General features: G+C 52.5%; 6 protein-coding genes across 14 annotated transcripts in view; 2 read left to right on the top strand and 4 right to left on the bottom strand.

Annotated features, from left to right (window-relative positions):
- Positions 1 to 4,485, top strand: part of LOC111161578 (B9 domain containing 2) — a 6,674-nt gene extending 2,189 nt beyond the window's left edge. For 3 of the 4 annotated variants that reach the window (XM_022525325.1, XM_022525326.1, XM_022525323.1), the window contains 2 exons: positions 1,385 to 1,510; positions 3,886 to 4,485. In XM_022525325.1, coding sequence (XP_022381033.1) covers positions 1,385 to 1,510; positions 3,886 to 4,199 — 440 coding nt within the window. In that variant the 3' untranslated portion in view covers positions 4,200 to 4,485. Of the gene's footprint in view, positions 1 to 1,164; positions 1,511 to 3,885 lie in introns of those variants that run through there. The other variant, XM_022525322.1, reaches the window with a different exon arrangement.
- A 634-nt stretch (positions 4,486 to 5,119) lies between these two features.
- Positions 5,120 to 18,793, top strand: LOC111161420 (transforming growth factor beta 1). Of its 2 annotated transcripts, none has more exons than XM_022525047.1 (7): positions 5,120 to 6,367; positions 9,426 to 9,586; positions 10,723 to 10,840; positions 12,351 to 12,428; positions 12,611 to 12,758; positions 17,926 to 18,079; positions 18,498 to 18,793. In XM_022525047.1, the coding sequence occupies exons 1-7, from the start codon at positions 6,013 to 6,015 to the stop codon at positions 18,654 to 18,656; spliced, it is 1,173 nt and encodes a 390-aa protein (XP_022380755.1). In that variant the 5' UTR covers positions 5,120 to 6,012; the 3' UTR covers positions 18,657 to 18,793. The 2 variants fall into 2 exon arrangements, with proteins under 2 accessions (XP_022380755.1, XP_022380754.1); XM_022525046.1 differs by having other exon boundaries at positions 12,608 to 12,758.
- A 4,750-nt stretch (positions 18,794 to 23,543) lies between these two features.
- Positions 23,544 to 36,003, bottom strand: LOC111161528 (coiled-coil domain containing 97). The gene is made up of 5 exons (XM_022525254.1): positions 33,716 to 36,003; positions 29,703 to 30,158; positions 27,943 to 28,221; positions 27,369 to 27,498; positions 23,544 to 25,721 (listed from the first exon to the last, which is right to left on the bottom strand). The coding sequence occupies exons 1-5, from the start codon at positions 33,759 to 33,761 to the stop codon at positions 25,601 to 25,603; spliced, it is 1,032 nt and encodes a 343-aa protein (XP_022380962.1). The 5' UTR covers positions 33,762 to 36,003; the 3' UTR covers positions 23,544 to 25,600.
- A 143-nt stretch (positions 36,004 to 36,146) lies between these two features.
- Positions 36,147 to 71,975, bottom strand: LOC111161527 (heterogeneous nuclear ribonucleoprotein U like 1). 4 transcript variants are annotated; one of them, XM_022525253.1, is made up of 15 exons: positions 71,661 to 71,975; positions 67,497 to 67,619; positions 65,347 to 65,500; positions 63,515 to 63,588; positions 61,971 to 62,110; positions 60,075 to 60,174; positions 58,237 to 58,349; positions 53,398 to 53,664; positions 52,127 to 52,249; positions 51,897 to 52,025; positions 42,014 to 42,182; positions 41,136 to 41,420; positions 39,532 to 39,821; positions 38,016 to 38,207; positions 36,147 to 37,426 (listed from the first exon to the last, which is right to left on the bottom strand). In XM_022525253.1, the coding sequence occupies exons 2-15, from the start codon at positions 67,612 to 67,614 to the stop codon at positions 37,310 to 37,312; spliced, it is 2,271 nt and encodes a 756-aa protein (XP_022380961.1). In that variant the 5' UTR covers positions 67,615 to 67,619; positions 71,661 to 71,975; the 3' UTR covers positions 36,147 to 37,309. The 4 variants fall into 4 exon arrangements, with proteins under 4 accessions (XP_022380961.1, XP_022380958.1, XP_022380959.1 ...); XM_022525250.1 differs by having other exon boundaries at positions 65,347 to 65,503; positions 71,555 to 71,928; XM_022525251.1 differs by having other exon boundaries at positions 71,555 to 71,927.
- A 2,280-nt stretch (positions 71,976 to 74,255) lies between these two features.
- On the bottom strand, positions 74,256 to 101,452 carry LOC111161529 (AXL receptor tyrosine kinase). Of its 2 annotated transcripts, XM_022525255.1 has the most exons (20): positions 101,228 to 101,452; positions 99,781 to 100,003; positions 99,349 to 99,449; positions 98,649 to 98,825; positions 93,893 to 93,973; positions 93,629 to 93,744; positions 89,902 to 90,112; positions 89,463 to 89,602; positions 88,441 to 88,591; positions 88,205 to 88,231; positions 86,879 to 87,011; positions 86,476 to 86,567; positions 83,427 to 83,522; positions 83,204 to 83,281; positions 81,679 to 81,771; positions 81,169 to 81,290; positions 80,435 to 80,544; positions 77,330 to 77,489; positions 76,749 to 76,885; positions 74,256 to 76,129 (listed from the first exon to the last, which is right to left on the bottom strand). In XM_022525255.1, the coding sequence occupies exons 1-20, from the start codon at positions 101,415 to 101,417 to the stop codon at positions 75,778 to 75,780; spliced, it is 2,790 nt and encodes a 929-aa protein (XP_022380963.1). In that variant the 5' UTR covers positions 101,418 to 101,452; the 3' UTR covers positions 74,256 to 75,777. The 2 variants fall into 2 exon arrangements, with proteins under 2 accessions (XP_022380963.1, XP_022380964.1); XM_022525256.1 differs by lacking the exon at positions 88,205 to 88,231.
- A 9,103-nt stretch (positions 101,453 to 110,555) lies between these two features.
- Positions 110,556 to 119,642, bottom strand: LOC111161579 (cytochrome P450 2S1). Its single transcript, XM_022525327.1, is given in 9 exon segments — positions 110,556 to 110,737; positions 110,837 to 110,978; positions 112,801 to 112,988; positions 114,279 to 114,420; positions 115,286 to 115,465; positions 115,577 to 115,737; positions 116,096 to 116,245; positions 118,168 to 118,298; positions 119,434 to 119,642. Coding segments are annotated over 9 exon segments (1,485 nt in total).
- Between the last annotated feature and the right edge of the window lie 19,359 nt (positions 119,643 to 139,001).

Raw genomic sequence — 139,001 nt, 5'->3', positions numbered from 1 at the left:
CAACTGTGCTTGGCACACAGCAGGTGTTCAGTAAATGTTAATGGAATAAATGGCCAAGTGACTTCCCTTCTCAGAGTCCGTATCTTTACCTGTAAAATGGGGATTATATTAGCACCCACCTCCTATGAGCAGTTATTTGTCCAGCAAACATTTATTGAGCACCTTTTGTGTACTGAGATCAGAGTTTGAAGTCTTGGGGACTTAGCAGTGTGCAAGAGGCATGGTCTCCTGGGGATCCCAAGTAGAGGGACAGAAATTTTTAAAAAAGCAGGTAAGGAAATGAGCACAGGGATCACTGACAGTGGTCACTACAGGAAGAAAGGACAGATGACATGCCAGGGACTAGCATTCAGATAAGAGGATGAGGGAGCACCCATCTGTGAGAGGCAGCACACTTGAGCTCATCCCTGAAGGATGAGAAAAAACCAGGCATGGGCACATCCAGGAGCAGAGCTTTCTGGGCAGAGCCAGTGCAAAGGCAGAGCTTTCTGGCCAAAGCCAGTGCAAAGGCTCTGAGGAGGGGAATAGAAATCAGGCCAGTGAGGCTCAAAGGTGGTGTGGGATGGGGAGAGTGGTGGGAAGTGAGTTGAGGACTGGGGCACAGGCCAGGCCATGCAGGGCCTTGTAGGCTCCTGAAGGGAGTCTAAAGTGGGCGGGGGGGATAAAAGTCCCAGAGGGCAGATTAAATGAATTCATGGCTAAACCAGGAGCACAGCATCTGGCTCTCTGTCACTGTTATTATCAGCCCCCGTCTATTGCTATTATTATGTACCTTTCACCATGTGCTTGAGCTCTTGAAGGACACCCTTGGCCCCATCTTAGTCCTCAGACGAGGCCTAACATGGGCTGAGAAGAGCCACAAAATGCTATCCAGCACTTAACCAGCACTCCCTGTCCCAAGGGCTTTCTGTATATTGGCTCATTCAGTTTTTTCACAAGAGGGATGTGTTCTTTTTTTTTTTTTTTTAATATTTTATTTATTTATTTGACAGACAGAGATCACAAGTAGGCAGAGAGGCAGGCAGAGATAGAGGAGGAAGCAGGCTCTCCACTGAGCAGAGAGCCCGATGCGGGGCTCGATCCCAGGACCCTGGGATCATGACCTGAGCCGAAGGCAGAGGCTTAACCCACTGAGCCACCCAGGCGCCCCAAGAGGGATGTGTTCTTATGCACCCATTTTACGGAAGGGGAAACCAAGGCAGAGACAGGTAACTCGCCTGAGGTTGCACAGGCGGGACAAAGTAGTACCAGAATATGAACCCAGACATTTGGCTCTCGAGTCCACACTTTGTAACCGCTGATTCGTCCACTGCCAGGGAGAGCCAGGGTCCCCAGCCCCAGTGGCCTCCCCTTCCTGATGTCTGCTTTCCACCCCTCCCTGCAGGGGCGGCATGGAAGCTCCTGTCAGGTGTGCGGGAGGGCCAAACGCAGGTGGACACCCCCCAAGTAGGGGACATGGCTTACTGGTCCCACCCCATCGACCTGCACTTCGCCACCAAAGGCCTCCAAGGTGGGTTCCCAGCATGAGCCCTGGAGCAAACTGAGGGGAGGGGGGCTAGCAGCACCCAAAGCTGCTGCACCTGGGCATACCAAGCCCCATCCCTGTTCCCTAGGCCCTTTGGGTCCCTTTCCTGGCCAGACCTGGCCCCGGAGAGGCTGAGCTGGGGCCTCTGCAGGCTGGCTCTGGAGTATGTAGGACTAGGCCAGAGGCCAGGGCTGCAGGGGGAAGGGGGAAGGTGGGAACAGGGAGAGAAGGGAGGTGGCTTTCAAAGAGACAAACAGGAGTCTTCAATCAGGAGGAGGCTGGGAGGGGGCTGTGAGGGAGAGAGGCAGGGCCTGCACCCCTTCTGCTCTGCAGTCTCTGCTCAGCTGCTTGCAGGGGAAATGAGTATGCGGGGGAGGAAGGGTATCAGAAAACCTTTTCTCGTGGAAAATTTAGATCACTGGAGAGGAGTGGATTCTAGGAAATAGCCCAGGTAAACATGACATGTATTTCAACAATATAAATAATATTGACTGAGTGTCTGCCCTGTGCCCCGCCTGTGTTGGGTGATGATGGGGAAATGTTGGTGATTGAGACAGCACCCCCCCCGCAGCCCTGTCCTCATGGGGTTCACCATCTCCTTGGGAGAGACAGAGCTGTCCCCGGACATGGCAGCCCAGAGTGGGCAGGTCTGGGATGGGGCGGGGGAGGGGGATCCTAGAGGGTAGGGAAGCCCCAGAGTAGATGCCTGACTGCCAGGGAGTTCAGGGAGAGCTTCCTGGAAGAGGGGATGTTTGAGCTTTGCCATAAAGGGCTAGTAGGAGCTGATAAGGTGGAGGGGTGGAAGTGGGTTCTAGGCAGAGAGCTGTGTGTGAAAAGCCCAAAGGGGAGAGTGAGCTGGGGGCATTTGGAGGATCAGGGGTAAACAGGAGGAGGGCCAGGGGTGAGGTGGCAGGGGACAGGAGACAGGCCATAGAGCTGAGGCCATGTCCTGAAGGCACCAGGGAGCCACAACATGTGACTCACGAGTCAGAGCTCAATTTTAAAAGATCCTTCTGGCTGTCTGGGGGGGACGGACTGGAGTATGAGACAGGCAGCCTGTCCTCCAGCTCTGCAGACCCCACATCCTCTAGTGTGGGCCCCATTCTTGCCTCCTCTTTCCTCAACCCCCATTCTGCCCATCGGGAAATCCCTTTGGTTTTACCTTTGAAATGTATCCTAAATCCCCCCACTTCTCTCCCTGGGCCCCCTAGTCTTCCCAGCCTCACCTCTTACCTCTCTCTTGGACAATGATAGCCACCTCTTCTCTGTGCTCCCACCCTGCCCCCAGAGTGGGTCTCTCTATGAACACCCAAGTTGGGTCCCATTCCTTCTCTATGCAGAACTCTCTATGGTCCTCATCTTACTGAGAGTAAAAGCCAAAGCCTTATCGTGGATCCTTAAGGCCCTGCTCAATCTGGTGTGCCCCTGCCTCTCCCTCTCTCAGACGGCTGCAGCCACGCTGCCCCCATCAGGCGGCTCCCACCTGAGGGCCTTTGCACTGGCTGTTCCCTCTCCTGGGGCGTTCTTCCCTAGATATCCATCTACATGGCCCACTCCCTTCCCTCCTTTAGGCATTCGCCCACATGTCACCTTCTCAGTGAAGCTTCCCTTGCTCACCCCTTTCTAAAACTGCATCCCTACCCCCACCATACACAGCTTTATTTTTCTCCAGAGCGGTGATCACCATCTGACATACCCTATAATTTGCTTATTTACTACATTCGTTGTCTAGGATGTCAGGAATTTTTGTCTGCTCCGTTCACCACTGTGTCCCCAGCTTCCAGAATAGGGCCTAGCCCAGAGGGGCACAGAAAGGAGGGTGAAATGGGGCCAGATCTCCAAGGGCTTTGCCTACCAGGTTGAGGAGCTGAACCTCATGTTCTAAGGATATTGAGAAACCCAGGGAAGTGGGAGAATGATGCTTCCAACCCCCAGATGGAAGGTGTAAGAAGGCTGGTCCTGGGCCCAGAGCGCACAGAGTGGGACATGGTGAAGGAAGAGGGAGGTGTCCAGGACTAGGCCCAAAGTGCTCACCTGGGGAGTGCGCTGCCCTGATTGGGGGACACAGAAGAGGAGGCTACAGAGAGGGATGTCAGCTGAGGCCAGATTCAGAATGTTGAGGTTGGACTTATGCTGAGGGCACTGGGGAGCCACAAAAGGGTTTTTAGCAGGGGAAGAACACAGATTCAGAAGGATCCCTTTGGCTGCCTTGTGAATGGGCTCCCAGAGAGAAGGCTGGTGCAGACAGCCAGTGGGGAGGGGGCTGGGCCTGTGGAGATCAAGGAGGTGGGGACCAGGCCGGGGAGACCGAACTACACCATCTACACCATCACTCCTTCCCCCCCCCCCCAATCCTGCAGGCTGGCCCCGGCTCCATCTCCAGGTGTGGTCGCAGGACAGCTTCGGCCGCTGTCAGCTTTCAGGCTATGGCTTTTGCCATGTGCCCAGCAGTCCAGGCACCCACCAGCTGGACTGCCCTACATGGCGGCCCCTGGGCAGCTGGCGGGAGCAGCTGGCTCGGGCCTTTGTGGGTGGCGGGCCTCAGCTGCTGCACGGGGACGCCATCTACAGCGGGGCTGACCGCTACCGCCTGCACACAGCGGCGGGTGGCATCGTACGCCTGGAGCTGGGGCTGCTGCTGCGCCACTTCGACCGCTACGGTGTGGAGTGCTGATGGTGCCTCCAAGGACAGGCCGGTATCCACACCCCTGCTGACCTGCCCAGGGCCAGGATGGCCCAGTGCCCAGAAGCGCGGGCTCTGGACACTGTCGGATCTGACCCCAGCCAACAGCTGGCATGGCTTCTGTCCTGGCGAGCACCTCAGGCCCCATGGCTGCCCCTTCAGGTCCAGTTTCCCCATCTGTAAAAGGGGGGCAGTAAGCGTGTGGGGTCTCATGGTGCTGGGTGAAGAAAGGCTGCTTTGCCCATGGAAGTGCTCAATAAAGGAGAGCAGTTCTTAACAGGTGTGGGTGCTTTCCTGACTTCCTTCTTTGGCCAGATGTCCTGTGCTCTGTCCTCCCACTGACACCCTCCTTCAGGCCCTCACCTCCTGACACACCCACTTCCCCCATCCTCTGCCTCAGCCTCTGCCCCTCTCCCCACTCTGGGTGCCCCTCTCCTTGGGGCTTCTCCCTCTTGTGCCCCCCTCCCCACTGGGACCCCATCTTCTGGCTGGCCCTCTTCTTCAGCCTCCCACTCTCTGTCCGCTGGGATCCCCGCCCTCTGATCCCCCCGACCCAATGTCCCCAACCTCTGAGTAAGCCCTCCCCGCCAGGTTTTCATTCTCTCCGTGACCCGCGCAGCCCTCAGAGCCACACGCAACCCATCTGCCCGTTTTGGTCGCCCTCGGCCGCCAGGAGGCAGCACCCCGTTCGCGGGGCGGAGCCGGGGTGCCCGCCCCCTCCCCCCGGGGCTTAAGGGACCCCCCTCGGAGCCCGCCCACGCGAGATGAGGACGGTGGCCCGGCCCCCCATGTCCTCCCCCTGGGGGCCGCCCCCGCCCCGCGCGCTTCCTGGGTGGGGCCGGGGCGGCTTCAAAACCCCCGCTGTCCCAGCCGGTCCCCGCCGCTGCCGCCGCCACCGCCGCCGCCGCCCTTCGCGCCCCGGGCCGTCCCACCCCCTCCTCCCGCCGAGGATCCGTCAGACAGCGAGGCCCCCGGCCGGGGGCAGGGGGGACGCCCCCTCCGGGGCACCCCCCCGGCTCGGAGCCGCCCGCGGGCTGGCCTCGGCGGGGAGCGGAGAAAGGAGCCGCCGAGGAGCAGCCCGAGGCCCCAGAGTCTGAGACTAGCCGCCGCCGCCCCCGCCGCCGCCGCCGCCACTGCGGGGAGGAGGGGGAGGAGGAGCGGGAGGAGGGACGAGCTGGTTGGGAGAAGAGGAAAAAAAGTTTTGAGACTTTTCCGCTGCCGCTGGGAGCCGGAGGCGCGGGGACCGATTGGCGCGGCGCTGCCCTGCCAAGGAGGCAGGACTCGGGGACCCCAGACCGCCCCCACCAACGCCTCGGACGCTTGCTCCCCCCTGCCCCCTCCACGGCGTCCCCCAGGCTCCCCCATTCCGGACCAGCCCTCAGGAGCCGCCAGCCCGGACTCCCGCGAAGACTTGAGCCCAGACCTCGGGCGCACCCCCCTGCACGCCGCGCCCCCACCCCCAGCCTCTCTCCTGAGCCCCCGCGCATCCAAGGACCCTTCTCCTCTGGGATCCGGGAGACGGGATATCTCTCAGACCTGCCTCAACTCCCCTCCTCAAGACCACCCACCTCTGGTACCAGATCTCGCCCATCTCGGTTTTTTCCTTGGGATACCGAGAAACCACCCATCAGAGCTTCCCCTCCACCTCCGCTCCGTTCTCCCTGAGGGCATCAAGCCCCCCACCCCACCCCGACCCTCCTACCTTTCTTCGGGAGACCCCCCAGCCCCTGTAGGGGCGGGGCCTCCCTTTTCCCACCCCAGCCGGGCTCACGCTCTCGGCAGTGCCGGGGGCGCTGCCTCCCCCATGCCGCCCTCCGGGCTGCGGCTGCTGCCGCTGCTGCTGCCACTGCTGTGGCTACTAGTGCTGACGCCTGGCCGACCGGCCGCGGGACTGTCCACCTGCAAGACCATCGACATGGAACTGGTGAAGCGGAAGCGCATCGAGGCCATCCGCGGCCAGATCCTGTCCAAGCTGCGGCTCGCCAGCCCCCCGAGCCAGGGGGAGGTTCCGCCCGGTCCGCTGCCCGAGGCTGTGCTGGCCCTGTACAACAGTACTCGCGACCGGGTGGCCGGGGAGAGCGCCGAGCCGGAGCCCGAGCCTGAGGCGGACTACTACGCCAAGGAGGTCACCCGCGTGCTAATGGTGGAAACCACCAACAGTGAGCTCAGAGGGGCCGGGGACCCTGGAGGGGAGCCCCCAGGGGGCGCCGGAGTGCAGGGGTCACGGGGGAGGAAATTACTGGCAGAGGAAACTGGCTAGAGGAAGAGGACCCCCGGGGTTGCCGGGAACGCGGGCGGGGGGTCTCAAAGAGGATAGGACTGAGCTCTCTAGCTCCCAGGTATCCGGCCTTGAAGACGAGGAGATAGTGAGCGAAGGGGACCGCTTCTAGAAGAGACCACGGGAACATGCGGGATCGTGGAGGCAGTCCCCTAGAGGGGGAGAAGCGATTGGGGGATGGAAGGGTAGAAAGACTTTCCTCTCTACCCGGCACTAGAGTCGGGGGGGCGGGTCGTGGGGTGAGGGCTACAGGGAGGGAGCCCGCTTTGGGAGAAGCGAAGAGCCCAACATTTGAGAAAGGAGAGGCAGTGGGGATAGCTGACCCAGAGCTCAGGGGTCACGAGGCGAGAAAATTCAAGAACATAAAAACTAAGTGAAGCGAACCCCGGAGGTGCCGGTAAAGTGGAGTGTGGCCCCGCTTGCAGCTTGCGCGACCAGGCGGGATTGGGGGAGGACCCGCAGAGAGGCGGCGAGGGGGCTGATGAATGCGGGGAATAAGTGGACCCAAGGTCGTGGGGTGGAGGGAGGTCAGAACGGGAGAGCATAGGAGACCCTTGGGAGACGCCGGGGATATGCGCGAGGTGCCCCAAGTATTTGACATAGGGACGTGAGAGGAGCAGGCTCAGCGGGGGAAGCGAGCCCCCAAGACATCTAGAATACTGGGTTTTAGAAGGGGTTTAGAGAGGGGGGAGACAAGCACAAGACAAGAAAGGGGGGACCGATAGGGAGTATAGAGAGCTATAAACAGTGCCGTCCTGGGAGCAGCGAGCCCCCCACGTCGCGGGAGGGGAGGAAGTGGGCTGAGCGAGGAGTCGAGCCCTAGAGGTGGGTGGGTGCGACTCTGCAAGATCGGGGTGAGAAAACTGACTGGGTCAGGGTAAGGGAGCCCCACGTGGGTGCCACGCGCGAAGGGAGGAGCCTGCCCTCTCGCAAGCGCGGGGGAGGAGGACCCCGCAGAGTTGAAGGGGGAGTCTGGACCCCAGAGTCCCAGTTCCTCTCGGAGAGGCTGGGGAAACCCCAGCGTCCGGCCGCCTAGCCCTCCCTTCCCTTTCCTTCCCGTGCCCGGGGGTGGGGGCGGGGATCGTGCGCGGAGCCTGGGGCGAGACGGGGCAGGTCGGGTCCCCGCCCTCGCGGCGGTGGCGCCTCCCGCCCTCTTCAGCTCGGGGCGGGGCTGCCACTGGGCCCGCCCACCGACCCCCCTTGGGCGCCCACGCGGGGACGGCTCCGTTTGCCCTTTTGGTCTTGGGTGGTGCACCTGTGAGTGCCCGGGCCTTGCGCGCGCCTAGTTGGCAGCTTCAGCTGGATGACGCCTCTCCCCACCCACCTCTCGGCCTCACCTTTTCCGTGGTCTCTTCGCCCGCCTTGTGGAGATTTCTTTAACACCGCACCTTCCATCCTCGTCTCCCCTCCCAGTCAGCCACCATCTCGCCCCCAAACCCTATGTTCCTCTTCCCGTGTGTGTCTGCCCCATCTCTGCCTTCCACCTCTCCCACATCCCCATGCATGGGTCTCCCCGTTTCTGTTTCCTCCCTCTTTCTCCCTCTTTCCTCCACGCCCTGCTCCTTGTGTCTCCATCTCTGCAGTCTCTCCATCTCTCCTTCTGACCGGTCCTGCCCCTCCTTTCTCCTTCCTCCTTATCTGTCCCCCCTATCCCCTTCAATGCTCCTGCCCTACCCTTCCTTTGGGGTTTGCTGAGTAACCCTTGGGTCAAGATAGGGCTTCTTCGTGGGGGACAGGGGCTGGCCTAGCTAGAGTAGGGAGGAGTAGAGGCAGGGGCCCATGGAAGGAGCTTCCTCTGCCCTTTCTCATAAGATCCTGTCTCCACCATTTCTGCACCCCTACTGCAGGGGCCTAAAGCATGTGCCCCAGTCCATCCAGAAGGTCACGGCCTGCCCACTCATCCCAGACTTTCCTGAGACTACAAAACACTCTTCCTAACTTTCCTCCTCCCTGCCCAAAGCCATTCCTACCTAGAATGAACTTTGCGTTATCTAACTAGCTGAGGGAGGGAGAGAAGAGAGGAAGGAATTAATAATAATAATAGTAATAATAGTAGTAATAATAATGTCAAAATAGCAAGGAGGCAGCATAGCCCAGGGGTTAAGAGCGCAGTTTTTGGGACCAGACCGCTCAAATTTGAATCCCAGCTCTGTAGCTCCCTACTTCTGTCGGCCTGGGGCAAATGACCTGCCTCCCAGCTCTAAAATGGGTATAATAATCATCTTTTCCTCATGGGGTGGTTGTGACGTTTAAATGTCTTAACCCTTGCAAAGGGTTGTGAATAGCACCTGGCAAATAGTGAGCGCTCTTTAACACATACATACCCTGCCCCCCACCCCCATGCGGGCTCTGCTGCAATCCTTACCTGTGCTGTCTCACTTACCTCACATGATAACCCTGTGGTCAGTCGTTCTGCAGATGAGGGTCTGGCTCAGAGGGTGCAATTCCCTGGCCCAAAGTTACACAGCCTTCCATGAGGAGAGCCTGGTTGGGAATTAGGGTGTTCCCTGTGGTTGCTGGTTCCTAAACAATAGCAGGAAAGTGAGGCTCCGTGAAGGAATGGGACTTGCCCAAAGTCACCGAGCTGGAAGGCAGGAGAAGCCAAGGCTGATCCAAATGTTCTTGATCCTAATTTGCACCTGAGGCTCCGAGTGGAGGAGGACTGAGCAAGCACAGGGGCCCCCTACTGCCACATACTGAGGGGACACTTTACCCACAATGGGTGAGAAGGGGTCAGACCCTGTTTTACAGAGTAAGGAGACAAACCCAGAGAGGGCAAGCCATTTGCCCAAGCCCCACAGGCCAAAAGTGTCACAGTCGGGTTCCCAGCCACAGTTGTCAGCCCTGGAGCCCTTAGACTTGGGGTGTGCCTGCCAGCTCCTCGCCAAACCCCTGACATCCCTATCCCCCCCCCCCCCCCCTCTGCTCCTCCCGCCTAGGAATCTATGACAAAATCAAGAAAAGCCCGCACAGCATATATATGCTCTTCAACACATCGGAGCTCCGAGAAGCGGTGCCCGAGCCCGTCCTGCTCTCCCGGGCAGAGTTGCGCCTGCTGAGGCTCAAGTTAAAAGCGGAGCAGCACGTGGAGCTGTACCAGGTGCGGGGCAGGGGCGCACGCCCAGTGGAGTCGTAGGGCTCTTGGGAACTTGCCGACTCCTAGCACCCCTAGGGTATTAAACACCCAGAAGTCTGGGAGCTTGAAAGGTTGCAGGCTCTGGGCCGTTTCTGTCCAATAGGTTAGCCACTAGCCACACATGGCCATTTAAGTTGACTAAAATGAAATAAAAGAAAAAACTTCAGTTTGTCAGGCTCACCGGCCATATTTCAAGTACTCCACCGTCACATGTGGTTAGCGGCTGCTATTTTGGATGCCACAGATAAAGAATATTTCCATCGTCAGAGAAAGTTCCCTTGGATAGCTCTGTTTTAGAAGATTTCAAGTCTCTGGGAAGATTGGGGCCCCCAGAAAGGCTGGAGTCTCCAGAAGGTTACGTGACCTAGAATCCACGTCTTCTGGAACGTGAGGTTTAACAGTGGGCAGCAGACTCTTACAACAAAGGAATGTGGTGTATTGTCAAAACTTCTTGGAGTCTGGAGAACTCAGCTTTGCAAAGCCAGCGCCTGGAGTGTTCTGCCCGGCCGCCAGAGGACCCCCACACAGGGTTTGGGAGGCGTCAGCAGCATCTGGGTTTGGGGTGTGTCAGACTCCTGGGCATGTAGGAGTTTGGTGTCCTTGGACTTCTCAGGCTCATTGAGTGTGTAATTCTAGGGGTGCTCCCGAGCACTGGAGTTCTGGAATGACTTCTAACAGAAGCCCCTAGAAAGTTACAGCCTCTCAGAAGTCAGGGCATCAGCTTTGCAGAATTGTAGGCTTGCTCTGTGGACCTCAGGATGTCTGCGGATGATCTTAGCGTGGTGGGTTGTCCAAGCTGAAGGGGGCCTGGCATTTCACCAGTGAGAGAACTCAGGCCTGGGCTGGGGGCAGGGGCTGAGCCATCCAAGTGCCTTGAGCCCTCCCTGGCCCTGGGGTCTCCCTACTCTCCTCCCAGGGCTGCTCTGCGGGTGGTGGTTCCTGCAGGGCCCCACAGTGTGGCTGTCTGGGAGGGGACCATCTGAGGGACTCTCTGGAGGCCTGTTTGGTGGAGCAGGAGTGGGGGTACAGTCAATGCATTTGGGGGGTGTGGAGAACCATCTACTCACTGTCTCGTTCCCCCCACATTCGTCATCTCCTAGAAATACAGCAACGATTCCTGGCGCTACCTCAGCAACAGGCTGCTGGCGCCCAGCGACACGCCAGAATGGCTGTCCTTCGATGTCACTGGAGTCGTACGGCAGTGGCTGAGCCACGGAGGTGAGGACGGCTTCTTTGCCCCACCCCTATTTTGTAATGGGAGCCATCTCATTGCCTACCAGCTGCTGCCCCATGTTGGTGCCAGAGAGCCAAGACCTGGCCTTCCTCCCAGACCCTCTAAAACCTGAGTGATTCCCGCTTAATCCATTTTCTGACCACCTGCCTAACACTGGGGGATGCTGGGGATGCAGCAGTGACCCAAAGAGCCCCATCCTTACCCTCCCAGAGCCCTTGGTCCATTGTTGGGGTGGGAGAAGGGGAGAAAGACCTGAAAACTGGGTAGGGCTGGCCTGGGGAGCCCAGAAGAGATATCTGACTCAGCCTCCAGTCAGGGAGGGCTTCCTGGAGGAGGGGACATTGGAGCTGATATTTGAGGGATGAGTGGAATCAGCCAGGCAAAGAAGGAGGGGCAAGAGCGTTCGAGGCAGTCCCTGAGTCCAGGGAGTGCCTGACACATCTGATCTGTCTATAAGAGGACTGGTCAGAGGACTGTGTCTGTCCTGCCCATTGGAGTCCATGGTGCCCACGTCCCTTTTCCTAATCTCCCTCTTGATGCTGGGGATGCAGTGGCAACTAAGACCATTTCTCGATCCTGCCCTCGAGGGGCCCACAGTCATTTCCAGACATCTAGAAAGCCTTGCCAAAGCCGGAGAAGGCAGTGATAACCGGAAGGAGCGGTGTGGGGGCGGGGAGGTGCTCAGGCACCTGGACCCATCGGAGGGCTCTGGGAGGGCTTCCTGGGGGAAAGTGATAGTGTTGAGACTTGTGGGATAAGTGATGGTTCGGCCAGGTGTTGAAAGATGGGGGCTCAAGAGCAGGTGGGAGCTGGGAGTAATGTCCTGTGCAGCTGGACAAAGGCCAGCCTCGGTCACTGCCGAATCTAGAACACCAAGCATGGGGTCGAGCACCTAGGAGGAGCTTAGAAAATCACCCATTCATTCAAGAAAACTTTTTTGCACAGCGGCCCTGTGGGTTTGCCTCCCAGCCCTACATTTTCCCACTTGGGGCAAGTCCTCTCCCCTCCGTGGGGCTCAGCCTCCATGTCTGCAAAACGGGGAGCTTTGGTGAGGTTTGAAGGAGATAATGCTCCCATGCTCACAGAGTGTTTAGAACAGGGCCCCTCAGTAGATGTTTTTATGACTGTGGGCTAGGCCCAGCGGGGAAGGAGAAAACAGGCATCCCTGCCCCCATGTATCCTGCTTTCCACTGAGGGAACAATGGGGGAGATAAATAGCCAAACACAAATGTCAGGGAGGGTAAGTACTATGGAGAAAATAAAGTGATGTCACTGTGGGGGAGGGACCTGTGTCCTGGAGGGCCTCCTGGAGGAGGTGACCACTGAGCTGAGGCCTGAAAAAGGAGGAGGAAGCCAGAGGATGCAGGGAGAGGGTAGACGGGGAAGAGGAAGGCAGGCAGGAGCCCCCACCCCCTCAACCAGCGTTGCTCCAGCCCCCTGCAGCTTCGGGGTGAGCCGTACCTCACACTGCCTTCCCTCTCTCCACTCCCACAGAGGAAGTAGAGGGCTTTCGCCTCAGTGCCCACTGTTCCTGTGACAGCAAAGATAACACACTCCAAGTGGACATCAACGGTGAGGCCCATCTCCCTGGCCCGGCCTCATGGCGGCGTGCGCGCATGCGCCTGTGTGCGTGTGTGTGTGCGTGCGTGTGCGTGAGTGCATGCGTGCGTCTTCCTCCCCCGCCCCTGCTCCAGTTCATCCATCTGAGAGTGTGTCTCTGCTTCCCCCCACCCCGCCCCTCCAAACCAAAGCAGGGCTCAGTTCCAGCCGCCGAGGTGACCTGGCCACCATTCACGGCATGAACCGGCCCTTCCTACTCCTCATGGCCACCCCACTGGAGAGGGCCCAGCACCTGCACACCTCCCGGCACCGCAGGGCCCTGGACACCAACTACTGCTTCAGGTGACCTTTCTGCCTTCGACCGGGGGCTCCTAGGCTGGGGGACATGATGGTTGGCTGCTGACCAGGTGCTCTCCATTGGGCACTTGGCTACGCGTGGCCCGGCCTCTCCTCCGGCCTGGGAGGCTCAAAAGACAAGCACTGGGAGTGCTCGAATGCTGGGATGGGTGCCCTGGGAGCCCTAGAATGTTGAGGTCACTCTGTCTTCTTGGTGGTGTGCTGGAATCAGGCTGTTGAAATGAGGGACACGAGCGTGTGGGAATTCAGTGGTGGCAGGTTGCGGATCTAGAAGGTTGAGTCTAGGACACTAGGATTCCGTGTGAATGACATCTGAGAACGCTGGACTCCAGGAATGTTGGGATCCTAGAATTTGGGAATTCAGAATTGGAAGAAGGTTCATGTTGGATTCCTTATGCCATGGCAGAGTGGAGTCCTTGAATATTGGGATTACGATGGGGGAAGCCTGTGTTAAAATACCAGCATCCACAGATGTTGGGGTTGGAGAAAGCCAGAGTGGATCCTAGAGTGTTGTGGCTCAGTGTTGGCATGGTAGAATCTGGGAAGCTGGGATCTTAGGAAGTGGCAGCTTGTACCTCTTGAGTGATGGGCTCCGGATTGTGGGATGTTTTGGTGCTATATTGAAATGGTGGAACCCATGAATGGCAGGACCCCAGAGAGCGGGAATGTAGCAATCCCAGCAAGTTGGAAATGCCAGTGGAGTGTGAGAACCTTGAGATGCTCGAGTACTACAGTCTAAGAAAGTCAAAAAAGTTGGATTCTTTAGAATGTGGACATTCAGAGTTGGATGTTGCAGAGTTAGAATGATAACCTGACCTTGTCCCTCCCCTGATGGTACATCCGCTCTTTCTTATATGCCGTTTCCCTGCTGGAGAGTCAGTTCTGCTCCCAGACCCAGCCTTCAGCACAGCAACCCTGTGAATGAATGCACGAATTGAGGTCTTGAGTGCTACTAACATTAATAACCTTACAAAGGGAGGCAGCCAGCCATGTGAGGCTCTGTAGGGAGGGACACAGTGTCACTTTGGCCCACTAGGAAGTTGGGCCAAAAATGGAATGTGCAACTGTTCGAGATGGTGGATCCAACTGCCAATTTTCCAGAAACCCAGGGATAGGGAAACAGTTTAAACAATACCATGCGCTTGCAATCAGCCACAGTTAGAAGATGGGAAACCTGACCTGCTTTCTTCAACAAACACAAGGCAGAGCAGGGGGAAAGAGAGAGATGATTCTGTAGATTTCTAAAAGAATTTGAAGAGGTAGATCAACCAATTGCAATAGGTAGAACTTATTTGGATCCTAATGCAGAGGAGTAAAAATAAAAGACATTTGTGAGACAGTCAGGGAAGTACGAACTCTGACTACATATTTGATGATATGAGGGAATCATCGTGAATCTTTCTTATGTGGTATTGTGGTGATGTTTTAAAACAGTCCTGAGTTTCTTGGAGATATGTGTGGAGACTTCTGTGGATGAGATGTCATGTTGGATGGCATGGGCTTCGAAATCATCCAGTGGGGGAGAGGAAGTGAGAGGGGGCAGAGATGCAGTGAACTTGGCCATGATGTGGGATTGCGGAAGCTAGCCTCCCTGAATGCTTCCCCAGCGTCCAAGGACGATGTGAGGCCCTTTGGCCTGTCCTGGGGCCCCAAGTGGGTTTCTTTTACCTCTCAGGCCCTGACTGGACGGCAGAGGGAATCTGTAGGAGGTTAGCAAGAGGGGCACCTGGCTGGTCCAGTCAGTAGAGCATGTGACTCTTGATCTCCGGGTCGTGGGTTCAAACCCACACTGAGCATAGTTTGTACTTAAAAGCTTTCCGAGAGGCCTTGAACTCTTACTGAACACATGGGTTACATAGTGCCTCAGAGTCATCTGCAGGCTTGTTAAATATGGCCTGCTGTCCCCCAGCCCCAAGCCAACCCTCAGTTTCAGACTCAGTAGGTTGGTAGGCGGGGGAGAATTTGCATTTTGCACAAGTTCACAGATGGTCCATCTGCTGCTGTGGGGATCACATGTGGAGAACGTCCCAGGTGGCTGTTAAGAGTCACAGACTATTCAAATCTTAGGACCTCAGAACCCTTGGTCAGAGTTGAACCAGAAGTGAAAGATTATTCTGGACAGGGGTTCTTTCCCTTTTCTGAGTTTAGGACCCCCTCGAGAAGTGGAAAGCCAGGCAGTCTGCCCAGAAATAAGTCTATAAATGCACACGCATGTGCCCGTGGTTTTGGGAGCTCAGGCCTCTCACTGAACCCACACAAGGACTTCGTGATGCCTCCTTGGCCCTTAACAACACCTTATTTGCTCTAACATCTCCTGGGTCTTTGGATAGATGGGGAAACTGAAGCCCCACCAGACTGGGGAGGAACTGGGCTGAGCTCATAGGGATCTCAGATTCCTGACTCCCTTCTCAGGGTTCTGTGGCTTTTGGAGAGGATTTGTCTTGCCCCAGCGAAATGCTGTATCATCTCCTCTTCCTGCTCTGCCTGAGCTGACATGGCTGTGCTCAGGCTCCCGGGCGGCGCAGGTCTGGCTGGGAAGCAGGCCCCAAGCTCCATCACTTACCCGCTGTGCGGGAGCAGCGGCACTCCTCCGGGCCTCAGTTTCTTCACCCTTCCAATGGGAATAGTAATAAGGCCTGCCTCCCAGCGTTTTGAGATGAACTCGTTCCCTGTTGATTAATTTCTGTGTTTTTTTTTTTTTTTAAGATTTTATTTATTTATTTGACAGACAGAGATCACAAGTAGGCAGAGAGGCAAGCAGAGAGAGACAGGGGAAGCAGGCTCCCTGCTGAGCAGAGAGCCCGATGTGGGGCTCCATCCCAGGAACCTGGGATCATGATCTGAGCTGAAGGCAGAGGCTTTAACCCACTGAGCCACCCAGGAGCCCCTGTTGATTAATTTCTGACTAGGTAAATACCTGCATGTGGACCAAACCCAGAGAGAATACTCAGAGACCCTCCAGCTCTGACCCCGCCCCTCTCTGAGGAGGAGGCAGCCGACTTTATTGTCTCTGTGTCTCCTTCTAGAGACAGTCTTTGAAACACTTATACATAACCCTATATTTTTTTAAAACAGATTTTACTTATCTATTTGGCAGAGAGGGAGAGAGAGAGAGCACAAGCAGGGGGAGTGGCAGACAGAGGGAGAGGGAGAAGCAGGCTTAATCCCAGGACCCTGGGAACACGACCTGAACCGAAGGCAGATGCTTAACCAACTGAGCCATCCAGGCATCCTTCCGTATATTTTTTAATTTGCCCAAATTGTAGAATCCTCTGGTGGGGGGGGGGGATGTGGAGAGGGTGCCGGAAACTTCTTCCTCCCTCCCTCTCTCTCCTCCTGTCTTTTCCTTACTTCCTTCTTCCCTCCCTTCCTTATTCGAAAAGTAAAACTCACCCACTGCCAAGAATTTGGAAAATTAAAAAAAAAAAAGAATTTGGAAAATACAGAAAGGTTTCACCCATCACACCACCACATATAAAAAAGTCAACATTTGAATATAGTTCCTTCCAGTCCTTTCACACAAAAACAGAATTTGGATCATACCGTCCTTGTAGCTTTGCCTAGTGTTTCTTTCATAGGTTATGAACCTGGAATATGAAGCGTTCTCGGCTGCCGATGAATCAAGCTTTTTAGCCAAGGTCCCTGCCCAGCTCAGACATGGCCCCAGAAGCCAGCACATAAAATGTCCCAGTTCCTTCCAGACAAGCAGGAGCCTGGGCCCCCGGCTGGGGAGGACTGGGTTTTGCTTTCTGAGCCTGGGACAGAGATTATGAACCCAGAGCTGTACAGTATTACACATCACTACTCTCCAATGTGCTTTTTAAAAACCTAACATACACACACATACAAACATATATTTATTCTAATCTCTAGACCCAGTGGGGGCTTGAACTCACAACCCCAAGATCATGAGTTACATGCTCTTCTGACTGAACCAGCCAGGCACCCCATGTGACAATAAGTTTTAAGAAGGAAAATAAATCAGAGGAAGAGGAGAGGGGGAAAAAAAAAACCCAAAAAGCTAGATATTGGAGATTATTCTTCCTATTCTGGTTAAAATTTTCTTCTATTATGGAAAATTTGAAATGTGGACAAAAGCAATGAAGATATAGTATAAAGAAGTCCCATGAATTCTCACCCAGCTTCAACAAGTATTAAGATTCCTCCCACTTGGCACACCTACTTGGCTGGCTCAGTCAGGACAGCGTGCGACTCTTGATCTCGGGGTTATGAGTTTGAGCCCCACGTTGGGTGGAGATTACTTAAAAATAAAATCTGTTTTTAAAAAATTTGCCCCACTTCAAATATAGACATTGTCATATTTTCTTGCATAACTGAAATGTAATTATTATTACACTGAGTGGAATTCGTGATCATTTGGATAGGTGTTTTGGATATCAATTGAGCACTTGTGCATGTCAGCCCGTGTCCTAGGAGTAAGGCCCCTGCCTGAAGGACATCTGAGCATACATTTAAATGAAGTGAAGGACGGAGCCAGAGTGGATATCTGTGAGAATAGCAAGTCAGGAAGAGGGAAGGGCAAATGCAAAAGTCCTGGGACAGGATTGTGTTTGAGGAACAGGGAGGATGCTAGTGTGGCTGGAGTCAGGGACAGTGGGGAGGAAGTTGCGATCAGCTGGCCAGGCAGCATCTTGGGGTTCCTGGTGAGGGTTGGGCATTTGCCCCTAGTGACATTTTGAGCCATGTTCGGGAGTCAAGGAGCAACACAACAATCTCTAGCATGTGGCCCCAGAAGGCAGAGATTTCTGTCTGTGTCGTTCATACTGAGTCCCTAGTACATCCCAGCCAAGCACAGGGTAGCAGCTCAACAAACATGTGGTGCACCCATAGAACTTAGTGCATGTGGATGGTCATTTGGCTTCTTGCGCGCTTGTTCGGAGCCTGGTGGGAGATAAGGTTTACTGTGATGCCCTTAGCGCAGGGCTTGACTAGCTGGAGTGCTTTATTGATGTTAGTGCCTATGGTTGCTATCACAGCTATTGCATTTACTGTCACAGGCGATGCAAGGGACACTGAGATGGGGACTGTGCTGGGGGCGACCAGGGTGTCCCCCACCCTCCACCCTGCAACCCGTCCCCCTTGGCCCTTGCAGCCGCTGCCCCTGACCCCGCCTCCTCCCTCCCACCTGCAGCTCCACGGAGAAGAACTGCTGCGTGCGGCAGCTCTATATTGACTTCCGTAAGGATCTGGGCTGGAAGTGGATCCACGAGCCCAAGGGCTACCACGCCAACTTCTGCCTGGGGCCCTGCCCCTACATTTGGAGCCTGGACACGCAGTACAGCAAGGTGCATCTGGCCGGGGCCAGGGGATGGGCTGGGGGAAAAAGGGACCAAGGGAGTGGAGGGAGACGAACAGGTAAAATCAGAGAGGAATGGGCCAGCTGAGAAGTAGAGACAGGGGGAGATCAGAGGGGGCGGTGCAGAGATGGGAGGAGACTGGGTCAGAGCTGCTAGAGGGCACAGGGGAGACCCAGGGAGACCTAGGGACTGGGCAGCACTGGAGGAGGGGAGAGTCAGTATGCGAGAAAAAGGCCAGAGTCCACAGACCGCCACCGAGATGGAGACTGAAGACAAGGCAAGAGACTGATACTGAGAATACAACAGACCGAGATGAGAGAGAGGGAGAGGGGGAGAGGTGGGCGAGGGTGGGGGCACCCTGCCCACGCCCCCCACCCCCGACCCTGACCCCCCCACCCGCCCGCAGGTCCTGGCCCTGTACAACCAGCACAATCCTGGTGCGTCGGCGGCGCCGTGCTGCGTGCCACAAGCGCTGGAGCCCCTACCCATCGTGTATTACGTGGGCCGCAAGCCCAAGGTGGAGCAGCTGTCCAACATGATCGTGCGCTCCTGCAAGTGCAGCTGAGGCCCCGCCCCGCCCGGCAGGCCCCGCCCACCCGGCAGGCCCGGCCCCGCCCCTGCCCGCTGCGCCGGGCTGTATTTAAGGACACCACGCCCCAGGCCGCCCTGGGAGTCATTAAAGGTGGAGAGAGGATTGGGGTCTCTGTGCGTGTCGTTGAGTCCCTGACTGGGGTCTCCCTCCCAACATTGCCAACGTTCCCGGATTCCCGCTCCATCTGCCCCCTCTTTCGCTCTCTCCACCATTCATTTCCTCCCACAAACACCTGCTGAGCCCTCCTTAAGTTCCAAGTACTCCCCGCGAGGCTAGATTTATTTATTGAGCACTTTGTGCCCTGTTCCAAATGCCTTATATTGACTAACTCATGTACTCACATAACAAAACTCTGAGATACAGTGTCATCTGAGATAACACTTACTTTAAAGTTGAGGAAGCCAGAGCCCAGAGAGGTTAAGGGAATAGTTCCTGCCCACCAGGAGCCTACTTTCTGGGGAGGAGACAGATGTGGGAAGTGACGCTAAGAAAGGAAAGCAGGATAGAGTGAGAGATGGTTTAGGGGAGGAGGGAAGGCTCCTTGGAGGAGGCAGCATCTGGGACTTGAAGGAAGTCAGGAAGGCAGTCTGGGGGAGCCCTGGGGAAGAGTGTTCCTGGTAGGAAGACCTAGGCACAGCCTAGCCATGAGGATGAAGTTGGAGTGAGTAACACAGAGAAAAGGCCAATGTGGTTGGAAGGGAGGGACAAGGGGAAGGGGACTGGGAGCTGACTCAGTTGATTAAGGCTCATCGGCCAGAGAGTAATGGTATTTCCCCTGCCAGGTATGGCTGTAGGAGCTCGCCGCATTCTCCCCGCAGCCCAGCAGAGCAGGGGTTGGCAAATTACAGCCCGCAGGCCAAATCTGGCCCGCTGCCTGTGTCTGTAAAATAAAGTTTTATTGGAGCACAGCCGCCACGCTCATTCCTTTGGGGATCACCTGGGGCTGTTTCGGTGCTACAAGGGCATGGCTGAGTAGAAATGTAATGCAGAGTCACAAATAGTTACTATCTAGCCCTTTATAGAAACAGTTAGCCAGCTCCTGCTATAGAGATCCTTTGTTTCCCCCCTTTACAGATGGGAAGACCGAGGCACAGTTAAGGTCACACAGCTAGCACATGGCAGAGCTGGGATTCGAGTCCAATCAGCTAGAGTTGAGGATCTAGGCATATAACCTCGGCATGGGCACTGCTTCTGGGTCCACATAGGGCCTGTGGGAATCTGTGGGAACTTGTACTCTGAGGGTGATGGGAGCCCTGTCAGTGTTTGGAGCAGAAGAGGAGTGTGAGTCGACTTCATTGCTCAGAGGATCCCTCTGGCTGATGGTTGAGTACACTGAACGAGGGTGAGGGTTGCTGCAGGGAGACCATTTGTCCAAGTGAGGAATGCTAGGGGCTTGAGCCAGGGTAGCTCCCTGTTGGCTGCCCTCTTTCTTCCTATCTGCTCTGGTCTTCCCCATGAACTCTCCCCTGCTTCCTCCTTCTCGGCCCCTCCTGTTTCTCCTCTTCGTCCCAGGTTTTGGTGCCCCCTACCCCTCTATGCTCTCTTGCCCTTACCAGGGCTGGGCCCTGACCTGCTCCTGGCCCAGGGATGGGCCTAGGTGGGGTCACTGTGTAAGGACATGCTGCCACTTTAACCAGCCTCCTGTGTGCAGACTCGCAGGTGTGCGGTGACACAGACTGTTGTCCCTACAGCCCCATGAAAACGCGGCACAGCTACACAGAGCTATACACATGTTCACACTCATGACAGAGGTTCGAATATGGACCACATTGCACAGTCTTGCAGACACGTTCACCTTTCAGAGCCACAGTGGCTACACAGAAACTTGCGACACTAGTCACAGTCCACACATGCCGCCGCATTACCTATGCACAGCCTGGCCTCAGAGCTTCTACCGGACGTGGCAGAACACAGTCACATGAACACGGCCACTGCAAACCAGGTACAGATTCAAGAGGGTGCCCCGCACAGACACACACCTCCCAGGCTCAGAGCCCCATCAGGAAGTAACACAGAGACTCCTGCTGGGACCCACCAACAGTCACACAAACAGCCTCCATGAGGACATGCTCACGAACAGGCACAGCGCACGCACACACAACCGGACGCATCACAGTTCCACCCAGACACACGCCACACGTGGAGACGCACGTCACGATCGCGCAGACTGTGGGCCGGTCGTGCCCACTCAGTCTGACATCTCGCGGCCCCACACGCTGAGGCCTGGGGAGTCCCACGGGGCCCCACAGACAGCAGCTGGCCCTGTCATACCCAGACACGCTGTCACACCCCAGGTCCCAGACGGAGCCATCCCACACACCCAGACACACCCCCAGGGTCGGGGCCCTCACACGCCCAGCCCGTGCCTCGGCCTGAGGACAAGTCCTGGCCGCACAGCACACCCCGCGGTCGCCCTTGCCACGCCCTCGTGACACACCCCGCCCACCTGCCCGCCTGGCTGAGTTGGCGCAGAGGCCGCCCAGGAAGGGAAACTTGCGGGCTCAGCACCTTCCTGGACTGCCTGCAGGCAGCCCCTGCCCTGCTACCCAGCACCCCCAGCCCGGCAGGGTGGGGCCAGTCCGGGGTGGGGGGGGCGGGGGGGAGGGGAGTCTTGGCCCTGGCCCAGCAACCAGCGCTGAGGCAGGACCCTGGGGTTCAGGGAGACCCGCTCCCCTCCTCCACTCCTGCGGGCTGCCCCGGGAGGCGAGGGAAGTCGTGGGGGGAGCCTGGGTTCCGGCTGGAGCCCCAGCTTCCCGTCCAGCCCCCACGGAGCAGGAAGCAGGGCTGGGGAGGCCAGCTCAGGCCTTCCTGCCCCCTCCCCCCAGAGAGGCCTGGGAGCTGGGTCAGCTGGAAGGAGTGGGGAGAGCAAGGGTGGGGGAGGGGGGATGAGAGAGAAAGCTCCTTCTGCCCTCAACCTCATGATAGGTGTCTTTTGTGTTTATGTAAAGTTGAACGGGTTCAGGACACGTGTGTGTGTGTGTGTGTGTGTGTGTGTGTGTGCGCGCGCGCGCGCGCGCGCGTGTATGCAGGCTTTGTGCAGTGAATTTTGTGTGTCCAGCATTAGGGGTTTCCAACACACCAGCGGGTGCCCGCCGGCTATGCTGAGTATGGACAGGTTCTGTCCAAGTGTGTGCCCCTGGCACGTGTCCCCGCGGTGTGTCTGACTGTGACTGTGTCTGACCAGAAGCTGGTGTGCTCTCTGGGCTCTGCGACATGAGTCTGTGTATAGGAGTGGGTCGTTCCCATGGGACGCATGGTGTCTGATTATTTTCTCAGCCTCTTTGCTACTGTTCTCTGTGTAAATTGGTGCCTTCTTCGGTAAGCGTGACTCGAAGTGTGGATGTTTTCTGTGCATGTCTGTGTGTCTGTGAGGGAGGTGTGTTTCTGGGAGCTGTTGCTCTGTTTGCTAGCTGAGCTGTGTTTTCAGTGCGTGGCGGGGGGCAGTTCCTGGGGTTTCTGTGTCTGTGGGCGACTTGTTTCTGGGGAAGGCTTGTGAGTGGTGTGTGCCTCGCTGGTATTCTGAGCACGTTGTGCCTGTGGGGTGTGTCTGAAACACGTTTGCTGTCATCCTCCTCGTGTGTTTGTGTGTGTGTCCATTCAGAGACTGGTGTCCTCAGTTCTAGGAGCAGATGGTGTTTGCATTTTCGTCTCCCCACATGTGGGCTGGTGACTTCGGTGTGTGAGCTGTTGTGTGGGTCTCTTTTTGGCATCACGAGATCTTCGAGGTGTTTTGAGTTTTCAGCTGGGTGGCAGTGTGTTCTGCAGGTCTGCATTTTGTGCTGGTGTTTCCAGGGCAGGAGGGGCATGGTGTGTCCCCAGGGAAGCCACCGGCATCCCAAGCGACACGCCCAGTGGCCTCTGTGCTGAGTGGAGGCTGCGTCTGCGGTGTGTCCCCTTGCCGGCTGGTGCCACGCTGGCTCGGGGCTGGCTGTGGCGGGCGGGCAGGGCAGGGGCTGTGGTGGGCACTGGACCTGTGCCTGGACCTCAGTATAAATATCCCAGCTGCCGGCGGCTGTGTTTACTCGGCCCCAGCCCGGGGGCGGTGGCGGCGGCCCGGCAGGTCCTGGGGGTGGGGGTGACCAGGCCACAGCACAGACACTTCCTTCTGGCCAGACAGGCCACAGCCTCAGTGCCCCCTTCCCGCCCCTTTTCTGGATGGGATTGTGGTGGTGACCCCTCCTCCTGGGCTCCCAGGGGCCACCAGTGACCCTCTGACCTGGACGTCCTCACTGGGCTTCCCAGGGTCTGGGAGACAGAGAAGAGGGGCTAGCCGATGGGGTGAGGGGCAGGCCAGGGGCTGCAGGGAGGGAGATGGGGTGGAGACTCCGGGAGGAAGGCACAGGAATGGTCACCACTGCTCAGAGACCGGTGTGTTGGGATAGGCAGGAGGCAAGCAAGAGGGGTGGCTGAGTTCCTGGGCAGGACTGCCGGGGGAAGAGCGGAGGGCTGAGAAGGGAGGTGGGAAGTGATGGAAGATTGAGGCAGCTAGAGGCACAGAGGCATAAGAGGCAAAGCAGAGGAGGGAGAGAGGGAGAGGGACAGGAGACGCAGGGGGGTCAGATGGGGTGCGGGTGGCAGCCAGCAGGGCTGGTCAGGAGGAGAGACGGGGTGGGGGCCGGATGCCCACGAAGGGGCTCTCCCCCAGCGGGCCCTCCCTCCCTGACTCAGCCTCTCCGTCAGCCCTGACCCGCCTTGGGCCAGGCAGCCCCCCACCCCACCCCAGGGCACCTCCAGGTCGCAGCCGCGGGGGCTGTGTCAGGGGTGTGTCTCCCGCAGTCCCTCTCGACTGGCCCCACCTCTGTCTCCGCGCAGAGGCTCCTGTCTCCGCCATCTGACTAACCCTAATTCTGACTCAGCTGCTGCTGTCTCTCATCACTTTATTATGTAACAAATCTACGTCCCGCAAAGTATATCACAAACAACATTGATGATCCAGTGGCAGCCCGATGAGAGTGGCGCACAGCATGCAGGGGGGATCCCTGCCTTGGAAGAGCTTTCCGGGCCTGCGGGGGCGTGCACAGACTGGCGGCGAACACCGTTCATCCCCCGGCTCTCTGAGGGCACGGTCCTGGGCTTTCCTGGGAGCCAGGGAAGCAGTGCGGGCGGCACGAGCTGCACAGGAGCGATGGTTCTGGTCCAGGCGACGACTTCCATGCCCCCGACACGGTTCCAAGCCCATGTGCAGGGAGAGGCTCCCCTGGAGCTTAGTTGCTGGTATCACCCTTGACAGCCGCCTTTTGCTCGGTCTTCCTGAGGAAGTCCGTGCATCTGTCTGCTCCGGGTAGCCCTGACCTGATGGCTGACATGCAGCCCAGGAGGACGGTCTGCAGGACCTGTGAGGTTCTAGACCTGGGTTTTATTTTCACTTGCTGTGCGGCTTGGAGCAACTCATGTCTCCCTTCTGGCCTCCCCTGACTCACCTACGGAGTGGAGGCAAGTCCCCAGTTCTCTGGGTTGTCTGGAGGATTCCGTGTGGCACCAGGCCCAGCAAAGGACAAGACTGCTCAGGAACCGGAAGCTCCCATATTGAACAGTCTCTCGGTGTGAAATGTCCCTCAGCCTCCAGGCCAGTTCTCACTTTCTGTGTCTGGCTCTATTCCTGTCTGACCCAGAGGGCAGAGCTGAGGCCCAGGGGTCAAAAGCTGTGGCCCCAGGATCTCCCTCTTACTCTGGGCCGTGTGCCTGAGGAAGTGGTTTTGAAGATCCTTCAGGCTTGGCTATGGTGGGGTGCCATCATTCTGTCTCCCAGGAGTGAGGGGTCCCCAGGCCCCACTCTCTGACCCGCGGCCCACAGCCCTCCCCAAGCAGCTGAGCCCTTCTCCGTATGCTTGTCTACTAGGGGAGCAGGAGCCGGGTGTGGGGGCATGGGAAGGCGGGACGCCTGGGTTCCCACAGGCCAGTGGCTGAGTCACCGGGAGGCCATCTGGCTCCCATTAGCCTGGGGCGGCAGGGGGCTCTGTGGGGCGGGCCCTGTGGCCAGCTGGGGGGCAGGGACGCTGGGGCAGGCTGTGTGTGGGATGACTCAGGACCCATGATAACAGCCTGTATGTATTTGGGAAGTGTAAACAAGAGAGGGAGAAGGAGGCGGAAGAAGGGAAGGAAGGAACGTTGTGGCTGGGGAAAGAGAGGGGCTGGTAGGGCTGAGAGGGGAGAGCCCACGTTTCCATGCCCCCTCCCGCCACACCCAAGCCAGCAGACCCATGGCCCTGGTGCTGCCCCTGTGCCCCCCTCCCAAGTCTGGGTCCTGAGGGAGAGGTGACGGCTGGTAGCCAGCCCAGCGAGGCCGCCTTCCTCGGCATTGGCAGCGAGGCCGGTGGGGTGGGGGGATGACAAAGAAACCAGAAAAAGAAAGGCTGAGGGGCAGACAGAGGGCCAGAGGCAGCATGGAGGCCGAGATGGGAGCGGACAGGTGGGAAAAACCAGAGGCCTGGAGGGGGGCTGAAGGAGATAGGAATGAACGGGGAGCAAGGAGGCATGAGCTGCGTCAGCACAGAGGGGGAGAAACGGGCAGAGGCCAGAGTGAAGCCAGGGGCTCACCTGGACCCCACTGGGCATTGATGTCCACTTGGTGGGCACCAGCTACAAAGGGCCTGCTGGCCTCAGTCAAGGGGAGGTGTTCAGCCTGGGCCCTGTCATGGGGACAAAGGCACAGGGACAGGGAAGGGGATGGAGAAAGGCAGAGAGGAAAGACGGGGAGGTGCAGAAAGAGGGAGAGGGATGCACAAAGCAAGAGACAGAAATGCAGGGAGAAAAAGCGAGTGAGCCAGAGAGACAGCGAGAGACCGAGGTGGAGCTGGGCGGGGGGCAAGGTAGGGAACCCCGCACGCAGAGGGGGCAGGGAGTCGGCGGGGATGGCACCAGAGCCAGCAAGGCTGTCCCCTAGATGGAGTCACGGGCGGGGTGGGCGGCCACAGCCATCAGTCTCCATCCAGCTCTGGGCTGGGCGCATCCTCGGGCTCCTCCTCGTCAAAGTACCTCTCCTCCTCATCCCGCGCCACGATGTCCAGGTTGTCGAAGTCGGGGTTGTCGTCCACGGTGCTGCAGGGGGAGGGGGCTGTCAGGGGCTGGCTCTGTGGGCCCGGCCTCGCTGCTTCTCACCCTTCAGAGGAGCTGGGGCTCCCCAGGTCAAAGGCCACATGCTGGCAGCTGTCAGTGGGAGCTGCCCCCCCGGCGGAGAGGGCCAGGCATGGAACCTCTCAGGGCTTCAGACAAAGGGCAACATTTTCCAAAGCAGAGATTTTACACGAAAACTTATGGTTTCTCTCAAAAAGCTGGAAGATGTGGGGATGGGAGGACCCTCATTCCCCAAAGAGTGGTTCTCAAACAGGAAGATCCTGGCCCTCAGGGGACATGTGGGGGCAACTAGAGATGTTTTGGGTTTCTCAAGTGGGGTCTCCTACTGGCACTGAGTGGCTCGACACCAGGGATGCCTCTACTACCACGCATAGGCCGACACTCCACATGAAGAACGATCAGGCCCGAAATGTCAGCAGTGCCGAGAAGTGTCTGCCTTGAGGTGACAAGTGATCCTAAACTGTCGGGAGGACACTTGCAACTGGTGTTCCCCCTACTGGGAACACTCTGAGCCCAGATATTCATGCTGTCCGCCCCGTCCCCCCCACACTCTGCATGTCTTTGCTGAGACATCACCTGCTCAAGAGCCTTTCCTGGCCACCTCGTCCCAACCCCCCCACCCCTAGACGTTGCCTTAATTTTATGGCCCGTAGCACCAGATGCTACATACTTCTTTTGCTTCCTCGTTAGAGTGGGACTCCCGTCAGGGCAAGGAACCCTTTCATTGGCTTTGGTCACTGCTTTGTCCCCAGAGTCTGGACACAGCAGGTGCCCGGCACATGGTGGTTGAATACAGAGGAGGGACCCACTGGCCCCGCTGCCCAGCGGCTGCCCTCCAGGGGGGATGGGCTTTGGTCCCTCTGCAACCCTAATCCTCACGCTAGGCCCAATTTCCTCATGGGCACCTGGCTTTCTGGGGGCTCCCCATGGCCCAGGGACTCTGCACCCTGCTTTGAAAGGTGCAAAGCCAGCTGGAAGGTGGATAGCCAGACTCGCCTCCAGAGCCGAGTGGACCTAGCTCAGGCCAGCGGTGCCCCCCACTCAACTGGTGAGGGTTGGTTTGTCGTGTGTCACTGGGGCTGGGTCTGAAGCCAGGCCCTCGGCTTGCACACCTTCCAGGCCAGACTGCCTCGGCCTTTTATCTCTGATTCTGATACTTCATTCTTCTGTGTCCTTGCCTTCCCAGAGCAGTGGCTGTGTCTCGCCCCGAGGTCACGGTGGGGAGAGCAAGCAGACTGCTGCACGGCCACCACAGACCCCTCCATGATGGCATCAACCCTGCCAGCGGTTACCTATTGCATGGAGGAGGTGTGGGGGCGTGAGGAAGAAGCTGGCATGCCTGGGGAAACCTGGAGGGCTTGGCACGGTGGCATCCTACTGGGCCACCACCACTCACCCAAACAGGAATATGTCAGTTTTTTTTTTGAGCACTGACCATCAGCTCTGCTCAGTCCCTTCTTCAGGTGAGGGGACTGATACTCAGAGATGGACAAAGCTAGTCCAAGGACACACACTCATCTTGGGTTCTTCTGAGACCCTTATGCCATCTGAGCTGGGCTGAAGGCCGTGGGGTGCTGGGCTGGGGGCGGGGCGGGGCAGGGCCGGGGTCACCTGTAGTCAAAGTCCCCGTCCTTGCCGTCTAGGAAGCGCTGGTGCATCCGGCTGGTGAACTCTTCCCGCAGGATCAGCCTCTCTTCTGAGTCTGGTACCCAGGACTCCGAGTCTTTGCTGGGGCTCTGGTCTGTAGGGGCGGACACCACAGCGGGGTCGGGGGGGTGGGTAGGTGTGAGTGGTACACTCGGGGAGGGGCTGAACGCACGGCCACAGAGAGCTGCCTCCTCTGTGCTGGTGGCACTGCGAACACAGTGGTGACCAAGACAACCCTGGCCCTGCCCTCCGGGCCAGATGCCGAACACGCAATGACGATACAGTGCTCTGGAAGTTGGAGAACAGGGTCAGGAGCTGATACCTGGAGGGCGGCGAAGGGAAGGCATTCTTGGCAGAGAGAATGGCATGAGCAGGGGCCTGCAGGAAGCAACTGCTGCATGCCTTTGAGGAGTGGGGGACAGAGATGCTGGAAGGACTGGGAAGAGCCTGGGCACTCAGGGCAGGCAGGGGAGGGATGTGAGGTCTGCTCTTACAGGTCAGGGGTCCAGGCTGGGAGCCCCCTGGTACCGGCCCTCACCTTCCTCATCACTGTCCTCCTCCTCTTCCTCCTCCTCCAGGCAGGCCTCCTCTTCCTCCTGCTGCTGGAGCAGCCGCTGCTGCAGCTCCCGCTCCTGGTAGGACTGGAGCAGGAGGTCAGAGAGCGGGCAGGCAGGGGTGCCGAGGGCGCCTGGCTTGGGCGGCTGGTGGGCTGGGGCGCGGGCACTGAGCTCCTCCTGGGTTAGGTACTGCCCAATGTACTGCTCATACAGCAGTGGGGCCCGGAACCGCATCTGCTCGTCACTGAAGTACTCACCGCCTGCATGGAGACAGGGCGCGCCCGGGCTCAGGGGTCTGGGTGTGGGCTGAGCCTGTCTGGGCACATGCATGTCCACAACTATGCTTGTCGGAAGCCATGCACGCACAAGGGCAAGCGTGGCATGCACACTGAGACAGGTGGGAAAGCACACAGAGACCTGAGGTCACATGGCCACGAGTATGCACGCGTGCATCTGAGTGTGTGTGAGTCATCAGCCCCGGATCTGCACGTGTGCTCCTCTGTGTGTGCACACTCAGCTGTGGCCAACCTGGCCCCACCTATTGCCGTGCCTGGTTACACAGGTGTGCACACCCTCCTGCGTGTGTCTAGGAGTGTCTCCGAGTCAGTGTGCAGGAGGCCATAGGCAGGGGTCCTGCACACCAGAGCCAGGATGCAGATGACGTGTGGCTGTCTGTGTACATAGCTGCATGTGCCAGATAGGGGGGCCCCTGGTAAGCTTCCAGACCCCACATCTCACCTCTCCCCAGAGTGCTCTCCCCTGCAGCCATCCCTCGGGTGGGCTCGGCTTCCCCACCACCCGCTTCCCGTCTCCCCCAGCTGCCTGTTCCTGCAGGTTGCTCTGTCCCTCAGAAAACCATTAAGCCTGCCCAGTCCCTCCCACACACTGGCCCCAGCCCCGCCTTCAGAGCCCAGGGTGAGAATCTGCCCAGAATCTCGGCCTCTGCAGCACTGGGGTCTGTGGCCATCCCTGTCCTGCCCCCTCTCTTACCCATCTCTCTGTTTCTGGTATTTCCCACCATATTTTGTTTCTCTCCCTTTGTTTCCCTGGTTCTGTTTCTATCGCTCTGCCTCCACCCACCTGTTCCTCCTGGGTTCCGTATCTGTCACCTCACCCCCCATTCATTCATCCCTCCTCCCTCCCACCTCCTTCACTCCCTGTCGCTGCACCGCACCCTCTCCATCTCCCTGGCTCTAGGGCCTTTCTTCACGGTAACCAGAATCTTCACTCCCTCTCTGCCTCATTTGCTTTCATCCTTCCACTTTAGTTCTGGTGTCTTTGGTCACAAAGATGCTTATAATGATACTGTGGTCAAGAAGGTATTGTGCCTTTCACAGGCGTGCCTTGTTTCAGAGGGCCTTTGTGTCCCCAGAGTCAGAGAGAGACTCCCCGGGTTTCCTCAGTGCCTCTGTGTATGGTGTGAGAAAGGGAATCTCATTTTCCTGAGGGGTAACCACTGACCACAGGGCTGGGTTCTGTGTCTGCGGCCCACTGACCTGAAATCGCACTTGTGTCATCTACTGAATTCTGACCCTTCTCACTGCTGGTCCCATTCTCTTCCCTGGGTTCCTGTCTGTATCTACCTATCTTGCCTCATGCTTCACATTTCTGTTTCAACCTCCATGTGTCCCTGTCTCAAAACTCATCTCAAGACCTCTGTCCATGTCTCCACTCTTGCATCCTAGTTCCTTACTTCCTCTGCCTCAGTCTCCCTGCCCTCCCAGCCCTCCTGTCCCCACACCTTGGATGAGCTCACGCAGGGCAGCGTAGCGCCGGTTACGCAGGCGGGTACGCAGGGTGCGGGGTCGGGTACTGCCCTGCCGGGCCACCTCGGCACAGTAGAAGTCTGCACGATGGTCGCCGCGCAAGTGGCCAAAGCAGGCCAGGTGCTCCTCGCGGAGGCCCGTGCGGAAGCGCTCCAGGAACACCAGCGGCTTCTCATGGTATAGCTGGCCTAGGATGGCCACCTTCTCCCGCTCGGTGAGGTCAGGCTCGCCCTGCTGCTGGCTGCACACTGGTAGGCGGCTGGCAGCCACAGCACGCAGCATGGCACTCACCGCCGCGTTCTCAGGCCCGGGGGGGTCATCATCCGGGGACCTTGGTGGTCCCTCTGCGGCTTCCACCTTGTCCTGGGGTTTGGGTGGGACCAGCGTCCAGCTCGGCTCTCCCCAATGCCCAGAACCGGGCTGTGTGCAGTCTGTGGGGGGAGGAGAGATGTGTCAGTCCTGGGATGGGAGTGCGAGGAGGTGGAGTGGGTGGAAAAGACTTGTCTTACATTTACTGAGCGCCTACTACATCCTGGGCACTGTTCTAGGTCCCAAAGATACCAGACTAAGCACAAAGTTGACATTTTAGTGGGGGACACAGACCATGAAAAACATAATTATTGAAAACACACAATGTGTTAGCAAATGTACAATCTGTTGGGTGGTTCCAAGAGTTTTGTAGAAAAATGAAGAGGGAGGGAGGCGAGAATGGGGTCAGTGGGGGGCAGGCTGCAATTTAATTAAATTTATTTATTTGAGATAAAGCGGTGAGGGGCAGATGGGGAGGGAGACAGGGAGAAAGAATCTGAAGGAGACTCGGTGCAGAGCACAAGCCAGATACGGAGTTTGATCCCATGATTGCAAGACCATGACATAAGCTGAAATCAAGAGTCAGATGCTTAACTGACAGCCACTCAGATGCCCCAGGCTGCAATTTTAAATGGGACAGTCAGAGAAGACCTTGCCAAAAAAGTGACATTTCGGTAGAGACCTGAGGTAGTGAGGGACTGAGCTGTGACATTTTGGGGGGAAGAGAGTTCTATGGAAAAGGGAATAGCCAGAGCAAAGGCCCTGAGGCAGGAGCATGCTTGGTATATTTACTTGGTTCTTTACCTCATTCACTGACTCACACAATTCTTTGCCTTTTCATTTATTCACAAAATCACTAACACATCCACTAAACTGTTCATTCCCTCTCTTTCTATCCTACTCATTCACACACTCACCCAACCATTCTTCAGCAACTCTAAACGTGTGCGAGGCCCCAGCTGGGCTGCGCTGAGGATCCACGGGAGCAAGCGAGCCAGCCCAACGCCTGCCCTCAGAGAATAGCCAGGGTGATGGGGGAGCCAGGACAGTCAAAGACAACACGGGAGGTAGTAACAGGCAAGCTGCGTGCCAGGCAAACCTTGTTGAGAGCTGTCTCTCAAAAGGTGTGGTTAAGTGGAGCGAGGCTGAGCAGGCAGGAAATAAAAGAAGACAGAAAGTACACGCAAGTCCTTTGGGCAGCTTGGCTGGGACAGGGAAGAGGGAGGGGGTGAGGGTTGTAATCACTGAGACCAGAGAAGACTGAGTTGGACCAGGGCAGGGGCTGTGCAGGAGGGCACAGGAAGGGGTGGTGGTTAGAAAGATGTTCAGGAGGCTGAGGAGACAAGCCATGGGGCTTTGGGCTGGGAGACAAGGGATGCATCCAGTTCAGGTCTGGGGACTAGTGAGATTGTCCTTGAGACAGTCATGGAAAAGGAGCAGATCTGGGGGTGGGGGGAAATGCTGAGGCCAGTTTGGGACACGGAAGGTAGGTTGGGCCCAAGGGATATCCACAGGGAGCATCTAAAAGACTCCAGGTCTGTGGGGCTGGAGACTTCTCGGGAGGAAAGCGCAGGGCTGGGGACAGAGCTACAGAGTCAGCATTGCCAAGACAGGAACCAAAGCCGAAGGAAATGAGAGGTCTTGGCGGGGGGGGCAAGGCGAGTGTGTGAGGGATAAGAAGAGTGGGCTAGGAAAGAGCCCCAACTGGATGGGGAGAAGCCATGCCTATGACAGAGGCCACGATACAAAATCGGCCGCTGAAAGACAGCCACGCTTTAATTCCTGGAGCCTGTGTGGTTGCAAAAAATGGGTCTCTGCAGATGTGAAGTTAGGGATCTTGGGACAGGGGGATTATCTTGGATTGTCCAGGTGGGTCACAATGAGTGTCCATAACAGAGAGTCCAACGGAGACTGGACATACACAGAAGAGAAGGCCACGGGAGTGATGTGGCCACAAGCAAAGAACATCAGGAGCCACCAGAAGCTGGAAGAGCCTCTGAGGGAGCCTCCACGGTCCTGCTACCACCCTGATTTCAGCCTTGTGGTACCAATTTCAGACCTCTGGACTTCAAAACTGTGAGAGAATAAATTTCTCTTGTTTTAAGCCCCCCAGCTTGTTGTCATCTGCTGCAGCAGCCATAGAAAACTGACAGAGACTGAGCAGGAGGAGCCTGAGAGAGAGGAAGGGAAAGGGAAGAGTGGTGTCACAGAAACCCAGGGGGTGCGCTTGGGTGGCTCAGTAGGTTAAGTGTCCCGCTCTTGGTTTCAGCTCAGGTCATGATTTCATGGCACTTGGAATGGAGCCTGGAGTCGGGTTATGGGCTCCTTTATCAATGGGGAGTTTGCTTGAAGATTCTCTCCCTCTGTTCCTCCCCCCACTCTCTCCTTTCTCTCTAAAATAAATAAATCTTAAAAAAAAAAAAAAAAGAAAAAAGAAGGTAAGGGACAACTTTCAAGAAGGTTGGAGGGGTCAATGGCATTGAATTCTCCAAGGAGCCTAGTAAGAGAAAAGCTGAATGGGGTGACTCCATTTAACTACAGGGGGGAGAGGCCACTGGCAATCTTGATCAGAGAAGTTTCTGGAGGTAAAAGCCGGACTGCAAATTGGTGGGAGGTGAAGAAAGGGAGGCAGGTGTGCATGACAATTTGGAGAAGATACCTGACATGGAACCAAGAGATAGATTTTCTTTTTATTTTATCTTATTTTTAAAAAGATTTTATTTATTCATTTGACAGAGATCACAAGCAGGCACAGAGGTAGGAAGAGAGAGAGGAAGGAAAGCAGGCTCCCTGCTGAGCAGAGAGCCGGATGTGGGGCTCGATCCCAGGACCCTGAGATCATGACCTGAGCCAAAGGTAGAGGCTTAACCCACTGAGCCACCCAGGCGCCCCAGAATTTCTTTTTAGATTAAAACAGTTTTTTAAATGGAAAATTTCCAACATGCACAGATTTAGAGAATAGGATGAAATGCCCACCCCACCCCATATACCACCATCCAGCTTCAACAATGACCAATTCTTGGCCAGGGACGTTTCAGCCAGCCTCCCAACCACACCTCGCCCCTCCTGGGACGACTCTGAAGCAGCGGGATGAAATTTCAAGAGAAGCTAAAAATGATAGCGTTTTAGATACTGATGGGAAGGCATCGGGAGAAATAAAGAGACTGAAAATGCAAAGGAGAGAGATGGAGGAAGCACAGAAACGGATTAAGGACTCGAGGAGGCCGATGGCACTGTGGCCTTTTGGGGAAAGGGGAATGAGAATGAAATGGGGGAGCTGTAAATCTGGACTAGGCAGAGTTTGCGTGGGACAGGAGGAAGGTCAGCCTTGGGCAAGGGAAGGGTCAGTGCCATGCAGGGGGGTAACTGAGAAGCAGGGTTGACCGAGACTCAGACGGGACAGGGCGCAGGTTTCTGGTGACCTAAGAGTTAGGCCTGTCACTGGGGAAAGGCTGGCCTAGAACTTGGAGGGGCCTAATTTAGGGCGAGGAGACGGGGTAAAGGACTGCAGCTCGCAACAAGAGAGGCATTAATCTGGACAAAGTGGCAAAGTGGGCTGGTAAACCCGAGGGCTGCTGTGTCCCCCTGTAAAGAGTCCTCCTGATCGCCCACGGGGAATCATTTCCCAAAGACACCGCAGCCCCACCCTCCCACCGCCTCTGCGCGGCCAGGACCTCACCTTCATCGGGTTCCCTGGCCGCCGCTGCGGTCGCCACGGCCTCCATCCTGATTCCTAATTAGTTAGCCCCAGCGGTAGGCTCCGCACGCTGATCCCGGCCCCAGGCCCTGAGCGGCCACTTCCGGCTGGGCACACTCTGTGGGACCCCGTGCTCCGCCAAGCCCGAAACAACAGTTCCGGGGTGAAGGCGGACCTTCCTATGCGCATGCGTGTCCTCCTCAGGTCCCGCCCCCTCGCCGCCGCCACCGCGAACGAAAAGGGCGTCGGGGTCAGAGGCTCTTCCTCGCCCCCCACCCCGCGCCCACCTGACCTGCCAAGAAATTGAACTTTCAGGAGGATCTGAACCATTGTTCAACCTGTTCACTGCTGGGACTCAGAGTCTGGCATGCTTACCTCTGGGATGGATAGCTGAATGGTTGATGGGCACCGACCAGAGCCTTTTGAGGGTTTGTGCTCTGGTTTAAACTCCAATCCATTCCCTTTTCTTTCACCACCTCAAAGAATATCTACTAAGCTTTGTTTCTTGCTTCTGTGATCAAAACCAGTCCCCGGCTAGCATGAGATGGGTGGTGAGATAAGATAGAATTTCCCACTGTGTTCCAGGACCCTAAGAATTTGCAGATGTGGAGGGATACAACCCTGGTACCAATCCGCTCTAGGTGATGGGTAGTGACTCACTCAGATGTTACCAACAAAGTGGACAGACATATCACAAGCGACCACCCTGAGTGGCCTCGACTCTGATGGGGTAGTCTGTCCACCCCAGCCTAGGTCAGGGAAGGTTTCCTTTTAGGAGGACAGGACACCCAAGCTGAGACCTAAAAGATGAGCAGGAATTAAAGAGGAAGGTTTCAGGCAGCAGGGCAAGGCAAAGACCCAGAGGGGAAGGCAGGCATGGATATTTCTGGCTACTGCAAGGACTTTGGTGTGGTCAGGGAATAAAAATGTTCTAACTTGGAAGGCCACTGTTGGGCTGCAAAGGATTTGAGAACCTCTTGAATATTAGTGCAAAATTCCACGTGCATGTGCACTTTCTGAAGCAGAGTTGATGGCATTTGGATTGAGATTTGTGACTCCCCCAGAACAAACCACCGATCTGAAGTTCAAAGAGGGAGCAGCAGAAGATGAAGCCAGAGAGGTCACCAGGGGTCAGGCACACAGGGCCTCATAAGCCACACTAAGTAGCTTGAGTTTCTTTATCCTTCGGGTAGCAGGCGGGAGTGGGGAAAGCATGAAGGTAAGGGGCCGGAAGTAATGGAGATCTGTGAGGATCTGGTGCAATGATCCAGACACTGTGGACCAGAGCAGAGAAATAACTTCCCATTTGCATTGCTGGAATAAGGGACCTAGAGGCCTATTTGCCACAGCCCATAGGTGGTAACTACATTTAAGACAGATTACTCAGAGAGGCCAGCAGAGGGTGCTGTTGCCCAACACGTGCACCAGCAAGGGGACTTTCCAGAGAGATGGAGGCCCTTCCCCTGTGCTCTGAGTGCAGAGGGAGGCACTCTAGGGTCCCATTTAGCCTAACTAGCCACCAATTTTGGCTCCATCTCACATTCAGATGCCTCATTCCTGATCTCAAAACTAGCCAGCCTTCCTCCTCCTCTTGCAGCCTGTGTTCCATTCATGAGGCTCTGAGGTACTTCCTGTAAGGGATGGGGCTCAGCTGGCACTCCTGCGCCCCAGCATGATCCTTTACAAGGGGCCGGGAACACCACATATGGGGGAGAGGGCACTAGGCTATAAGGAGATGCAGACACAAAGTCTTTTAACTTGGCTACTTAAAAAATTGTTCCCTTCTCCAGGAAGACCTCCCCTTACCACAGTCCCTACCCTCAGGCTTTCACAGCTGACCATGTGGTGTCACCATCTGAGGACAAGTCCGTGTTACCTCTGGACTGGGAGACCCATGAAACAGAGCTCCGGCCTGCCCTGACCATGCTGTATCCCCAGCACTGTCCAGAGAGAGTGAGGCACAGAACAAGTATGTACCACATGGTGGCTGGATAAAGCAGTTCCTGGAATCCCCACTAGCCTGGATCCAGGAGTGCAGGAAGGACCCGTCCTAAGGCCAGCACCCAAAGCCAGGACCGAGGTGGATGGTCCCCATGATGACCCCCAACAGTCCAGCCTGGTCTCCACCCCATCAGGCCCATCTCACTCTCTGCCCAGGGACCTACCATACCTTCTAGTCGCAAATTCCTGGAGATTTGGGGCTGTGAGTGGACCAGAAAGAGCAGGGACCAGAGAACTACTTTAAAATGAACTAGTGGATTTTATACTGAGAGTCCCAGGTTTAAGGGGGGCATCCCCAGCACCAAAAACAGGGCCAGGCAAGACAAAACCCTCAGTAAGTGTTTAATGGATGAGTAAATAACGTCCCCTTTGAAAAGGTCCCACCCCAATTAAAGGCCAACTGCAGTAACACTTCAGGGTTTCAACCCTGCTTCCTTCCTGCTAGGAGGTGCCATGTCATTTATTGAAAGAAAACAAAACAAAGCAAACACATTTCTTAATAAGTGCAGTTTGTTAAAATCCTGTTAAAACATATGGGTCAGCGGGGAGTAAAAATAATCAGAGGATCATTGTAGGAAAAAACCTTTAGGTCTGGCACCTGGAAGACCTCTGGAGAGGAGGCGGTGGGAGAAATTTCATGTTCTGAAGGGAAGGAGCCCCCCCCAACCTCCCCTTCTTCCCTCTCGCCCGCTTAATCCCACCAGAAACTACCAAGACGCCTGGAATAAAAGGTTTCAAGTTCAATAGTCACACTCTCTCCAAATACAAAAAGCAGTTACAATTCAACTCAACACAGAAGCTTGTGTGCAAGGTTACGGGAAACTGAGACATCGTATAAAAAGTTGGGTTAAAGATGATTCTGTGGTTCTGTTTTGTGTGTGTTTTGTTTTGAGGCTGTGGCTCTTCCTCCGTCACCTGAACTCAGCAAAGAAATGGTTATCCTGATGAAATATCAACAGCCACAGTAAAAACAGAGAAATTCTAAAAATTTAAAAAAAAGAAAGAAAAAAAAAAGCATAATTACCAAAAAATATCTGTCACTGCTTCCTCCCTCCGCATTTTGCTTTTTAAACTTATGGGTTTTTGTGTTGTTGTTTTTTTTTAAGTTTTTGATTTTTTTTTTTAAATCCTTAAAAGTAGACAGTAAAACAGCTCCTGGAAGAATGTACAACCAACTGCAAGAGGGTCTGGGAAGCTGAGGGGCTGGAGCAGGGCTGGGAGAGGTGGGCAAAAGGGGCCCTCCCTCAGCCACTGTAGCCTCACTGTATGACCAAGAGGCAGGGGAGAGGTCTTTAGTCAAAAAGGAGGCATGAAGGAGAAAGAAGAGGAAGAGGAGGAGGAAGAAGGTAAGGGGACAAACAGAAAATAAAAGATCATTGTTGCCTGTTTGAATCCAGAAAAAAATGCCCGGCCCTGTGTTGGGGAAGAAGCCCCTCAGAGCGGAGGCAATGGGCTGAAAGGAGGCAGCCCTGGGATGACCCGTCCCCCAGCACCACAGGACCCAGTGTGGGTAGATGAGGGGGCCGAGGTGGGCGCTGGTGGAGGAAGCCGGCAGGGGCCTCCAGAGCACACTGGCTACTGTGTGCTTGTGCCTCCCTGTGTGTTCCCGGAGTAGCTCCCGTAGTCGTAGTTCCCGTAGTACGGTGGCCACTGGCCCTGGTTCTGATAGTACTGGTTCCACTGCTGGGCATACTGGAGAGAGAAACCAAGAGCACCATGTTGTCCTTACCCAGACCCACATTTGGCTCCTGTCTCGAACCTACTCTCAACCCAGGGGAGAGATGAATGCACTGACAATAGCCAACACATGGGTCCCCTGGAGAGATCAAGGTCCCCTGGGAGGGTAAGTGACTGACCTGATGTCCCATAGGTGGGGAGTCAGGGACTGAAGCCCAGACCTCCTGGCTTGCCAACCTAATGTCCTTTCAGGTATAGGCAGATACCATATTCAAAACACTGAACAACAGGTGGGAGGGCCTAGCACCAGCCAAGGGGCATGGACACTGGCCATGGTGCTGAAGCAGGATTCAGAGGCCCCTGCTATGCCATTTGCTGGCTTCAGCGAGGAGAAGAGGCTCAAATACCAGCCGCTGAGCAGCCAGTGCAGAGCGTTCACTAAATGGAATGGCTACATCAGGTGGATGCCAGCCTGAGACCAGCCCATCTCTGTAGTATGAATAAAGAGGGACCCCAGTCTCAGAATACACATCCATGCGGGTCCCCTGGAAGTCTCTTTATGTGCACCCTCCCTCTGCTGCCCCACCCCGAGTCTGGCACCTACCTGCTGATACTGGTTGTAGCTGGGCTGAGGGTAGGTCTGTGCAGTGGGGGGCGGCGGTGGGGTGTAGGGAGCTGGGTTGTAGCCGCCATAGCTCCCATAGTTGTAGGCAGGCGGTGGTGGTGGTGGCGGTGGTGGGGCTGTGTAGCCCTGGCTGTAACCTCCTTGGTTGTAGGGTGGCTGGCTGTAACTCGGCTGGAAAGTTGGGGGAAAAACCAGGGTTCAGCTGGGATGGAGGAAGGGCCTTCATAAGCTGTGCACCACAAAGGAACTTCCCTGGGGGAGGTTGTTTGCGGGCTGAGGAAATGGGTCAGTTCTGTGACATGGTAGGACAGGGAAGGAGGCAGGGTTGTGTTTGTTCTGGACTCTACTCCCAGCTCTAAGATTCTGGGGGAGCAGGGCACACAGCCTCTCTTCAAATTCTACTGCTATTTTCCCTCCCATAAGATGAGAATTACAACAGAACTAGCCCTTCTGATTGCCCTGCATCTTTGGGAAGCTTGAGCACACAAGCCACCAGGCACTCCCTAAATGGTGGTTGTTCTGGGACGGTAGTTGTTTTGGGAAGGTCTGCTGAGAACAGTAGTAGCAATTTCCCAAGTGCTTCCACATGCAGACTGGATCATTAATCCCTCTAATGCCCCCATCAACCCTGTGAGGCAGGTTCCACTAGCCTCATTTTATAGAGCAGGAATCTGAAGCTCAGAGAGGTGAAATTAGTGGACCCAAGTCACACAGTAAAAAGTGGTGGAGCTAGGACTTGACCTCTGGTCTGTCTAGTTCCAGAGTCTTACCCACAAAGCTAAAATACCACCCATCCCTCATAGCAAACCTTGCAAATGAGTTCTACCAACAACTCCATAGTCTTTTATAAAGAAAACGAGGTGCAGAGAGGTGCCACTGTTTGTGCAAGGTTATAGAACCCAGACATTGTGGGGTTGGGGTTTGAATCTGTGCCTACCCATCCTGTTCTAGGAAACATTCTGGTTAGACCAGGACTGGGAGTCATTCATCTGTCTCTTGGCAACTGTCCCCAGTTCCTGGCATGTGGAAGGCACTCAGGAAACGGCTGTGGACTACTCTGGCTAACAGCGCCTGTGCATTCCAGAGCCCAAGCACCGGCTTTTGAAGAACTGGAACTGAGCCAGGAGCTGCTCCAGAGTGAAGCTCTCAGGACATGGGGCAAGACCTCCCAAGCTCAGGGCGTGGCTCCTTACGCTGCCAGTCTAGGCAAAAGGAACTCCAATCAGGTGCTTTCTTGGGGATTCAGGAGAGCCCAGCGACAGCGACTTAAGCAATAAACACACAAACACATGACTGTGAGGGGATGGGAGAACAGGTAGGTTCCCGATTTATCTGGGTCTGAAAGGAACACCTAAGGTCCACTGCAGTCAAAAGCACTGCCAGGAAGAAGGGCAGGGTTGGAGGAAAGAGTAGAGAGGTGTGGCCAGGATGCCCACTGCCCATTCCCCCCGGCCCACCTCCTCTGGCCTGTGGACGCACACGAGCCTTCTCTCACCTGTGGAGGGCTGTAGCTGCTGACAGTGGGGGTGCTGGTATTGGCGCTTGAGCCGGGGATGTTGCTATTCTTGCTGTAGCTGCTGGCCCCCGGAGGGTTCCGAGCAGGGCTATAGCTGGGTGGTGGTGGCGGCTGCTGGGGCGGGGGCTGTGGCGGCGGCGGCTGCTGAGGTGGCGGCTGCTGCTGGGGAGCCCGGTTGTAGCTGCCTCGGTTGTTGGAGTTGTTGTTATCCCGGCTGTTGCTACCCCAGCGGTTCTGGTTGTAGCCACCACCTCCGCTGCGGTTGAAGCCTGCACCGGAGAAGCCAGGGGAGAGGCCCTGTCACTCTGAACTGGCGACTCTCAGGAGCGGGGCTCTACTCTGGGTCTCCCCAGATCCCCAGGCACGTCCCCTGTGCGGCCCTGATAACTCAGTCATCATTGTCTGCTGACAGGCTTGTCCTGCCCACGGGACTGTGAGCTTGGGACCAGGGCTGCTTGGTTCCTACTGTGTCCCCAGCATCCCAACAGCTGCTGCACAAATTGGAAGAGGTGGTTAGGAAGAGGGCAGAACAGTCCTCCTCACGCTTGGTCAAACGGGTCAGTCCCCCCTGAGCCCTTGAGCAGCTATGGCTGGGCCCAGAACCCTGCCCCCTGACAACTCCCACTGGTCTCTGGACCTCAGCCTAGACACTGGTGTCTCGGGAGGCCTTTCCTTTAGTCTGCTCCCTCCCAGCCTGGATCAGGTGTCACCAAGCTCACGCTAACCCAGGGCTTTGCCACTCAGCCCAGAAGCCTTCTGGACAGCCACTACTGTCTGATGTGTCTGTCTGGGTCATGGCTGTGTCCCCAGAACCATCCAGCTCAACACTGAAACTAAGTGAGGCGTGCTAGCTAAATCATGATCATACACTTTGCTTCAGAAACGGCAGAACTTAATAACAGGCCACTTGGTGCTAACTCTAGCTCTGGATTCAGTCAGGCAAATCTTGGGCAAATTAACTTCTCTCAGCCCACTTCTCTACTTGTTTTTTTTTTTCAAAGATTTTATTTAGTTATTTATTTGACAGAGATCACAAGTAGGCAGAGAGGCAGGCAGAGAGAGAGGAGGAAGCAGGCTCCCCGCTGAGCAGAGAGCCCGATGTGGGGCTCGATCCCAGGACCCCAGGATCATGACCTGAGCCAAAGGCAGAGGCTTTAACCCACTGAGACACCCAGGCACCCCCTCTACTTGTTTTAATACCAAACACCAAAAACAGTTCTAACATTTGTCTTGTGCTAGGTCCTGAGCTGGAAACTAAGATGGCAGTAAACTCATTCTGGCCACTCTTAAGCAGCTTACGGTCAGATGGCAGAGAAGATTTGCAAAAATGACACTAGAATGAGCTGCAAAGGGGCATGGGCTTCAGGAGCAATGCCCAGGGGAAGCAGGACAGTGGGGGAGTTCCCCTGAGGGCCTACGATTTGACTCACCACAGTTCTCCGCCAGAACTCAGCCCACAGCCCACAGTCCACAGCGGGTGCTAAGCAAATTCACCTGCTGACACAACGCCCAACCCTAGGTCACAAAGCCCAACCCTGCCCCGGGAGCCAAGAGCCGAGAGAGCGCTGTTTGAGATGTCTCACCTCCTCGGTAGTTGCCTCCTCCACCGCTGCCGCCCCCTCGGTTCTGGAAGCCTCCTCGGTTGCCCCCTGGTGGGCCTCTGTTGTCATAGCGCTGGAAGCCACCACCACCTCCGCGGCCCCGGAAGCCACCACCACCTCGGTTGTCAAAGCGCTTTTCAGGGGGTGGCCCGGCCTTGCGACCTTCCTCGTTGTACTGCCTCACCAGCTTGTCAGCCTCTTCCCGCTGCAGCTCAACGAACAGCACCTCGTCCAGGAAGTCCCCGACATCCGGCAATGTGAAGTTGGCTGGGAAGAAGGCAGGGCCCCAGAGAGAACAGGGAGAAGTCAGTACCTACCCCTGTCTGGTTCCAACACCCCCGGGACACTGGCGTGCCAGAAGGGAGATGGCAGAGGGGATGAGTAGTAAGTGACAGAAGTGAGAAAGGGTCTCAACCTAACAGTGTTCAGGGTTAACAAAGACTCTCCTGTCTCTCTTCTGAGGAAATGACCTAAGCGCCACCAAATATAAATATTCCCTCCAGCCTCCCCAGGGAGTGGGCCAGGCAGGTGGAATCAGCATCCTTGCTTCTACAGAGCAGCAGACGGAAGCCAGCTCAGTACTGCACCGGTGGGTACCAGAGGCAGCGCCTGTCGGGTCTTTCAGTGTCTGCTCCCACATATCCTCTCCCTCATCCTGGCCCAGCCCCACTGAGTCTGAAACCCATGCCCTGAGAGATTTCTGGCAGCTCTTCCATTCACAGCTGCACCAGACAGGAGGTAGGAAAGAATGGACAAGATCAATAAAGGAATAAGCCAGGAACTGGGGAAGCGACTGTGGAAGGTGCTTTCCTCCAGAGGACCGCGCTGTGCTATCCCCCTGGGAACCGCTCATCTCCTACCTTTCATTTCAAGGACCGCGTGATCTGGGACATCCTTCCCCTCCTCATCGGTTCGCTTTATTGTCCGGTCTTTTAGGTCTTCATCAGTGGGACAAATTACAATGGCTTTGCGCTGGAAGCCTTCAAACGGTCTCATTTTTCGTCTCTGGGCTGACCCATAAACATTTGTCTAGGGTAGGTAACAGAAGAGGCAAGAAATGGTACATTACAAATTGGTTTTTTTCCTCTGTCAGGCATTATGTAGGCCAGGAACAGAAAAGTATGCTAGTTCTCCAAAGCAAAGAAACTCAGAAAACGACTCTTTCTGTGCTTTTAAGATTCTTGAGCCCATCCTCAGAAAACTGACTTGGGAAAGCGGCTGCTGACATTCACAGGACAAGGGGTTCCCTGCGGTTGCACTTTAAACTCCTATTTGTTAGTGGTATGCCACCTTACACTCTCCACCCAATTCTAAAAGTAACACAGGCTCATGGTAAACACTTTATAGAGTACAAGGCAGAGTAAGAATGTAGAGTAAGAATCCCTTCATCCACTTCCTGCCAGTCCTCCTTCCCCAAAATGACTTGTACTGAATTTATGTATTTCTAAAAAGATCTGTGTAATTTTTTTTTTCTTTTTTAAAGCACTTACTTTGAGACATGATGGGAAAGTCTTAGAGGTACACATGGAAAGTGTTCATGTTAAAATATGGAATGCTTCATGAATCCATGGGTCAACTTCACGCAGGGGCCACGCTAATCTTCTCTGTATCATTCCTATTTTAGTGTGTGTGTTGCTGAAGCCAGCACAGATCTGTGTGATTTTTAACACAACTGAAGGGGTGCCCAGGTGGCTCAGACAGTTGTGTCTGCCTTTGGCTTAGGTCATAGTCCCAGGGTCCTGGGATGGAGCCCCGCATCGGGCTCTGCTCAGCAGGGAGTCTGCTTCTCCCTCTCCCTCTGCCCCTACCTGCCCTCTCCTGCTTGCATTCTCTCTCTCAAATAAATAAAATCTTTAAAAAACAACAACAAACAAAAAATAACACAAGTGGAATCAGGCTACATACTATCCTGAAGGCTTTGTTTTTTTTTTAAGATTTTATTTATTTACTTGACAGACACAGACCACAAGTAGGCAGAGAGGCAGGCAGAGAGGAGGGGAAGCAGGCTCCCTGCTAAGCAGAGAGCCCAACGCGGGCCTCGATCCCAGGAGCCCGGGATCATGACCCAAGTCAAAGGCAGAGGCTTTAACCCACTGAGCCACCCAGGCACCCTCTGAAGGCTTTTTCACTTAATGTTTCTCTAATTAACGTTGCCAGTGTTCTCTTTTAATGGCTACATGTTTACAGAATGGTTGCCATAACTAACTGGCCCTTCCTGACACTTGTGTGGACTCTTGTCATCAACACTGTGGTTCCTTTATTCACTCAGTCCTTCTCTAAAGCATCAGCCTCACCACAGGCTTTTAACCCGGAGCTGGGCAAGGCAAAAGCCTGTGCATTTCGTAAGTTAAGTTTTGCTGCTAACATTTCCCTTCCTCTTGGTGATGTGCAGGTGTGTGCTGGGCTGGTGGCAGCACAAAGCGGCGCTCTAGAACACACAGGACCAAGAGCAGCAGCTGTCAACAGCTTCCATTTACGGAGTACCTCCTATATGCCGGGCCCTCTGAAACGGGGGCCCAGACCCGCGGGACCCCACAATCAGCCTATACACCCAAATCACCTGGATGCTACTGATAAAGAGAGCAGCCCTAATGCCACTCGGAATTCCCAAACCCGTCTCTGGAGGTGGGACCCAGCCATCTGTATGGGTATCCGACCTATTTAAACTTAGGCACTCAACACTACTGGAGTGATGAGGAATATCTGCCTTTGAACAACTCTGAGAGGCTCTGATGGACTGAGGGAGAAGCCTGAGCGGGGAACAGCCCATAAAGGGGCGTGCACACGAGAATATACCACATGTTGAAGCAACGGCCTGGCAGGGTGCAAAAGCCCTGGGTCAAGTCCTAGTGTGGCCGTTAAATCACTCTGGCCAGTCCTTATAGTTGCTTCACTTGGCAAACAGAGATGAAGAGCCTCCCTGCCAGGGTTGGTGAGGAAGGAGTGGAAAAGGATGCAGAGCAACAGTCCCCACGCGAGGATGTCCTTGAGCAGGCGTTCTGAGGCGGCCTCCAGCACAGGAGCCGTCCTGACGCAGGCAGTGCGTGCGTGTGTGCGTGCGTGTGTGTGTGTGTAGGGGTTGCTTGGCACACCCCAGCTCTAATCTGACTTGCTCAGGTCCCACCCATGTGGCCCTGGGTGAACAGTGCCACTCAGCCTACTTGTCCGTAAAATCAACGTACTGTGCATTTAATGAGTCTCAAGCCCTTAAAAGGGAGAACAGCATGAATGTCAGACGCTCACCATTAAGACAGCAGGAGTTCATGTGTGTAAAAGCCCTTGGTTAGCCCAGGGCCTGGCTCACAGCCAGCAGTCAACAACTGGGAGCCACTGTCATTATGGCCGTTACCAGGGAGGGACGTGTGCCATGGTTAGCCTCACTGTAAAGCAGATGTGAAGAAATCCACACCTGGGGAAGACCAAGCTATAGCGAGTTCCCATCAGCAAGGGACGGGGGTGCCTGGGTGGCTCTGTTGGTTAAACGTCTGACTCTTGGTTTTGGCTGAGGTCGTGATCTCAGGGTTTTAAGATTTATCCCCGAGTCAGGCTCTGTGCTCAGCCTGGAGTCCATCTGAGAGTCTCTCTCTCCCTCTCACTCCTCCTGCTCACACTCTAAACAAATAAATAAATAAATAAAATCTTCAAAAAAAAAGGAAGAAGGAGGCAGGGACAATGAGACAGGGTAGAGCGAATACGGGCTCTGGGGAGGAAGCTTGGGCTGAAATCCCAGTGGTGCCTTCTACTACTTGTGAGACTGCAGACTAGTCACCTAATTAGCCCACGTCTCAAATTTCTTCATCTGAAAGACAAGGATCGGATTACCCACTTTCTGGCTCTGGTGAGGATTTGCAGATGTGAAAATGTCTGGCATGTGGCAGGGAGGAGGCAGGGAAAGTTCCAAGTCAACATGCACAGGGTGGATCTGAAAATAGGGCCAACAGGACTGACACTGTCCCAGGAGAGACTTCCCAATGGAAAGGATAAAGGAAAGTTAAATTCGAAGAAAAGACAAGTCACAAGAGATCCTCTTCCAAAACACGGAACAGGAAACTGGGCTGTGGGTCAGCCAGAGGCCAGGGACCCCAGTGCACATCTGCTGGAAGATCTGGGTGGTGGGTGCAGCTGTTCTCTAAACCAATCAGACCCCTGGTTCTGACACACACCAGGTGGGGATGTTCCTTCCCTGTTCCCCGGGGAAAATGTCCCATCCTCCACGGACAGGGAGGAGGACCGTGTATGCTGCAAGCACACATCCATGCCATGAGGACTGGCCCAATAGAGAGGCCTTGGACTACAAATGGTTAAGAGGCACATCAGGTTACGGAGGAAAAGTCCCTCTCCCCACTGCTCTTCCTGGACTCATTCCTGAAAGCAAAGCAGAAGGTGGCATCTGATCATAGCAAGATAAAATTTGGCCTCCTCTCGCTAAATAATGAGGTTTTCTCCTGGCACAAAAGCCAGAGTGACTGTGGCCCTAAACCAGTCTGTGGACAGCCCATTCCATGGTTCTCGCCTGGAAGAAGTGATCCTATTTTCACTACCTTGAACCCCAAGGACAGGGAGAAACACCTCCTGGAGGCTTTCCAAGGGGCAGACCTGCCTTGTCAAGGTACAGAGGAGGGGGCAGACAGAAGCAATGCTTTCAAGAATGCTAGTCCCTGCAGCTTCATGGGGTGGAGGGAGACGGGGCAGAGCAGCCTGGGCTCCAATAATAGGCAGCCACTGTCCCGGGAAGTGGCTAGACTCTGAGGGATGGCTCCTCAGACACTCTGGAATGGACGTGCTGAGAACACACTGGCGAGTGTTTTTAAGACTGCCTTTCCCTCCCCTTATTCCTGGGCTGGGGAAAAGGAAGAAGAGTGTCTGAACCCGGCCAGCAGAAATGCAAATGCTTGGTTTTCCTGGAGAAAAGGGAGTTTGCTGCTCGAGGCTGTTGCTACAGCAAACACAGTGAGGTCAGAGCCCTTAGGTCGGCCCAGCACTGCTCTGGTCACTGGGGGCTGCTGGCAGCTGTTGCTAGGAGGCCAGCACAACAGCTAGGTCAGCTTTTCCAGCTGTGTGGGATCCCTCTGCACTGCTCCTGCTTCTCCCAGTCCCACCCTGCTTGAAGATGCTGACTCTAAGAAGGTCGGGGGTTGTCTGTTTTCCTTGGCTTCCTGGCTATCCCCAATCCCTAGCACTGTGCACCAAAGGACAGGAGTTAGGTTTCTCCGAGAAGCTATGTGAGTAGTTCTGGTGTGTGATGGTCCGCGGGACTGAGGGAGAAAAACAGTAGGCTGCTCCCAGCCTGAATTCTCTGAGAGTCCCACTGTCCCCTGCCCAGAGCTCAACAGGGTCAAGCTGGTGGGGAGAGAAACCTGGCTGGACCCCAGAGGAGCACATTTAAAGCCAGTGACAAAAGAGCTCACTCTGGACGAGGAGCGAGGTAAACCCAGTGGAAGGAACCACACATGCAGCAAGAGAACTAGCTGGAGTGTTAACAGCGGGACAGGCCGAGGCTCTGGGGGTGGGGAAGGTGGAGAAGAGAAACACCTCCCCCTCCACCGCCTGCCAACAAGAGGCAGTTTACTCTGTGCCTCTACTCTTGGCTCTAGGTTTCTGTCTCATGCAAAGGCATGGCACTCGTCAACAGGGACCCAAAGCAGGACAACCACCACACTTTCTGCAGACTGAGGCGGGGCTGGCAACACTGTCACATCCAGCCCTGCTTCCCATTACTGCCTGGCTTGCTCTGGGCTGTTAGAGCCCAAAGGGGAACTCCTAGCCTGCAGTCCTGACTCTGGGGGTGGTTTGGGGCCCTCACAGAGGGCCCTGCAGAGGCCTTCTCAAAGTCTCCAGGACAGCTCCTGCTCCTGTCCTGTCTCGAAGCCTATAGTAGGCCAGGGGCAGGCCAGGCAGCACCTCATTCCAGAGGCTTTCCACGGATAAGCAAGAATCCCAAAGAGCACTTGAAGTGATGCAACCTCTGTTCCCCTTTCTCTTCAGCCTTTCACCAGCCAGGCGAAGTGAGCCCTGTCCCTCCCTGATGAAAACATGACCACGGTTCACCACCACCCTCAGGACAAAGTCTCAATTCCTTTTATCATCGTCCATGTCCTGGCCAGGCACCTCACCTCCAGAAAGCTTTCCTAATTTTCCACCTCGGCCCCCACCATTCTTGGCTGTGACTTTCTGGGAAGTCAGCAGAGGCCTGTTCTACCAGTAAAGCAACTGCAAACTTCAAATAGGTTCCTTTCTCAGATGAGGCTTCCGCTTCCCCTCTGGTCCACTTTGCTCCTTGCCTTCCTCAGATGTCCCATAGCTGTTAACACCCTCATGATCTCAAGAGGACTCAAGTCATCACGAAATGTAGTCCAGGTCCCTACACACCTAAGAGCTTGTGCTCAATGAGACACATCCTGGGAGAGGGGCCGGGATCCTAGATGAAGGCAGAATCCTGGCTCATACAGCCTCTTTTTCCTTCCCACTCAAAGATGAGCATTTCTGAGGCCAGCCTACACAGGAGAGCCAAATGCAGGGAGGTCTGACCACTCAGGAAAAATCAGAGGAAAAAGGGAGCATAGAGACCTGAGCTGAGACCCTGGGACAGCAGGATCTTTGCCTGACGCACTGTCTCTGCTTTGGGAGTTCTATCTAGCTCAGGAGACAGCTATGTATCAACTTACCCCTTATCACCATTGAAGCTGGTGGAGTGGAAAGTGCCCGCATCTGGCCAGGGGTCTGCTCTGAATCTTATATCCTACCTCCAGTCTTTTCTGGAACCCACTTTTGGGGCTTAACACAAAAGAGGTCAACCACTGGCCTTAGACCTCATCTTGGGCCTGAATAACCTAAAGCTTCAGGCTCCAAGTCAATCCACCAATCTGTGGTTAATCCGAGAACGCTCCTCCCCCTCCTTCAGAGTTTAAGTTATTTGCCTCCCTGTTGGCTTGGGTCACTGGGCCTGTCAAGCAGTTCCTCCACCAGGAGACCAGCAGCCCTAAAGAGCACAGGTGCACCTAGTATAGCCCTGGACCCTGTCCCCGAATAAGCCAGCACAAGCTGAGAAGGCCAACAAGTGAGTCTTCACAGAGCTCAGCTGTTCTGTGCCTGGCTCACAGGCTGGGGGCCTGACTTCTAGGGATAGCCCCCTCACAGATGCTGAACACAGATGTTAAGGACTTCTATCCCTAGGACTATAATCCTTCTCCACCAGGCCACATATTTGAAATGGGTTTCACAGATCATTTAACCAGCAAACTGGGGGCAGAGAAGGCAGGTATCTAAGTATCTAAGTTATCTAAGTGTCTACGTATCTAAGGTATCTTGGTATCTGAGCAAGGAAACCTCAGGGTGTGAAATCACTACTGCTCTCTACTTTTCAGGACCCAGAGTCCCACTGAGACCAAGTCGGACTCTAATTTCAAAATGCCCTGACAAGAATGGGGCAAAGTGAAGCTTATTTAAAAGACAAAGTCTTTGGGATGCCTGGCTGGCTCAGTTGGTAGAGCACGCGATTCTCGATCATGGGGTTAGAAGTTTGAGCCCCACATTGGATACAGAGATTAATAATATAATCTTTATTTTTTTTTAAGGTTTTATTTATTGGAGAGAGAGAGAGAAAGCACGCATGCACACACACATAAGCAGGAGGCACAGTGGGAGAGGGAGAAAGAAGCAGGCTCCCACCTGAGCAGGAAACCTGATAAGGAACTTGATCCCAGAACCCTGGGATCATGACCTAAGCTAAAGGCAGATGCTTAATTGACTGAGCCACCCAGGTGCCCCAAGAATAGAATCTTAAAAAAAAAAAAAAAAAAAAAATTTTTTTTTTAAAGGTTTTTTGAAGGGGGAGGTTGGCTATATGCATCATGAATGAGGCTGTGCTGCAGCAATAACCCTGGGTGGCTCTTAGACTATCTTGTGCTCAACTGTGGGTTTTTTTTTTTTTTTTTTTAATTAGTTCGTGTGTTTTTTTTTTTTTTTTTTTGTAAGAGTTTATTTATTTATTTGACAGAGAGCGATCACAAGCAGGCAGAGAGAGAGGGGAAAGCAGGCTCCCCGCTGAGCAGAGAGCCCGATGTGGGGCTCGATCCCAGGACCCCGAGATCATGACCTGAGCCGAAGGCACAGGCTTTATCCACTGAGCCACCCAGGCGCCCCTCAGTGAGTTATCTTTATCAAAGTTTAGTATTATGAGATCATGTCCTGTGTTCTTTACAAATTTGAGTCTTCAGGGCTCAATCCTATGACTGCCCCATTGCTCACAGGATGAAAATACACCTTTTCAGGTCCACCAGCCCATCTAATATCTCCGCCATCACGTAAGGATGCCAAAAGCAGGGCGCAGCCTTGGCCAATGTTTAGTTTTTGTAGCATGCTGTTTCATCAACAGGCCACACATTTCCACTCTCAACACTTAACTGCTTGGCAAGATCCTTTAATTTGTCCATCATAAAACTATCACCAGCTAATAGCTTTTTTTCTTTTTGTCTTTAAGGACTTCTTCTTGGGGCACCTGGGTGGCTCAGTTCGTTAAGCGTTCGACTTGACATCAGTTCAGTTCATGATCTCAGAGTCATGAGATCAATCCCCACATTGCATTGTGCTTGGCACCCGGAGTGGAGTCGGCTTCTCTCTCTCTTCCTCCCTCCACCCCTCCCCCAACTTGTGTGCCTCCTCTCTTAAATTTTAAAATCTTTTTTTTTTTAAGATTTTATTTATTTATTTGACAGACAGAGATCACAAGCAGGCAGAGAGGCAGGCAGAGAGAGAGGAGGAAGCAGGCTCCCCGCTGAGCAGAGAGCCCGATGCGGGGCTCGATCCCAGGACCCTGAGATCATGACCTGAGCTGAAGGCAGTGGCTTAACCCACTGAGCCACCCAGGCGCCCCTTAAATTTTAAATTTTTAATCTTAAATTTTTTAAATCTTTAAATTTTAAATCTTAAAAATGATTTAAAAAAAAATCATTAAGAAAGGAAAGAACTAGGGGCGCCTGGATGGCTCAGTTGTTAGGCATCTGCCTTCGCCTCGGGTCATGATCCCAGCCAGAGCCCTGGGATCGAGCCCCGTGTCGGGTTCCCTGCTCGGCAGGAGGCCTTCTTCTCCCTTTCCCACTCCCCGTTTGTGTTCCGTCTCTCGCGGTCTCTGTCAAATAAATAAATAAAATCTTAAAAAAAAAAAAAAAAAGAACTAGTGTCTTATTATGCACTCTTTTAAATGTTGACTATGAGGCCTCATTTGTTCCACTATAAACAGCAGCTTACTGGTTTATTATGAAAAGGATGTAACTCAGGAACAGCCACATGGAAAAGCAGCTTCGGGCAACACACAGAAGGGGCACAGAGATCCCGTGCTCTCCGAGCACACCACTCTTCCCCAATCTCCACTGTCCACCAGTCTGGGAGCTCCTGCTCAATTGTTGTTTTTTTTTTAAGATTTTATTTATTTATTTGCCAGAGAGAGAGAGAGAGAGAGAGAGAGCGAGCGAGCACAGGCAGGCAGAGTGGCAGCAGAGACAGGCAGAGTGGCAGCAGAGGCAGAGGGAGAAGCAGGCTCCCTGCTAAGCAAGGAGCCCGATGTGGGACTCGATCCCAGGACGCCGGGATCATGACCTGAGCCAAAGGCAGCCACCTAACCAACTGAGCCACCCAGGCGTCCCTCAATTGTTTTGTATAAGATGCTCACTCCTATGTGAAGCCAACTTGGTTCCCTGGTTTCCAACCACCTTTGTGACAAGCCCGCCACCACCACCAGCTCTGCCCTCACGGAACTCTGAACTCAAGGGAGCCATGGGCTACGCACACGGAAGACACGCTGATAAGGCTTCCAGGACGGGGTGCCACAGCTCACACATCTGCACTCAGATTTTTAAGAGAGCACAAGGGCAAGGCTAAGGGGAGCAGAGACTTATTCATAGATTCCCCCATTATGGGGTAGCTACATGAGAAATCTTTCGGGGCAATGTCCAGAATGATGTCTCACAGGCGGTAAACATGAGGAACTTGCTACTCTGGGACAGGAATCCATCCTTAACCATGTTTGGGTCACTCATCCTTTTGAGAATACTGAAAACCACGGATGATCTTCCTATCCTAACTCAAAACTGTCCAGTGGTTTGGTTTTTTTTTTTTTTTTAAAGGACGTATCTGTGCCTGCATACAAAATTCTGGTTAATTTCAAAGGTTCTCAGATCACCTGATGCTAACAGCCTTCCTCTTAACTGGTAGACAATATGTGACTTAGATACGTACCGGAGAGTCATAAAAACATGCTAACAGAAGCTGGAACGTACCTGTTTCGTAGAGTAATTAACAACAATCTCCAGCTACGATATGCCAGACCGTGTGTTATGAGGGCACCATGACGATCTCCCTCTTACAGACCAAGAGACTGAGATTTGGAGGATGAGGTCAGCTGCCCACAGGCATGCAGCTAGGAAGTGGCAGAGCTCGGACTCAAGCCCAGGTTTGTCCAGCTCAAAAATCCATGTCCCTCCCATCTCACTAAATGGCTCTCACCTGATGATGTTCTTTTGGGCTGCTGAGAGCCTGAGTTACATCTGGATCATGGCCCCAGACCCCACCCACTGACTGGACTCAAAAGAACTATGCCAAGAGTCTGGGACCATGTCATCATGTATATGGCTGACCATACATGATGATCAGCACTGCAGTCCAAGTATTCTGGGGAAAAAAATAAAAGTACCAGGCACCCAACAGGCCCCTTTCCTTTCCTGGGGCATGATGGTCACCAGCAAGTACCTGATCTAGGATATAGTTGCGTTTCTTGCGGGCGGCGATCTGGATGAGGCGGTTGAGGCACTGGGTGGCCTGCTGGATGAGGACATCCCAGCGGCCGGCGTAGTTTCGCTGCCGGCGTAGGCCCATCACCTGTAGGCAGAGGGTGGTGAAGGGGTGGGTGGTCCTGGCTGCAGGGCAGCACTGGAGTGGGGGGAAGGGGTATATATGTAGAGACCAGGGGCCATCCTTACCCGCATTTTATCCATGATGGCATTGGTACCCAGAATGTTGTACTTCTTGGAGGGGTTGGAGGCCGCGTGTCTGACGGCCCACGTGGTCTTCCCAGCAGCAGGCAGGCCCACCATCATCAAAATCTACAAGAATGGGACAAAGAGGGACACTGAAGCAGTAGCAGTGGGTGGCATGGAGGCCTGGCGCCACCCTCACTCACTGGTGACCTCAAGGGTAACCCAACCTCATGGCTGCCTCTGGAAAACAGCAGCAGTAACTGCGTCTACACAGTGCTGTTGTTGGGAGTCAAAGACATGAGGGCTGTCAGACTCTTACAGATGGCCTTGCACGGGCCGAGCACAAAATCAAGTGCTGTTCTTGTGAATATTTACACTTTGGTTCAGGCAGGATTAAGCGCCTTCTGACAGGGAAAGCCCCGGACAGGGTCACGCACTGAGAATGGTGCATGTAGCGGCCAGGAGAAGCGGTACAACCCTCCTGGAGGCCGAAAAGGGGACAGTCTATATGCAAGAGGATAAGCATGGTATTTTAGTACATTCAGAATCTGGCAAACATGAGATACAACCTAAATACCCACCAAGAGGGGAGCAGTTCGTTTGTCAGGCCATTAAAAATGGGTTTAAAAAGAGGGTTTCATGTAGTTGGCTAAAGCTCACAAAATAATGTTGAGTGAAAAGGGCAGATATCAAAATGCTTATACCTTATCATCTCAAATTATAAGTGTGTGTGTACAAAACAGGCACCCAGCACAGTAAAAAGGATAGACAGCCTAAGCTCGAAAACTTTATTGGTGAACTTACTTGCAGATAGTGGAATTATGAGAAATTAACTTCAGTGTTTAGTTTTTTAGGAATAAGCATAAAAATCACTTTTGTATCTGAAAAACCATCATTTTGAGAGCAAAGATCTCTGGTAGAGCTTCTGCAGCCAAATCACCCCCAAGATCTGTCATTTTTGTTCATCAGACGGTCTTGGCCTCCCTGAAGGAGCCATGTGGAAGAAGCCACATGACACTTTCTTTGGGAACCTTCCCAAGACTTAGGTCTTTCACCTCAGCCTCTCCCTCCTCCGCGCAAGGCACACCATGGCTCCCCTCTCCTCTCTCTCCCAGCCCTGGGAAGCCTAGAGCAAGTGGTCCTCCACCCAACTCCAAGGTTACTCCCTTCCTGAGCGATGCTCTCACCACCTGGCTGCAGTGTCTCCCCTCTGCCTTGGCACCAACATGGCTCTGGAGAGGTGGCCTCCAATGTGGTCTTCCAGGCCCACTCACCTCACACTCTGCCTTGCTCTTTGGTCCAACGGTGCCCCGGGTCCGCTCACTCAGGGGAAGGTGCTGGATAAAGGTGAAGCCTGGGAGGACAGAACAGTAGGGCTCTGCCCGCTGCCCGAAGTTGAACTCCACCGCACAGTTCTTCACCAGGACATGAGGGTAGAGGGCCTGACCGCCCAAGGCTTCCTTCTGGATCCGGAAGGCAATGCCCATCCACTTCCCATTCTTGGTGAAGGAGAGTTCCACATCATTTCCACATTCAAAGTCCTAGGAGAAAGAGCCAAAGGAAGATAACTGTCAACGCTCAGCTTCAGATAGAGGGAAGCAAAGCTAGGAGGGAGCAGATGCGGGGAGTGGAAATACAGCTGCCTTCCCAATTTAAGTGTCCCCCCACCCCCCACCCGCCAGCAGATACATGAGGCAGCACCAGCGAACAGCTGAGAAGGTGCAGCCAAAGCCCTCCTTGTCCCCAAACCCCAAAGCTGGGGGATGTGACACATGTCATTTTAGGAAGCTCCAAGTCTTGTGCCTAAGACAAATATTGACAGAAAAGGCGATTCCGTCTGTCCTCGAGCCCAGCAAGAGTAGTCTGCAAAGAGAACAGATGGAAGGAAAGCCACAGCAGGGCTTCTCCAGTGAAGCCCAGCTCCAAAAATGCTTTCATTCGTTTGTTTAACACGCGTTCCGCAGCTCCTGCTCTTCCTGGGGCATAGATCTGTCGGTGATCCAGGACTGTTGGAGCACGGGGCCTGGTGCGGCATCAGACAAGGACACTATCCTAATTTGGTAAGAGCACCTACCCAGGAGCAAGATTCTCTGAGGAGGGGACCTGCAAGCCAAGTCCTGAACAATACATGGAAACCAGCCAGGTCTGCGGGGGGAGGAGACAGTCCTACAGAGCAGTGTTGTTTGTGTACAAATTCGATGGGCAGAGAACAAAGGGTCAGCCTGGCTGAAGCACACAAGATGAGGAAGAAGGAACTTCAGGTGCGGCGGGAGAGCCAGGCGCTTGTCCATTCAAACCCCACCGAGTTCCTATGGAGCAGCTGGAGCTCAGTGGTTAAGACCGTCTGGGAAGGCAGACTGCTTCAACTCTGCTATTTACTAACCGTGTGACCTTGGGGTTCATCTACAGTTTCCTTATCACACAAGGGGGGCCATGACAAGACTATGCTGCAAACAGGACTAAGTGGGTTAATGGGACCGATGAGTCCGAGACGTCAAGCACCGTGGGGAGACATGGTCCCTGTCCTCTGCGTTGTGAGGGGCTCTTTGTCACCTCGGGAGTTTGGACTCCATGCTGATGGCAGAGCAGAGCCCCTGACTTGTTTCGAACAGGGGAGGGGCTTGGTCAAAGCCGCTTCAGGAAGATCATTCTGGGTGCAAAGCAAAGGTTTACATTTAAGGGAGACTCAAAATGTGGGATCAGATGGCTGCCTGAAGCAAAGCACAAGGTCAGGTTCCCGATTAAAGTACAAGACCTGGTATTCTTTCCTCTGGAGTGGGGAGACCACCTTGGAACCTGTCCTTAAGAAGTGGCGAGAATTCCTTTCTCTAAGTAGCTTCCTCACCAGCGTCCTCAGCGCTCACAGGACACAGCTCAATATGGTCCTTATCTGTTCATCTCTAAATGCCCACAGAGGTCAAAATCACGCAGGGCAGACACCCAAACATCTGGCAAAGGGACTCCTGCCCAATCCCTGCAGCAGGATCCCCACCATACCTTCTCATGTGAGCAAGAGTGGCCGAGGTCACCTTTGCTCTCACATGGAGATGAGCATCCCGGGGGTCAGTCTTCCTTACGGCCACCAGCCTCACTCAGGGAGCTTACTATATTGTACAGAAACCAGCACCCTCAACTGACAAATCCACCACCCATGGGGCCATCTGTCCAAGAGGCAAGGGTGGTCCTGTCAGTCCTGCTAAAACACCCTGTGCCGGTCCAGGGTCTCGAATCTCAAAGTCATCATGCCCAGTGTTATCCTCGGTCGTCTATAAAGCTCTAAGCACAATATTCCTTATGGTCTGCTGAAATGGGTTCTACGGTTCTCGCTGCCTGACAGCCATTGTGTCCTCTTCTGCTAATGTTGAGAACTTGGGATCTAACACAAACGGGCTCCCCCTGGCTTCCCTCGGGCTCCTAGTCTTCACGCCTCCTCCAACCCATCACCCCAAGCCTTCTAAAAAGTTATGGCACCCTTTGAAAAAAGGAAACTGTGCATGGGATCTTAAAAACAGAAGGAGTGGGGTTCCTGGCTGAATGATCTAATTGCAGCAGGAGTCAAGGCCTGTAGTTACGCACTAGCACACGCTCACAGAGCCTCATGCTCCGATGGGACAGAATCCAGGGGATGCTGCCATACACTGATGCTGTGTTAAGGTGCCACAGCCTCTCTGGAGCGCAGTCTTGGTGGCAGCAACCGAAACTTAAAAATACACCTCTGATGGTGCCTGGGTGGCTCAGTTGTTAAGCGGCTGCCTTCGACTCAGGTCATGATCCCAGGGTCCTGAGATTGAGTCCCACATCAGGCTCCCCACTCTGCAGGAAGCCCCGCTTTCCTTCTCCCACTCCCCTCTTGCTGTGTCTCTGTCAAATAAATAAATAAAATCTTAAAAAAAAAAACAAAAAAAAAACCAAAACACCCCACCTCGGACCTAGAAATTCCACTTTCAGGAATAAACACTACAGGTAGATTCTCATAAGAATGCAAAGACGGATGTGGTGCCAATCACTCAGCCCAGCACTGCCAACTGTGCTCCAATGGGGAAGTGGGAGACCCAGGCGATCTAAGTGTGGAAACACAAAAAGAACCCCAAGATACTGTGGTACATGGGGACAGGACAAGCCGCCACTGCAGCATCGACTACCCCAGCAGACCGCTTCCCGAGCCATCAACAGGAGATTGGCTAAATGAAGGCCAGGTAAACTGATGCTTGCGTCAGAGTACGAGGCAGCCACCAGATGAAAAAGGGAGACACTAAGCGAATGTCCACTAACAGAGAACTGAACATATGAACACGGTAGGTGCACACGACTGCAGACTATGTGCAAGAACCAAAAGTCTAGGTAATGACAGCAAAAATCTCTAAGACAAATAATTAAGCAAAAACCAACGTGAAACAACACGGGTGCTGTGCTACCTCTTCTGTAGAAGGGAGATGACCATCATCTTTCTTGTATTTGGATGAAGAAATCCTGAGGACCGGGGGTCCCTGTGTGCTAGGAGCGTGTGTGACCACATGTGGAGGGGAAAGGCCTACAGGAGACTTTGCACTGCGCATCTTCTGACATTATCTCTCTTGATATCTTTGGAAACCAGATGAATTCCTTAACTATTCAGAAATGTTTTTAACTGAGCTAAATCTACATTATTTGTGTGAAGAAGAAAAGACAACCAAGATTGACTGTTAAATGGGAAATTAAAATGTAAAGTTTAGAGCAGTTTGTAGAGCATAAATGTGGTGAATTTTTGGTTAAGAAAACATGTTTTTTATTAAAAAGATAATGAGGTCATGAAAGACAAGAGAAGGCTGGGAAACTATTTCACACTAAAGAGCCCTGACAAGAAAATGCAATCCATGACCCTGGACCAGAACAATATTGCTCTAAAGGATACTGCTGGGACAACTGACAAAATTTAAATGTGACTGTGGAGGAGATAATAGTATTATATCAATGTTAAATTCGATAACTGTGTTGTGGTTAAGACTGCAGCTTTATTCTTACAAAATGCAGGCTGAAGGACTAAAAACCAAAAACATGACGTAGGCACCCTAGTCTCCAGTGGACCAGATACCAATCAGACACAGACACCGCTATGTTTGAGAAATGGTAAAAGCAAACTGGCGAATGTTAGAATCTGGGCAAGACTGAGGTTTCTTAAGGATTTTGAGTTTGAAATCATCTTCCAGTGAGAGTGAAGGGGAAAAAAGAGTCCATGGGTACAAACAAGGGTGGGGGAGGAGAACAAGACCAAGAGGAAGCACCCGGGTAGCCACCTCGCCTGAGGTCTCATGGCACACTTGACGACATCTAGAGCTCCTAATGGTAACAGCATTTAAGTATTATTTACTGAGCACTTACTCTGCTCCAGGCAATGTTAGAAGTGTTCTAATGGACTGGCTTAATGGCCCAACACCCAACTCAGCAGACTCTCATAGAGAGCATGCTGAAATACGGGGGTGGGGGGTGCAGGAGGGGGGCTACCCAGTGCTGAGTGGACAAGCAGGAGCTGGGTCCGGGGAGTCTGGCCCCAGAGCCACAGCCATTGTGTACAGCACCATCAAGTGTCAGTCACTGTTCTCAGGGACTGAAGTTGGAGTGTAGACAGCCATCCTTTATCTTGTTCTGTTCAGCATCCACCCCTGCCCTTCTAGAAGACACTGCACTGTAGGAAGCCTGGCTCAAGCAGTGTGATGTGAAGGAAGGGAGATGTTTTGGGAAGAGAGGGTGCCACAGTGGGGCGAGAGCCAACAGCACTGCCTTAAAAGAGAGCAGAAAGGCTATTCCAAGCAAGGAGGAAAGAAATTCCTGGGTGTGTTTAGAAAATATCCCTCTTGTATCTAGGACTGGAGAAAGACTGCACATACCTGACAATCCCAAACCTTACCAAGGTGCCATGTGACAGCTTTGCACAAGACCAAAGAGGGTAGAATGGCAGAATCTTGCCCAAAATGAGAGCCAACATTTCCATCTGATAAAGAGACAAAGAGCTGTGGCAAAAGCTGCTGGACACAGGGCAGATAATGGACAGAGGTTTTCTGAGAAAGAAGCCTGCAGGTCCAGCTGATAGGACCAACGTCTGGTTCCGCCAACTCCCCCAGGCTGCCGGCACTCACCGCAAAGCAGCCAATCACGTCATTCTCTGCAAACTTGTCTCCGTAGTTCTCAAACCGGCTGTTGGTGGACTTCTTCCCAGTGCCTCCATAGCCATAGGAGAAAGGCTCTTCACCTGATGGAAGAAACAGGCAAAAGCTGGTTAAACCTGCCATGGTCCCAACAGCCTTTATGGCTGCCACAAACTTTTGGAGGAAAAAAAAAATTAGTTTCTTTACTCATTTTACTAATTAGATGCTTTTGGGTGGATGGGTGGGTGAGAAAGTGAGGAAGGTCCTGCTGAAAGGAAGCCCCTCATTATGCAGCGCTCTAGGAGGCTTGGTAGGTTTAGGTGTGAAGTTGGGAATGGGAGCTGACCTGAACCGCTGCACAAACAGGAGAACCTGGAGAGAGAGGGAGGAAGGGAGAGGAGCTAGGACAAAGGCGGGATGCATGCAGGGGCACAACCTTCCTCGTGACACTCAACATTCAGCCGAGTCTACCAATGACCTCATTTTTGGTGCCAGTGGGTTCTGGGCAGAAATCAGGCAAGGGCCTGGGTTCTGCTTCTGGAGACCATGAGGTTTACATGCTAGGGAAGGCACCAGATTTGCAGGCCACAGAACTGGGGGCTGAAGCAATGGGAGGAGGAGTGAGATCCCGAGGGCCTTGTGTGAGACCGGGGGTGTATGGAGAGCCTTGACCAGAAAGGCAGGCGCTGACAGGAGTAATTCCAGGCCCAGCGCTTCTACACACCAGCTGCTGGCCCCGGACATCTGACTGCTCTGGGCTTTGAACCTTTACCTGTATCAACTACCCACCACTTACACCCAAAAACTGAGACAGGGAGGACTCGAGAGGACATGGGCATCTGAATTAAAAAGTGTGAATATCTACCCAATGAAACTGCACACTCCTGACTTAGCATTTCTACTTTTAAGGATCAGTCTTAAGTGAACAGTCAGATCATTACACACAAGGACAACTTAAGAGTTTAACTGCAAAAGTTGCAATCAACTTACATGATCCACAAGACATTTACAAGTAAGTGACACTACTATAAAATGGAAAACTATGCAGTGGTCAAACAGCTCTACTTATTTACAAAAATATGCCCAGCATCTATCAAGTAGGAAAAAGAAACCAAGCTACAAGATAGTACGCATAGTGTGACCCAGTTTGAGATATACAAAGAACAAAAGAACTGTCCAGAAGACTAGATAAAAATGTTAACACCGCTTATCTCAGAGGTTTGGGAGGATTTTCATTCCCCTCTCTCCAGATGGCCTGAACTGTTACAAAGAGTACACATTATTTTCATAATCAGAATTTTCTATGACCAAAGCAAAAGGTCTCAGCATGGGTCATCGAAATCAGTCACTTCGGGCCGGGGTGTCACTTTAGGCCTGCTGAACTTCATTCAAAGCCCCTCAGTTGGCAGCCCCTGCTTCTCTCTGCCAACCAGCCCCCTGCTCCCTGCTTCCCCTTCTACTCTGGGTCTGGCTCTGGACAGAAAACCCCAGACACAAATGTACAGGGCTCGAAGAACTTATTTTCAGCATGGTTTGAGGACAGAAGACAACTGATCTTTTAAAGAAGGGGGTCAGCCTTCTAAAGAGAACTGTGAACCCTCCCCTAAAAGAAGAAGAAGCAATTTTTCATAGAAAAGTTAAGAGGACTGCGGTCCTTCCAGCTGCCTGTGGTCCGTACAGTCTTGTACACCTCAAGACAGGCAGGTGCACCACCCCGGGATAGCTGTGCTCCGAGTCCCATGCTGGGAAGAGAAGCTTAAGAAGCTTGAGAATCCAGGGACAGAGGCAGCTGCTCTAGTACCCAGACTGCTAGGCTGCCCTCCCCTTACCCAGCTGCGTGCTGCAGGAGTCCAGGGACCAGCCAATACGGACAACGTGTGGGTCGGGCTCTGTGGAAGGAAGGTGCTTCACGGAGATTTCCTCATTGATCTGGGGACAAAGAATAAGAGGGCTCAGAATTGATGCTTGGAGGCTCGTGGGTTATAAGGCAATACAAGAGGACAGCACGCAGGCATTAAAAAATCAGCAGTGGCTCTTGCTGCTGGGGAAGAGGTGTTGAGGCCGCTCGGAAGGGCCCAGGAAAGTACATGGCCACAGAGAGAGGCACTTTAAAATACAGCTTTTTTAAGTAAGTATTTAATTATTTGACAGAGAAAAACAGAGAACACAAGCAGGGGGAGCAGCAGGCAGAGGGAGAGGGAGAAGCAGACTCCCTGTTGAGAAAGGAGCCCAACTCGAGACTCGATCCCAGGACCCTTTTAACATGCTGCAGGGGAAATGGAGACTCTCATATTTAGTGTAAAAGGATAAACTGGCACCATGTCTTTGGAGAGCAATTTAGCAACCTCTGTCAAAACTGCAAAAGCTGTGCTCTGTAACCCAGCAATTTAACTTCTAGTTTACAGATGCACCCATAGGTGCACATGTGACCACACGACACATACACAAGGATATTCAGTGTGACACCGTTTGTATTAAAAACAGCTCTCCCCACCCACCCATCAGTAAGGCGCTGCCAAAAACAAAAATAAATAAGGCATGCCACGTTACGGCACGTCCGTGCCACAGAAGAGATGAAGCAGCCAGACAGCGAAGCACGGCTGCGGCGCAGGGACAGGACTTGTCATCCAAGACACAGTACTAAGTACAGGGAGCAGAGAGAATGAACAGCACCTTCTGACTTACCTTACAGCCTAGACCGCCTAACAACCATGCGCAGCTGCATTAGTTGGAGGCTTCTCTAAAGTTAACCTATTCTGTGGACTTCTGGATGCACATTTTCTACATTTTCTGTGTCCAAATCAGGGTAGATATTACAAATGATGTGGTAAGAAAGCACTCTGGAAGTTTAACTGGGTATTTCTCTCTGACAGGCACACAAAACAATGCATGAATCACAACCGACAGACTTAATCAAAAATGATAACCCTCGGTCAGCTCGCCCCTCTAAGAAATGGGGAGACCAGTGCCTATTTCATGATGTACGGCGGGGATTAATGGAGATGTCCATGTAAAGAGCCTGGCACCGTATCTAGTTGTACAAACGGTTCTGCATATACTAGCGGTCATAAACAAGTTTGAGAAAAAAAAATACATTTGGATTTACAAGGGACATGCAAGAAATTGTTAACACGTGTTATTTCTGGAGAGAATAGGGACTATGAGGGTTTGAGTCTAACTTCTTTTTTTAACCCTACGCTCTTCTGTGCTGTCTGAATTTTCGTTGAGCACGAGAATGTGTTGTTTCCCTAAACATAACCTGACATGAATCGTGGGGAGACGTTGGTAGAGGATGGCCTGGTGTCAGGACCACTCTTTGTCCAGCTCTCCTTCTGGCCTCACTTTAACTGGCATGGTCCACTTCCATTCTTTCTAGCTCATTTTTCTTCTAAACAACTCCTTTTCCCAGTTCTAACAAACATGTTATCCATAGTGAGGTTGGCTGTATAATACCTGGGTCAAATCTCACTGAAGGAAAAAAAAAAATATCCCACCAAGGAAAAAATCAGCTTGATGAGGCAATGTATGGCTGGCTTGCTCTCACGATAGGGCGTTTGGCAATGGCATGGTTCTCTAGAGTCCACCACGCTTCTCTTGCTTGAAAATACATAGTCTATGCTCAATCTCTTTCGCAATCATGGCTCTGAGCAAAGTAGCTGATGAAAGGCTCATCCCAAAAGATGGACCTGCTTTTTGTTCCTAACCCCTCAGTTGCTTCCACTCACCTTCATCTCAAAGCATACACGGCCCCTTCTGACTCCGTAGCTGGCACGGGCTCCTGACCACAGGTAGGCAAAGCCCTCAATTGTGAGAGGGTAGCCACTACTCCGGTCTCGGGCCACCTTGAAGTGGAGATCGCAGTTATCTGTGGAGGAAAAAGTAGGGAGTTTAGCTGATATTTTAAAGATCCAAGAGAAGGACAGGCACAGGCAAAGGTCAGTCCTCTAAGAGTGTTAACCAAGAGTACACAGGCAGACACATCATGAGGGCAGGTTCATGAGAAACCAACCACACTGACTAGCCATTCTCCCATTCGGTAGCAAGGCTCTGGACATTGCAAGCTGGCCCGCACAGGACCAATGCAGCCATCACGCGCAGGAACTGAGTTCTCCACCTGGCTGGGCTCCAAGGATGGCAGTCAGAGGAACCCCCAGAAATCATACACAAATGCACTTTACGGGAACGTACATTTGACAGGGAAAGGGTCCGTATCTCATCATGTTCAAGGAACTTAGCATTTCACAAAAAGGCTAATCCCACAGCTATACACTTTAACAATTTCCCTGAGCAAGACTCCTGCTGCCAACAGCTGCACAAGCCTCTGAACCCCCCACGCTTGCCTCCCAGGCACCCATGTCCAGGTGCGCCGCAGGCTCCCACTCCCCTGCTGGAGCTCCGACTCTTCCCACTCTTCAAGGAGCCCGTCAGGCCTCCAAGAAAGTCTTTCCTGACTACCCCATCTTTTCTATAAAGGCTGAGAGTTGTAATCTGTACATTTGGCATTTGATCGGCCACTGCTTCACTGACCACTGCCACCCTATACTTAAAAAGCTTAGCTTTACTCTGGGTATACAGGCTTTGAGATCCTGTGACAGAAGGGACTGTGTACGAGGTGTCTGTCTCTCTTCCGAAGTTCGTAGCCACTACTCTATAAATGTGAGCTAAGTAAAGAAACACATGAGTTGCCGTTAAGGTTCTGCTCTGTTGAAAAGTACTGTGTTCTCAGACCTAATCTGGCTTCATTTAAAGTCAGATTCCCAGGTTCTACCACTGAGATCTTGTCTGAGGAGGGGCAGGGCCTTTTATCAGCACCACCCCAAGGGTTCAGATGCGCCGTTAAGGGGAAGCCACTTATCCAGTGGAAAGAAACTGGATGACGGAGAGCAGGGCGGGCCAGGCTAATGACTCAGAGGACAAGGTGGCATTAGATGGAAACTGGGGAATGGTCGTCAAAGAGTTAAGTTTCCCCAGCTGCACTCAGGTTCCCTTCTTTATTAGGTGACAACCCCCTGGGGGTTTGGGGTTTTCCAAAGTGCCCTCGTACCCATTCTGAGGAGTGTTACTGAAAGTTCTCTGAGGTATCAGGGCAGGATTATACCTTCCTGAAGGGAAGGCGAGAGAAGAAAAATGACCTGCCCAGAATCCCAGGTAGAGCTGGGAGATCTTCGGCCTCCAAACCAGCACCCTCACTCCAGAGCCTGGTTTCTCACATCCCAGTTTCCCAATACTGACTGCAAAGCAGAATCAGATAGGCACCCCAAGGACTCACATGTGTCGATGGCAACAAGGGTGTCATCAAAGTCATCTTCATCCTCTTCGGCAGGAGGTTGAGGAGAGCGGCCCCTGTCAGGGAAAGGCGTTAAGTCTCATGAGAATGGTTGGATGAGCACAGAAGAAGGGAAATGAAGGTTCTGTTGGAATTTACAAGTGGCCTCCAGATGGCTTCCTGGATTTCAGTTTCTTCCCACAGAGATTAGTTAGCAAAAGCACTAAGCCGCCCTATACCCTTGCCGCAAGAGCAATGAATGTTGACTCCTAGAGTGGGCACGGGGACTAGAGAGGGTGCCCTCTGCTCAAGAGGGCCAGCAGAAGCATTTAGCTAGCTTGTTCAATGGCTCTCCTCTCACACCCTAAGATTCTGAGCCACGCCCTGTGCCAGCTGAGAGGTGCCTCCATATTGGCCTCAGTTACCAACCCAAGGACACAATAGTCCAGAAGGGACTGGACCATAAAGGGGACTATGCAAGGGCTCAGATCAACCCCAGTCATCACAATCTGTCCACATCTTCCTAAGACTCTGCATCCGCGAATATTTGAAATGACCCATTTTTTTCAGTCTCTTTCTGTCAAGTGTACTAAATTATGAATGAGACTCATCTCCTACCAAAACACCAAAATGGACTGATGTTAAAATACCACTTATAAGAATAAAGAGAGACTAGAAGGATGGGGCCCAATGCCCAGGGTCCTGCCTGGGACACTGGACCCTTTTCCATCGCGTGCCCAGATCAAGTACCCAAGGCCCATCTGGGAGGCTTCCCTCTGGTGAGTGCCCTTCCAGACCTGCCAGTCTAGGGCAAGCACAGAGCCCTGGACAAAGAAGGACCGCATCACAGATTAAGTTTCATCCTAGAAGGCTTTCCCTGCCAGCCTCAAATCAGAGCAAGTATTCCTTCTTTGCTCTCCACAGGCAGGCAGTCTAGGCCTCTGCACTGCAGGAGGCACTGGGAGAAACTCTTAAGAGGTACTTCCAAATCCTACCTTTAGTCACAGCCAAGAGACCCAGGCCCTGTCTCAGAGTCACAAGCCAGAGAGGATGGACTCCACCAAGTAGGAAATAAAACGTGTCAGACAACTGTCTAGATAAGTAGAGAAGAAATGGTCATTCCTAGTTTCTGTGATCAGAAAACTCTTATGCAGAAGTTGAAGGAGGGGAGGGGAGGACTGGGGCTAAGCAGAGGGGTGGAGAGGGCTTGTCAGGAAAGGAAAATGACCAGGGTAGAGGGGCCACTCCCTCCTCTAATCTTCTGACATGCACAGGCACCCTGCGCACCCTGCCTACTGGCCCCACAGGGTGTGGCGTACTTATGTGTCTATTTTAGGCCCTATATTGGGACAAAAGAGGGCAAAACCCACTGTCCAAATCCTCTGTGTCTGCAGTGTCCAGCCCAAGAGCAAGCATCTTACGAAAGGGGCACGAGTGCGACAATGAACAAACGAGCAGAGGGATGGAAGGGTGTGCTTAGGAGAAGGGTCAGGAAACAAATCTTTCCAACAAGGGATATTAAGCAGCCATGGAGAACAGACACAGTGCAGGGTAACTGGGCAGTGAGGCAAAGGACTGAAATGGCAGGCTGGCACCTCACGTGTGAAAGGCAAAGCATTTGGACTTTATCCTGCAGGTAATGACAAGGGAGGAGCTGAGGGAAGGAGCAAAAGTTTAGCAAAGCTGAATCTGGCAGTGAGCGCAGGGAGGGCTGAGTGAGGGCATAAGGGCAGGGAGTGCTCTGCCCCATTGGTTAGTACAAAGGTCCCAGTGGGCACGAGGCTATGGACACAAAACCTACTGAAAAAGGGGTGACTATCGCCTCACAAACCCACCTCCTATCCTCTCGGTGCTCGAAGTACCCCCGTCCCCGGTTTTCTTCGTAAGGCCTCTTGCGACTCTGGAATTGTTGTCTGTCTGGCTTGAGTTGAGATGCTTCGGGCGGGAGGAAGCTGGCGGGTGCTTCTTGTTTCATCTCTGTCTTCACTTCTACTGTCAGGACAAATCCAGATGGTCAAGACACTTGGGAACTCCCTAGCTACCATTTTTCTGGTCCCTTTCACCTCAGGAGATGTTGACAGGATCCTGACTGCAGTGACGATGGGCTGGGCACAGGCAGCTTGCTGGGTTCAATGGAAGCCCGCCAAGGGAGCCAAGAAGGCTGTACTGGAGAACAGGGTCAGGGTAAAGGGAGGCCAGAGATGGCCAACTAGGCCCATTAGCACCAGCAGTTGATGAGGTGACAGATGTCAGTCAGGTAACTCTCAGGCTTCAGGGGGAGGGATAGAGGACTTCAGTACTGAATAAAATCAAGCTCTCTTAAAGGCCGGCCAAAGACAGAATGACTGCCTTTGGCTACTTTGTCAAAGGCCCCATGAAAGCTGGCAGCTACGTGGGCCTGCACCACGTGGGAGAGAGCCCTAGAAAATTTCTAAGATCCCTTTAAACGGAGATCCCATGATCCGACATTCTACAATTTCTCCTTCCAGAGAATCTCTCCACCTTAGTCCTTATAAAGCTTCTTTAGTCTGGCAAGGGAGTGGGGGAAGGTTAATTCAACAGGACACTGTGGGCCCACAGCTAACTCCACTGGCTTCAGTCACTCTACCACAAAGCCCAGACTCAATCACTCCAGGTGCAGAGGGTCTACACTTAAGCCAGCCTATAGGTGTGATGGCCTTATTAAGTCACACCACAAACAGAAAGTTAGGATGGGATAACACGCTATAAACCATGGGAAAGGCCCAGTCTTGGGCAGACTTCAAGACTCAAGAAGCAAGACTCCAAGAACCTCGAGAGCAAACTGGACATAGTACCCATGGCTGACGCTGTGGATCTCTCACATCTCCCCATTGCAGCACTCAACCCCAGACCACCTGGGATCACTCCCCAGCTCTGGCATATACAGAGAAGGTCCCTGGGCCTCCAGGGCAGGGACTGTGCTCACCCATCTTTGGAGAGCCTTCGTGGTCCCAGCACAGAAAATACTCTCCTTGGGCCAAATGATCCCCACAAGTCTCACAGAGCCTGACACAAATCTGCAGTTTAACCTACATTAAAATTAAAATCCTGAGCCACCCTCAAGAAATGCCTGGGGATTTCACTTTGCGGATGACCCGAGAAAGGAATTAGATACGATCAACTAGATTCACTGAGAAAAAGCACTGGGGCCACAACACAGTGAAAGGAACACAAGACTGGGAGGCGGTCCTGGCTCTATCATTACTCCACAGTGGGACCTTGCTTTCCAAAAATAGGACACAAATGGTTGGGACTGCTCCTCATTACCAACAGCAGTGGCCCAGGCACTGGTTTCCCAGGTTCTAAACCCAGCTCTGCCATCAGAAGACCCACCTCCCCGGTCTGCAAAATGGGAGGCGAGAACTGAGTTACGTCTGGTGTTCCCAAACTGACACTACAGGGAACTTTGTTCTACAAAAACATATTTGGGAAACCCTGGGTTTAAACAATATGACACAGGTTTTTTTTTTGTGTGTGTGTGTGTGTGTTTTTTTTCCCAGTCCAGGACTTTTCAGGGCCTTTAATGCTCTGAGTACAATGATTCTCCAAGGGGTGGGATAGCACGTGTTGCATTTTCCAGATGTATTCTGGCCAGGGAACTCTTTCCTGGGAAGTCCCTAATGATATCTCCTGGAACAACATTCTTCAGAACATGGGAACAACTGGACTAGATTTAGGTCTTTGCTGGATTCTACATTCTAAGATTTTTAAATAAGACTCAAATATGGCCTCTGAGTCTAAACTCTCCAGGGTACTGATACTAACATCTGAAAACAGATACCACAAAGACTCCCCTCTCTCAACACCTGGGAACAGGATTAAGTTCTCTCCTTCAGAAGAACCGTGCCAGAGTGACAGAGCCCAAATGGACTGCCCAAGAGGAAGACAGGCTTTAGGCAGAGGGTACGGGCCACATACAGATTCTATTTCCCTCAAAAGATATGTACAATGTGTGCCTTCCCACCTGGGCGATAGGCCTGCTGCTGCTCCATTTCCAGCGGTCTCCTCTCGTAGCCAGACTCGTTCTCTTGCTTGATGACCTGGCTCTCATAGAATTGGTTTTGCCTGGTAATATTGTCCATGACATCTTAAAACAAAAAATGGCCAGTTAGAAGGGTGCTTCTTGGGACCGGAGGTGGCTTTTAGGTGCTGTACGATGTCATCCCTACTAGATATAGTAGCCAAAGGCTAAAAGGTATGACACCACCTTCAGATGGATAGCTATCTGGGAAATCGGTGGCCCTAGCTGCTGAGGACATGCCCTCTTGTCCATCAAATGGTGATGCATCTGTGACTGGGTTGTACAGAATCCCAACAAACAAAGCCAATGGAAGTACAATTGCTCTGGTTAAACTGAGGAGATGGCAGGGTCAGAGAAGGTATCCAGCTTGACCTTACCCCTAAGTCCCCACTCCAGGGCTGGGGCAACTCTACAGACACTTGGGACTCCATGCAGCAGTTTAAAATCCAATCTAGCTATCCTCTGACACTGTAACGTGTCGGGAGGCTTTAGGGCACAATCTTAAAAACTGCTCAGAGCACAAATTAATCCTTTGTCTGGCCCAATTCACTCCCATCTGCACAGTCAACCCTCTTTATGAATCTCTTCCACTCCACAAAAGCTACAAAGATAAAGGTACCCAGGGGCGCTGGGTGGCTCAGTCGGTTGAGCTTCTGCCTTGGGCTCTGGTCATGATCCCAGGGTTCTGAGACTGAGTCCCACATCAGGCTCCTTGCTCAACAGGAAGCCTGCTTTGCTTCTCCCTCTGCTTGCCACTACCCCTGCTTGTGCTCACTCTCTGTGTCAAATAAATAAATAAAATCTTAAAAAAAAAAAAAAGATAAACCCAGTTGAAGGGGAAATGGAAGGTGGGGAGGGAAGGAACTACTAAGAAAACAGGAGTCCTAACAGTGGCCTTTAGACTCATTAGGGAGTAAGTCCTGAAATATCTGGAGCTGGGTGGGAAGGATCCTAAGGTGTCTTAAAAAAAAAAAAAAAAAGATTTTATTTATTTATTTGAGAGAGAGCACAAACAGGGGGAGAAGCAGACAGAGGGAGAGGGAGAAGCAGGCCCCCCACTGAGCAAGGAGCCCCACACAGGGCTCTGATCCCAAGACCCTGGGATAAGACCTGAGCTGAAGGCTGATGCTTAACTGACTGAGCCACCTAGGCACCCCTGAGGTGTCTTACAAAATAAAACTAAGAACAGAAGCTTATTCTTATTAGAATAATATTAACTATCCATAGAGTGAGTGCATGCTACACACCAGACCCTGGGGTACAGCTAAGAATAAGCTCAACCCACTGAAGCCTTCAGGTTAGTGAAACAGACATACATTAAACAAATACTTAAAACACAAAAAGCAAATCCTAATTGTGTTCACGTCTACGAAGAAATTAAGACAGGGACCCAGAAAGTAATAGAGAAGCCTTGACTCAAAGGATACATAGGTGAGAGCTCAGGGATGAGAAAAGAGGAAACATTCGTGGGGTTGGAATAACATGTGAAAGCTGAGAGGTGAGACTAAAACCAGAGTATAGCAAACTCAAGAAGACCCTTGCAGCCAAAGCCAAAGAGAAGTTTGGAAACCCAGGACAAGCAGCAAGCAGGCTTTCCACCCCAGGGGCAAGCTCTGCTAGGTGCCTCTAGGGCCCTACTCATGGCTGTGCCAGGACGGGTAGAACCACAGGGAAGGAGAGACTCTCCTGCCACTCGCTAACTGATTGGATCCTTTCTCAGAGGACAAATACATCTGGGCACAAACCAGGTGCAGCCCAAAGGGAGGAAAGTAACAGATCACGTGGTTTGCTACAGCCCTGTTTACCAGAGCTTGAAGGAAGGGTTGCAGCGGGGCAAGAACGGGGCTCAAAGGGGCTCAAAGGATTTTGTTGTCGGGATAAAGGGAAAAAGAATGAAAAAGTATCTTCTTAATTGGAACACAGGGAGGGTTTTCCAAACCATTCGGTTTCTTCTGGGCTCCAAGCACAGTGCTCTTCTTCCCACAAATATTCACGTGTCTCTTCTCAAGAATTTCTCCTGTGCCCACAGAGGAAGCCTCACCTGGATAAGCCATGCTTCTGGGGTCCTTCTCCACTCTCTAACATATCCACCTCCTAATAACAGGCAGGCCCAGTGCTAAGAGTCCTACACACGTGACCTCATTCATAACAACCCTGGGGGGCACTATTAGTATCCCTGTTGTGCACACAAGGAAACCAGTTGGAGGTACACTGACTTGCCGAAGTCATAGAACCATCTTTAAAACAAAGTCCATCTGAGTCTAACATGCCCTCTTCTGAGGCACCTCTGGCCACTGGGCCTTCCTCCTAGGCATTCCTGCCAGGGCCTCTCCTACCCTAGACATGGCACACTGGGCCACTCCTCCCTTCACAGGTCTCTGCAAGGGGAAGTACTCTTTCCTGCATAGACACGTGGGCCCCGGACAATCCCCAGGCTGCCCCCACTGCAAATCTATACAGAGGACATCCCACCTCTCGTGAACCAGTAAACACCCAGTGCCAATTCAATTTCTTGTCTCTTCTCTCTCCCCCTTGCTCTCCTCATTCTCTTAACCCCACGGCACCCTCTTTTCAGAGAAATACCACAGTCGCTGGAGGCCAGAGTCTTTTCTACTTACTTCTAAACTTCTCCAATCCCCACTCCACAGTCTGGCTAGAAAACCACGCTTTTCTAACTCCAGATTTCCTCCCCTCCATACCAGAGTCTTCTCTCTTCAGACAATCATAGATCTACCCTATAACCTCTAGTTCTGAGTCATACCTTCTGGTTCTTGCAGCGGTTCCTTACTACACCCTGAAACCTGCATTCCCTGGGCACACAAGTGTAACTGTTTCTGAGGACCAAGGAACCTTCTTGTGGAGGAGACACTCAGCCTCAGAAACACTCCCCTCACTCCATCCTGAGGCCCCAAGCCAAGTCAACAGGTTTTCCTTCTCTCTCCCTTCTATACCCTCCCCTCTCCCGTATTTGCTAGACCCATATATGCACTCCTGTACTGTACACAAGGATCCTCTGTTCCCCAGATACTCCATCAACTTCAAACTCCACCAATTTGCTATCTGCCCCACTCCACCCACAGCTACCTCTGTTCTCCAAACACTCCAGTTAATCCAAAAGCATTCCGCACTCGCCACTGGATTACCTGTCCTCAGAACCTACCCAGCTCAAGACCTCTAGGTTCCCTATCCAGCGTAGCATCCTTCTGTCCCATGCCTGCCTCCAGTGACCAGGGTTCCCTAAACCTTCTCTGGAAGCCAATCTGAAGGTCCCTAGACTTTCCAGCACCAAACGCCCAAGTTGGCCCTACAGTCCTGGATCTCAGAGTCCCCCGGGGCCATCTTCAGAGGCCGGTCCCTCCGAGTCCAAACACATGGCAGCCTCCCACATTCCCTAAACGCTCACTAACCAAATACCAGAGTACTCAATTCATCAGATCCCCCCCTGGCCAGACACCAGCACCTCCACCTTACCAGCCCATCCCAGTACCAAACAGAATTCCCCATACCCCACCCAGCAGCAAACTCCAAGATCCTCTATTTTCAAAACTCTCCCAGCCCTAAAAATACGGCTCCCGACACCCAGCCTATACGCTGGGCTTAGCAGAGTCCTCAAGCCCACCCAGCTTCAAACCCCTGAAACCGTCATTTCCAAGACCCTCCTCAGTCACCGATTAGAAAGCCTCCTGTTCTTCCGACTCTTCGGCTCCAGAAACCACGGCTTCCGGTCTCCGAGCACTAGACTCCGGAATCCTCTACACCCCCCGGACCTTCCTCATCTCCGAAACCCTGAGCCCCCACTCCAGTATCTCCCCTGCCCCGAATGCCAGGGTCCACCCTCCAGTCGTCCCGAGGCCCACGGCCCTACATCCTTTTCAGCGGCGGGTAGCGAGATCCCCCAATCCTCAGGCCATCTCCCCGACCTCAGGCGCCGGACTTCGCGTCCCACAGCCCTTCCTCGGCCCGGACTCCGGCTCCCCGACCCCCGCCCCGCGCACTCTCACAATGTCCGTCCGGCCCCGAGTAGCCGCCAGGCTCCGGGTGCGGCTGCAGCCCGGACGGCGGTGGCTGCGCGGTCCCCTCCAGCTCGGAGCCCCCCTCGGTCTCGACCTCCTCGTTGTTGTGCCCGGGTCGCCCCGGTTCGTTGTCGGCTTCGAGCTCCCGCTCGTCGTCGGGCTCCTCGGCCTCCAGCGCCGCCTGCAGCCGCTCAGCAAGCTCGGCCTTGAGGCCGCGAGTGTCCAGGCCGCGGCGCTGCAGCTCCTCGCGAAGTTCGTTCACCTTCAGACGGCGCACATCCATGGCCCGGGCCCCCGGGGCGGCCCCCGAGCCCGGCCCGGCCTCCCAGGGCTCTGTCCCCCTTAAACCTTTCCTGTCAGGAGGCGAAGGGGGAAAAGGGGGGGGGCCCGCTCCAATGGCGGCGGCGGCTCAAAATGGCCGCCGCCGCCACCTCCCCCCTCCTCCATGGCCCCATGCGATGCAACACGGGTGCCAATTGGCCATGGCACGAAGCAACGGGCGCGGGCCTGGAAACTCAGCCAATCAGAGCACATCTTTCAAAAGAACGGCAATGAAAGGGCTCAGGAGCAGCCAGGGAGGAAGCGTTGGCCTACGTCGCTGCCACTGCCGGGGCGGAGGGCGGGAAAAGGCGGGAGGCGGAGCACGCGTTGATTGGGTAGTGCCCGCGCGCCCGCTCCCGTAGGGTCAAATGAAGAAAAAGGAGTAAAGACTTGGCCCAATCCGCGATGGGATCTCAGAATGAAAACCACTCTCGGCTTTTCCAGCGCCGTCCTTTCATCAAACTGGGGTCTCCTGTAACACATACCCTGATTGGTCTAAATCTCCCGCCCCTAGAGGAGTCCAAGCGGGTAAAACCCCTAGAACCAATCAAATGGAGGGTCGGCCAACCAACTCCCCCGCCTTCTTTCCCTGTTGCCTTTAAGAAACCGGAAAGATAAATTCGCGAAGGGCCCGCCCCTTGCCGTTAGGGCGGTTTCAAAACAATCTGCCCACCAATCGCAATTATTGTTTTATCTCACTACAGCTAGTAGTGTCGGATCGCTTCAGGAAAAGCTAACCAGATTGGCCGTTCTTCAGCGGACGGCCTCCCAAGTGTCGCCGTAGGGGGAGGCCGACGAGATAAAAGTAGATAAATTATCTCCAATCTGGAAGAAACTCAGTTGCTTTTGTGGAAAGGAACCTTTGGACTTCAGAGAGTACCGAAAGTTTGGAGACCGAGGCTAAGCTGTCAACGGGAGAGAAGCTGTAAAGGAAATCGTATACTCTTCCCTTTGAGAGTTCATCTCAAGGGGCGCCTCTGCCCACGATCACAGCTGCGCCACCGTCTTTCTCTATGGTTGGTATCTTACGTGGAACGGGCGCTCTGCACGCGACCATAGAGCCTCCCCCCTCTGGGACGACCTCCGCAAGTGCGCGGGTCTCTCCACCAGAGCCTCTGAACCGCTTTGCAGTAGCTCTGGCTCTTTGGCATCGGTACGCCCAAGTTCAAACACACAGGGCTCGTAGTTCAGCCGCACGCTACGAACGCAGAAGCCACAGAGTGTCGCAGTCTCTGCCACTGCACCACCTGTCGCCTCGCACTCCAAACACCCAAAAAAACCTCTGTAAGATACACAATCGGGATACGCGAGACAGACGCCCGATCCCTCTGAGCCATACCGTAAATGCACAAAAAACCACACACCGCCTCTCCTTCGACAAAAACACGCACGACACAAATAAGCAAATGGCCGTGGGTCGGTTCAGATGCATCCTTTAAGGGGATAATACCCCAGACTGCAGTGTCGATATGGCCACTACGGTCCGCACAGGCGGGAGGCATCAAATGATAAAGACAAAGAACAGCAACGCTACAAGCTGACACGGCGGCCCCAACACACAGCACCCACTCAGAAACGGGGCAGACACTCACGTGGGCCCGGAGGTTCCAGTCCAGACACTCCGCCCCTCGCCCACGTCCGACTTCCTCTCTCCTCCCAGCTTCCCACAAGGATTTGGTCTAAAAAAGTTTGTGGCCCGGATTGAACTGCCCCCGGTTCTCAGGAGGCGCCACCGGGGGGCGTCCGGGCGCTGCCAAGGGTTTCGCCATGTGCTGCGAGATACACCCAGGAACCGGGGCCCTGGATGGCCTGCAAAGCACAGTGGGGTTGTCTTGGCAGGAATCTCTTTCTGAGCCTGTGATGATTGGAGGTGTTCTGTGCCCGTGTGTCCATGTGAATCTGAACATTTGAGTTTGTGAGTACCTGTCGTACTTGGTGTGTCTGTGTTTACTCTGTAATCTGGGTTACTCTAGTTTCTTCCTATGCCTGGTGAATATCTGCCTTTCCTATGTTTGTAAATATGTTTGTAGCTGTATAATTTTTTGCATCTGTTACTCTGTGTGTCCGAATTTCAGTGTCTTATTTGTGTCCAAGTGTGCCTCAGTGTGTCCTAATGGGTCTGTTACTCTGGGGTGGGGATGAGAGTGTCTCTGACACTTGAGTAAGTGCCCGTTCCTCACTAGGGATTTTGGAGAGTCTGTTTCTTTGTGTTTCATGTATTTCTGTTTATGTGTATGCTCATTTCTACCCTCTTTGTAAATCGAGAACTCCTAGACCCCACCAAACCCTTCTTTTTACTGATGGGAAACGGAGCTGCCCGGGGAGAGGGGCTACATGACAGCTGAGTGGAAACAAGAGAAGACAGAAGGGTGGTTATAAAGTTTTATGTGATCTGAGCCCCTCTGGAGGTGCCAGAGTCCGTCCACAGCTCTGCACAATGGGGGGGCTTGAGGGATTGGCTCAGTGGGGCAGCATGGCCCAAAAGGAGGGAAACTGCCTCCTGGGGAAAGGAGGCATCCCCAGTGCATTCTTGCACAGGCTTGAGGGGAGACATACCCCCACAGGAGGGAAGGAGGAAGCAGAGGTGGCTCAGAAGTGGAGAGTCACCCAGAAGAATAATCTAAAATTAGAACCTTGGCATCATACCTTGGAATTCAAGACCTGTAGACCTTTAGAATCTGACAACATTTGAATCATAGAACTACAGTGCCTCAGATCTTAAGACTTAAAACTGTGGATTCTTAGGCCCTTAACTAAAATCCTAGAAAGGTGGAATGCAGCATAGAACCTAAATGTGTCCAGCATTAGAAATGATTAGATCTTTGGTATCTAGCTAGTCACAGCTAACTGTAGTCTTATACCTTAGATGCTAAGGATCCAGAATTTTGGCCCAATAGAGTCTAGGGTGTCTTGGAACATAGAACAGAACAACATTAGAATATTAGAGTTTAATAATCTAGAATCTTGAAGCATATGGTCTAGAATCTTAGACACAGAATCTAGGTTCTTAGACTAAGTCTTAGAACATCCCATCTTAGAACATTAGACCTTTCAACCTCTATCTTTACACTCTTGGAATTTTTGAATTGCAGATTCTAGACTCTTCAATCTTTAGGATCCAGAATCTCATAATAAAGAGTTTCAAGGATCATAAAGCCTTAGCACTTATAATTAACCATTATAAGAATCTTAGAACTTGAGAAGATAAAATCTTGAAGACTTATGATGTAGAATCTTAGAGGCTGAGGATTTACAGACTAAGAGGCTTAGAACTTCAAATTTTAGAACATTAGGCCTCAAAAAACCTCCGTGTCTAGAATTGTAGAATCTAGAATCTTATACCCTAAGGACTCAGAACCCTCGAATAACAAAATCTAGAATGATAGAGCCATGGATTCTAGAACTAGAATCTTAGAGCTTTAGAACCTAAAATCTTGGTGGGCTGTATCAAGAATTCTAGAACCAGAAAAATCTCAAGCCACAGACTCTGAGGGCCTTAAAATATAGGCCTCGAAACTTCATGTCTGGAACCTTAGCACTTTAGAATTAGAAACTTTGGGATTTTAGGTTCTTAGAGCCAAAGACTAAGAGCATCTTTGAAACCTCGAACCTTTGCTTCTAGACTCTTTCAACCTTAGAATCTAGAATCTTGGAATGTTAGGCCCGGGAGGAACCCCAGGAATCGCAGCCCAACCCCTTCCTTTTATACACGGGGACACTGAGGCATGGAGAAGAGAGAGAATCTGTCTGGGGGTAGAAGTAGAATAGGTAGGAAGAGGAGGCTGTAGTCGGGGGTGAGGCCTGGAATGGGGAAAGAGTTGGGGGGGAGGCCCCCCCAGTGGCAGTGCCTAGCTTGGGTCCTGAGAGGGAGTCCCAGGTAGAGTGTTGTCTCAGGCTCCATCCTCCTGCCCTGGGGGAGGAGGGGAGCTCCTGTCAGTGGGCAGGGTGGGGCCAGGGGCTGTAGAAGGGCAGAGGACGTAGCGTCCAGCGGGATGGACCTCAGCCGCGGTGAGGCAACTGCAGGAATCCTTAGGGTCAGGCTGGGCTGGCGGGTCAGCTCCTCCAGCAGCTCCAAGTGGTTCAGGATGACCCCGGCCCTCATCCATGTTGACATAGAGGATCTCGTCCGGCTCCTGGGCAGGGGGCAGGGCCTTCAGCGTCTTCTCCAGATCTTCCCGAAGCTCTGAGAAACTCGGCCGGTCCCGGGGGTTTAGCTCCCAGCACTGGGACATTAGGGCATACCTGGGGCAGCAAAGTGAGGGGTGAGAGACAGCAGGAGCTCAGAAGGGGAGCATTCTGGGAGTTTGGGGGCATTTCATGGAACTGGAAGGAACCGTAAGCAGTTTGGGGGCTTCTGATGGGATTTGGGAATTCTCAAGAGTTTCCAAAGGAGGGTCCTGGGAAACTTGGGAGCTGGAAAGGGTCTTGGGGAAGCTCTCTGAGTATCGAGTGGTATTCTAGTGAGGATTTGCTAGAGCAGATTTTGTCCCTGAAAGCGCTGGATCAATGTTCTGCTCTCCTCTACGTGCTGTGAGACTGCAAAGTTTGATAAGCTCTGTCCTGAAGGATCCTGAGGATATCTCCGAGGAGACCCATGAGTTTGGAGAAGCTCAGGACAGCAAACTGGGGGGCTGGTGGAGGGTCCCGGGTGTTTAAGAGCTTTGGGGGAAGTGCGAGAGCTCAGGAGTCTGTGGTGAATTAGAATTTGGGGGCGGGGGGGGGGGCTCAGCGTGAGTTCCTCAACAGTCTGAGGGGTTCTGTGCAGGTTGTAGAGGGTTGGGGCCATGTGGGGGTGCTCAGGGTCTTGGGAGTGAAATCTGGGATGGGGGAGGGGGTGGGGCGGGGTCCGGAGGATCCTCACAGTCCATCCAGACAGCCCACAGGCTGCTTCAGCCGGTTTCCCTGGCACAGGTAGTCGTAAATCTCGCTGTTCTCCACTCCGGGATATGGGGTCTGGCCCCGCGTGGCAATCTCCCACATCGTCACCCCAAAGGACCACTGTGGGGAGCAGAGGAGAGAGAATTAGAAGGTCTGTCCTGCACAAAGACACTCCCAAACGCATGGGTTCATGGGTACACCCACATTTTTGTGCGCACGTGTCCATCGCTATCTTAGCAGGTGCCTCATTCCTCTTCACTGCAACACCGGCGCAGGGACACGCTCACAGAGGTCACTTTTGTGCACGTACGGACATGCTCATCTATGCACACATCTACACACATATACATACTTATCGCCGCCTCTCCCAGCCTACACTGTCCACGTGTCCCCCATATGAACCTGCCACCTCCTGAACCTGTACATGTCCCCAGCATGTCCACACCGCCATTCACAGACACCCAGCACAACCCCAGACATGCCTAACCCTTACCACCAGGCCCCTGTGTTGTGAAATGAACAAGCCACTGACTCCCCACTCCTGTGGGGAATCTCCACACCTACCACATCGCTCTTGCTGGTGTAGACACGATCAGCCAGGCTCTCGATGGCGATCCACTTGACGGGCATCTTGGCGATACGTCCCTGGCGGTAGTAGTCCCCATTGTAGATCTTCTTGGACAGCCCGAAGTCCGCCACACACACAGACATGTTCTCATTCAGCCTGTCCAGATTGGGGGGAGGAACGGGGTGACTGTACTGCCCCTTCCACCGGGAAGCCTGCCCTCACTCTCAGACATGTCTCCGTCTGCCGCTCTGGCTGTCCCTCCTTGGGGGAGAGGATCCATCAACCCCAGACCAAAGGGAAATGTGTCCCATCTTGTTCGGTCCATATGAAGTTTCGTAAACACACCCATGTAACCAGCACCCAGATGAAGAAACAGAACATCATGGGACATCATCTAGATAAAGAATACCACAGAGCAAAGAAAAAGAAGGAACTAACCAATATGTACAGAGACATGGGCTAACCACAAAAACATCACGCTGAGCGAAAGAAACCAGACACAAGTACAAACTTCACGAGTAACATTTATGTGACATTTATGTGACATTTAAGAACAGGTGACTCAAGTCCAGAATAAGGGTTTTTCCTTGGGGCAGTGACTGGGAAGTCCATTAGGGAGACTGCCAGGGCCTATAAATGTTTTTTTTAATCTTCATCCAGTGCTGGTTGTTTACATGAGTCCACAGACAAGTAAACATTCATTGAGCTGCACACGTAGGATGTGGGTGTTTCGGTGTATGTAAAATAAACATTGATTTTTTTTTTTTTAGTATAAGAAAGAAGGAAACACATTACATTATCAGTCCTTCTTCCTACCCCTCCAAGGGAAGCCACAATCTTCCTTTCTTGTTTTCACAAAGACCTTTCTTTTCTTTTCCTTTTATTTGTTTACTTTTTAGGAGGTGGGGGAGGGGCAGTGGGAGAGAGAATCTTTTTTTTTTTTTTTAAGTTTATTTATTTTTGACAGACAGAGATCACAAGTAGGCAGAGAGGCAGGCAGAGAGAGAGAAAGGAGGAAGCAGGCTTCCTACTGAGCAGAGAGCCTGACGTGGGGCTCAATCCCAGGACCCTGAGATCATGACCTGAGCCAAAGGCAGAGGCTTAACCCACTGAGCCACCCAGGCGCCCCGGGGAGAGAGAATCTTAAGCAGGCTCCATGCCCGGCATAGAGCCCGACATGGGACTCCATCTTGAGACCCTGAGATCATAACTTGAACCGAAATCAAGAGTTGGTGCTTAATTGACTGAGCCACCCAGGTGCCCCCAGGAACTTTCTTTTTAAAAAAAAAAAAAAAAGAAGAAGAAGAAGATTATTTATTTATTTTAAAAGTAGGTTCCATGCCCAACATGCAGCTCGAATACACAACCTGAGATCAAGAGTTGCATGCCCTACTCCCTGAGCCAGCCAAGCACCCCTTAAGATTTTTTAAAAAGTAATCTCTACTCTCAACATGGGGCTTAAAACCACAACCTGGAGACCAAGAGTCACACACTCCACTGACTGAGCCAGCTAGGCACCCCTTGATATTTTAACAACAACAACAACAAAATAACAGGTGCATAACAATGGGTGTCTGCTCCCATTTTCAGTGTCATTGTTTCATAGGGGGCTTGCTCAGGATCAGCCCAAGTTGCAGAAGGAAAGGAAGTTCCATTTTGACTGAGTCTATAGAAGACTTTACATACATTTTCCAGTTAACATGAAATACAGGGAACAGAGGAACAAGGCAAATGCCACCACAAGGAAATAGACACATATATGTCATATCCTGTAAGACAACGGGCCTGGTCTCTTCCAAAAGAATATGCTGTAAAAATATAAAAGGCAGGGGAGGGAGGCACCTGGGTGCCTCTGTCCATTAAGCATCAGACTCTTGGTTTGGCTCAGGTCATGATCTCAGGGTGGTGAGATCAAGCCCTGCCTTGAGCCCTTTGTAAATTTCCACACTCAGTGCAGAGTCTGCTTATCCCTCTTGCTTCCCCTCTGCCCCTCCCCTTGGCATGAATTCACACTCTTTCTCTCCATGAATAAATAAAATATTTAAAAAAAATATGGTTGGGGGGAGGCTATTCCAGATTTAACTAAATGTGTGTGTGTGGGGAGGGACCTTGAATAGATCCTGATTGGGGGCAAGAAAAACAAAAAAACAAAGCAAAATAAAACAAACAAAAAAAACAGCCCTAAAAGGCATTTTGGAGGACAACTGAAGAATCTGAATATGGATTGGATAGATATGAAGTTATGTTGTAGAATTATGGTTACTATTCTCAGTTGTGACAACAGAACTGTAATTTACATGTAAATTCTCATTCTTAGGAGATAACCTGTTGAAGATTTAGGCAACTTGCTTTGAAGCGGTTGAGGAAAGAGAGAAAGACAGAGAAGAGAGGAGAAATATGGCATAATTGCCCCCAGGATGGTGTATGGGCATCCACTGAACAAGTCTTCCAACTTTTCTGTGAGATTGGACTTTCTCCACATAAAGAATTTGGGGGAAAAGAAAGAGATGTTCATGTTCCCGAGAGTTGCGAACGTTTACCCATCTTGAAGAAGATTCCAATTCTCCAGCTTCGGTTTCTGAGTCCAATATTGTAATGAAACTAATAGTCGAAGCCTGTGTTTGTATATACATGCTCCATCCTGACCTTAGTTTAATTCTGGCCTATTTTCTGGGATGTCTGTTGGTGGGGGAGAGGAGGGTGTCTGGTCCCCTTATTCAATATGGCCCCTTGCTAAGGGCAGCCCCAGGCAAGATAGTCAGCATGGAGGGATACAGAGATGAGGCTTCAATGTCCCCACTGTCATTGGTCATCTCTGCCCCTGTGCTCACGTCATGCCACCCACTGAGCCCACCCTCTTGCCTCTCCTCTCTCCACATTCAAATACCCCTCCAGAATCTCAGTTCCAGGCTCCCCTCCTCCAGGAAGTCTTCACCAATCTCCTTGCTGAACTTTCTATCCCAGTCCTGAGTTCTGGCCTGCCTGAGGGGTTTGTGTGTCTAGAACCCCTCTTCCCTCCTCGAAGGAGGGATGCAGCTCCCCTAAGGAGGGGACGGGGGTGCGGTGGGGGCGAGAGTATCTGTGGAAGCCTTAGCACTCACATGCAGTTCCTGGCAGCCAGGTCTCGGTGTATGAATCTCTTTGTACTCAGATACTCCATGCCACTGGCGATGTCTGCCATGAACTTCACCAGCATCTGAGTGGGCAGGAACTGGGGCAGCGTAGGAAGGAGTGGAGGTCAGCAGAGTCCCTGAGATCCATCCCTCCTCCCTCCCTCCTTCTTTCCCTTCCTGTGTGTGCCTATCTCTGCCTTGCAGTGGTTTCCCATGGCGCCAAGAATTAAATCCAATCTCTTTCCAACTCTATATAATCGCCTCCTGCCCTCCCGTCCAAGTTGATCTCCTACCGCCCTTGACCTGGACGTGGCGACCAACGCTCCAGCCAGGGGCCTCCTTTCTGGTTTTCAGACAAACTATGCTTGTTCCCGCCTCTAAGCCTTTTTCTCTGTGCTGTGTCCTCTGTCAGGACTGCTTCCCCCTAGATCTCCCCACCTCCCACCAGCTGGCTCTTCCTTCAAGGTCACCTATTCTGTAAGACCTTCTCAGTCCACCCAAACTACCCGCCTGGCCTCTCTGTTGTTCACTTGACTCTCTTCCTTTCCTAGCAGTTAAATTTCTCTTGCTTATTTATTGGTTAACTTCTTTATTGCCTGGTGCCCTCACTGGCAGACAGCTCCACGAGAGCAAGCTCTTGCGCACCGTGGTGTTCCCAGTGTCTGAGCGGTGCTGGGTACCTGACAGGATACCTGGGAACCAGACAAGTAAATGTCCCTCACCACTGGCTGGTCCCCAAGCCGGGAATAGAGAAGGAAACTGTGCAGGTCTCCATGTTTCATGAAAGGTAAGATGACCACGGGTGCTGGGAAGCCCTCTCGTTCGGAACCCTGGAAACAGACGCCTGAGGCCCCCCCAGGCAGCCCTGTCACTCCAGTTGGCCAGGAGAGGAAGCCATCCCCTCCCTCAGTTCTCTCCCTCCCTCCCCTTCAAATCTAAGTTCCAAACTGTTGGGGGCGGGGTGGGGGGTGGGTGGCAAGGACCAAGCTTCAGAGAAGCCACTTCCAGCACTGTTCCCAGGGAAGTTTCCAGAGCCCTCCTGGGGACCTCAGCTATTTCTGGGAAAGGTCAGAGGTCACATTCCAAGCTAAGGGAAAGAAGGAGGGGGGAGCTTGAGGGTAGGGGGAGCAGGGAGCCTGGAGGTTTGATCTTCCCAGTGCCGGAGGGAGGGGTGTTCCTCCTGGAGTGGCCTCCATGGAGTCCGGGCACCCCCAAACCTGCCCCTCCCTCACCAATGAGCCTCATGACGTTGGGGTGGTCAAATTCCTTCATGCAGACGGCTTCACTCAGGAAATCCTCCAGCTCCGACCTTGTACAGATAGCAACTTGGGGGAGAGAGGAAGGTGGATAAGGAAGAGGGGAGGAGAGGGAGGACTCCTTCCTCCTCTCCTTCTTCATCGTCATCTGTGCCTGGTGCTGCACTCAGCATTCTATATATATATATATATATATATATATATATATATATATATGAACTCATTTAACCCTCTGAGGAGAGACTATTATTCTCTCTGTTTTAACAATGGGGAAACCAAGGCACAGAATGGTTAAGGAATCTGCCTAAGGGCACACAGAGCTTGCAAATGGAAGAGGCAGAAGTGAAGGCCAGGTGGGCCGGCTCTGAGGTCCAGGTGCACACACCATGCTAGGCCGCTTCCCTAGGGATCCATCCCATTACTCCCTTTTTACAACTCGGGACACTGGCTCAGAGAGGCAAAGTGACTCACCCAAGGTCACACAGCTGGGACTCAAACCTAGGTGGAGAACGTAACCTGGTACATAAAGAAGTGTTCAGTAATGAATGAATGGGGAGACACCGATGGCTCCATAACCCAAGCTTTTAGCTCCACTGATTGAGAAAGGATCCCCCTCCCTCACGATCATCGGCAGCCTGGCCCTCAATGCCTCTTCCCCATATGGAAAAGATTTGGCCCTGGACTTCCTGGGCTGTGTGACTCTGGACTGGCTCCTGCCCTCTCTGACCCTGTAAATAATATAGTCGTAGACCACATTCCTGGCACAGACCGCTTACCACCCCAGCATTAAGTGCTTTGGCTCACCCTAGGAGGCAAGGATATTATGATCTTTTTTCCCAAATGAAGAAACACAGCTCAGAGAGGGAGAGTCACTTGCCTGAGATCACACAGCTGATAAATGATGAAGCTACATTCCAGACCTTCCCCCAACAGGGGGCTGCCCCCCCCAAAACTACATTTCCCAGGCTCCTCTTTGTACTGTTCATACTGTTTCCTGTTTTCCTGTTGGAGTTTGCCAATGGGAAGCACTGATGGGAGACTGGCAGGTGGGCGGGTGGAGAGGGAGAAGTCAGGGTATTTCACCCTGTCCCTTACCGCTTCCAGCATTGCCTTGATGGTGGCTGTGTGTTTCAAGCTTGCACAAGGCAGCCTCTAAATCTGCAATCCCAAATCCCACCAGGCATCCCTGGCCGTGGCTATGGTGACACCACTTCTTCCCTCTGGCCTCAGGTCTTGGGATGGAAGTATGACTGCCACTAATCTCCAGCCTCACTGCTCCCCATCGTTCTGGCGCCTTTGTAGTAAGTCTCCCCATACTAAATCCCTTCCATTAAAGCACCTAGTACAGACTCCACTTCGTGTCTGGAAACCCTGAGATTCTGTGGCAAGGCTGGTTTTCGACTCACTCTTCTGCTCTTTGGCCTCATTAGGGCCATAGGGAAAAGCCTGCGGGTTAGGGGCCGGGGGTCTCATCCATGTGGACATGCAAGCTCAGACTCACTCTTCATTGTTTTCACAGCCACCTTGAGGATGGAGTCATCCTGGTTGAGCTGGCCCTCCATCACGGCTCCAAATTCTCCTGTGGGGGACAAGAGGGAGACACTGACCTCGGTGGGTGCTTGTGGGGACTGCATTTCCTGTGACAGGGTACGGGTAGGGAAGTGAAGGACTTCGTGGTTCAGGGGCATGTACGTGTGCGCTGGGGGTGGGGGTGGGGGGCTCACCTTCTCCCAGTGTCTTGCCCAGGGCTACCTTATGCCGGTCTACCATCACATCCCGAAGCTTCTCTTTCAGCTCTTCGCTGATGCCCAGGCTGTTCACTGCATGGGGGCAGGGGTGGACAGAGCCATGGAGCAGGGCTGACACTCAGGAGACATTTGGATGCCAAGAGGGATGTGCCCATTGTTAAAATACTGAAATACTTCAGCATTCATTCAAAAACAGCTACTGGGGGCACCTGGGTGGCTCAGTGGGTTAAAGCCTCTGCCTTCGGCTCGGGTCGTGATCCCAGGGTTCTGGGATCGAGCCCCGCATTGGGCTCTCTGCTCAGCAGGGAGCCTGCTTTCTCCTCTCTCTCTCTGCCTGCCTCTCTGCCTACTTGGTTTCACCTACTTGGTGATTTCTGTCAAATAAATAAATAAAATCCTTAAAAAAAAAAAAAAAACAGCTACTGCCCTGAGCACACCTCCTGCCCTAGCTCCTCTCCTAGACCCCCCAAATCTTCTCCCAAACCAGCAGCAAAAGGGTAAGAGCCTGTCACATAATCTTGTACCACTGGGCACCCTGAGAGGTCAGTGGTATGCCACAGCAGTTGCTAAAAATATTTCTTAACTTTTTATTGAATTACAATTTGCATAAATCACCAGGGAGCAGCTCAGTGATTTCTTTCTGAGAGAGAGAGAGAGAAAGCACACGCTCCCAGATGTGAGATGGGGAGGAGGGGCCCAGAAAGAGGGAGAGAGAGAATCCCAAGCAGACTCCCTGCTGAGTGAGGAGCCCGACATGGGGCTCAATCTCACAATTCTGAGATCATGACTTGAGCTGAAATCAAGAGTTGGCTGCTTAACCAACAGAGCAACCCAGGTGCTCCTGTCTACTTTTTAAAAAGATTTCTTTAGGGGCGCCTGGGTGGCTCAGTCATTAGGCATCTGCCTTCGGCTCAGGTCATGATTTCAGGATCCTGGGATCAAGCCCCACATCTGGCGCCCTGCTCAGCAGGAAGCCTGCTTCTCTCTCTCCCACTCCCGCTGCTTCTCTCTCTCCCACTCCCACTGCTTGTGTTCCCTCTCTCACTGTCTCCCTCTCTCTCTCTCTCTCTGTGTCAAAAAAAAAAAAAAAAAAAAAAGGATCTATTTATTCTACAGAGAGCACGCCCGCCAGCGGGGTGGGGAGGGGCACAGGGAGAAAATTTTCAAGCAGACTTCCCGCTGATCGGGGAACCCCACCCGGGGCTTGATCTCACGACCCACGAGGTCATGACCTGAGCTGAAACCAAGAGTTGGATGCTCAACTGACCGAGAAACCCAGGTCCCCCAGCTCCGCGGATTTCTACAAAGCAAACACAACAGTGTAACTAGCACCCAGGTCAAGAACAGACCATGACCCGCCCTCTTAACAGCAGCCACCTTCCTGATTTCTCTTACCATAGACTGGCCTTCTCTGTTTGGGGATATTATCAATGTGGAATCATATACTGTGTTCTTTTTTGTGTCTGGTTTCTTTCACTCAACACGGTGTCTATGAGACAGCCATAATGTAGCTCTCACACATAGTCGTGATTTATTTTCGTAGCTCTATAGCAACAGTTCTCAAACTTATTGGCCTCAGGACCCCTTCACAGTCTTCAAATTACTGTGGATGGCAAAGAGCTTTCATTCAGGGGGCTGACACAGATCAACATTTATTGTATTTTCAAAATTAAAATGGATGGGGGCACCTGGGTGGCTCAGTCTCTGCCTTTGGCTCAGGTCATGATCCTGGGGTCCTGGGATCGAGCCCCGCATGGGGATTTCTGCTTGGCAGGGAGCCTGCTTCCCCCTCTCTCTCTGCCTGCCTCTCTGCCTACTTGTGATTTCTCTCTCTGTGTCAAATAAATAAATAAAATCTTAAAAAAAATTAAAATGGATGGAGTTTTCAAACACACGAATAAAGAAGCAGACATTTGTCAACCCAAAGAGTGATGACATCATCACGTATTAGAGAGCTTCTGGAAAATTCCACAGAACATGTGTGAGAGAATGAGGGTGCTAAAGGGCAAATAACATCTCGGGATTATTACGAAAATAGTTTTGACCTCATGGATCCCCTGCAGTGGTCTCAGGGACCCCCAGGGACCAGGATCACACTCTGAGAACTGCTGCTGCACGTTACCCTACTAGAGCGCCATGACCTCCTTGCTTCCTATCTTTGCTCCTCTTGAATTAAATGTCTTTCCCAGCCTCTTCCAATATCTCCCTGGGGCCCCGGCAGCCTTCTCACAGTGTGCTGGGGAGAGACATCACTCTGTCCCTTTCCTTCCTGGATTTAAGTTGCCCCAGCTGGAAAGAGGAAGGGATTTGACGACGCGGCCTCTGGGGTCCCTTCATGGCTGGAACACTCCATAATTCCACAGTCTCACGGAGAGTCTAGAGTTCTAAGAGCCTCTGGTTTTCAAGATCTTAAGGGTCTATGGTATTGATCCTGGAATTGCCAAGCTCGACTCTACCTCTCTAACATTCTTTAATTCCTAGAGGCAGCTCAGGGGATGGACTTTCAGAGCAAAATGACCTGATTTTGAAGCCCAGCTATCCAACGTGCAAGCTGCGTAGCCTTGAGGAGGTCACTTAAACATTCTTGTGCCACTGATTCCTCATCCATGCAGTGGGGGTGGTGAGGAGGGATGACGTACCTGCCTCACTGGGTTGTCGTGAAGATTCAATTAAATGACATGTGTAACACCTGTCACATAGGGACTGCTGGGGTTGGCTGTCACCCCTGGCTTCACAATCATCCTACCATCCTCGTCCTCTTCATCACCATCATCATCACATTGTTCTAGGATCCTGTGGCTCTAAGGTTTGGTCTTCCTATGATTTTTTTTGTCTAAGACCCTATTAGTCTTAGGGTCTGTGTGATTTTACAGTTCTGTTGTTGTTAGGGTCTGTGGTTCTAATGTCCTATCATTCCAAGGTCTTCAGGAACTTTTGGTTCGGGCATCAACGGAAGCCCAGCGGGCCCCAATCTCTACGTTTGTCATCCCCCCACCAGGGCAGCGAGGCGTGGGGGTTCACTTACAGGTGGCTTCAGTGGTCCGGCGACTGTAGGACTTGCGAACACGGTATCTGACCACCAGCTCACCCCTTTCCACTGTTGGTTCAAACACCTCTCTTGGGGGGAATGGGCAGGAGGTGAGGACAGGGCAGAACCAAGTGCAAACCCTTCCTTCTGAGAACAGTGAAAGTGAACACCACCCTAAGCCCAAGCTGCCCCCCCACCCCACCAGCATTTGCTAACCATGTCTGGGACTTCTATCCCCTGCCTTCCATTCATCACCCAGACCCTGGATCTCATTCCGATTCTTAATTGGAATCTTAATTGGTAATCTCTTGTCCCACACAAGCCTCCTCATGGTCTCCCTGGCCCCAGCCTCTCCATCCCAGTCCACACAAGCCTCCCTATGCACGTAGTTCCAACTTACCCGTAGCGGGTCTCCTTCCTCCGGCGGTGGACGAGGAACAGAGCCAAGATGAGGACACAACCAGCGGCCACAACGGCTCCCAGCAGTACGTACCACCAGGGCCATGAGAAGGCAGGGGCGGGGGGCTCACTCACTGTCGGGGGTATGGCACACAGGTCATGGGGGAAGCCCTGGATTCCTCTCCCCGGACCCCAAAGATGTGACATTGAAGGGAAACAGATGTGGAAATATCTAATGAGGCATGGGGTAGGTAGAGGCATTCACTTCTCCGAGGAGATGGACTTGGGTGTGGAAGGCAGGGGAGCGGGGAGAGAGAATGCATGGAGTGTAGGATGGGTGTGTGGGGCGTGTGCAAGGAGTAGGAGGCTTATGGACAAATGGCCAAGGAATGGTCTTGAGTAGTGCGCGCTGACAATGGAGGGGTTTCCATAAAGCAAAGGATGGGAGAGAAGTAAGTATGCAAAGGACGGTGCACAGAATGTCAGAGGAGTGTTGGAGGAGTCTGGGGTATGTGAACGAGGAGTAGTCAAGGAGTTTCGGATACATATAGTGAGCAGTGATTTGTAAGGATTTAACAGTGGTGTGAAAGGAGCATGGGCATGGGATGAGCTGACATAGTGTGTAAAAAGGTGGGAATGGGTACGTGCTGAGTGTCCAGGAGTTTGGTGTGGGTGTGTGCAGAGCGGGAATGGGTTAGGACTGGCGAGGGGTGAGGAGTGTCAATGGGTGTGCACGGAGACCTGAAGAGTGTGGGATCGCGTGGACCCAAAGTTTTCCAGGATATATGGATATATGTGGGATATGTGGTGAAGGTGTGAAAAATGTGCAGTTTGTGAATGAGAAGTGTGGGTGTGCCCTGTGTTTGGGAGGCATGGGTGAGGAACCAAGGACTATAATAGGATGACTGGGAAAGGAAGCTGGGATTATGTGGGAAGGGCATGGAAAGAAATGTAGGAAGGCATGTAAGGAATACTTAAGGCTAGTAGGTTGAGTTACAAGAGGTGAGCTGGAACAGGGCTAGGAGGGTAAAATGGCTGTAGGAGCAATGTTCGAGAATTGCTGGAGAAATATTGAGAGGGATGGATTTGAGGGGGGATAACTCTTCTGTCTGTCCATCCATCCATCCATCCGCAATTCACTGAGTACCTATAATGTGCAGGGCCATTCCAGGCGACTCCATCAAGGACCACACAAACCCCAGAAGTAGAAGATTAGAGTGATGAGTTTGGGAAACATGAAAGCAGTGACAATGGGTATGTTTGTGTCAATGGGGTCCTCAGTGGGCGTTGAAGGAAAGGAGGGAGGAGAGAGGGTGCGAAGCCTTACCCAGCTGGTGAACTGGTTGTCCTTGTCCTGTGAGGAGAAAGGACAGAGGCAGGACATGCTCAGAGAGGGTAAGGCTGGCGTGACATGGGCAAGACTCTCATTAAGCTTCCGGGTGGGAAAAGAGCCTAGATTGGGGTAAGTAACACTGAAAGGTACAGGGAGAAAGTCAGGGGCATCAGAGCAAGACAGGGTCCTTGAGAATGGGTTGAAGGGGGCTGAGCAGGACTGGGACTTACCTGGATGCCAGGGCTCCAGGGGCACAGGGAGGCTCCAGGGTCCATCACCAGCGGCAGTGTAGGCTGCCACACACACTGTCAGGTTGGGGACAGTCCCGTCCCCCCGCAGCTCCAGGATCACCTCTCTTTTTAGCCCTATGTCCATGAGCACCTAGGATGTCAGATGGCGCGTCAGGGTAGAGTGCCCCCTACCTGCCCTTAACTCTTAAAACTTCACCCTCAGCCTCAAATCTCCATCTTTCCAAAAGCCCCCTCCTCCCCCAACCCCTCCTCCCACCCTTCATTCCTCACCACCACCCCTACCTCCATTCTCCATCTCCATGCCTACTCCACCATCCGCTCCACGGGGACCGGCCCTTTGCCTCATTAACTGCCCCTTGTCAAGTGCTAGCAAGGGGGGACTGAACCCCCATCCCCATCTTTCCACCCACGCTCCTTTATGCCCTCCTGATCTCCCCCCCAATCTCCCACCCCATCTGTCCAACCCAGGGTGCTGCTTGCTCCAACACCACCTCTGTGCCCATTAGGAAAATTCACCCCTTCTTCAAGGTGTTCTAGGATTATCTGCTATTAAAGTGTTACAGGAGGGGCGCCTGGGTGGCTCAGTGGGTTAAGCCGCTGCCTTCGGCTCGGGTCATGATCTCAGGGTCCTAGGATCGAGTCCCTCATCGGGCTCTCTGCTCAGCAGGGAGCCTGCTTCCCTCTCTCTCTCTCTCTCTGCCTGCCTCTCTGCCTACTTGTGATCTTTCTCTGTCAAATAAATAAATAAAATCTTTAAAAAAAATAAAAAATAAAGTGTCACAGGACATCTGGAAATCTACTGAAATGACTTTTACAGTGCTTTTAAATAGCCATTCCCTACCCCTTCCCCAGACCCCTTAAACCTCCCCAGAACGTGTTCTCCTAGGTGTCGTATGATCTCGTACTACCCCGACCCGCACCACTGTCCTGTCCACCCTGACATTTCCTCCCCATCTCCCTCCTCCCAGCCACTCCACCCCAGCCCTGCAAGCAGCACCCACCTCGGGGGTGTCCTGGCCTCGGTAGGCCAGCCGGTACCCCAATAGGGTGCCCTGCAGGGGTGCCCTTGGCTCCTGCCAGCGCACCAGGGCTTGGCTCCCATTCCTCATGGCGCTGACATTCTCGGGGGGGCCCAGGGGCACTGGAGGACAGGGAAGAGGGGAAGCTGGCACCCCCACCTCTTCCTGACCCCCTCCCCTGTTCCCAGGAAGCGAGGGCAGAGTGCAAAGGGAACGCGCGTGGGCACCTCGTGCAGGCCTGCCATGAGCGGAAGCACAGGGGAGAGGTCTGGGAGAGATGCCAATGAGCCATGCTGGGGAGTCTGGGGCTGGGTGGGAGGGACTGAGGCCACTTGGGGTTAATGGGTGACAGGAGATGCCTGGGGTGGCACAGATGCGAGCCGCCGTGAGTGACGTCTGCGTCACACCAGCCCCTTCTTACCTCCCTCCGGTGTCTCCACAGGAAGCCAGTGGGTCCAGGGTGAGGGGCCCTGGCTACTGGTACAGGCGACCCGGATGTGGTAAGGAGTGTGAGGACTGAGGCTGCCCAGTCGAAGGTGGTGAGGGGGAACTGACGCTTGCAAGGTGACAGGCTCCTCTGGAGGGTCTGGCTCTCCCAGCCAGACGCCCACCCCGTCATCTGACAGCACGGCCTGGGGAGAGGGAAGGGGCGTGAGGATGGGACGAACAAGAAATCTCAAGATGGGGCTCACATGAGTTGGTAGGGGTGGTCCTGGGGTGATGACACAACTTTGCAAGGGTGAGTGTGTGTGTGTGTGTGTGTGTGTGTGTGAGAGAGAGAGAGAGAGAGAGCGCGCGCTCCGTGCTGGTGTAACAGGGGCACACGCAGCTGCAAAGCGAGACCTCCTAGACGCATGATGTGGCTCCGTCATCACTTGCAAAAGCCACCTCTGGCAAGACTTGCCCTCTCTGAGCCTCAGTTTCCTCATCTGGAACATGGGCGCTTGGAGGAGCAAATGCCTTCCAGGGCTGCCTAAAGGTTGAAGGTAGGACAAGCTGTGCGGAGCAGGGCAGGTGATCAGCATAAATAAAATGACAATGACATTCAACCACAGACAAAAGCAACATCCTACAAGAGAAATCAGAAGAGTGGGCACTGCTGGGGGCTCAGGGATCCTTGTGGGTGGGGAGCTGGTGGGTAGGGAGCTGGTGGGTGGGGAGCTGGAGGGTGGTGACATGGATGAACATTTGTGTTTAACAATCTAGGTGCACACTGAAGATTATGCACCTTATGTGTATCTGAATAAAAAAGCAAAGCCCTTTACGTATCTGAGTTCATTTGACCCTCAGCTCTGTGTTTGGGTACCATGGGCATCCCCACTTACAGATGAGGACAGTGAGTCTCAGAGAGACAGAATCACTTTGCCCAAGGTCACCAGCTTGTCACTGATGAAGCTGGGAACTAAACCCCAACCTGTCTTCAAACCTTTTGCCTTGGGGTGACTGGGTGGCTCAGGCCGTTAAGTGTCTGCCTTCAGCTCAGGTCATGATCCCGGGGTCCTGGGATCAAGCCCCACATAGGGTTCCGCACTCAGAGGGAAGCCTGCTTCTCCCTCTCCCCCTGCTGTGCTCTCTCTATCTCTCTCACTCTCAAATAAATAAAAATCTTTAAAAAGAAATAAGAACATTGGCAATAGTAACAATACTTCTCCTCTGTTCAGAGAGGCAGCAGAACTTGGTGCTGAGCAGAGACGCTGGATCTGGGGTTCAGATCCCGCCTCTACTAGCCCCTAGCACTGTGCCTTAGTTTCCTCATCTGTAAAATGGGATAACCACAGTGTCTCCCTAACTTGCAGGGTTGAGTGAACTGATGCTTGCAAGCGTTTAGAGGAGCCCGTGCACAGTGAGTGTTTATTGCTATTATTGTGTGTGTGTGTGTGTGCGCGCGCACAAGACAGAGGTTGCCTGGCTACAAGTGGCAAACTCGGCATGCCCTACACAGCGTCCCCAGCTGGGACACTCGCCTGATCCCCAGGAATAACACGATCAGCATGGCAGGGACCACAGCAGGTATAGACATTTGTACAGCCCTGCCACACAGAACCACAAACCCTCTACAGCCACACACCGCAAGGATGCTGCCACCTCCCCTCAACACCGGGGGAGCAACCAGGAGACCCAACCACACTGTCACACTGAGTGTTCTCAGAGGGAAGTTTACCACTTACTGGTGTGGACCCAAAGAATCTTGGATATCCAAGTTGGGTATCATTTGCTGTGTGACCTAGAGTGGGTGTCTTTATTTCTCTGAGTCTCTGTTCCTATTTCTGGAAAATGGGCATCTAAGAGTCCCTACCTGGCAGGGTGTGAGGCTCGATGACACACAGCACGGAAGCCGGTTTGCACATCCTATCGATGGTTAACATTTCCCGAGTGTGGACTCTGTATCAAGCACCCCAGCAAGTGCAATCCTGGTTGAACTCATGGTCCTTTTGCCACCACCCTCTGAGGTCAGTTTCTTTTTTCATTCTCATTTTACAGATGAGGAAACAGAGGCCCAGAGAGGTTCAGCAACTTGCCCAGAGTCCCACAGACCGCTGTGGGCAAAGGATCCCACCACGAGGCCTGGGAGGGTGGGTAATAGGATGGGGGCAGGGGATGGAAGCTGTCCCATGCCCGCTCTCTGACCTGCAGTGACAGATGGGAAGGAGAACCTCTGCTGGGACAAAGGGGACACAGGGACATAGGTCCAGACAGTCAGCCTACTGGTGCCCACTCCCACTTCTCTTTTCCCTGCAGCCCTCCCATTCGAACCCTCTTGCCCCAGGCCAGGCACAGCAGGAAGTGAGCCCTGGAGAAGGAAGAGGACACACTTCTGCTTTTCTTTGACACTGGACGTATGTGGGTTGGAGGGTACAGCTGATGCCTGACCTGGCATTTGAGATCTCCCAAGTGGGCCCACGCTTGGGGATTGAATCAGTTTTATCCTTTAAAGCCCATGGGGAGGGCAGATCACTTTCCCCCTCCGGGCCTCAGTTCCTTCCCTTGAAAACGGGAAGATTAGCAGATTACTTTCTAGGGTTAAAATAACAAGTGGATGAGATAATGTCCAGGGCACGTAATTACAAGAAAGACAGCTCTTATTTGATCAAGTGTTGGCTCTGAATGGTCTCCAAGGAGGTGAAGGGGGCTGTTTGGGTTTGGGGAGATGAGGGTTCAAATCCCACCCTGGCCACTTCCTGGCTGTGATCCTGGCTAGGTTGCTTAACTACTCTGAACCTTAGCTTCTACATCTGGAAAGCGGGTGTCTCCACAGACCCTGCCCCCACAAACACACATAAACACATAAAGTCACAATACAAGGCCCACCACAGAGATGACACTCCATAAACACTGGGCATTACTAATTATTGTCATCTGTCGTGGCAGACACTGTCCCGCCCTCACTCCAACTTCCAGATCTCAAAGAACTTTAGGTCAGAACTGGGTCTTGTATTCAGAGATCTGCGTTTGTTTTTCTTAGCGCACACTAAGAACGACTCTGGTGCTGAAGGCTGGGTCTAGAACACTTCAGGTCAGGGACTCTTCCAGCAAATGTGTCCTACTCTAGTTGGACCCTGCGCTGGGCAATCGTGAGGACCAAGTGGTGACTGAGACAGGCCAGGACTGGTCCTCCCAAAGCTCCTGGCCCAGTGGGAGACAGACTCACCCCTCAGACAGCGGCAACCCAGAGTGATCAGGGCTGGGATGGGAGAAGCACAGGGCTGTGGTCACCTGCTGGTGACAGAGAAGGCTCTGACCCCTGCTGTCTTAGGATTCCCACTCTGGCCAGAGTCAGTATTACTAATACTAAAAAAAAAAAAAAAAGTTAAAACAGCTGATGGTTTATTAGGCATTACCTATGTTCTAGATCTAGATACTATTTTAAGTTTGGTCCTTATATTCACTCATTGAATTCTTACAACAAGCCTATCTGCCCATTTTACAAATGAGACTGAAGTCCAGTGAGGTTAAGTCACAAGGTCCCATCTCCTGCAGCTGCTGGTGGTGGAGGGAGGATCTGAAGCCAGGACATCTGGTGTTGACTCAACTCGAGGTTCTACTGCCTCTTAGCACATACATGGCTGGGAAGGGCTGGTTTCCCAGGGAGAGGCAGGGGGCTTATGTATGGTGGAAGGAGGAGGGCTGAGCCAAGTCTAAGGTCTCACCTGCAGGGTGCAGTGCGTGAGGGGGTAGATGCCGCTCAGGCCTGGGGTCCAAGCCACCTCTAGCTCTGTGGGCTGGCGGGAAACCAGGTGGAGGTCATGGGGCCGCTGGGGGAGCACTGTGGAGACATGAGGGGAGAGGCTGACCCTGGGGGGGTCTTTGCCCAAAGCTCCCCTCTAGACACCCCTGCCCTCTACCCCAGCTCTGACCTTTGGGCCAGACCCCACACCCTCTGACACCCAGCTCCCCAGCTCCCTTTCCTTCACCTGTGATGGTGGCCGTGCGGGACGTGGTGACCCCCTTGGCGTTATGGGCTTCGCAGGAGAAAGAAGATGTCTTGTTCAAGCCTGGGGAGTCATAAAAGGAGAGGCCCAGTGTCAGAGAGGGGAAGGACGGTTTCCCAGGCCATGCTGGGCCACCTCCTACCATGCCCTGCCTGAGAGTCAGTGCAGCCTACATGGGCTCCTGCTGGAAGGGAGGTGGGGGTTGAGTTGGGAACACAGGCCTCTGTCCCCAGACACAAGGACAGGCTGGCGGCCTCAGTCCTAGTACCCCACCACATAGACACACATACACGCAGTCACACATGGGCACGCACACAGATAGAGACACACATACATATACATACACTCACACACACATTCATACACAGAGATACACACATACACTCACACAAACAACATTCAAAAACACACACACCGAAACACACATACTCATACGTGTACACAGAGATAGTTACACACAGACACACCAGGCACATACGCCAACACATAGTTATACACACACATACAAAAGTACCCATACTCATACCTAGACACACACACCAACACACACACAGACATAGGCATTCACACAATCACATACTTGCACAAACACAGACACGATCACACTGAGCCGAACAGACACACATGGAGGCATATATCCCTAGCAGACACACACTTAAGAAACAGGCCCTCATGGCTGTATGTAAAATCAGAGGTGTTCGCTCATTTATATGCTCTAAGCTCAGCTCCTACCAACTCCCGCCCCCCTCCCCCACTTCACTGGGCTCCAGATGTTTCTGGAACTCAGATATCAGACACGTTCCCATCTCGGGAACTTCGCATCTCTGTTCTATCTTTCCACAGAAGTGCACAGGGCTCTCTCCCACACTCAATCACATTTGGGACTCAGACCCCACCTTTTCTTCACTCTGTCCCTGGCTGCCCTGTTCAGAGCCGGGACCTCATGGCCATATCTAGCCTCTCCCCAGCTTTCCTTTTCCTCTTTGGCTCTTCTCATCACAACATACTTTACCCATTACCTGTATGTCTTGCTCACTATCTGTCAACCCTGCTATAGGAGGGCGGGGGTTTCTGTCTGTTTGGTCCCCTGCTGTATGCCAACGTTCATACAGGTCCACAATAGCCTTGCACACAGTAGCTGTTCCATAAATGCTTGTTGAACAAGTGAATGACCTTACGTGTATGCCTTTGTGTAGCTATGAGTGTTTCTGGGTATGTATGTAGAAATATGAGCCTGTGTAATTCTATGGATAAGTGACTTAATATGTGTCTTTTTTAAAAAGATTTTATTTATGTATTTGAGAGAGAGAATGAGCAGGGGGAGAGGGAAAAGCAGGCTTCCCGTGGAGCAGGGAGCCCCAGGTAGGGATTGATCCCCGGACCCTGGGATCCTGACCTGAGAGGAAAGCAGATGCATAGCGAACTGAGTCAGCCAGGCGCTCCAATATGTACCTTGTGTTTCCGGGTGTCTGCGGGTAGACTGCGTGTGTCTATGGATGTTGCAGGCTTGTGTGTGCCTCCTGCTCGGTCTGCGTGTGAAAGTGTGTGTGTGTGTGTGTGAGCGCGCGCGCTCTCGTGTTCCCACCACCACCACCATCAACCCGCAGACACAAAGTTTCCTTCTCTCAGTCGGCAGAGGGAGCGGAATGAGGGAAAGTCGGCCGAGGCCGGAAGCGGGTGGGCAGGGAAGCTCCCCAGCGCCGCTGCCCAGGCGGCAGCCCTCAGCCAAGGTCAGGTGCCGGGCCGGCCGCAGCCCCCGCCGGCGGGGGAGGGGCAGGACAACCCCGGGCCGGCTGCCGGAGGGGGTGGGGAGCCTGGGTCCGGTCCAGCCACCTGGCACGTGGGGGCCCGCCAGGGACACCGCGCAGGGGCTGGTGCTGCCCACCCAAAAAGCCCCGGGGCGGAACGGAGTTCTGGAGCTGGGTCCTGTTCCGACCGCAGCATTCCAGCCCCCGCGTGAGTCACCGGGGTGCCCCCTCCCGCTCCGGCACTTCCGGTGGCGGCCGGGTGTGGGGGGGCGCGCGGCGCAGGATCCCCCCTTCCTCGGCCTCAGAGCGCACCTTGAGGACGAGGAGAGCAGGGATGGAGGGGCCTGGGACCCGTCCCCTCCAGCGGGCTCTCCCTCCGCGACTGGAGCCGGCCCACTCCAGATGTGCTTCCCAGATGCACTGTCCAGCTCCCTCTCCACTCCCGCTCCTCCTCCCCCCACCCCCGCGCTTTTTCCGAGGGAATCAGAGGGATGGAAGGAGAGGGGGCACGCCCTGAGTCAGATCGAGGGACAGACACACATAAACGGACAAAATTCCTTGACACAGCACCTCCCCCCACCCTCACGCTTACACAATGAATCGCACTTAACACACAGGGGCCGTTACTGGCACAGAAACAGAAAACCAGGCACTGGCTAAGCTACATTAGGGGCTGATGGGGTCGCAAACACGCAGCGACACCAGTATCCAGCCAGTGACTTGCACGTATCTACACAGGCTCTGACGTTGGCGCACATACACAAACACATATATTGCAAACATAAACACACAGTCAAACACCTAGCAATGCAACATCCTGCCCCCCCCCCCGAAAACTGACAAACACACACACCTCCCTGTGGAAATATACACAGGGAGCCACACACAGACCTTGAGGTAGGAGTGGTCCAACAGATACGCACCAGGACATGAATAAGGTTAATGTCGACTTGCTTGCAAACAAACACAGCCAGTCCTTCAAACACAGCTGGACACTCAGGTCGCTTCGGACACATTTACGGAGAGGCAGACTATACAAAAACTGGCTTGCATAAACACTGAGGCAGACATATAGCTGCCATGTGCCTAGAGGTGACACAGACATACATACCCACACCGGTTGGCAAGTTTATCTACCAAGAGACAATCAGGGCTGGGGCTGATACATGGGGAGACAGGACAGAAGTAGAAGGGAGTCGTTACCGCCTGCTGTAGATCTCTCTCTCTCTCTCTCTCTCTCTCACACACACACACACACACACACACACAGATGGGGGTCCATGTCAGAGTCACGAACCAACACACCCCCCTCAGGACCTACGCATGGGAACCCCAGAGACATGCGTGGACACGGACAAATGCGTGGACAGCCACAGTGAATGAAAACACACCGAGGAACACTAAACTGTCCACTGACAACATTCTGTCTCCACAAGGAAACAGGTGTCCACACCATGACACACTCACACCCACAGATGCACACCTGTGATGTGACATTGTCACTTTTCTACAGGGAGCTAGATGCAAAATAGCCACAAAACACTGCCTCCCCTCACTCTGCCATCTCTCCCCCCAAACACACACATACACACACCACCTTCACACAGCGAGTCGCAGCTGTGAACACGCAAGTGCAAAGGAGGACAGAGGCCAGGCTGACACTGGTATTAGACACATACACACACACACACACACACACACAACACGGCCTCATACACACTGAGACACAGATCTAGAGGGACATGGATACATACAGACAGGACCTCACACACACACTGAGACACACACACACAGACACCCTCCCCCTACAGCTTTACCACACACTGATACACACACAGGCCCTCTCACATCTGTGGGGGGGCTGCCCCATTTCTCCTTCCTGGGATGGCATGGGTGGCCCATCCCCCTCTCCTTTCTTATCTCCAGGGTCCTGCCAGGCTGACTCAGACCCCAGAGCCATGGGCCTGAGTCACCCCTCTGGGGGCTGGCATGCTCACCACCTCTTCCTTGCACACTCAGAGCCCCCGGAATGTTGAGAATGTGGACACCTCCCTCTAGCCCGGGAGACCCTCAGGCAGGAGCCCCCCCACCCGCCCCATCCCAGCAGACAGAGGCAGCAGGTTGGGGTGCCGAAAGCTGAAGCCTTCCAGGGTCTGGCTGCCTCCCTCAGACTGATCCTCACCCCCCGGCTGTGTTCCTCCAACCCTCCTTCCTCGGTGAGGGAGAAACCGCTATGTGCAGGGACCCTCACACTACCTCTGACAGCGCTGTGATCCCAAGCTAGGTCCTGCCCCATCTCTGTGGTGTGGAAATGGATGGTCACTTTGAAGCTAGGAGATTTTCTGCTGTCACTCAGACCTCCCTGTCCTGTCACTCTCCATCTTAGGCTACCTCCGTGGTCTGTCCCTTCCCATGTCTCTTGATCTCTCTCTCTCTCCCTGGAACTATCCTTCTGTCTCCCACTTTCTCCTCTTTCTCCACTTTCAGCTCTTCTGATACAGAGTGGGCAGGTGGAGGAGGTGGAGGAGAAAAGGGCCTGGTTGCTTCCGGTGCCAGGCTTGGGGTCAGGGGCTGACAAAGGGACATCAGGCCCACACACACATTTGGGCCATGGGACAGCTCAGAGGAAACCCGGGACAAAGAATTCTATTCAGACAAGCTGTGGGGAATAAGGAGAGACAGAGGGACAGGGAGACAGACACACACAGAGAAGCAGAAAGAGACAGAGAAACAGAGAACCAGAGGACAGAGAGACAAAAAGGGACAGAGAAAGCAGAGAGAGAGAGATGAGGGGTAGATATGGATAGAGATGCTGAGACAGTGAGACTCAGACAAAGAGAGAAAACAGAGAGAAAGAGAGAGAGAGAGACAGAAAGAGACAATGAAGGACAGAGGGACAGGCACTCACACAGGAGCACAAAAGACCCCTTTGCTCCCCGCTCCCATCCTGCCTGGCCCTCTAGGCAGAGCTGGCTACTCCCCAGACTTACCTGGAACTCTAAGCGTTTGCTGGGGGCCATGGCTCATGGCCAGAGTCAGGGGGACCGCATCCTGGAGCCAGAGAAGGTCCACAGGCTCTGGGGGTCCCTGCGCCCGGCAGCTCAGATTGAAGGGGGTGTTGGCGGCCACAGTCCTGTCCTCAGGCTCCTCCAGGAAGTAAGGCAGGCCTGGGGTGGGGGGGCATGGTAGTTGCCAAGGTCCCTCTGAGCTCCCCAGGTGTCTGACTCACTGCAAATTCTTTGACCCCTGTATCTGATCCCTCAGGACATCCGAACGTCCTTCAGATGTCCGACCCGTCAGGCCTCTACCCCCAGAACACAGGATCCCAGTACCCCTGGGTACTTCCCCACCAGCATCTGACCCGTGGGACATCTGAGTCTCAGTGAGAAAAGCGAGACCCTGAGGGGGGGGGGAGAGGCTTAAATTGTACCTCTGACTCCTTACCTGATCCCCAGAATGTCCTACCCCGACCATGTCTGTTCCCTAGGACATGTCACAACCGCCAAGATATCTTCTCCCCCAGGACATATAATCCCCCCCAGGCCTGCCCCCAGTAATTCCCAGACTCCCCAGCTTCCCGACCCCCTAAATATCTTTGATACACCCAGGCTGCATGTTCCCTGAATTTTCCAGCACCCTCTGACCACTCAGGTTTCCTGTCCGCCCACGACCTCTGTGCCCAGGGCTCACCCTCCAGCCCAACGTAGCCAGGCTGGGACACAAAGGTCTTTCCTCCCAGGACCACCGCACACTGGTACCACCCCGCGTCTGAGAGCTGCAGGGAGGAGATTCTAACAGGACAAGAGGAGAGACAGAAAGGTTCAGGGTCAGTGCTGGACCCTGGGTAGGGGTCATCAGAACTGCAGGAAGGGGGTCAGGACTAGTCAGAGCTAAGGAGTGAGTACTATTATTAACTCATTTTACAGAAGAGGAAAGTGAAACCCGGGGTTACATCACATTCTCCAAGCCACACAGCTAGCGAGTGGCCACACTGGGGTTCCAGCCCAGGTGGGGCTCCTGCCCATAATTTTTTACCCATCATGTGATGGAGGTCGGGGGCCGGGGAGTGGGGTGGGGACAGGGATCAGGAGGAATGCGGCTGGTCAGGGGGAGGCTGGGCACCTGAGTTGGCTGACCACTTTCCAGTCATCCTGCCCGTCTTCACCCAGGGGCACCTGGGTCTGGGTACTGTCTGCCAGCTCTAGCGCCTGTCCGTCCCGAAGCCAGGTCACTTCAGGGGGCTCCCCCTGAACCTGGAGTTCGCACCGAAGGGCCCCCATGAGTCCCCGGGCACCAGTGATGTTCCTTGGACTCCCCACAAAGGGGTCTGTCTCAGCCTGTGCTCCTGCGGGGAGATGGGGAAGAGTTAGCTTAGGAACCCCTGCTTTCCTCCCAGCCTGCCAGGCCCTTAGGCCCACATAGTTGTAAAGTGACCTCAGCAGGGGGGGGTGGGGGGGGGGGGGGGGTGGAGGCTTTGGGGGAGGATGGGAGCCTTCCCAGGGGACTGGGGTCCAGCCTCCCTCCTTCCTAGGGGCCCCATCCTTGGTCTGTTGGGAAGTAGGCCGGGGATCTGGCAGCCTCCCATGCTCCAGACTGCCCGGCAGGGCCAGGCCCTGCTCCCGCCCCTGCTGCCCTCCCTTAGGGTCTCTAGAGACTTGACAGATAGGCTGGTGGTGGACTGCTGGTGGTAGACGGGTGCTGGTAGACGGTGTGTCAGGAAAAAAGGTGGGGAGGGAGAGGAGAGAGAGAGAAGAGAAACAGGGAAGGAGAGACAGAGAGAAGCCAGACAGAGTCAAGCTTGAGGACTCAGAGACAGCCAAGGGACAGAGACCAGAGAGACACAGAGGATGAGAAGTGAGGGGAGAGACACCCCTGAGAGGGAGACAAAGTTGGGGGAGAGACACAGAGGCAAACAGAGCGAGAGACAGAGACATTATCGAGATACCTAGAAAGTAGGGAGAGAGAAAGCCGGAGACTGGGACAGAGAAATGAAGCCCCACAGAGATGGTGGTCTACAGCCAGAGCTGGAGACCCCCACCCTAGAGATGGAGCAGACAGACAGTGATGGGGTAAGGACAAGTGTGTGTGGGGGTGACAGTGACAAGGGTTTCCCCCTAGAGCTCTGGAGTCCTCCTCATCCCACTGCCTAACTTCATGCTCCTTTCTGGAAGATTCCTTCCGGGGCAGCCCCCCAGTTCAGCCCCTCTCCCTAAGCGCCCCCCCCACCCCGCCCCGAGTCAAGTCCAGCCCCACTCCAGCCCCCAGGTTCTCTGTCTCTCTGTCTTGCTCTGTGTCTACTTCTTTCCAGTCTCTGACCCTCCCAGTTTCTGTTTCTTGTCCTGTTCCTCTCTGAGCCCCTTTCTCTCCCCGGCCTCTCTCCTCTCTCCCCATTTAACTCATTTAACTCGGTGTCTCCTTGTCTCCCCCTCTGCTGTCCCAAAGACACTCCTTGGGCCAGCCCAGACTCCCCCCAACACCTGCCATCCACCCCCCACTCCGCTCCCTCCTGCCCCAGCCCAGCCCCGGGTCGTCTCCCCACCGCCACCCCCGGCAGGGCCCCATCACTCACCCTTGGGGGCCACGCATCCCCAGCAGCACAGCGCCAAGCACCAGGCCAGCGGGACCCTGCCCATCCTCGGGGCACCACACAAACGATGCCAAACTTTCCTCAGAAGTTGCTGGGCACCCTGCGGGGGAGGGGGCAGGGCCAGGCTGTCCCCAGCCCTCCTCCCCAGCTCCGGGCTCCCTGGACTTGGCATGGCCCGCCTGCCACGGCTGGGCCCCCACACCGGCTCTGCTCAGCGGCCTCCTTCCTTGCTCCCCAGCCTCCTACTGTCTCTCCCAGACTTTGGGCAACCCTTTCCCCGCCCCTGGCTCCCCCTCTGCCTCCGCCCACCAGCCGGAGCCCAGGGGGCCACCTGGGCTTGGAGGGGTTAAATCGGGGAGGAGAGGACCAGCCCTGTCTTAAAGGGGCCCCGGAGGGAGGCTGAGGAGGGGGAAGGGGCTCCAAGGACTGCACCCCAAATCCTGGGCCAGCGAGGCAGGGAGGCTGTGTGGCTCTCTCTCCCGGCTCTGGGCGCTGTCCCTCTGGGCTCTCTCCGTGTCTGGTAAACATTCCTCCAGAACTCCACTCCCCTCTCAGCCCTTGCGACAGCCCCCTCCCCTGCCTCCACCCCCCAGCCCGGCCCCAGCCAGGCACTCCCCCTCACACTCCCAGCTCCTCTGACGAGGACACACACACACTCAGATGTCATCCACGCACAGAGGCTGGGGCCACAGGAGGCATGCAGAGGCACGCTTCTGGCCCATGGACCCATTCGACAAGCCGGATCAGGAGCGCCATTCCTGCAGAAAGGCAGAAACCAGAAAGGGGAGGACCCAACTGGGTGGGCATCCTGGAGGTGGGGTCCGGATAGACTCCTGCAGAAGTGGGTCCTCATAACAAAAACGACCCACGCGGGCACAGAAACAGGACACCAAGGTCTGGACACTCACAGGGGTGCCCCAAGACCTGGGTTGGAAGCCTAGCTCTACCTCCAACGGTGTGATCTTGCAAGTGACTGGCCTCCCTGAGCCTCGGTTTGCCCATCTCTACCCATTCAGTAGGCCAGAGGGAGGATGTCTTAGGTCAGGGAACATGCAGTTCTTCGCACAGGGTAACACAGCTGACAAGGAGCCCTTGAGTTTTTGCGCCTGGTCTGTCTGTCCCTCATCTGTGTGTCTCGCATGGCTGTCTCCCTCTGGTGGGACTATGCGGCCTGGTCCTTGCAGATAGATTTGGTGCCCTGTGTTGGTTTGTCCATTTCCCAGCCCCTCTGTGTTTTACATGTGGTGGTGGGGGATCTCTGCAAACCTGGGCATCTGTGCTCTGGGCCATTCTGTTTGTGTACTGGTATGCTCCTCCCTACCCCTGTTGTCCAGCTCCATCCTTCCCCACAACGCTACTGGCCTGGCCTCGAGGCCTCCACTTGGCCACAGGGATGTTTCTGAAACTCACATCTGTCCTTCTCCTGTTTAACCATGACTCCCCATGTGCTGGGGCTGACCTCCCAGCCCCTCAGCCTGGCTCTCAGGGTCTTCCCTGAGCTGTCTCATGGCTGTCCCATTTCAGGGACAGCCTCAGCTGTCCTCAGGGTCCTCTTGGACGTCCCCCTCCCAGCAGTAAGTTACTAAGTCCCTGTGGAGGACCCAGCTTCACAGCCATCTCTCCTCCCTCTGACCTCACGCTATCCAGCCTGGCCTCTTCCGTGGTCTCCCAGCCACCACGACGCTCCCTCCCTCTAACCTGTCACCAGCAAGACAAATGTTTCTCAACCCCAGATGGGATCTTTCCCCTCCTTTGCCCCAAACCTTCCAAGATAAAAATCTCAAATTGCTACCCTCAGGTCCTCTCGCTGTCCATGTCCCCTTTTGCCTCCCTTTCCTGTCCCCAGGCTTCTCTCCCATCTCACATCCTTCAGCAGCCTTGTGACTGTGTGCCTTGCCAAGTGGAATCCGTGTTTGCCCACTCAGGAACAATCAGCTGAGCACCTGCTACGTGCTTGCAATCGACTTCCAAGTGCATTTAAAACAGTGAGAGGGACAGGTGCACAGAACTGTTCCCGTGAGGGGGGCTGGGGATTCCACAGTGGGCAAGGTGAGCGTCTGCCTCATGGAGCTCATATTCCAAAGGGAAGGGGGAGAGATCATCTCGACCAGATAAAACATTTATCAGGGCATAATATGCACAGTGCAGGGAAACAAAGCAGGAGAGGGAACAGCAAGGGGGTGAGATTGCCATTATAAACATAAACGCGGTGGTCAGGGAAGACCCCTCTGAGGCTGTGATTAAGATCCAAAGTAAATCAGGGCCACCTGGGAGGCTCAGTCATTAAGCATCTGCGATGGGCTCAGGTCATGATCCCAGGGTCCTGGGATGGAGCCCCTGCTTCTCCTTCTCCCTCTGCCTGCCTCTCTGCCTACTTGTGCCCTCTCTCTCTCTCACTCTGCCGAATAAATTAAAAAAAAAAAAAAAAGATCTGAAGTAAATTAGCAAGTGAATCATGGGGGAAAGGGCATTCTAGGCAGAAGGAACAGCTAGTAGGAAGGCCCGGAGGCAGGCATGCGAAGGACTTCAAGGAGATGGCGAAGGACTTCAAGGAGATGGGTGTCTGGAATGGGTAAGGTTAGGGAGGGCGTTGGCCCAGCAAGGAAGACACAGGACATTAGTTTTGGGTGCACAGCATAGTGATAGGATATTTGTGTCTATTTCCAAATGATTGCCACAATGAGCCCAGTTAAGGTCTGCCACCACACAGATATAAAAGTTTTCTTATCTTGTCGTGAGAAGTTCTTTTTTATTTTTATTTTTAATTTTTTAAAAGATTTTATTTGTTTGACAGATTTTATTTATTTATTTGATTTATTTTTTTATTTTTAAGATTTATTTATTTGACAAGTAGGTAGAAAGGCAGGAAGAGGGAGAGGAGGAAGCAGGCTCCCCGCTGAGCAGAGGGCCCCGATGCGATGTGTGGATGTGATGTGTGATGTGATGCGGGGCTGACCCCAGGACCTGGCGATCATGACCTGAGCTGAAGGCAGAGGCTTTAACCCACTGAGCCATGTAGGCGCCCCAAGAAGTTCTTTTAAAAAAAAGACTTATATTTTTAAGCAATCTCTGCACCCAGCATGGGGCTGGAAATTATAACCCCAAGATCAAGAGTTGCATGTTCTTCCAGCTGAGCCAGCCAGGTGCCCCATGATGAGAACTTCTAAGACCTACTCTCTTAGCAATTTTCAAATATGCAATACGGTATTTTTTTTTTTTTAAAGTAATCTCTACTCCCAGACTTGGAGCTCAAACTCAGGACCCCGTGATCAAGAGTCATACGCCCTACCGACTGAGACAGCCAGGCACCCCCAGAGTAGTGTTAACTTTAGGCTCTATGCTGTATATTACATCCCTGTTTCCACGAGTTTGTTTTTTTTTTTTTTTTAGATTCCACACCTAAGTGAGATCATACACTATTTGTCTTGTCTTGACTTACTTTACTTAGCGTGATGCTGTCAAGGTCCATCCAAGCTGTTGCAAATGGTGGGATCTTCCTTTTCATGGCAGAATAATACTTCATCATTTATGTGTATATATCACATTCTCCTTATCCATTTGTCTGCTGATGGCCACTGGGGTTGTTTCTGTTTTGGCTACTGGGAAGAATGCTGCCATGAACATGGGAGTGCAGATCTCTCTTTGATACACTGATTTTGTTTCCTTTGGATACATACCCAAAAGGAGGATTGCTGGGTCATATGGTAGTTCTATTTTTAATTTTTTGAGAAACTTCCACACTTTTTTCCATTATGGCTATACCAATTTTTCTTCCCATCAAAAGTGTGGGAGAGTTCCTGCTGTGGGGGAGGGGGTCTTTGAGCAGGGGAGAGACCTGGTTTGATTTGGTTTCAGAGGATCCCACTAAGACCAGTAAGTGAAAGGTTGATGGGAAACTTTCCAACAGAGAGATCAGGACCTGGCCACAATTTACTGCCACATGATGGCGCGGGAAGAGACCTAGCACCCCCAGTGTGGACCTCTTGCCAGTCTGAGTCCGAATCTGATCTAATTCCCGCTTTATTATTTCTTTTCTAAAGATTTTATTTATTTATTTATTTATTATTTATTTATTTATCGGAGAGAGAGAGAGAGAGAGCAAAGCAGGGGGAGCTGCAGGCAGAGGGAGAAGCAGGCTTCTGGCTGAGCAAGGAGCCCCATGCGGGACTTGATCCTAGGTCCCCAGGATCTTGACCTGAGCTGAAGGCAGAGGCTTAAATGGCAGAGCCACCCAGGTGTCCCTAATTCCCACTTTACGGGGTATTCCTGGAAGGGAAAGACATCTTGAACGGCACCACAGAGATGGTGTCAGCCAAAGCCAGGATGTGAAAATTTGTACAGGGCAAAGTGACCTAGTTTCTCAAGAAACAAGTGGTGTACACAAGTTGAGGAATGGTTACAGATTTCAAAGACTCGAGAAGTTCACGGGAAAGCATCCTGTGGTGAATTTTGGGCTCCTTGTTAGAACAAACCCAACTCCCAAGTATACTTTTAAGACTGTTAGGGAAACGTGAATATGGAGACAACAAATTTGGTAATAGTGAGTGGGGTGAAATGCATGTTCATTGGGCCTTTTAAAAAATTGAAAGGCAGAGGGGCACCTGGGTGGCTCAGTCCCTTAAACTTCCCACTTTTGATCTAGGTTCAGGTCATGGTCTCAGGATCCACTGGGGTCATGGTGATGGGCCTGCCAGAGAGTTCTCTTCCTCTCCCCCTGCCCCACCCATCCCATGCTCTTGTGCTCTCTCTCAAATAAATAAATCTTTCTTAAAAAATATTTTATTTGGGGCGCCTGGGTGGCTCAGTGGGTTAAAGCTTCTGCCTTTGGCTCAGGTCATGTTCTCAGGGTTCTGGGATCGAGCCCTGCATCGGGCTCTCTGCTCGGCAGAGAACCTGCTTCCCCTCTCTCTCTGCCTGCCTCTCTGCCTGCTTGTCATCTCTGTCTATCAAATAAATAAATAAAATCTTTAAAAAAAGTTTTAAAAATATTTTATTTAATGGGGCGCCTGGGTGGCTCAGTGGCTCAAGCCTCTGCCTTCCGCTCAGGTCATGATCTCAGGGTCCTGAGATCGAGCCCCACATCGGGCTCTCTGCTCAGCAGGGAGCCTGCTTCCCTCTCTCTCTCTGCCTGCCTCTCTACCTACTTATGATCTCTCTCTCTCCATCAAATAAATAAAATCTTTTTAAAAATATTTTATTTATTTATTTGACAGAGAAAGAGAGAACCAGCAGGGTCAGCAGGCAGAGGAAGAGGGAGAAGCAGGCTCTCTGCTGAGCAAGGAGCCTGATATGGGGCTTGATTCCAGGACACCAGGATCATGACCTGAGCCGAAGGCAGCCGTTTAACCCACTGAGCCACCCAGGAGCCCCTCAAATAAATAAACCCTTTTAAAAAAATCTGAGGGGGGCCCTGGGTGGCTCAATGGGTTAAGCCTCTGCCTTTGGCTCGGGTCATGATCTCAGGGTCCTAGGATGGAGCCCCACATGGGGCTCTCTGCTCAGCAGGGAGCTTACTCCCCCCACTCTGCCTACTTGTGATCTCTCTCTCTGTCAAATAAATAAATAAAATCTTTAAAAAAAAATTGAGGGGCGTCTGCGTGGCTCAGTCTGCTGAGAGTCTGCCTTCAGCTCACGTCATGATCCTAGGTCCTGGGATCAAGCCCCTCACCGGGCTCCCTGCTCAGTGGGGAGTCTGCTTCTCCTTCTGCCTCTTCTTCTTCTTCTCTCTCTCTCTCTGATGAATAAATAAATAAATAAAATCTTAAAAAAATAAAAAAATTTTTAAAAATTGAGAGGGGCAATTACTGCTTAATAAGTAAAGAGTCTTTTTGGGGGGATAATAACCATCTTTGAGGAGAACGGTGATGGTCACACAGATTCGTGTGTTTAACGCCACTGGCTTACACACTTAGGCATGGTTAAAATGATAGTTACATGTATCTTAGTGCACACACACAGAACTGAAGACCACACTCATTCTACATTTTCCCTTTCGGGTCTCATAATTCCTATGAAGCCCTCCTGAGTTTAGGTTTTTCTTTTCCTTGCTGCTGAAACGATCCTGACTCAATGCCAGCTTTCATACCAATGCAGCACACGGTCCATCCCTCCCTGAGGGAGTCTGATGGTATTTCTGGTTCCAGAATTCCCTCCGTGTGAATTTTAATGAATGAATGAATTAATTAATTAACAGCAATCTCTACGGCCAGCATGGGGCTCCAACTCACAACCCCAAGATCAAGAGTCTTACCCTCCACCGACTGAGCCTGCCAGGCGCCCTGCATGGAAACTCAGGTGCCTGGGTGGCTCAGTGGGTTAAGCTTCTGCTTTTGGCTCAGGTCATGATCTCAGGGTCCTGGGATCGAGCCCCACATCAGGCTCTCTGCTCAGCAGGGAGCCTGCTTCCCCCTCTCTCTCTGCCTGCCTCTCTGCCTACTTGTGATCTCTCTGTGTCAAATAAATAAATAAAATCTTTAAAAATAATAAACAAGGAAACTTGCAGCTAATGACAAATGCTTTGCTGAAATACCCAGAGAAGACAAACCAACGTCTGGCGTTCACTTTGAAACACCTAGACAGTGAGCCGGATTGGACAGGGGATGGCAGCATGCTCAGTGGTGGGGCAGACTGCCGGAGGGAGAGCCTGGGGGCTGCACCACGCAGGTATCCCTGTGTCAGTCCCTCCAGCTTGCTGCATGTTGGAAAACTGTCAGAAGATGTTGGGGCCTGGGGAAATGTCCTTCACTATTAGAAAGGCATATTCAATGATTTTCTGGAATTTGGTGTTTTTTTAAAAAATTGATTTATTTTTAGAGAGCGCCTGAGTGGGGGGAGGAGCAGAGGGAGAGGGACAAGCAGACTCCCGGCTAACCTTGGAGTCCGATGTGGGGGGGGCTCTATCTCACGTCCCTGAGATCATAACCTGATCCAAAACTGAGAGTCGACCCTTAACTGACTGAACCACCCAGGTGCCCCTGGGATTTGCTTTAAAATAATAACGGTGGTGGGCACCTGGGTGGCTCAGTCCTTAAGTGTCTACCTTCGGCTCAGGTCATGATGCCAGGGTCCTGGGATCGAGCCCCACATCGGGCTGGCTGCTCCTCTCCCTCTCCTACTCCCCCTGCTTGTATTCCCTCTCTCACTGTCTCTCTCTCTCTCTCTGTGTCAAATAAATAAATAAAATCTTTTAAATAAATAAATAAATAACATTAATAACAGGGGTGCCTGGCTGGCTCAGTCTGTGGAGCCTGTGACCCTTGATCTTGGGGTTTTGAATTTGATCCCCACGTTAGGTGGAAAGTTAACTTAAAAATAAAAGCTAAAAAAAAAAAGTCTTAAAAAAAATAAAATAATGGGGCACCTGGGTGGCTCAGTTGCTAAGCATCTGCCTTGGGGTCAGGTCATAATCCCAGGGTTCTGGGATCAAGCCCCGCATCAGGCTCCCTGCTCAGTGGAAAGCCTGCTTCTCCCCCTCCCACTCCCCCTGCTTGTGTTCCCTCTCTGGCTATGTCTTTCTCTGTCAGATAAATAAATAAATAAGATCTTAAAAAAAATAATAAAACAAAAACAAAATAGTTGTAAGAGAGTGTTAGAAATAAAACTAGCAGAAAGTTGATGGCTATTGAATGAGGCTAGGGGATGGCATGGGGCCTTGCTCTACTATGCTCTCTACTTTTGTGCACTTGAAAACTTCCTTACTCGGTAATCAACAAATAAAAAAGTGTGTCTGCTTGCCTTGTGGAGGGAAGGCAGGAGGAAAAGAGCCTATGGAAGAGGCAGAGCTGGGTTAGGAATCGTGCTCCAGCAGCTTTCAGATTGGGGGAGTTCCCAGGGCCTGGATCAGGAGCGTCACCTGCAGGCTTTCCCTAGCTGCAAACCCCCGCCCCCTCCACATACCCCAAACCCGCAGCTCTGCCGACTACCTACCAGCTGCCTTCTCCCTGCCCACAGCCCCTTCTCCAGATCAGCCTCACCGGAAGTAAGGCCCAAGACAGAGCCCCCCTCCCCCCACCTTCACATCTGGTACTGATGTCAACAGCCAGGGCGGGCGGGGGCCCTGTTTTTTAGCTCCCGCCCAGCCTCGAGGGAGGGGCGGACACCCCCATCCCCACCCCTACTCACAATGACAGACACTGTCACAGGCACACCAGGCCCTGCCATGGGCAGACCGGGGGCCAGAAATGAACTTTTATTGCAAAATGGGGACCTTCAAGTCACAAGGACGTCAGAGCTGGCCTCTGGCCCAACACAGGGAGCTGGAATCTGGCCCCTCCTTGGTCATCTAGCCCCTTCCACCAGGTCTAACCGGGACTTGGGAATGGGAGGTGGGTCAGGGTACTGTGCGTGTGTCAGGGGGGCAGGCTGGGGAGGCCTTTAACAAGGTTACGTAAGTGGGAGGGGGAACTGTTTCTCTGATTGGAGGGTCTTGTGTGTGTGTGTGTGTGTGTGTGTGTGTGTGTGTGTGTATGTGTGCGTGTGTCCAAGTTTACTTGGTTCCAGGGCTATGTGTGCAATTGCACGCTGGGTGTGTAGTTATATTTGGGAGGATTTGAGGATCAAGGTGCTTGGAAAGGGGTGTCTTTGAGGGCTGAAGGCCTGGAGGAAGCTGGGGATGTGCCCTCCCCCCTTCCCGGGAATGGTGTGTCTGGTGTCATGTGTGCGCTGGCTGTGTGGTTCCGTGGTTGGGGGAATGTGGATGGCGACGGTCACGTGCCTGGATCATGGCGTGGGCGCACGAGAGAAGGCACGTTGGAGCTGAAGACAGGGACGGTCTCTCTGCGCACGGACAGGACCCAGGAAGGGGGGTGTTCACCTCTGTACCAGGCTCCCACAATTGCCAGGAGGGGGGGTGAAGAGGTCTTGTGGGCCCTGAACACCGTGGCTATTTCCGTGCCTTGTGAGGGGAGGGGCTGAACTCCAGCACCTGGGCTGTGAATCCAGGGGGGGTGTGTTTGGACGAGAGGGTGTGTTATCTGGGGCGGTGATCATGATTCCAGACGAACTAAATCTATGTCTATAGAAAGCCTGTGTGGCAGAGTTGCCCCGCGGCCCTCATGGCCCTCATGGCTGCGTGTCTCAGTAGCCACCTGCGTGTCTCAGTAGCCACACGAGCGAGCGGAGTCCTGGGGACGTGTAGGCCAGATACCCCCGTGGCAGACTCTAGAACACCTAGAGGTGTGTGTGTGTGTCTGCCTCGGGTGTAGAGTTGTGGCTCTGGAGACACAACCATGTTCACGCCCACCGCCATGAGGAGGCCCCCACCTCCCACAGCTCCCTCCCTCCTTCATCTGGTCCACACAGTGCGGGGAGGTTAGTGGGGCCGGACTTGCAGCTGGAAGGCTGGGGGGATGTTGAAAAGGCCGCTGACAGCTGGCTGGAGGCTCAGGGTCCCCGGCGGGCATGGGCTGTCCAGGGAGAAGGCCTGCAGGAGGGTGGTGAAAAGGAGGAAGAGCTCCGCCCGCGCCAGGCCCTCCCCGAGGCAGACACACTTACCTGGAGGGAACAGGGAACGGGGAGATGGGACTGGGTCAGCCCTCCTCACACCCAGGCGTGGGGAACTGGCAGGGGAGCAGGGACCAGCCCCGCACGTACCTAAGGAGAAGGGCAAGAATGCCTCCTGCTTCTGGAACCGTCCATCCGCATCTAGGAATCGGTCTGGGTTGAATTCCTCTGGCTGTTCAAAGACCTCAGGATCACGCAGGACAGAGCCAAGGAGGGGGAAGACCTCAGTGCCCTGCGGGGAAGCAATCATCAAATTACAAATAACCTTCCCCATCCAGGTTTGATGATTCTCTAGTGCCCAAAGCACAAGGGCAGAATATTTCAAGGGCTTATTACCAGCCAGACATGTTCTTAAGCATCTCATATATACTCTCTCTCTTACGCAACAGCAACATGCACCTTGTGCTCTCTCACACACACACTCAAACGTACACTCAAACTCACTAAATCTTTTTAACAAGTCTACAGAGTAATTTCTAACATGATTTCCATTTGAAAGGCGGGAAAACTGAGGTCCCCCGAACTTACGCAACTTGCCCAGCGTAGCATCTGGACATGGGAGGGCTAGTTCTTTTTACACTGTGTTTTTAAATTGTGTTGTGATTCATCTATGGTTGTCCTAAGCCGCCTGGCCTGGGTCCAGCTCTTTCCCACTGGGCTCTTTCAGAGGTAGAGCCAAGGGCGGGTAGGTGACTGCTGTCTGTGAGGGCTCCCCAGCGCAGGTCCCCGAGTGAGTAGGATCCCAGGGCTGTGCAGTGGAGGAGATGTGAGGGAGAGGGACCTCATTTACCAGGGACTATGGCTAGCGGGGCTGAGCCAGGAATGGGAGGGGGGGCTCCAGGAGAAGACAGGGTCATGCTACTATGGCTGTTAAAACAAGGCAGACAGCTATGGCTAGAGCAGACGCCCTGGGTGTAAATTCTGCCACTACCACTGTAGGCTGGGTGACCCCGGCAAGTCTTCTCAGCCTTCAAGGCGTTTCCTCATCTGTAAAATGGGCATGATAATGGTGTAGGGTTGCTCCAAAGATTCAACAAGGTACTAAGTCCATGAAGCATTTAGAATAATCCCTGGCGGAGAGCAAATGCTCAGTCATTGATGCCTGGGGTTCCGTAATCATGATCAAGAGTGGCCATAGTCGGGGCGCCTGAGTGGCTCAGTGGGTTAAGCCGCTGCCTTCGGCTCAGGTCATGATCTCAGGGTCCTGGGATCAAGTCCCGGATCAGGCTCTCTGCTCAGCAGTGAGCCTGCTTCCCTCTCTCCCTCTCTCTCTCTCTCTCTCTCTCTCTCTTTCTGCCTGCCTCTCCATCTACTTGTGATCTCTCTCTGTCAAATAAATAAATAAATAAGTAAATCTTTTAAAAAAAAGAATGGCCATAGTCACTGGGTTAGCCATGGCTGCCGCTGCCCAGAACGGGGCACCCGGGGGAACCCCCAGGTCCTGGCACCAAGAGTGGAGCTGGTGTTTTGCAAGCATTATCCCACAGGTTCCTTGAGATCCCAAGTTAATACTATTACTGTTCCTGGTTTAGAAGAGGGGTAGAGGCAGATTCATGGGCTGAAGTGATTTGCTCCAGGTCCCAGTGAGAAAACACCAGGACCGGATCATAACTGCTACACGCTCAAGGAGGGAGCAGTGAGGCTCCTGGGGTTTCCAGGCGGACATCGCCCCCTGGTGGTGCTTATGATGAGTTGTTCTCTAACGGATGGCAGAAGCTGCTGGGGAGAGGGCGGAGGGGGAGAGGAGAGGGAAGGAAGGGGAGAGACTCATTTCATTGTGAGACTCCTTCCGCCCTCAGTTCTCAAATTGTTCTCAAATTCCAGCCACCTTGGAAGGAGGTAGAAGTAGGCTATCCGCTGGATAGACGGGGAAACTGAGGCCCAGAGACAGTCAAAGGCGGGAGAAAGGCACACAGAAAGACAGAGGGACAGAGTTGCAGAGAAGATGGTCATTGAGGAGAGATAGAGACCAATAATCAGAATAAGTCACACACACAGCCACAGAGAGGCGGCAGCGGAGACGGACTCGGGGCGTGGCCGAGGGGCAGGCCCACCTGGGGCAGGGTGTACTCTCAGAAGCAGGTGGTCCTTGTGAGGGTGCAGGGCACTCCCATGGGCACCAGAGCCAGCAGCCGCTGCGCCTCATGCAAAACGGCATTGGTATAGGAGAGGCGGGCTTGGTCCCCAAGGCCTGGTGCGCGGCCGGCCCCCAGCTCCCGGATCAGCTCCTCCCTCACACGCTCTGCACTCAGGAAGAGGGGGACAGGAGGTCAGAGGTGGGGTTAGGCCCTGTGACTCTACCCTGGGAATCCCCATCTTACTGTGGCAGCAGGTGGGGGGAGGCTGGCCGGTAGGGAGGAGGAGTCCCCCAGGCTTTGCTGAGACTAGGTCCCTAACATCCTGTGTGTGCTGGGCACAGGGTCTCCTTTCTTAACTCCCACAGCAATCCTGTGAGGTGGGTACCATTATCCGTCCCCATCTCCCAGATGAGGAAACTGAGGCCCAGAGAGCTGAAGTCAGAGCGGACTCCATTCCCCGGAGGCCACCAGACCCGAAGCCCCATCTTCCAGGTCAGCCCACCCCGCTGGCTTGACAGCCTTTACTGCAGCTGCCTGACCCCCAAATCCTGGGCTTCCCTGGAGCTCACGTCTGGGCCAGGTACCCTCCTATACTAACCCAGCTTCACGTCCTGCCTGGGCCCTGATGACCCCAGCTTTTTTTTTTTTTTTTTTAAGTAATCTCTACACCCAATGTGGGGCTCAAAGTCACAACCCCGAGATCAGGAGTCACCTGCTCTACCCACGGAGCCAGCCAGGTGCCTCCCACCTTTAAGAAAACTCTTTACGCCCAACATGCTGCTTGAACTCAGGACCCCAAGAGCAAGGACCCCAGTTTGCTTTTTATCTCCAGTCCTGAATTAGATGTCTTGTGGCCTCCTGGATGTCTCCCGGCAGGTGGCCCCAGGCTCCTCACGCTTGTCCCATACTGGCCTCAGTGTCTCCCCTGAAACAGTTCCTCATTCCTTCTGTCCTCATCTCAGGGTAGTCCCATGGTCCCCCCCGTCCCCCAGCCCCCTGGGCCTCCCAGGTCATGTTCTACTTGCCCACCTGGCCCCTCTTCCCTCCCCACAGCTTGGCCTAGGACTGTCCTCTCCTGCCCAGGTCCTGTCCCGTCCTCCTGACATCCTCTTGCACACCTTACCTCTTTCAGCCCCAAGGATTTTTCTAAAATGCTAATTTGACCCTGCCCTCCCCTGCTCAGCATCCTTCCATGGCTCCCTATTGCTCAGGATTAGGCATACAAGGTACCACCAAGGCGACAAGGCCCTGAGAGGTCTCCTGCCCCATTTCTCACTTCACTGAGCCTCTCACTGCCTCCGGCAGCCTCCCCAGCTTCTCGCCCTTCAGGCACCCCCGATGCCGGGCTCATTCTCACTTCCAGGCCCCGGCTCAGGCTGTCCGTTTTCCTGAATGTTCTTCCTCTGGAGCCCTCACTTCCAGCCCCAGGGCTGGCTGGCACAGAAGCCTCCTACCTTGGACCCGAGGGTACTTCAGCAGAAGCAAGAGGGTATAGCGGACCGTGGTGCTGACCGTGACCGTCCTGGCGAACAGCAGATAAATGATTGTCATCAGCAAGTTCTTGTCAGTCAGTTCTGTGCTTGGGTCATGCTCCTCCTGGGAGAAACCAGGCAGAGGGGCTCAGAGAACTCAGGCTGCGGGCAATAAGAGAGGCCCAGCACAGCCACGCCAGCAAGTTCAAGCTTTGTCAGGGGGGTTTGTATAAATGTTTAGGCGAGTGGGAAAGTGGACTCTTGATATTAGTTCTTTTTGGTTGTGCTGTGTTTGAAAATGAAAGAGTGTGGCCACTCTAAAAAAACAAACAGAATGACATGTGGTTAGGATGTGGAGAAGCGGGGACCCTGTCACCATTAGTGGGGCGGTCATAGGGTGCAGCTGCCATGGGGAATGGTATCAGGTCCCTTAAAAAATTAAAATAGAATTACCGTATGATCTAGCAATTCCCTTTCGGGGCGCGTACCCCAACAAGTGAGAAGCAAGGTCTTGAAGGGGTATTGTGCACCCACGTTCCCAGCAGTGCTATTCGCAATGGCCAAATGGGGTAGGCACCCCAAGGGTCCACTGATGGATGAATAGATAAGCCAAATGTGGTCTATCCATGTAGGGGAATAAGGATTCAGCCTTAAAAAGGAAGGAGATGCCGTCACGGGATATGACATAGATGGCCCTCCAGGATATCACGCTAAGTGAAATAAGCCAGTTGCAAAAGGGGTAAATACTGTGGGATTCCATTTCTGTGGGGTCCCAAGCATAAGAAAACTCAGAGATGGAAAGGTGGTTGCCAGGGGCTGGGGAGCAGGCCCAGGGAGCTGTTGTTTAACAAGTCAAGAGTTTCAGTTTGAGAAGAAAAAGTTCTGGAGACCGTCTACACAGCAGACAGATTTCCAGCTATACCTGAGTAGGGGCTGGCCAGGCCACCAGCCCTGTTCGGGGGGGTGCCCTGACCCTGACCTTCCCCTACCTTTGCCATCTTTAGCAGGAATGCATCTACCACATTGCACGGTGGGGCTGAGCTGTCCAGGCTCTCCTTGTGTCGCTGCACCTGCTGGACGGCGAAGGTGGCCAGCATGCTCAGGTGGCCCAGGAGCTGTGTGTGGGGGCCCGGCAGGCGCTTCAGGAGCCAGGAGAACATCTCATAGGTCTGCGGGGGGAAGGGCAGCTATTCCCACGGGGCCTGGCCTTGCACCAGCGTGGAGGGGTGCTCCGGGGGTTCCCTGGAAAAGGTGGCTGGAGAGGGGTCCTGCCCACTTACCTGGCCCCACAGGGAGCTGACCCCCAGCATGGTGCCACCAGCTGCCCGGACCAGGGCCTGGAAGTCCTCGTCCTCGTAGGGGAAGCGGAGGCCAAAGGTGAGGGAGCAGATGATGTTGGAAGTGGCCTGAGCCAGCAGTAGGGAGGGGTCAAATGGCCGTCCTGCGGGGGAGAGGGCAGTGGGGGAGGGCTGTGCTGGAGAGGAGGCCAGCCTCTACCAGAAGGAGACAGGCATCGAGAGAGACAGATGGGGAAAGAAAGATAGAGAAACAGACAGGAAAGAGACAGACGGATAGAGAGAAGGGAGAGACAGAGAAACATACATGGAAAGAGAGACAGACTGGGAAAGACTTGGCAAAAGATAGTTGGGGAGAGAAGAGGACAGAGACGGAAGGTGGAGGAGGAGTCAGAGGTGGCAGTGAACAAAGCCCTCAGCCCAGCCCCGGACCGGACCCCCCACTCCCCGCCCACCACTCAGGCATGCCTGCAGGGGCCCCCAGGCTCACCCCACCCTGCTGACCTTCCATCCCTTGGAATGCCTCCACCAGACACTGGGCCTCCGCCTGGATCAGCTCCTCACCTTCTCGCTTCCCCATGCCCAGGTCCCGCAGGGCCAGCATGGTACATCTCCGCAGCTGTCGCCACCGCTCCCCATTGGAAAAGAAAACCCCTATGCAGAAGGCTATACTCAAGGAGGGACCGGCCCCTCTTTCCATTCCCCAGGACTGCTCCCTCCTTCCCAGTGAGGTGTCTGGAGGCAGATTCTGCAGGCCCTGTCCTGAGTCCATTCCAGCCTAGCCCAGGGTTAAGGACTCAGTAGGTGCTCCATAAATGTCTAACCTTGGGGCAGAGGGTGACATTCTCCCGAGAAGCTGGTCGCTGGGATTATCCAGGCTCCCTGGGTTCTGTGATGAACCTGGATGAGTGAAGACTTCTTCTTCCCTTCCTCCCTTGCTCCCTCTCTCCCTTCTTTCCTTCCGTCCTTCTCTCCTCCTTCCCGCCCTCCTCTCTCCCTCCCTCTCTTCTTCCAAACATTTACGAGTGCTATTGGGTTCCCTGCCCCATGTCATTTGGAAGCTGAACCAGGAGAGAGGGGAATGGAACTGACATTTTCCTCCTTTAGCTAAGAGTCTGCTCTGGACAAAACCTTGCTTCTCTGAGCTCAGGGTCTCATACGTACAATGCTAGCCCCTAGAGGCCTCCTAGAAGTCTCCTCCAGGGTGTCCCCAGCCCACCCTCCCACTGTGTCCCAAACTGGCCTCAGAACCTCTCCCGTTCCTGTCTCAGTCCACTGTTCTGTGCACCCCCCAAACCCCGCCCTGCTCCTGGCCAGAGCCCTGGCTGCCTCTTCCAACCACACCCTCCCTTCTGCATTCCCCCAGCCCCAGAACAGCATAGTCCCCAGCCTGGGCTCCTGCACAGTGACCCAAGGATCCTTCTAGCTCTGACTTATATCTTCCCTGCTTCCATCTATAGCCTCCAGAAAATCCCAAAGCTGAGCACTCTGGTGTGACTCAGGCCCTGTGTGACCCACTTCTCCAGCTTTGTTACTCATCCTGCTACAATTACATTGGTTTTCTCTCACTACCTCAGTGGTGTCAGGATCCCCCGTCAAGGGCCTCTGCCCCTACTGCTCCCTCTGCCTGGATCACTCACCTCTCTATCCTCACTGAACTAACTGCACTCATCCTCATATCTCACTGCAGTTGTCATCTCCTCCAAGAAGCCTTTCTTGATTTCTCCCAGTCTCTCTCTCCTCTCCCGACCTGGGCCAGTACAGTTCTCCTGTGTCCTGATCTTAGAGCTATACCTTTTATTTTAGAATTCTATTCCCTCCGTCCAGTCCCATGACATGCCCACCTCTCCTACATGTAGGATGACAGGACACCACATCTGTCTTGGTCACCTCTGTGTCCCCAGTAATAACTATGGGGCCAGGCATGATAAAAATTTGTCAACTGAATGAATGAATGCTTCTTCTCTCCCCTCCATGCTTTTTTTTTTTTTTTTTTACTCTTCTGCCTGGAACACCCTTCCTGCTCATCCTAGGAGTTGGCACCCAGGCAACTGGTCTTTCAAGACTTCCCGGATATCTCCCACCAAACAGGCTGGGTCAGACAACTCCTCTGGTCCCCGCAGTTCAGGGCTTCCCCTAGCCTGGCCCTGACCCCTCTGCCTTCTCCATCCTAGCCTGGCGACAGGTCCTTCTCTGCACTGGCCAACAAGCTCAGGGTCACAGCGGTGTCCCGACAGCGCCCCCAACACCAGCCTTCTACTTTCAGGTTTAGCAGAGACTAGTGGTCCCAGTGCCTAGAACACTCTCCGGGTCCCTCCCAGTCCTGGAGGCTTCACCTGGAGCAGTGAGAACCCTGCAACATCTCACCCAGGCCACATTCAATCCTCAGGATGACCTAGGTAATAAGCACTATTAGCACCCCATTTGATGGGTGATGGATGAGGAAAATGGGCTCAGAGACACCAAACTATGCGCAAAAGTCACATGGTAAATGGTGGCAGGCTCTGAGCCTCTGATAGAGGGAGCCCACAGTCCCCAGCTCTGCTCATGACTCACCAGCTCTGCTCATGACTCACCGTGGCCGTCAAAGGTCCCGTCCAGTGTCGCCAACATGCCCCGCCCACCGAACTCCTCAGTCTGACCTTCCAGGGCCTCCTGCACGGCCTCGTGCCCCACCAGGACCACCACACGCCGCCAGGGTCCCATACTTCTTACTCAGCTGGGGGCAGGGAGGGAGAAGGGGCGGGCGCCATGGGGCAAGCTGTGGCATCTGTCAGTGGAGGTGTCCCCATCATGGCCCTGTCACCAGGTGAGGCTCCTAAGAGGAACCCCTTCCCCCACCCCCAGACAGAAATAACCCCCTTGGGAGGTTCAGTTCTCTTTTTGTACCAGGCTCCCAGTTCCCCTCCCCATAGAGTTCCCAACCCCTTACCTCCTACAGAGCCCCAAGTGCAGACCCTGGGACAACCCAGAACCACCCCTCTCCCCAGACTCAGAAACACGGCAGCAAAATTGGGCAGTTGAGACTCTGGCCTCTCCCCATTCCTCAGCTCCTGCTCCACCCCCAAACTAGCCACACTTTTCTATCATTTTGCTAAACCCTCAAGTTCTGGCTGAGGGTGGATTCTGTTGGGCACGTGCCCCATCTTTCCCCAAGACCCCCGTCCTCCTTCCCGTGTCCTGAAGTCCCTCAGACTCCTTTTGACAGAGAACCTCTGGCCTCTTCCTCCTCCTTGCCCCCAAAGGTTAGAACGGCCTCAGCCTTCCTTCCTGTCCTCCTTCCCTGCCGCCACGGGGACTTCCACCTCCCTCCTAGCTCAGCACCACACAACCGGGATTCTCAGCAGACACAGATCTGGAACCCTCCAGCCAAGCCTCCCCCTCCTGCCAGCGACCCCTCCCCCTTTTCTTCTCTGCCCCTCCCCAGCTGCCTCTCTCCCAGGGATAAACCCGCCAGCATCCCAGTAGCAAAAGGGCTCCTGCCTCTGGCTTGAATCCCCTGCTTCTATCACCTTCCCAGGATTCTGTGGCCCCCGCCACCCCTTGGCGGGGAACCCTGCCACTGGATCCTGCCTCCTTCCCTGATCTCATCCTCTCCAGGATTCTGCGGGCAGACGTCTCTGCCCTTCCTAGCGGGGTTCAGCACACCAGGGTCCTCTCTCCCCAGCACCGCCCCCCCCACGACCTTCTCAGCTCTGGAGCCCTGCTCCTGCCCCACCCCAGAACCCCCCAGCCCCTCTGCCCTTGCACCCTTGGCCTGCGTCCTCTAGGATACCCCAGGGCCTCTCTGCCCTTGGTGCTCCGCTGTCTCTCCTTGCGCACCCCCCTCTCCTGGCCCTGGCTCCCCTGCCCCAAGCGGGGCGTCCCAGCGGATGCTCACCCGCAAGAGCCCCGGGTACAGCGCCCCGGGCCGGAGCTGCAGGAGGTTCCCCAGCAGCGGCAGCGGCGTGGGCCCGGGGGGCAGGTGGCCTCGGGTTCGGGGCAGCGCCAGCGTCAGCAGCACCAGCAGCAGCAGCACCAGCAGCAGCGCCCAGGTGCTGGGCGTCTCCATCGCGGCAGGTCGGCTCCTTAGGCCGGTTCCCAGACGCTCCACGCGGCGGGGCCGGTCGGGGGCGGGAGCCGGACGGCTCCTTCGGGGCGAAATCTGGCGGAGTGGGGCGGGGCACTGAGCCTCGCCTGCTAACTACAGGCGGGATTCTCTCCCCCGCCGCCGGATTTCTTTCTTCCAGACCACTGCGGCTGCTGGCTGTGGGGACCGGCTCTTGCGAGGCTGTCTACCAGGTCACCCAGGTTCGGGGGGTTGGGGGGGCGGAGACAGCGTCCGGGGCCCCAGGTAGGGCGTGGGCACATTGGAGGAAACTGGAAGCCGGAGATTTTGCCTCCAGGAGGCCACACCCCATGCCTGGAGCGGTGACCCCACGCCGCCCTCCCCAGCTCCCACCTCCCTGCGAACGGGTGTGAGTTCGCGTGTGCGTGTGCGCGTCTTGGAGCCAGTTTCCTCCAGCATCCTTCGTCTTCACCATGAGGTTAAATCTGAAGTTCGGGAAGATAAATCGGTTGGCTCCAGGCCACGCAGCTAACAAGCGGCAGAGCTGGGATTTGAACTCAGGCCATGGGAAATGATTAATTGAATCATTCCTTCACTTAGCAGTTTCCTATAGTGGTTGGGAACATGATGTCTGAAGCCAGACTGCTTGAGTTCACGGCCTAGCTTTTGGGTGCCCATTAACTCTTGTAAAAAGGGGAGAGTTTTCAGGATTAATGGGTTCATGGGCAAACAATTTCAAACGGGGCCAGATGCACAGATAACGATGTTATGTTAGCTAATATAATTATATGTTAGCTAATATTCTCTCAACTAATTGTTATTGAGGTCCGACTATAAACAAGACTGTCTAGACCTGGAGACACAGGTCTGAGTAAGAGAGAAGGGGCCCTACCTTCCCAGAGCTCATATTGACATGCAAATGAAGTCATAAATTAAGATAATTTCAAGTTGTTGAAAGGTTTGCCCGGGCAATGAGCTCCTTGAGGAAGACAGTTACAATGTCAGGTCCATGCTGTTCCTTTCAAAGCTGTAGCCCCAGTGTCTAGAGCAGTGCCTGGCACACAGTAGGTGCTCAATAAGTATTTGATGCATCAGAAGATTGAACAGAGATGAAGTCAGCGGGGAGGTATGCAGCGACCTGGAAAGCAATCAGCATCTATTTCTTGCAAAAGGAAGCAGGTGCGGGAGTTTTCAGCAGAATAGTTACTCAGTTTCCTTTGTACTTTCCTTAAACATTTTATCATGAAAACTTTCAAACATACAGTAGACACCTGTATTTTCACCCCCGTAGATGCCACCAATACCATGTTACTATCCTTGCTATGTTGCATACCTTTCATCTTGCCACATCCATCCATCCGTCTTATTATTATTATTTTGGATGCATCTTAGACATTTGCAGACACCAGGACATTTCACTTCTAAACACAACAACATCCATCATTTGCTGGAGTTCAGTATTTACTTACAGGGCATTTCCCCCACCCCTGGTAAATTTACACACGGTGAAATGCACACATCTTGGGCACATTTAAGATGCAGGGGCGCCTGGGTGGCTCAGTCGTTAAGCATCTGCCTTTAGCTCAGGTCATGATCCCAGAGCCCCACATCAAGCCCCACATCGGGCTCCGTGCTCCGCGGGAAGCCTGCTTCTCCCTCTCCCACTCCCCCTGCTTGTGTTCCTTCTCTTGCTGTGTCTCTCCCTGTCAAATTAATAAAATCTTAAAAAAAAAAAAAAGATGCATTTCAACAACTGCCTACCATCTTTCCAAAAACCGCCCCATGCCCCTTTTCAGTCAAACCTCCCCTCCTTGTCTCAGGCATTGATCACTGCCTGCCCCCTCCCAGATTAGTTTTCTCTTTGCATTTATTAATTTTTCAAGATTTTATTTATTTATTTGTCAGAGAGAGAGAGAGAGCGAGCAAGCAAGAGCGAGAGTGCACGAGCGTGGGGGGGGCAGCAGGCAGAGGGGGAAGCAGGCTCCCCACTAAGCAAGGAGCCCGATGCGGGACTCGATCCCAGGACTCTGGGATCATGAACTGAGTCGAAGTTCCGACTGAGCCACCCAGGCGTCCCTTCTCTTTGCATTTAAAGACATCTTTTTTTCTACCCTCTGGTGAATGAATTTTGCGTGACTGTAGAGCAGGTGAACTGGGGAGCAAATGATGAAGAAAAAGCCAAGAACCTAGGGTAAGCAAGGTCCAGGCTAGTGATGCCCACGGCTGGGAGCTGGGTGGGTGGCAGTGGGGAGACAGAAAGAAATGGATAAATTTGGGATGTCTATGGAGGTAGTGCCTGCCGGATTTGCTACAAATTGGGTGTGACAGCAAAGGAAGGAATCAAGGTCAACGTCAAATCTGAACAGTTCTGGTGTCAGGTAAGGAGAGATTTTCGGCTACAAGACTATTACAGGAGAGAGAAGAGACTATTGCGTAAGACAGGAAACAAGACCAGAATCTGATAACCCAGAAGGATGTTTTTTAGTGAAACAATTTTTTTTTTTTAAACGCCTACTCCTAGATTTGTTGCCCTGGGCAAGAAGAAAGATGGTGATGCCTTTTCCAGAGGCCAGAAAGGCGATTAGGGAACCTGTGGGAACCAGAGGTGGGAAGCTGATGGAGCAGGTTTTGTGGGAGGTCAGGGAATCAGGAATTCTCACTTGGTTTCATTAAGTTTGAGATGCCTGTTGGCTGTCCCAGGACTAAAGCCCCATTGGTTGGTTGGTTGGGACCAGATGAAGCTTTTTGGGACCGGGAGGTCCCAAAACCAGCCTTCATCTGGTTGGTTTTGGGACTTCCTGGAACTCTCCAGAACAAGGCAAAGGAAGAACTAAGAACTGGCATCTACTTTGTGGCAACAAAATGTAGACCAGCCTCCACACCTCCTCTTCCTGGGTTTCGGGGCACACCCCTTGGATGCTGGAGCCTAGAATCAAGACTAAAGGAGAGGGCAGGAAACATTGTGGCCATGTTTTGAGGGACACAGTTCTGGCCTAGGAAAGAAATGAGAAGACTGCAAAGGTTGTAGGAGTTTAATGTTATAAAATGACTTTGATTACAAATGTTAACCTTAAAAGTAAAACTGCCAATTATTTTACTAGGAAAATATGGGTTTCTTTGGAAACGGCGATTAATTGCAGTACAGGGAAAACAGGCTACCGCAAAACCATAGATAGGCACACCCAGGGAACACAGCTGAGATATGCTTGTTTATAGAGGAAGGGTGAGGGCTTTGGGAAGGGTGTTTAAAGAAAAAGTCCATAGGAACAAACTGGGAGTTGGAAGTAGAGAGGTTTCTCACTGGCTGGTTGTGACTGTCTCTCACTGGCTGGACTAATGAGGTGGTGGGGGGTTGGACAAGCCTTCCTTTTTCCCTCCGGTATAAGAAAGTAGTATCCATGGCCAGGTTCTTCTCTTTCTTTTGGGTTTGTAGTTGACTTTGAGTGGTAAGGCTTGCAAGCTCTCCCTGTCCAACCTCCCGACTCCATTTCAATGAGGTTTCCCTTTATTTGCTTTTTACACTAGATCCTCTAGATAAGAAAACTAACCAGTCCCCAAGATTCTAAAGTTTCCAAGACAAGACTTTTAATCACTACCTTGCTAATAAAATTCAAGCCTCGATTGGTGGCCTCCAACGTCCTTCAGAACCTGTCCTCTGGCAACTGAGTTTGACATCATCATGGCCCACTCTGTTCTCTGCCCATGAAACTCCACTCACACTGGCCTTCTTTCAGTTTCTTGAACAGCAAAATCAGCCTCTGGGCCTTTGCACTAGCTCTCTGTCTGAAATGTTTGGCCTGGAGATTGAGGTTGGCTCATATTCTGTTCCCAGCTGAAGACCAGTTCTCTCCAGAACACACTTTCCCAGACCACAAATGGAATTAGATCTCTCTCCCAATCCCAGACCCTGCTTTAATTCATTAAATAAGGCATTTAATAAATATTAAACACATTTTTAAAGCACTTACCATAGTGTCTGGTATATAGGAAGCTTTGAGTGTGTTTGTTAAATACATAAAAATTTTCTTCATAGCCAGTCTCACTACCTGAAACCATGTTATATATTATTTTATTCTACCTTCCCCCACCAGAATGTTCTCTCTATGATGGGGAGAGACTTCTGTCTGGTTCACGGATATATTCCCAGTGTCTGGCCCCCAGTAGGTGCCCAATACATATTTTGTTGAATGAATGAATACAATTTGTTAGTCTCTCAAATTCGTGTAAAGGACCATCAAGGTTTCCAAATTCTTGATTCCAAAGACCAAAGAAGTCTGGTTCCCAACATACATTTTACAGAAACAATCATTTCTGGTGGATTCCGGTCTCTCTTCACCCTGGCTGGCCGACAACTGATCCGTCTCCCCCTCCCCTACCAGCTACTTCTCATCAGACACCCTCTGATCTGGGTTTGGTGAGGCTGCAGCTTGACTCTCTCTCTCTCTCTTTTTTTTTCTTTTTTAAAGATTTTATTTATTTATTTGAGAGAGAGAGAGAGCGTGAGAGGGGAGAAAGTCAGAGGGAGAAGCAGACTCCCCATGGAGCTGGGAGCCCGATGTGGGACTCCATCCTGGTCCTCCAGTATCAACACCTGAGCCGAAGGCAGTGGCGTAACCAACGGAGCCCCCCAGGCGCCCTTGACCCTCTTTAAATTTAGCTCCTACCATGCATTTTCTTAGATTACTCTACAGACTGCCATCCCCAGAGTTTCCAGCAGGCGGAGTGGTGGGTGGGTTCTGGAAACTGCTTGGGGGTGGGTGGGTGGCTACTTTGCTTGGGATCCCCCAAGCCTTATGGTTCTAGAACTTGACTTGTGTGGGGATAAGCCTTGACCTACCTCCTATTTGGCCATGTGCCTTCCCCTTGACTTTCTCTCCTCCCAGCCCTTCCCTTCCTCAAGCTGTCCCACCCAGCACCCAGAACTGCCAGAGAAAGAAGTTAAAGACGAGTCTTGCTTCCTTCCTGGCTCCCCAGCCCTCGTGCTTCCCGAGATTCTAAGAGCATCCTTGGTTGTGAGTAACATCAGGGAATTGACTATGTCACAGGAAGCAAAGCAGCAATATTCATTAATCTGTTAAGAAACAAAAATTCAGCTGAGTAAATTTTAAAGCTCCAATTGGCCTTTTAAAAATATTTACCAATCGGGCAGCATCCCATCTAGCAAATACAGGGCGCTCCGAGGAAATGTACAAAATGGAAGCTTCCTACAGGAGGGCGGGGCAAGAGAGTTATTAGCATCGTTACATTGTTTGGGAAAAGCAAGGGTCTTATCTTGCAGATTACCTCATCTTTCTTTGGGGACTGGAGAGGGTCCAAGTGGCAGACTCATGGCACTCATTGAAAAATTCCTGACTGACCGGTTAAGTCTACATTTTTGGGGGAGGTTGAAACTGCAGTTAAATTAAGTAGAAGTCCTGGTTTGAGATCTTGGTCTAAATGACACCATTTGGAGACTTTTCGTTTGTTTGTCTGTTTTAGTAAGTTCTATGCCAATGTGAGCCAGCCAGGGGCTCTCCACCCCCATCCCCCCGCCCCACCCCCGTGGTTTTCTTTTTCACAAGTCTGCTACTGCTATCCCGTCATCTCATCCCCAGATCCCATCTCTCCTCCACAGCACCCCACCCTCTGTTTTCACATATCTTTTATGTGCCATAGCCTGTGGGGAGCCAAAGGGCCTCTGGGGAGATGGGGTGGTGTTGGCGGTTAAAAAAAAAATAAGGCACTGCTCCCACAAATTCATGTCAGGAAGGAGCCAAAAGATAAGCAAAATAAAATTGGTGGTCTTCGTGATGGCCCCTGCCCCCTCCCCTCCATATCTGTATCCGTTTAACAGTGGGCTCCATATCTGCCAGCCTTCCTCCTGTTTTAAAAGTAATTATTTCAAGGGATGCCTGGGTGGCTCAGTCGGTTGGGTGTCTGCCTTCAGCTTGGGTTGTGATACCAGGGTCCTGGGATGGATCCAGCCTCGGGATCCCTGCTCCCTCTGCCTGCTGCTCCCCCTGCTTGCTTGTGCTCCCCACCCCTCCCCCTGATAAATGAATAAATGAGATCTTTTTAAAAATAAAAATAATTATTTCAAGTAAGTGCTCTTTTTAAAAAAGAAATTTATTTATTTGACACAGAGAGAGCGAGGGAGAGAGATAAAGAGAGAGACAGAGTGGGCACAAGCAGGGGGAATGCCAGGCAGGGGAGAAGCAGGTTCCCCACTGAGTAAGGACCCTATGTGGGGTTTGATTCCAGGATCCTGGTATCATGACCTGAGCTGAAGGCAGCTGCTTAACTGACTGAGCCACTCAGGCACCTCCTAAAAAGAATTATTTCAGATCCAGGGACAGGAGAGGTTTAGAGGAATTGTCAGCTGAGTGCAACAATGCTAAGCCACGTGTGCACACCCCCTTTTATTATATTGTGACATTTTAACCATTTACTCATTTAGAGAAATAAAATATTCCCACGTGAGTTGGGGGCTCTCGTGTCCCCTCCCAGGTGTCATATTCCTCCCTCCCACCCTCCCTCCCCCAGGGCACTGCTTTCCTACTGTTTTGTTTTTTTTTTTAAAGATTTTATTTATTTATTTGACAGACAGAGATCACAAGTAGGTAGAGAGGCAGGCAGACAGTGAGAGGGGGAAGCAGGCTCCCTGCGGAGCAGAGAACCCGATGTGGGGCTCGATCCCAGGACTCTGGGATCATGACCTAAGCTGAAGGCAGAGGCTTTAACCCACTGAGCCACCCAGGCACCCTGTGCTTTCTTACTGTTAATAGTATCACGATGCCTGAGATACTGTTTTAGCTTTTGTCTTTTACTACATATCTGTGTATCCACACACCATATTTGGGTGTCTTTACTGACCTTTTATCTTCACTTTTTGAAGTGTGTGTGGGGGGGATGTCCTCATCCCTGGGCGCCCTGCCTGACGTGACACCCGACTGGGAAGACACATTAAGTGGGATGAAAACATCCCAGTTTCAGCAGCTGGCTTTGGAATTCTCATCGGGCAAGAACCGTCTTGTGGGAGGAAAAGTTTGAAGAAGGGCGGAGGACAAGCGTCTTAAGAATTGATTGGTTGGAGCCCGGTGGCCAGGGAGTGAGTTTAGAGGTTTCAGATTCCTGGCGGGCTCAGTGGGTAGAGCATGTGACTTTTGATCTGGTCCTGAGTTCAAGTCCTACCTAGGGCATAGAGCTTACTTTAAAAAAAAAAAAAAAGGAACAGGAAATGTTTGGGGAGGGGGTATGGTGTGGGAGGACAGGGAGTTTTGGAGGGAACCTCTTGGAACAGGAGTCAGCCGAATGCAACTCTGACCTGCCCCTGCCATGTCTCTGTGTGGTTTCCGCCAAGTTAGTCAACCTCTCAGTTTTCCCCACTGGTAAATGGGCTCATAACTGCACCTACCTCCCAAGGACGTAGTACCTGTCCAATGCCATAAGGGTGCTACTCTGCGCTGAAACCCAAATACAACACACCACCTTTTGGTAAGCCCCTGAGGGTAGTGGCTGGGTTTTCTGCTCACCTTTGAACTGGCAGGCTTTAAAGTCTCGGTAAGTCATTAGTAAGTCCCAACTCCTCACTCCTCCCAACCCCCGGCTGCGTTAAGGAATCCCCTTGGAGCGCCTCCAACAAAAGGCACGAATCCTGTTATCCTCACCAGGCTGCTTTGAGGGAGGTCCTAAAATATTCCCGACCTCAGACGAGGAAATGGGCGCCCACTGTTCTGGGTTGTTTCTCCACTCCTACCCGTCTCTCTCTGTCCCCTCCCTGGCTTTGAGAGGACTGTTTCGCTCCATCCCTACTCCCAGTCTGCCGGGTACAGACACCTGTGGCTCTGGGTGGAGATGAAGAAATGAATGAGTGAGCCCAGGGGGCCTTTCCGTATCCTGATGGGTCGCCGCGCAGCTGCCTCCGCCGCTCCACCAGGGGGCGCCCTCTGCCCCACGGGTCACTGCTTTGGGTTGGAGGTGAGGCAGGTGAGGAGGAGCTGACGGGGACTGACCGCTCCCTGCCCGGCTCCTCCTCTTGACTTGCCCTGTGTGGCCAGAAGCTACCTGGGTTCGGAATCCCGCGCTGGCCTGGAGCTGTATGACCTTGGGCGGGCGACTTGACCTCCCTCCGTTCTAGTTCTCAGTAGAATGGGGACAAGATGTTAGTGCCTCCCTGAGAGGATGAAGAGCATCGCCTGATTGATGGCCAACCCTGGCAGCCAGTCAGCGGGATGCTACAGTCCGCCGCTGTCTTGCTCTGGGTGTTTGCTGTGAGCCGGGCGTCGCGCCAAACCGCCGGACAGCCAGCCTGGATGCAGTGCCTTTATGTCCTCTAATTTTTCATAGGTAGTCAATTATACACGTAGTAGAAGATTATGGGCTCATAAAAATTTCCAAGACTACTGAGAAAGGAGTCCCTTTCTCCCTTCAATTCCTGGCTCCCTCTTCATGCCCGAGTTCCTAAGGTCACTGATTGTCTCAGTTCACCGGCAGGAACCACCCAGGACTGGTTCCATTGCTTTCTATCTCCCCACAAAGTGAGACCCACCCTTGGAGAGCTGACAAAATGTGGAGCCCAGGGTCATGGGGTTACTGGCTCCTGGTGTTTGGGGAAGTCACATTCCCCTCCATGCATCCTTGTCTCCAAATCTGCAGTAAATTCCATCTGCACGTAAATCCCTGTTTTATTTCAACTTGCTTTAGCTTCCAGAATTAGTGGAGGTGATGAGAAGGTGAGGAAACGGAAGGACCCTCTGCCCCTGTGCTAGCTGCTGGAGGCCCCGGAGAACCCCGGGCTCAGCTCATTACATCCAGACTTGATGCCAGCCAGCTCCTGTGTCCAGGCCTGGCCGGGTGATGCTGGGATCATAGTGGAGACAGACACAGCCCTGCCTTCATGGGGCCCACAGTGCAGTAGGAGGACAGATCAGTTACCATTTACTGCCCAGTGTGGCCAGGACTGGGATTGGGGAGCACAGGGGACTGCAGGAACCCAGAGTAAGTGCCTGCTAGCCTGGGAAGTGGGGGTGTCAAGAAGGGCTTCCTGGAATTAGGGCATAAATGAATCCAAAGAACGAGCAGAGGGAGATCATGAGTGTTCCCTGCAGAGGGAACAGCCTATTGGGATGCTCAGAGGGTAGAGCCGGGGGATTAGAGGAGCTCAGGGTTGTTGAGGGTGGTTCCAGCACAGAGCATTGGGGGCAGTTGGTTTCTTGCCTCCAGGGAGGGCAGGGCTTGGGCAGAAAGAGGGAGTGAACATTCCAGATGGGGAAACAGCTTGTCCTGAGACCTGAGAGGTAGCCTGGAGGCCCAAGAAGGCCTTTGTGGCTGGAGTGGGAAGGGAATAGGCAGGAGCCAGATGATGGCAGTTCTGGTCAACAGGCATAGGATTGGGGGTCCTTAGTATAGAGCCTGCTTTTAGGCAACAGGCTTGAACAATGAACACTTGAGCAGGGCAAAAGGGCCCACAGGGACCACTGAACTAATGAAAACAGGCTCATTAAGCCATAAGCCCTCACCGGCCAACAGGCTACTTAAAACCAGGCACAGTTCCTAAGATTACCAAAAAAAGGGAAAATTCTACATATTTCCCATACTCCTCCATTGGACCCTGTAACTATAGCCCCGCACCACTGCCACGTGGCACACAGACAGTCTCTCTTTTTCTGTCCTGCCCGCTGCTTCCTTGCAGTGTATCCAGTAAACTTCTGTCTCCTTTGCTCTGCCTGGGTTGAATCCTTTCACTGCCTACACCACTGGTGCAGTCGGGATGCCCCACATTTAGTGGACAGAGGTGGCATTTGAAGGCTAGGAATGGCTAGACTCACCAGGGGAGAGAGAGAGAGACTGGGGGTTCTAGCCTGCAGGGATCCTAGCTTTTGGAGGTGGGTCAGAGGAGGAAGGGGAGATCAAGGAACAAGGATGAGGGCCTAGGGGAGAGGACGGCCACCTGCCACCACCAGATAGAGAAACTTCTCAACCAACGCCCCAACAGAATTTACATTTTATAATATTTTTCAAAAACGATGTGTGGCTAATATTTATTTTGCATTCAAATTTATCTTTTTCAGGATTTTGTGGCAGCCTTGGAGATCACTGGAGATGCTTCTACCTTCATTTACTATTTTCAAGGACGTTTTTAACAATACTGTAAATTTTATAACCAGAGTTGAATATTGTTCAAAACCATAGCTTTGGGGATCCTGCTCTGTGAATCCCTGAATTTGATGCCACGATTTTGCCCGAGTTCCTTTTCAGATACCTGAAAAGCAATAGTCTTCTCGCTGTTTTGCTTATGTAGTACATAGAATTCTTTTTAAAATTTTGTATCTTCACACTTTCAAGTGGATGGCAAACTTTTCCCCATCAGTTTAAATTGTTACCATTGGTGTATTGTAAATATGGACATTTAAAAATAAAAGGTGTGCCACTTTTTAAAAATATAGCCAGTGGAGTCTTCGAGAAATGAGGTCTACTATTAACCATTTACAAAAAGATGTAAGCACTTTTTTCTTTAATTTTACATGTTCTTTTTTCTCTTTGAACTTGTATTTCTTTTTTAAAAAATATATAAATAAATATATATATTATATATGTTTAGATTTTTATTTGTTTGAGAGCGTGAGCAAGAGAGAGAAGGAGTGAGGGTGGGTGGGAGGAGCAGAGGGAGAGGGAGAAGCAGACACCCCGCTGAGAAGGGAGCCCAACCCCAAGACTCAACCCCAAGACCTGGAGATCAGGACCTGAGCAGAAGGCAGGCCCTTAACTGCCTGAGCCACCCAGGTGCCCCTCCATTGTGTTTTTAATTTGGGCTTCCCTTTTGGCTAATGAGATTGACTATCTTTTGATATGTTCATTTACCACTTAAACTTCCTCTTTTGTAAATGTCTGTTGTAAATTTTGTCCAGTTTTCTTTTGGGTTGTCTGTCTCTTTATGACTGATTTCTAGGAATTCTTTTTTTTTTAAGATTTTATTTATTTATTAATCAGAGAGAGAGAGAGGGAGAGAAGGAGCACAAGCAGGGTGAGGGGCAGAGGCAGAGGGAGAAGCTGGCTCCGCACTGAGCAGGGAGCCTGATGTGGGACTCGATTCCAGGATCCTGGGATCATGACCTGAGCTGAAGGCAGATGCTTAACCAACTGAGCCACCCAGGTGTCCCAGGAATTCTTTATACTTTTTGGATCTGAGCTCTTTGTTGGTTATTTATTGCAAATGTCTTTTTTACCTTATGGCTTATCTTTTTGCTCTTTTCATGGTGAACTATCTTTGAATGTTATCTCAGTTATCAATTTTTCCATTATTGTTAGTGCTTTTCTGTGTCCTATTTTGGAACGCTCTCTGTTCCTTGATGTACTCCAATATTATCTTCTAAAACCTTTATTGCTTTGTCTTTCATATTTAGATCTACAATCTACTTAGAGTTGATATTTGGTGTCATGCCAGGTAGGTATTGAATTTTCTTTTTCTGCATTGCTTTATTGTCTCAGTCTGATTGAAAAGACCATACCTTTCCCATTGCTCCATAAAGCCATCTCTGGCGTCATCCAAATGTGGGTCCCTATTTTGGGCTGCCCACTCTCTTCCATACATTGGTCTCTGTTCCTGCTTGTGGCAATGCCCCACCATCCTAATTACTATAGCTTCATATTAAATTTTAAAATCAAATAGAATAGATCTTCCCAACTTCTTCCCATTTAGGAGTGTCTTGACTTTTCTTTTTTCGTTTTTTTAAAGTTTTTTTCTTTTAATTTTTAAATACTCTCTACACCCAACGTAGGGGTCGAACTTACAACCTTGAGATCATGAAGTCATGTGCTCCACCAACTGAGCCAGCCAGGCACCCCTTAAATGTTATTTTAAAATGCCATCTCTGGGGCACCTGGCTGGCTCAGTCAGCTGAGTAGCCAACTTTTGATTTCAGCTCAGGTCATGATCTCAGGGCTCTGGGATTGAGCCCTATGTCAGGCTCCCTGCTCAGGGAGAAGCCTGCTTCAGGATTCTCTCTCTCCCTCTGCTCCTCCTCACCATGCCTGTACATCTCCCCCGTCTAAAACAAATAGATACATCTTTAAAAATAAAAAAAACCATCTGCTAATTGTTGCTTTCATTTAGAAACAAGTATATTGATTTTGTATCTAACAATCTATGTTATCAATTTTTGAATTTATATGTACAAATTACATCATCTGTAAGTAATGGCTTGTTTGTTTCTTCCTTGCCAACTCTTAGGCCATTCATTTTTCTATTTGTTTTACTGCACAGGCTAGGTGCCCTAGCACAGTGTGGAAGAAAAGTGGTGAGAGGAGGTACCCTTGTCTTGCTCCCAATCTCAAAGGGAACAGTTGTAATGTTATTTATATTATATTACATTAGTTATGCAGTTTGCTATAAGAAACTTTACCAGATTAAGGCATTTATTCTTAGTTTGCTAGGAGGTTTTTTGTTTTGTTTTGTTTTCAATAAAATCATGAATAGGTGTTGCATTTTTTTTGTCAAATACTTTTTGGATCCATTGACATCATCATATAACTTTTTCCCTGTTAATTACATTAAATGATTTTCTAATGTGAAACCATCCTTTCTGGGACAAAGGCAACTGAACTCTGATATATTGTCCTTTTTATATTTTGCTAGATTCTATTTGCTCATATTTTATTTATGACTTTTATATCTAAGTTCATTAGTGAGATTGACTTGTAAATTAATTGTCTTATATTGTCTTAGGCAGGTGTTGGTGTCAAGTTTCTGCTGACTGCACGGAAGCTACTCTTTTTGTTTTCTTTTCTTTTTAAAAGCAGGCTCCATGCCCAGTGTAGAGCCCAGCACGGGGCTTGAACTCATGGCTCTGAAATCAAGACCTGAGCTGAGCTCAAGAGTCAGATGCTTAACCAACTGAGCCACCCAGGCACCCAAGCTGCTCTTTTTCTATTTCCTGAAAGTCTTTGTATAAGGTTGGCATTATTTCTTCCTTAACTGTTTGGTAAAATTGACTAGCAAGGCTTTCAGAGACATTAGAGGGGAAAATGTCTAATTATAGATTCATTTTCTTTAATCATTGTAGGACTATTCATGTTTATTATTTCTTCTTATGTCAGTTTTGGCAAGTTCTAGTATCATTATTATTATTTAAAGATTTATTTATTTATTTTGGGGGCTGAGGGGCAGACGGAGCAAGAGTCTTAAGCAGACTCCACGCTGAGTGCAGAGCCCGACACTGAGATCATGACCTGAGCTGAAACCAAGAGTTGGCTTCTTATGACTGTGCCTCTCAGGCGCCCCTTATTATTATTATTTTATCAGGAATTTGTCCACTTAGTTTATTTTCGGAACTTTTGGCGTAAGATTGCTCTGGTATTCTTTCTTATGTTTCTTTTTGTTTTAAAAACATTTCTTCCGGGACGCCTGGGTGGCTCAGTGGGTTAAGCCGCTGCCTTCGGCTCAGGTCATGATCCCAGCGTCCTGGGATCGAGTCCCGCATCGGGCTCCTTGTTCTGTGGGGAGCCTGCTTCTCCCTCTGCCTCTGCCTGCCACTCTGTCTGCCTGTGTTTGTTCTCTCCCTCTCTCTCTCTGACAAATAAATAAATAAAATCTTTAAAAAAAAAAAAAAACATTTCTTCCTTTCTCTCTCTCTCTCTTTTTTTAAAAAGATTTTATTTATTTATTTGACAGACAGAGATCTCAAGTAGGTGGAGAGGTAGGTAGAGAGAGAGGAGGAAGCAGGCTCCCCACCAAGCAAAGAACCTGATGTGGGGTTTGATCCTAGGACCCCGGGATCACGACCTGAGCTGAAGGCAGAGGCTTAATCCACTGAGCCACCCTGGTGCCCCCCTTTTTTTAAAACAGAAGAAAAACAAACAGAAGATTATTAATAGGTATATCTCATGGATATACCCCTTTCTCTCTCTTTTTAGGCAAGCGTGAAGAAAATGTGTTCACATCATTAAATAGATGGGAATCCAACACATATCAGTAAAGCAGTGTCCCTTAATTGTTTGAACCCTTAAACTGTATGCCAGAAATCAATTCTGATCCATCTCCAAAACGTAGTTTCATGATTTCTCAGCTGACAGTTTGTCCAGTCCTCCCCCAATTTTGTTGGATGCAAAATGTTGGAAGCAAAAACCTGAAAAGCAAAGATTTGCACAAGGATTCATTAACTAGTCATTAGAGTTCCTCCCTTTCTCAACACCACTGTGAGTTCTAAACCTCTTTCTTTGGTCACCAGAGGATTTTCTGTCCCAAGAGCATGAACTGAGGATGGGAAGAAAGTCAGGTTTTTTTTTTCTTTTGTATTTTAAGAAAGTGGGTGAAGGACAGAAATAGGAAATGGCTAAGTCCTACACAACCAGGGACTTTCTCAGGCTGATGTGTTTAGGGCATTGTCCATTGGGAAGATGAGGATCTGGGCATTAATTTCCTTTCATTTGTCCCTGCGTCTGCCTGTTGGGTGGAACAGCCTCAAGGACCCTCAAGTGTGTATGGAGCCCAGATTAAGGACCGGTCTCCACCTTGAAGAGCAGTCAGTGTTTTCTGTTGTGCACTCTCTCTGTTGTGTGTCCTGGGTTGATAAAGAGTTGGCCACACTTACTATATTACAACGCAGAGCGTCCAGGACTGTGTGTGCTGATGGGGCCCCAGGTTGCTGGGCAGCGCCAGCACAGACCTAATTATAAATAACCATTACAAAGGATAGCAATGGCATACAAAGAGGGTGTGGTGCCAGGTACCCTGTTGTACACTCAAGAGGCATTGCCTTCTTTAATCCCCATTTTACAAATGAAACTGATACTCAGGAGTGTGCAGTCACTTTCCCAAGAACACCCAACCAGTAACTGGCAGGCTTAAGGCTGGAGCTGTGGTCTGTGGTCTGAACCCAAAGCCTATGCCATACAGCCTGGGGAACTCAAGTTCTCACAACTGTGGAATTTTAATCTTAGAACCCCATTAGAGATGCTCTCACCCATCACCTTAGTTTTGCAAAGGAGAGCCTAGGACAAAGGAGAGTCCGAAGGTGGCTTGCACAATGCTCTCCACTGAGGCACTAAAAGGTACCCGGAGTTGGGGGGTGGGAACTGGAGGAATGAGTGGGAGCCTCATCCTGTTGACATTCTGATACTGAGGGCTTTGGCACAGTTTCTTTTTGAAGATAAATGCTTAATGGCAATAGCTGAACGAGTTCCTTAATATCTTGGGAAATTCCTCTGAGAGGCAAAGGCATGGCTGAGGGGACTTCAGGGAAGCCCAAAGTAGATACTACAATAGCTTGGCTTCTCTTCCAGGGACTAAATGAGCAGGGGCTGGATAATCTTATCATCAGTGGGCATTCCAAGAGGGTAAAAGTCAGCAGAGTCCTGACCCCAAGGACAAACTAACTGCTGATCGAGGTCTCAGAATGAATCTGAATCCTAGATCTTCACTGAATCCTCAATCAGGCACGAGGGAATGGGGAGAGCCAGGGCAAAGGCCAGGAGGTGAGGCATATGCAGTCTGATGTGGGGACTAGGCTGTTTAAGCCAGAGGGACTCCCCATCTCTCTGTGGCCACAAAAGCCCACAGTAGGGTTATGGAAGGGAGGAGCTTGAGGCTGAGGATCCTTCAGATCTCCTCTTTCATCACCTTTCAGAAGGATTTGATACTTGGGTGTATTAGTTTCTTATTGCTGCTGTAACAAATGACCATGAACTTGGCTTAAAACATTTATTCTCTTACAGTTCTGGAAGTCAGACCTCTGAAATGAGTCTTAGAGGGCCAATGCCAAGGTGGGAGCAGGGCTGGTTCCTTCTGGAGGCTCCAGGGAGAATCTGTTCCAGCCTCTCCTAGCATCTGGAGGCTGCTATCATTTCTTGGCTCCTGGCTGTATCCCTCCCCTCTGACTCTGACCTTCCTGCTACCCTCGTATGAGGATCCTTGTGATTACACTGAGTCACCAGGATGATCCAGAATAATCTCCCCATCTCAAGATCCTTAATTTAATCACACCTGCAAAGTCTCTTTCACCATGTAAGGAAGAACATTTGGGGATGAGGTCATGGGCATTGAGAGCGGATATCGCCAGCCCTCCACACCGGGACAAAGCAGGTACAGGGATTTCAGTCTTCTACGGAATTCCTTCTGGGACCAAAACCCGGGGTGCCATTGCAAGCACTCCTTCCCCTCCCCACAGTCCCTCAGTTGAATTTATCTCCATCTCTAGTTAAATCAATATTCAGTGTTTACATTATCATGACCGTGTAACAGAGTTCACGGATGGGCTGTGTCATGACCTCCAGCTGCATTTTCCTTATCCTACCGGCTGTTTTTTCCCCAGAGTTAATAACTGCCTTGTCTTTCCTTTGCTTACCTTTCTAAGCACTTGTTTGTATTTCCTCCCTAGATTCTAGATATGACCATACAACTCTCACTCTGATCAAGCGTATCAGAGAATTAGCATCCTCATCCTCAAAAGAACCTCACAGGTCACCTTTGAAGGGTGCCAAGGAACCAACTCATTATTTGAAAGTTGATAAAGCAATAGAAGAATCAAGTGTGTCTCTGGCTTTTTCAGGACCCCCTTTCTCTGAAGCTGAAGATCTTGGTTCTTAATGGGATTAACGCAGTTACCGGCTTTATGTTCTCAGTATCCCTGTATCCATTTATGCATCAGTATCGTATGTCTGTACTGTATTTACACCATCTCTATTTAAATTGTCTACCTCTATGTCATCTCCATCTACATAATTTATTCTTTTATGTACATTCTATGTCACCTTTATACTATATATGTCTATACCATCTATCTATATCAATACCATCTGTATACACCTGTGCTAATATTATATATTCATACCCATAGTCTGTATTTGTATCTATTATTATTACATATTATAATATTATGATATCATTAATAAAAGCCACTTAAGATGTTTTGCATTTCTTTTTGCTTTCAGGGAAGTATTGGGTCACAGCGTCCCAACAACACAGATGTGAAGCTGGGGCCCAGACCCAGCGTTAATAATCCCCCTCGGAGAGACTTGCACACACCTGTCTTTCAGACTCAGAAACCTTCAGGTAGGTCTCAGGCTTTTCAAGGGCCCTTCACATACTACCTTACGGGACACACCCACGCATTCACCGAGCTCCGACCCACGGAGACTCAGCACAGCGTGCCCAGGGGACACCCTCTGTCCCACTCACAGACCGTGGTTTCTTCCAGCAGTAACAGGTAACGAACGTTCCAGGGCCCTATAACCCTCTGCAGCCCAGCGCCCTCGAGTTTAACCGCACCGCGTCTTGCACTTGCCCCAAGGATCAGACCCTCCGGACCACCAGATGGCGCTGCAGCCCACAAAGGAAGGCTCCAGGTGTAGGGCTGAGCCGGGAAGGTGGAGGGATGGGGGGCGGTGAAGTGCGGGACAGAAATGGCCGGAGAGGTAGAAGGCAAGACACGGAGGGAGAGATAGTAACAATAATAAGAGGATCCCGTTTAATTCTCACAAAATCCCACGGGAACTACACTCATGACTCCGTCCCATCCTACCAAGAAAGAAATTGAGGCTCAGAGAGGCAATGTCTTGCTAAATCTTCACGTATCCCTGCAAAGCACGGAGCATTTTATTTGAATTTGCAGTAGAGAAAGTAAAAATTCAGCTCCTAATAAAAAAGTGAAAATCTGCCCGGCTCTGCGGCAGGCTGGAGTAACCGCGGGACAAAGCCAGCTGCAGTGTTAACAGGAAACAGTATTCTCCTAAGGTCACTGGGCAACTGGAAATGTCACAATGACTCCCATTCTTGAGTGACTACTGCTTTCTTACTGAGAAAACCTTGTCCTTTAAGTCATAGATGATTGCAAGTGTTGCCGTTTGAAGTTAAGACGGGAAGAATGAAGCATTCCCCCCCTCGTCTGGTAGATCTAAGGCACTCTAATATTGGGGAGCAACTGTGGTTTCCAAGCCAAGTGCAGAACTTTGGGTAAGGAGTTTCTGAATACACAATTCTACATCTAACTTTCAGAGTTTCAGGTCAACAAAATCCTTCTGAGACCCTTCTCAGGGTCTCAATTTTTTTTTTTTAAGATTTTATTTATTTATTTGACAGAGATCACAAGTAGGCAGAGAGGCAGACAGAGAGAGAGGGGGAATCAGGCTCCCTGCGAGCAGAGAGCCTGAAGCGGGACTCGATCCCAGGACCCTGAGATCATGACCTGAGCCGAAGGCAGAGGCTTAACCCACTGAGCCACCAGGTGCCTCTCAAATTTTTAAAAGATTTTATTTATTTATTTGAGAGAGAGAGAGAGAGAGAGAGAGAGATTAGGGGTGGGGGGAGGGTCAGAGAGAGAGAGAGAATCCCAAGCAGACCCTACACTGAGCACTGATCCCATCGTGGGGCTCAATCCAGGACCCTGAGATCATGCCTGAGCCAAAGGCAGACACTTAACAGACTGAGCCATCCCAGTGCCCCTCAGCTGTCTATGTGGGGCTTGATCCCAGGACCCCAAGAATATGACCTGAGCCAAAATCAAGAGTCAGCCACTTAATCGACTGAGCCACCCAGGAGCCCCAAATGCAAAGCTTTTAATTAAGCACACAGCTTAATGAGACACATTCATAATAGAATTTGTGGGGGTACCCTGAATGACTGTGTTTTGCCCTGTTTCCAACCAATACCCACCAAATGGAACGTCTTTACAGACCTCTGTTATCTAGAGTACTTCTGCCTGTTTGAAAACTTCACACCTATCGAATCATATACTATGTATAGTATGCATTCTTTTTCTAAATTCTAAACTTTTGGGGTGCCTGGGTGGCTCAGTGGGTTAAGCCTCTGCCCTCAGCTCAGGTCATGATCCCAGGGTCCTGGGATCGAGCCCCATATCTGGCTCCCTGCTCAGCGGGGAACCTGCTTCCCCCTCTCTCTCTGCCTGCTTCTCTGCCTGCTTGTGATCTCTGTCTGTCAAATAAATAAATAAAATCTTTTAAAAAAAATTCTAAACCTTTTGAGAGGAAGCATTTCAAACACGCAGAAAATTTCAAGAATATATACGGTACAAATAACACCCATTGTACTCTTTACCCAGACTCACCTTGGGTTAACATCTTATCCCATTTCCAATATAATTTGTTCTGTCTCTCTCTCATCCATCTTATACTTTTTCTGAATCATTTAGGGTCAGTTACACACAACATGGCTGTTTACCCCTAAATCCTTCTGTGTTGTGTTTCCCAGAAACAGAGATGTTCTCTAACACAGCTGCCACAGTTATCAACTTGAGTAGAATTAACATTGATACAATACTTTCATCTCTATTCTTTTTTTTTTTTATTTGACAGAGAGATCACAAGTAGGCAGAGAGGCAGGCAGAGAGAGAGGAGGAAGCAGGCTCCCCGCCGAGCAGAGAGCCTGATGTG

This window comes from Enhydra lutris, unplaced genomic scaffold (assembly GCF_002288905.1).
Source record: "Enhydra lutris kenyoni isolate GAN:26980312 unplaced genomic scaffold, ASM228890v2 scaffoldscaffold85, whole genome shotgun sequence".
Lineage (NCBI taxonomy): Eukaryota > Metazoa > Chordata > Mammalia > Carnivora > Mustelidae > Enhydra > Enhydra lutris.
Note: the sequence above shows the minus strand (reverse complement) of the source record. Positions and strands in the feature narration are given on the sequence as shown.

Bases quoted from the DNA above. Each gene is read 5' to 3' on its own strand.
- LOC111161420 (XM_022525046.1), top strand. From the start codon at position 6,013: ATGCCGCCCTCCGGGCTGCGGCTGCTGCCGCTGCTGCTGCCACTGCTG. The intron at 6,368-9,425 runs GTGAGCTCAGAG...CCTCCCGCCTAG, and splicing joins AATGGTGGAAACCACCAACA to GAATCTATGACAAAATCAAG. The intron at 12,759-17,925 runs GTGACCTTTCTG...TCCCACCTGCAG, and splicing joins GACACCAACTACTGCTTCAG to CTCCACGGAGAAGAACTGCT.
- LOC111161528 (XM_022525254.1), bottom strand. From the start codon at position 33,761: ATGGAGGCCGTGGCGACCGCAGCGGCGGCCAGGGAACCCGATGAAG. The intron at 30,159-33,715 runs GTGAGGTCCTGG...CTCCCCCCACAG, and splicing joins GGCCAGGGAACCCGATGAAG to ACTGCACACAGCCCGGTTCT. The intron at 27,499-27,942 runs GTGAGGGCCGGT...CCGCCCCTACAG, and splicing joins GGAGGACAGTGATGAGGAAG to ACCAGAGCCCCAGCAAAGAC.
- LOC111161527 (XM_022525250.1), bottom strand. From the start codon at position 71,849: ATGGATGTGCGCCGTCTGAAGGTGAACGAACTTCGCGAGGAGCTGCAG. The intron at 67,620-71,554 runs GTGAGAGTGCGC...TTTTGTTTTAAG, and splicing joins CTCGGGGCCGGACGGACATT to ATGTCATGGACAATATTACC. The intron at 39,822-41,135 runs GTGAGACATCTC...TCTCCGGTGCAG, and splicing joins AGGAGGCAACTACCGAGGAG to GCTTCAACCGCAGCGGAGGT.
- LOC111161529 (XM_022525255.1), bottom strand. From the start codon at position 101,417: ATGCCAAGTCCAGGGAGCCCGGAGCTGGGGAGGAGGGCTGGGGACAGC. The intron at 83,282-83,426 runs GTGAGCCCCCCA...TGTCCCCCACAG, and splicing joins GGGCAAGACACTGGGAGAAG to GAGAATTTGGAGCCGTGATG. The intron at 76,130-76,748 runs GTGAGGATCCTC...TTGCTGCCCCAG, and splicing joins GTGGGCTGTCTGGATGGACT to GTATGCCCTAATGTCCCAGT.